The 131425-nt window shown below is 40.9% G+C and overlaps 2 protein-coding genes and 1 pseudogene across 2 annotated transcripts; all 3 read left to right on the forward strand.

Annotated features, from left to right (window-relative positions):
* Window positions 1–95: 95 nt before the first annotated feature.
* LOC108801015 (alpha-2-macroglobulin-like) lies at window positions 96–47602 on the forward strand. The gene is given in 30 exon segments (XM_018572985.1): window positions 96–158; window positions 310–424; window positions 4309–4418; window positions 8677–8835; window positions 10795–11025; window positions 12917–12983; window positions 13790–13935; window positions 16298–16447; window positions 16545–16694; window positions 19722–19857; window positions 21758–21887; window positions 23784–24009; window positions 24865–24991; window positions 25311–25432; window positions 27226–27286; window positions 27832–27915; window positions 28055–28138; window positions 28141–28230; window positions 30018–30099; window positions 32518–32674; window positions 33564–33638; window positions 35737–35899; window positions 36783–36988; window positions 38372–38587; window positions 38667–38794; window positions 39484–39574; window positions 41168–41236; window positions 42713–42815; window positions 43187–43228; window positions 47528–47602. Coding segments are annotated over 30 exon segments (3606 nt in total). The 3' UTR covers window positions 47551–47602.
* A 9500-nt stretch (window positions 47603–57102) lies between these two features.
* LOC108801016 (alpha-2-macroglobulin-like) lies at window positions 57103–115586 on the forward strand. Its single transcript, XM_018572986.1, has 37 exons — window positions 57103–57176; window positions 61622–61799; window positions 62849–63008; window positions 63607–63659; window positions 65337–65357; window positions 66919–67072; window positions 67151–67235; window positions 69747–69867; window positions 70638–70752; window positions 72329–72438; window positions 75506–75664; window positions 78780–79010; window positions 79464–79530; window positions 80296–80441; window positions 81559–81708; window positions 83307–83465; window positions 89625–89714; window positions 90452–90536; window positions 90940–91096; window positions 92797–93022; window positions 95784–95910; window positions 97492–97613; window positions 97914–97974; window positions 98444–98527; window positions 99000–99176; window positions 99948–100029; window positions 102121–102277; window positions 105474–105548; window positions 106701–106863; window positions 108178–108383; window positions 108917–109132; window positions 109213–109340; window positions 110957–111047; window positions 111263–111331; window positions 112633–112735; window positions 114561–114606; window positions 115565–115586. The coding sequence occupies exons 1-37, from the start codon at window positions 57109–57111 to the stop codon at window positions 115584–115586; spliced, it is 4464 nt and encodes a 1487-aa protein (XP_018428488.1). The 5' UTR covers window positions 57103–57108.
* A 10977-nt stretch (window positions 115587–126563) lies between these two features.
* The window catches only part of LOC108801017, a 66152-nt pseudogene continuing 61290 nt past the window's right edge, over window positions 126564–131425 (forward strand).

The following is a 131425-nucleotide window of genomic DNA, read 5'->3' on the forward strand; positions in this document are numbered from 1 at the left end:
CCTTTGAAATTGATTCCTTTCTGCCCAATAGTTCTGACAAAATGAAGCACTGCAGCTGGCGGGGGGGGGGTTAGAGGAGGAGGCTGTCATCCAGGATGGCCGGGCAGTGTGCACGGAGGAGCAGCAAGCGAAGAGGAAGTCGGAGATGCTGTCATCCTGTGAGTTTCAGAGGATGACAGCAGCTCTCTGTGTAGCCAAGCGGAGGATCGGTAAATATCTGAAAAGAATGTGGTAAGAGGAAAGACTTGAGCTAAAGAAATGTCACCTCTAAGGTCACTAACTAATTCACTTTGTGTGTCTCTCTCTCAGTTGGACAGATCAGGATGTCATATCATAGAAGTTAATTCTACAGTCTTTAAGCTGAAAAGCATCAGCATGGAGCAGGTTCTGAAAGGAGAAGCCACCATCACTGATAGTGGAACGGGTAACTTCTGCTTTTAACTTTCTTCTGTCACACTTAGAAAGGGGACATGTAATGGATACAGACTGTTAAAATAGAATTAGCATTGTGTTTTCAACTTCAGAGTAACAAAGTACCTTTCTTTTCAGTAATAATCGTAATAAATTAATAATGTGACTTCAAGAACCTAAGAAAAAGCATGCGTGGTATCTAGACACTGGGAGCAAAGTGTGTGTTTTGTATCATTAGGGACTGCAGCAAATCTGTCACCTAGCTTGGTGTGAGCCTGAAGTGACGAGGAAGGCCTTCCCTTGCTGCTCTCGTCTGAGCCCCACTGGAGATGGGAACAGTAGTTGTGCAGACAGAGAGGGGCACGAGCATAGGCGTCTCTACAGGGGGGCAAGGGGGTTATTCCTTGCCCCCCCCGCTGATTCCCCTTTAAAATGGCAGCTGCCGCACAGCTTCACAGTACGGCAGCGGTCTCTCTCCAGCTGACGGTCGGAGACAAGTCGGACACACTGTCACGGACCGCATGCCCGACTTGCGGGAGCAGCTACACGGTCTGCATCTCTGACAGATGCAGACTGCAGAGCTGCACCTGTCAGCTTCAGCCGGAGCTCTGTCAGTTCTGAGCTCCGGCCGAATGATGGATCACTCGTAAGGTCTAGTGCAGAAAAATGTGTGTGGGGGGAAGTGTATTATTTTATTTGTGCATGGGGGGTGTATTAGCAGTATTTTAGCAGAGTAGGGACAGAGAAGACGCATCAAGGGTGCTTGGGGCTTCACATGGGAGAAACATCACTGCCCCCACCCCACCACCACCCACCACCCGGAGAGGAAGAAGAGGGCATGACAGAGCACATGATCTAGTACATCAAAACTGTAAGTCCCTTTCTATCTTACACTGTCATCCGCACTTTGCGTTACATTGCTGTCATCCACACTTTGCATTACATTGCTGTCATCCACACTTTGCGTTACATTGCTGTCATCCGCACTCTGCGTTACAGTGCTGTCCTCCATACTCTGCTTTACATTGCTGTCATACGCACTCTGCGTTACATTGCTGTCATCCGACCCCTGCGTTACATTGCTGTCATCCGCACTCTGCGTTACAGTGCTGTCCTCCGCACTCTGTGTTACAGTGCTGTCCTCCGCACTCTGCGTTACATTGCTGTCCTCCGTACTCTGCGTTACATTGCTGTCCTCCGTACTCTGCGTTACATTGCTGTCATCCGCACTCTGCGTTACATTGCTGTCATTCGCACTCTGCGTTACAGTGCTGTCATCTGCACTCTGCGTTACAGTGCTGTCCTCCGTACTCTGCGTTACATTGCTGTCATCCGCACTTTGCGTTACATTACTGACCACCCGGAGAGGAAGAAGAGGGCATGAGAGAGCACATGATCTATACATCAAAACTGTAAGTCCCTTTCTATCTTACACTGTTGTCATCCGCACTTTGCGTTACATTGCTGTCATCCGCACTTTGCGTTACATTGCTGTCATCCGCACTTTGCGTTACATTGCTGTCATCCGCACTCTGCGTTACATTGCTGTCATCCGCACTCTGCGTTACATTGCTGTCATCCGCACTCTGCGTTACATTGCTGTCATCCGCACTCTGCGTTACATTGCTGTCATCCGCACTCTGCGTTACATTGCTGTCATTCGCACTCTGCGTTACAGTGCTGTCATCTGCACTCTGCGTTACAGTGCTGTCCTCCGTACTCTGCGTTACATTGCTGTCATCCGCACTTTGCGTTACATTACTGACCACCCGGAGAGGAAGAAGAGGGCATGAGAGAGCACATGATCTATACATCAAAACTGTAAGTCCCTTTCTATCTTACACTGTTGTCATCCGCACTTTGCGTTACATTACTGACCTCCGCCCTCTGCGTTACATTACTGCCCTCCGCCCTCTGCGTTACATTACTGCCCTCCGCCCTCTGCGTTACATTACTGCCCTCCGCCCTCTGCGTTACATTACTGCCCTCCGCCCTCTGCGTTACATTACTGCCCTCCGCCCTCTGCGTTACATTACTGCCCTCCGCCCTCTGCGTTACATTACTGCCCTCCGCCCTCTGCGTTACATTACTGCCCTCCGCCCTCTGCGTTACATTGCTGTTATCCGCACTCTGCGTTGCATTGCTGTCCTCCGCACTCTGCGTTACACTGCTGTCTTTCACACTCTGCGTTGCATTACTGACCTCCGCACTCTGCGTTACATTACTGACCTCCGCACTCTGCGTTACATTACTGACCTCCGCACTCTGCGTTACATTACTGACCTCCGCACTCTGCATTAAATTACTGACCTCCGCACTTTGCGTTACATTGCTGACCTCCGCACTCTGCGTTACATTGCTGTCATCCGCACTCTGCGTTACATTGCTGTCATCTGCACTCTGCGTTACATTGCTGTCATCCGCACTCTGCATTACATTACTGACCTCAGCACTTTGCGTTACATTACTGATCTCCGCACTTTGCGTTACATTGCTGTCCTACGAACTCTTCGTTGCATTGCTGTCCTCCGCACTCTGCGATACATTATCGACCAATGCACTCTGCGCTTTAACTGACCTCTGTCCCAATACTAAAAACCGATACCAGCCCTTACATTTTTCAAATTGACTTGGGTGTCTTCGGTCCGGCAGCGGGCCTTGCGGCAGCCTTCTGGGGGGCCACGCAATGCCTGCTTACAGCGCTTCCGCCACCCGCACATCTTCCCTTCCCTTACTAAGACCCTCCCCACCCCTCCTGACAAGCTCTGCCCAATACATTAGGCCAGAACCCCAGAGTAGAGCAGCAGCACAGGGTATGTGGCAAATGTATATACTATTATTCTGCATTGCTCTATGTTTTGCTGGGATTTGTATTCCTCTATAGCTAATGGTATTATTCCGCAAGGCTGTATAATGTATTGATGGGATTTGTAGTGCTCTATAGATGATGGTATTCTGCATTACTGTATAATGTATTGCTGGGATTTGTAGTCCCTTTACAGCTGGTGGTATTTTGCATTACTGTGTAATGTATTGAGGCGGTTTGTAGTCCTCTATCGCTATAGGTTATTATTTACACAGCCCTGGTGTTTGCTGAAATTGAAAAGCTTTTGAGAGTTTTCCTCTTTCTCAAGTCTGAAGCAATACCTGAGGAAGAAACTCTTGAAAGCTTGTCTTCTAAGTATTAGGTTAGTACAATAAAAAGGTATCATTGCATACCGCATTACTCTCGTATTTTGTAATTTTATTTATATATACTTCTTTCGGTTTTTTTAGTGGTTAAAATTATTAGTGCCCCCCCATTTTAACTGTGGTATTTTATTTGCCCCCCCTATATATTGCTCTTAGAGTCACCACTGGGCACGAGTGCCTGTGCCTGGTATGACTGCTTGACACACTGGATAGGCTTATGCTGATAGCAGGATGCCAGAGGCAGCTGGTGGTTGCTGATGGTCATCTTCGATGTCGCGTGTACGCGCAATTTTAAAGCTTGACATGTTGCGTGTCTATTTACCCGACGTGACTCCGACTTTTATATTTTACCAAAAAACTGGGTAATAATAAATGTTTCCTAACATAATGTAAAAGAATAATAGTAAAAAATAAAACCCGTAGTAGTGATTAAATACCACCAAAAGAAAGCTCTATGTGTCACCAAAAAATGGTATAAAATTCATTTCAGTACAGCGTTGCATGACGGAATAAACGTCAAAGTACCGCAGCGCTGATTACCAAAAAATGGCCTGCCCAGGAAGGGGGTCTAAACGCCTGGTCTTCAAGTGGGTAAAACACACACACACAACCATTACAGAGTCTCTTTAAGATTACATTTCTAATCCCCTGATTGGCTGAAGGTGTATGTTATCTCTTTTTTATTTTCAATGTTTCCTTTGGCAGGAATTGAGTTATCTACAACTAGCCAAACTAGTGTATCCAACATAATCAATAAGGTGTCGTTTGTTAATGCTGACAATAACTACAAAGTTGGGATCCCCTACACTGGAGTGGTGAGTCTCTGCACTAACACAAACAAGCTGAATTTACTAAACTATAAAGATCATTATTTTCAGCATTAACAGTCACACGGCTGAAAATAGTGATAATGATAAAACCTACCACATGAGTTCTACGAGCTTTATGAACTAAGCCTAATATTGTCAAAAGTTTGAGGTAAGTTCTTCTTAAAGTGACACTAAACTCAGTAGTTAAATCTTAAAAATGCATTCAAGTACCCTATTAACAGAAATGTATCTTATTTGTGTATCACTCGGCTGTAGCCCCTCAGATAATCTCTAAATTGGAGCTGACACTGTCCTTCCTTCTGGATGGTGGATACTTTTGTTCTCCAAGGCCCCTGTGCATGTTGTAAAGTAGTCACCGCTCCAAGCTCGCTCCTGTGATAGACTACAATCTCATGTTTTGCTTACTAATTTGTATTGAGATTGTAGTCCATCATGGTAGTGAGCTTGGAGCAGTGGATACTTTACAACACACACAGAGACCACCCTCCTGAAAGAAGGTCAGTGTCGACACATTTCCAGAGATGATTTGAGGGTCTATAGCTGAATGATACACAAATAACATACATTTCTGTTAATAGTTTTGGTACTTGAATGCATTTTAAGATTAAACTCCTGATTTTAGTGTCCCCTTAAGGCTAGTATGCATGGGTTTTTGAGATGCCTTTACAATGTGTTTGCCATGCATTTGCCACACACTTTACATTTGGAATACATTGACATTTATTTGTATAAAGAAATAAAGATGAAAGCTCAAACTGATCTCAGACTGATTTTATAGTGACTCTGTCATGAGAAAAGTACAATTGGGAGATCATCCCATTGCAAGAAGTGCTTAAAAGAAGAACTATGAGGTGTTTTTCACTCATCCTCATAGTTCTAGCCGACCTGTGACAATGAGACTGTCACAGGTCGGCTCAGTAGATCAGGAGGTGAGCGAACACATACCGGCGTTCGCCCACCTCTCGATCCTGTCACGGCTCTCTGCCCTGACAGGGGAGGGGCTGGATTCCCCCTGCCCCGCTCCGATCCGTCAGTGCCGACTGGCGGAACGGACGGGGGAGGGGGCGGGTACAGCTGGCTCGGCCTCTAGATAGGAACTGGCTCGGCCTCTAGATAGGCAGAGCCAGCTGTCGGGATCCGCTTCAGCTACGGCGTCTTAGTAGCTCGCGGTATACTGAGCCTAGGGTGACGGGAGGATGCTAGTTTGTGTCCTCCCATTACCCTAAGGAGAACTATGGGGAAAAGCCTTAACCCCATAGTTTTCCTTTAAGGACCTTCATAGAAGATCACTGGGAATTATTTTAATGAAAGCTTCAAATTAAAAAAGACCTAGAACAACTTTTGAAGTTATAATAACATTTTAACACTGAGATTTTAGTGGCTGGCTTTAGAACTTATTTATCTGATCTCAAATAGGGATGAGCCAAACACCTCCGTGTTCGGTTCGTACTCGAACATTCCAACCGCCGAAATGTTCGAGTACGAACTCAAACTCAATGTAAGTGTACGGGGGTCGAATGTTCGACCCCAGATACAGCTGCCGGTACATGTGGCTGCAGCGGCCTGTGTCCCTTCAAATCCCCGCTTTTTTCCCCACCTGTGTTGGCGGAGGCAGCGGGGACACAGACCTCTGCATTGCTCCGCTGCCCCCGTACCTCTGCTGCTGTCTTCCCTTGGTCTGTCGGCTTCTCCGTTCCCCCGTCTGGCCAATAGCAAGCTGGCTATTGCACCCGCCCACTGCCTGCTGTCAATTAGCATGGGGGGACCTGATAGAGAACTTTCTCCTTCAGGCCCCTCCTCCACTGAGCCGTGAGCCCTCTGAGTCAAAGACTTTAGCAAATCAGAGCTTCAGTGGGCATTTTGTATTATGGAATGTCCGTAGTCGAACAAACCGCGAACATCCCGATGTTCGATTCGAACAAGCGCTCGAACTGCCGATGTTCGATTCAAACTCATGTTCAAATCGAACACTGGGCCCATCCCTAATCTCAAAAACCTAAACCCTAGAGAAAGTTTTTCCTCAATAAAGAAAGTTTGGACATGCACAATAAAGTAACAAGCTTCTGTCGAGTTGGTGTCTGAGTTAATGTTAAAATATAATACTAAAGTAAGTGTGGGTCTGGCCATTTTGAACAATTTCCTGCAGTGCTTAGGCCTCCTAACTCAATCTGCCTGTCCATCAAGACTCCATCTAGTGGCCCCAACTAGATGCCCACATTTCAGTTCAGATACCAGTGCCGATACTTGGCACTTTCACGAGAACTATGAGGGTTGCATTGGTTGCAGCTGCGACTGTGCCCTGGTGCTTTGCCACTGCCCTGAAATCATTAGTCTGTATTGTTTTAGAAAAACTGTTACATGACAATAAATAAATTTTAAAAAATGTAAAAAAATCAGTAATTGGTATTTGTGATGACAAGTACTTGGTCTGGAAAAAATGGTATCGGTGCATCCCTAGATACACTATATTACCAAAAGTATTGGGACACCTGCCTTTACACGCACATGAACTTTAATGGCATCCCAGTCTTAGTCCGTAGGTATCAGTATTGAGTTGGCCCACCCTTTGCCGCCATAACAGCTTCAACTCTTCTAGGGAGGCGCCCACAACGTTTAGGAGTGTGTCTATGGGAATGTTTGACCATTCTTCCAGAAGCGCATTTGTGACGTCAGGGACTGATGTTGGACGAGAAGGCCTGGCTCGCAGTCTCTGCTCTAATTCATCCCAAAGGTGTTCTATCGGGTTGAGGTCAGGACTCTGTACAGGCCAGTCAAGTTCCGCCACCCCAAACTTGCTCATCCATGTCTTTATGGACCTTGCTTTGTGCACTGGTGCGCAATCATGTTGGAACAGGAAGGGGCCATCCCCAAACTGTTCCTGAAAAGTTGGGGGCATGAGATTGTCCAAAATGTCTTGGTATGCAGATGCCTTAAGAGTTCCCTTCACTGGAACTAAGGGGGCAAGCCCAACCCCTGAAAATCAACCCCACACCATAATCCCCCCTCCACCAAACTTCACACTTGGCACAATGCAGTCAGGCAAATACTGTTTTCCTGGCTACCGCCAAACCCAGACACGTCCATCGGATTGCCAGAATGAGAAGCGTTATACCTCACTCCAGAGAACACGTCTCCACTTCTCTAGAGTCCAGTGGCGGCGTGCTTTACAGCACTGCATCCGACGCTTTGCATTGCACTTGGTGTTGTAAGGCTTGGATGCAGCTGCTCAGCCATGGAACCCCATTCCTTGAAGCTCTCTACGAACTGTTGTTGTGCCAATCTGAAGGCCAGACGAAGTTTAGAGGTCTGTAGCTATTAACTTTGCAGACAGTTGGCGACTTCTGTGCACTATGCGCTTCAGCACGTGCTGACCCCGCTCTGTCATTTTACGTGGCCTACTACTTCGTGGCTGAGTTGTTGTTGTTCCCAGTTGCTTCCACGTTGTTATAATACCACTAACAGGTGACCGAGAAATATTTAATAGCAAGGAAATTTCACGGAACCCCTGAATCCAGTGTTTTGAAGGGGTGTCCCAATACTTTTGATAATATAGTGTATGCATGTACAGTATGTATATATGTGTGTGTGTATGTGTATATATATATATATACACATATATATATATATATATCATACATTAAAACAGGCAAACAGGGATGCACAAATCCTAGGATCCCTGTAGCCAATGCTCCTTAAAAATGACAGCTGCCTCCTAAGTTTTGAGTTTTTCTCTAATCAAGTAGCTGAAAAAGTATCTGTACTTGTACATGTACCATGTACAGTACTTGGTATCTGTTCATCCCTAGCCCCAAGTGGAGATTTACAATTCATAACATACAAATATTTTTGTATATTTATGTTGTGTTTCAAAAAGCTGTGTAAGGCACATCTATCACTATGTCCATTTCTCACTGCAGCACCATAGCATACTTTGTGTTTCCATGGAATAAGTTCCCAGTCCCCTCGAAGGTGTAGAGAATTAAAAGGGCAGCCCACCAGGTCTATTTCAATTTTTGGCAGATGCTGGATAATGGCTCTGCGAGTTGGTTATAAATTTACCAAATAGTAATGAGTAAATAGTAGAAAAGCCACTAAAATAATGTTCTGTGACTGTGAGGACTCATGTACAGGTCTCCTGTTTATTTCTGGCATTGTACTAATTCTCTATAAAATAAAATCACGACCAATAGTAAGTATTAAGCCTGTAACCCAACTGATTGTATCTTCTTGTGTCTTCTTTTAGATTAAAGTGGTGGATGTTGGTGATAACCCTATACCAGGCATTAATGTTTACCTAACAAGTTATGAAGACCCGATCAACGACACCTTAGTGACAGACGACAATGGGCAAGCTTCTTTCACTCTCGATACTAATGGTTGGAAGGGAAGTAAAATCTTAACGGTACTAAAATTTGTTTGTATATTGGTGCATCTATTAGTCTATATGTAAGGGGTTAGTTATAAAATGTCTCTTATTTCTCTACACAATTTCCCTGGCGCTGAACAGTTTTAAAGGTCCGTTCACACTAGAGCCCTATGGTAATGTACGTTTGAATTGCGCATTGCCACAATGTTAAATGCTAGGTGTATTGCAGTGCCCCAGCACACCTGGGCAGTCCATTGCAACACTTTTGTTTTGGGGCACACCACAAGGCACAGATGTGAACCACTTGTATGTTGCATGTCTAGTTTTGAAGTCCTGATGAACTATCACTTTATATCAGCTAAATACATTCCATTATGTGAAGATGTGCATTGCAGTTTGTTTCCTTTAGAATGTGAAGGACCCTTGTTCTCTGCGTAGAAGCAGAGGTCTCTGTGCAAAGGTTCCACATGTCCTGTGGTTAGTCAGAGTTCTCCTATCAGCAGGTTGTGTGAGCTTTGATAGGTCTTCATTAAAAAAAATATAAGACGTTCTGTGAATGGCAGAGGTGCAGAGCAAGCTATTCCCTGTGTTCAGTATACAGACTGCAAGTTGTTCTGAAAAGACCAACTCTGACCACATGAAGCACAGATCACTACAGTGAGTTTCTGAATCCCCAGCACCCTCCAGATGTGAAATTTGAAGAATTAGGTGTAACCCAGCTGAACCAATGTAAGTTTTAAGAACAGATCATTTCTGGAGTTCAGCTTTAAAGAAGATCTCCATGATTTTTAAAAGTTAACCCTTGCCGTGGAGCAACCCCCACAATGCAAGGGCTTACTGCTTGTTTTTCTTTAGGGGATGGAATGAGGAAGACATACTCACTTGATCCTCTGTCCTGCTCAGTGCTCCCCTCTTCCAATGTGGCTGTGGTATGTCGTTTGGCATCCTCACGTCTAATAGACCTGCTGTATTAGATGTGATGACATCACAGGTCCTTAGACTGCTGGAGCCCGGGGTAGAAGAGGTTGCAGGGATTGATCTAGCAGCCAGATAGGACAAGGATCAGGTTTTTCTTCTTTTTTTTTTGCCCCCCAGACGAAAGCAGTTACATCCTGCAGTGTGGGGGTAACCCCACTGCAAGAGTTATTTTTTAATAATCCAGGAGGTCCTCTTTAATCATATAAAGGGTGCAAAGTAGATAGACAAAAAAGCAACAAACTGGTTAAAATACATCAAAAACTGCACTGAATGAGTCGATTTTAGGGGCCATAAATCCTCCTTGTAGTTTTAAAGCGGAACTACATCCTCTTATCCTTTACAGTCAAAGAAGGTGCCATCTTAGCCTCTATCTGGATTGTAGTTGCCATGGTGCTCTACATGTGATCAGCTATGACACCAACCATTTCAGGGCTTGAAAGTTTGACTGAGAGCTGAAATAGGCACTCTGGCAACCCTGACAGTTGGCATGCCTTGAAAGTAACAGTTTCGGGATACCATTAACCACTTCCCCTTTGACAGGAGGGGAGCATTTTAAAACCACATCTTCCACGTGCATAAGCGGGAAACTCTCAAAATTTTAAGGTGTTTGCAGGCAACAGTGAAGCATGCTGGAGGTTGCCTGCATGTCTGGGGCTGCATTTCTTCCAAGGAGTTGGATATTTGGTCAGGATCAATGGTGTCCTCAGAGCTAAGAAATACAAGCAGATACTTTTCCACATCAGGGAGGCATGAGATTGGCCCCAAATGTATTCAACCCCAAACATGCAGCCAATGTCATTAAGAACTATCTTCAGCATGAAGAAGAAGGAGTCCTGGAAGTGATGGTTTGGCCCCCACAGATATATTTGTCCATATTATTTATATTTTAATGTTTATTATTCATTTATATTTAAATATCATAATTTTATAATCTAATGTATTTTTTATCTGAAATGTAAGTATTTGTTTTGAACACGTACATTTTTGTAAGTTTCCTTATTTGTCTTCATATCAAAGGCAAGAACAAATTTCGAGTATATGTGGCAATTGTCCGACAACATATTCCCTGAGTATGGTATGGCAAGTCTGGATCTTAAACACTTCTACTCCCGCAATAAGAGCTTCCTGAAGCTTCACTCCTTAGACACAGTCCTGCCATGTGAGGGGCAACACGAGGTGCAGGTGGAATATATACTTAAACACACAGAGCTGACGAATGACGCTGGCCACCTTGACCTACATTATCTGGTGAGAATCTTTTTGCATTATGTCGAGTTTTGGTTAAACAGCTAAATACATACTTGTGATTTGTGCTTTTAGGATGTTGTTTTACATGTTAAAAAGTGTGAAGCTGTTCTTTTGATTTGAGCACCCTTCTTCTCTCTATGGCTGTACACAGATCTTGCAGCTCTTTAGACTCTGGGCCACTGTCACACATGAAGTGAACATCATGACACCCACCCTGAAATTTTTCCTTCTTGCAATTTACACAAAATTACCCTGCCCTTCTTTAAAAAAAAAAAAAAAATCATACCGCAGCTTGCTGCAAGCAAGAGGAAGCAGTTCCCTAAATCTGGCTATGAACACAGGAACTGCACAGGTACCATGATTTTCATTATTATCAGGGCCATCCCTTTAATGAGGCAGCCTGAGGCTGTTTTCTCTTTGGATCACATGAGAGGGTAGGCATGGGCTCGATGTTCGAGTGGAACGTGAGTTCGACTCAAACATCGGCAGTCGTGTGTCCGGCGAACACACAAATTGTCAGGGCACAACTGTCACAAGGCACTGCTCCCTGTGAAGCCCTGATTGCCTAAAGTCTTGCACCTGACCACAGGTCAGGTGCAAGACTTTGCACAATCAGGGCCTAATACTCTGTAAGAGCCATGATTGACTTTGCCCAATCATGGCTCACCTGTCAGATGCCGTACAACTGTAAAGAGTTGGGCGGAACTAGCTGTTTATATGTTGCTGGCATCTGTCAAAATAACATTCTGCAGGGGGAGTTAGACGCGAGCAGACGGGACAGCGGTCGTCGTTTAAAAAAAATGATTTCTATTTATTTTTTGTTTTATTTTTTATTTCATCGAGGAGTCGTCATCATGGACATCACTGGTGATTGACCCTGGATTATGTCAGTGGATTCATATTTTTTTCAAATAAAGGATTTTTTTCAAAAGTCTGATCTTTTCATTTACATTTTTATTTAATCCTTTAGTGAATGGGTAGGGGTTTTCCCAGCAATGCTCTGCTGATGTAAACTTTCCAGGATGCAATGCTTGGGTACATACATAATTTGTGCCAGAAGTAGACCAGGAAGAGGATGAATTCTATTTGTTAGTAAATAAGAAATATATTTGTTTAACTTATGAATGTAATACATTTTTAAATCGGCATGCAGTGCTGCATGCTGCTGTGATTTTATGTGAAAGGGGGTAAAGGTACACTTTAAGGGGTTAATTACTACCAAAGGGATGCCAACACTTCAACTTTCCACACTAGAGCACTGCAAGGAATCAGGAATCAGGAATCAGTCTGGAAAGGACATTGTAAAATATTCTTCAGAACAGAAAAAGGTAGAACTCTGTAATAAGGATTCGTTAAAATCCTTGCTATGCACATTAATTACCCTGAGGGGATTTGTTTCTCAACATAAAAAATGTAAATGCTACTGTGATTGACATAACTAATTCCATGTCCAACTAGTCCACAGTTTCACAGGTTTAACAGTAAAGAGCTCTTGATGGAACTGGAGATTAAATCTATCTTCTTCTAGTTGCAAGGTGTGGTCTCATGTCTTTTGCTGTTACTTCAAATCAAAGAGTGTTCTTCTGAATTTGATAGGCCATTTATATTTTTTTAAATAGTGATCACATCTCATCTTTTTTCTCCTTTTCAAAGGTTAATAGATTTAGTTCTATTGACTTTTTCTCCTAACTGATATTTGCTATGCCATTTTTTAACTTAAATCGAGTAGCTGTAGACAGTTGACAATATTACCGGCTATCTTTGCAATATAATAGCAACCACTGTGCAAACCCTCCACTATAGCACATACAGCACCAGCATGTGTTACACAACTTATTTCTGTATTAATTCATTTTTTAATATGTAGTCATTTTCTTTTATATTTTAAAAGGTGACTTCTAAAGGCTCCATACAACATTATGGATCTTTTAAAATCAGCACAGAAAATAAAAATGAAGGTAAGATAAATAATTGCTTATATATTTCAAGCATAATAAAAGGTGGCCCACCTCTCATGTAAAATCAGATTTTTAGAGAAAAAACCCATAGAGAAAAGTTAACAAATATGCTTAGCTTTCAACTAGCTTCTGCCCGCTGTGCCAGCATATGAGTGATGTTATGATCTATCCAGCGAGATCCTGGGAACCATGAGACCAACCATGAGATGCTCCTGCTTTCCTAAAATGTTGCCGGTGACATCACTCACTCCTGTGCAGAAGTCAGGTGTAAGGCATATTTATATTTTTAAACGTTTCTCCACAGGTTTTTTTTTTACCCCTAAAAGCGTGAGCCACTACTTAATAAGCCGACCTTGCATTCTGGTTCATGGACCTTTGGTGCAGTTGCCCTTATTTTGTAGTCCCTTTCCAAATTTTAGCTCCCCCACCACCTAGCCTTGTACTCATTTGTCCAAATACTACAAGATATCGCCTTTATAGGTGATGCATGATCTTTTGTTAAAATCTTCCCAGCCAAGCCTGTGCATGGGCCCTGCACTCCTATTCAGTCCTATGGAGAGTTAGTCCAAGGTATGTGCTCATACTCCAGAGCTCTCCATATGACTGAAATAAGAGTGGAGAGCATGGGCCTGGCTGGGAAGATTTTACGAGAGAATCTGTGGCACCACAAAGACCATACAGTAAATCTAATTTCTTGCTGTGTCTGCATCTGATTTTAAACATCATGTGGATATTAAATATATCTGTGCAACTAATACACATAGAATGATCAGTCTGCCTCTTTGTGTGCCCTTCATCTGCTGCAGATCATCATGGCAAGGCCACACTGAAGCTCTCCTTAAGTGCAGGGACATCTTCAACGTTTCGGGCACTTGTGTATACCATATTACCAGATGGAGATATTTTGGCCGACTCGGCAAACTATAAAGTACAGCAATGCTTGCAGAATAAAGTGAGTGGTCTGAGCCTAATGCTTGCTCTGTGTTCTGTGGTGTATGAAAACCTAAAGTCCAATTTATGCTAAAATATTTGATTATTTTTTGGATAGAGTGGAGAAGGGTTGAATTCCTGTCAGGTTTTAAATGTCTATCACCCACACAATGAATTTATCTTCTGTTCCTGACTTGTCTGACTCTTGTTATATGGCAAGGGAGTATGGAGAATTTTCCCTCTTAAAGGGTTATTAGACCCTCTGTTTTTTTGCATATATCTACTGCTAGCAAGCAGTAGATATATGCAACAACTTTTTTTTTTTTAAACAAACCCCGCTTTAAAAGAGGTTAATACTTACCTGTGTCTTCGCTGCGCGCTCCCGTCCGAAAATCTGAAAAAGCATCTCGGGGCAGTCGCATGCGCAGTTCAGATTTTCGACCGGGAGACGAGGAGAGACACAAGGTGAGTCTATGGGCAGCGTGCACCCGCATGCAGACACCGTGGGACAGGAAGTGCCAGCAAGCACAGAGGAAACATCGCTGGATCGGAGACCCGAAGCAACGCTGGAGGGACAGCTGAAAACGACAGGAAAGAAGAAGAAGATCGGATTAAGAGACATAATTTAAGGTAAGTGCTGACATTAACATTGGGGGAGGGGAAAAAATAATTACTTTAATGTCACTTTAAGGGCACAAACAGGTATAGAATGGTAATAGAGGTAATAACTAGGGATGCACAGATATATCGTCTGCTGAAGCATATCGCCCAAAAATGACACTTTTGGCAAAATGCCAAAAGTTAATTTTTTGGCCGAAATAGTGGTGCATCCGTGAATTCTCTCCTCCCCGCTGGGCGCTGCTCTGTGTCCCAGCGAGTAAGAGAGAAACTGTCACAGGAGGCCCCAGCCTCCTGTCACAGATCAGGAGAGTGGCGGTGTGGGCGGAGACAGCCATTGATGTCACAGGAGGCTGAGCTCTCCTCCCGCAACGTCCTGCCCAGTCTTCTGACAGTGTCAATGGAGAGCGGGTGCAAACACTCAGTGATCAGTGATTGCTGAGTGTTTGTAAATAATTGAGGACAGAGTATATTCACTGTGTCCCCAATTATAAATGAATGGGAAGTGATCTAGAGCACTTCCTGTTCATTCATGATTGTGGATATAGTAAACATACTATGTCCTCAAGTTATGAAAGAAAAGGAAAACTCAGTATAGTGGACTCTGTGTCCTCAATTTCTTTTTCTTTTTTAAAAGGGAAATATCAGGGGTCTGTTTAGACCCCTCTTATTTCTCTGAAGCCCTAAAAGTAAAGTAAAAAATAAAAACACTTAATAAAAATGAATAAATAAAATATAAACAAATTTGAAAAAGTTATAATAAAAAACATTTTCGGTTTCAGCCTGACATTGTTTTTCATTTCGGTTTTGAAATTTTCATTTCGGTACACCTCTAGTAGTAACCCATCATCTCTTTACTGGAACATTTGTTTTTATTGCAAATATACTAATCAGATGCATATTTTACACAGTGGGGTTGATTTACTAACCTTTTAAACACACCACGAATGTGTATACACCTCTGTAGTGTGTTCCCTCCCAGCATGATCTATGGGAGGAATCGAAACACCTTTGTAGTGTGTACACACCCAGCAGGTGTGTTGTGCAAAGCCCTGCAATGAATTGCAAGGTAATGTGGTGTAAATTAGCTCTATGTTATGTTGCTTGCGTTGATGAATGCAGGAATGTAAATGCATGAGCTAACCATTTTTGTCTAAACTGTGAAGCAGCATTATATATGCGTCATGTGCATGATTTTTCCATATATGGCATTAGTGGAAATATGCTTTTAGAGGCTTTTTGGTTGATAAATACGTTTTGCTGTGTGAAAATCACACACACCTGGTGTGTGTGTGTGTGTTTAGGTTAGTAAATCACCCCCAGTGTCTCTAAGACCTCCTCCTATTGCCATATGTCCTTTGCGAGCTCTCACATGATGACGCGCCAGAGTAAAAAATACATGCCACACCGCACACAAAGGTCCGCACACCACTGCTCTATGCTGCTTTGCGTGCAGTGTGGCACAGGCTTTACTCATTAGCATGATTCAAGGAGGGTTTGCAGAGTGCAGTTACAATTAGGTAGGCAGCATAATTTACTGCAGTCAGATCTTTGAAATTTCCAGGATGTTTTTGGTCACTACACTTTGCACCTCACCATTGCTTTTTGTGCTCCTTTATCGAAAAGGTTGGAGTATAAACCATACAGACCACATACCACAGAGGATGAACACGTAGAAGCTGTTTTTTTCTTGCAGACATAATCAGAAGAATAAACATATTACTTTTATTTTAATACTCTGTGCTATTGTTCTTTCCCCTTGCCAGGTATCAATCGGCTTCTCTCCAAAAGAGGTGGTTCCGGGCCTGGATGTGTCTCTTCAGGTTCAGGCTGCTCCTGGTTCTCTCTGTGGTCTCAGGGTAGTGGATCAGAGTGTGGTCTTGATGAAACCAGAAAAGGAGCTGACTGCCGACAAAGTGAGTGGTGGATCTACAAAATAGAAATGAGTAATTGGCCTTCTTCTTAGCGTGCCTTTTTATATTTTTCCATCATTTTGTTTGTTTTGTTTTTAAGGTTTATAATCTGTTTCCATTCCGGGATGATGGCAAATATGATTATCGCATCGAAGAACACGAAGACCATTGTCCATTTCATCCCTTGCATCATCCTTCTCTTCGTCCATCAAGAGATGACCAGTATGTGGATGTGTACAGCTTCTTTAAGGTATACATAGAAACAGATTCAAAGATATGACTATAAATTGTTAAAGAAAAATCACATGTTATACAATGTTATACATTTTACAAAATTGAAGAAGCAGAGCAACAGTTTTCATACTGTATATTTTTGGAAAATAAAGCTATACGATAAATATCATAAATAAGGCACATTTCCTGTTGCTGTTAGCAGCTAAAGGTATATCCATCTCCACATATGACTGTAAAAGTGACTTAGAGACCAGTGATACTAATTTACTAACACCAGTGAGGTTATACCACATCAGTCTTTTGGAATGAGGTTTGTGAAAGCCATGAAAGTATTAATAAAAGCCACTCAACCAAGTTTTAACTGAACAGCGTCACCAGGATGTTGCCTGCAGGATAGGTTAAGTACCAAGCTTTTTGAGACATGAGCCCAGAACAGGGATATCACTGTTTATCATGATCTGATGACTATATTTATTGAGCCAATGGATCTCAAAGAGAACCTATAAGCCATTTCAAAAGTTTCTCAGTTTGATACACAAGTGCTCTATGAAACTATTATCCTGACACCTTTCTGACAAGGTATATAAGGAATTTGTGGTCATGCATTGTCACCAAAAAGTGCTCCAAACTATCACCTACAAGAGTTGAGGTTCAACAAACAATGGTCAAAATGTGCAGGGCTATATTGATAACATCCCCCCATATATATAAAGATCAATTAAACATATCAACAAAGTTTTGTTTTAACAGTATTAGATATTTTGTAAAAAGGATAAAATATACTAGCTTTATTAATAACAACAAGCTGCGATGCTTGAAGCTGACATGTGTTAAACGTGATACAGTCACGCCATATTTACACATTTATAGAGAATTCCTCTCAGCCAGCTTCTGCTGTGGTGGTATTGGTTTTTTTTTTAAGCACTATAGTTGACCTTCATCCCCCCAGCTATGTAAGCAGACAAGAGCATCTCCCTTCTGAGCAACCCCCATATGGGTGCGAAATGAGTAGAGAATGAGACCTCAAGAGACTATTGGTCATTGAACTTACCATGGCTTCATACTTGGATCACGGTTGTGACTTCACAAAGTATAGTTTATACCTTGTACGGTTATTCTTGCTGAGGATCTCGTTGGAGTTTGCTCGGCCATGGTTGGAGGGATGATTTTATCTGATTTTGTATATGTGTAATATAATATAATCTTATTAATATCTTTTTTACAAAATGTCTTGTAGTGTATGATACCTTTGAAGCCCCAATTTTGTTGATATGTTTAATTGATTTACAAGAGTTGAGAGGTTGACATTCATGCAAAGGAAAAAGCCTAAATAATCTGTAGCTCTCTGCAACCCATCCGTGACACCACAGTACAAACACAGACTCCACCTCTATCATTGTCATCACTAACCCACACCGCCGCCTGAAAATGCTGTCATAGTTGGTCAAAGCACCATCCAGTCCTATGAGGTAGCAAACTGACACTTGCTTGTGTTGCTATTAAAAAAGAAAATAACATATACAGTATATAATTTTAAGAGGGTGGTTAGCAGCAGCTATAGAGAAGGAAGAAAGCCTTGTTAAGTTAGTGGTCACGTTACAGCAGAGTGGGATTCTTTTTCCTAGATGCCTCTCACTAGCATCTCTCATTTGCTTTTGAACAGACATGTCAAATTCCACGGCCAAATGCCTCATGGTGTAATTGATTTAACATGCCTCCTCTGTCTTTGGATAGAATGTCACTAGGCTGGGTGTTCTTCACCTTCCACTAGTGGTTCTCCGGTGCAGATAGCAATCACCTATCTTTCCCTTTATGCCTCCTGCAGCAGAACTAATGATTCCCAGTGCAAAGGCTGCCAGATCAACATTCTCTTCTTCTCATTTAGTCCTAGCCAACTCTTCAATCTAGACCTCTCTACTGAGGTTTATACCCTCTATCTATTGAAGCACTCACATTACATTCAGACAGGTTCTCTTGCATGGTGTGTAAGGAGAGACTGGAGTATATAACTTCAGTTGTGTATGCAAAGGCACATTTTTTTGGTTTCTTTTGATTATAGTAGGGCAGGGTCAGATGCTCTGTTAAGTTTCTATTCCTGTTTGTGTCCCTCTGGAAAGATTCATCCCTCTATTTGTACTGGTGATCATTGTCTTAGACAGAAGAGATGGGGGTAAACCTTCCAATTGAGTCACCTGTTCTGGTGACAGCTATCTAAGAGAGGCATTCTCTTCTTTGGGAGATTTACTTTAACTTCCGGTTGCATCTCTGGAACAGGAATTGAAGACTCCCCAACAGTATACAGACATGGCAAAAATAACATGACAGTAATTTTATTCCTTCCCTACTTTATATCAAACTAAAAATAAAACATGTTGGCTATTTATACACTTTTTGATTTACTGAAATGAAAGTTCCTTCACAATTAACAGTTACTTAAATCCTCATGATTTGGGAGGAAGTCTTTCATTATTAGCAAGGGGTGCCAACACTTTTTCTTATTACCTTCTTCCTACTCTGCATGGAGAACCAAATTCTCTTGCTTTTCATGTTTGTTGACTCCACGATGGTGGAACACTTGCATACCCCCCGGGGTTTATATATCAATACCCACAGGATTAAGTGCTCAGGAAAGCTCAGAAATGCAGATATTATGAAAGGATCCTGAAGAATAAGATAGTTAATCAGTGATGTAAGGTAATATGAAAGCTATAGAAAAGTTTGTGAAGGAATAAGACCACTAAAAGACTTAGGGTGTGGATGAAATGGAGAAGAAGGTTGAACTATATGAAGTAGCTGAGATAATGGATTGCTATGTATTGCAGAAGGGGTTCCTGAAATGGTGTGGAACCACTGGACACACACATTCAGATTTACTGCAAAGTTTGATAAAGAAAGGAAGAGCATTGTACAATAAAATGTAATTGATTACAAGGTGCTATTGATATTGTCATTGCTTTAATGCATGTCTCAGAATACTGAACCCAAAGCCTATGTCATTTATATTGAAATTCCATTGTTGGATTTGTTTTCTTACACACCACAGACAATCAAATGTAAAATACTAACAAGTGCAGACATTAAGAAACCCATGGAATGTCACAATATTATATATGCAGATTATGCAATTATGCCAGGGCTTCCAGGGCTTCCAAGACCTGCAGGACCCCAAAAACCAATTGGTAAGATTGTAGAATAAGACAATATAGCTGAGCCTGCATATACTGTATATAGCTGCTGTCATAAAAGTGGATGCATGCACGAAAAGGAGAGGTGTAGGGCCCCCAACATCTCTCATGTAACGCTCATTCATACCTTATTCTGTTTGGTGTAGACATGTAAATTTTGTTTCGTGCTGAATGCAAATTTGAAGGAATTGTCATGGATTCGGACATTTGGATGCATCCGAATTTCCAAATGAGACAAATGCTGTCTCTTAGGTCTGCCCCTCTTCTGATTTGGGTGCCCAAAGTGGGCACCCAAATTCCCATGAGCCCATATGCCCACAGACCCCACAACCACTAGTGTTGTGGGGAAGAAGCCAATGTCCTCATCAACATGTTCTAATGGAACATGACCATACTGCATGTTGAGGGCAAGTGGCCTGGTATGGTGCAGGCAGGTGGGTGCACGCTTGTTCCCCCCCCCCCTCCCCCCCTTCTTGCTCTGCCAGGCCAATGTTTAGATCAAGGGTGTAGAATGGGATTTTAGGGGGACACGCTTTTTTGGTTTGGTTTTTTGGTGTGGAGTCCTCCCTTAAAATTACTACCAGATCTAAATGGCCTGGTATGATTTTTTTTTGGGGGGGGGGTCGGGGAGGGGGACCCAATGTTGTTTTGTTTTTTAAATTGATTCAATTAAAGTAGTATTAAGGTCTGGGAATTTTTTTAACTTAATGCATTCTTTGCATTAGGGTAAATATGGCCCATAGTATCCAGCACACTTACCTGTCAGCTAAGCTCATCCCCGCCGTCGGTTCCAAAGCGATCCTCCGTTCCTCGAACTTTCTGTTTGCGGGGGGAGGATACTGATGGCAGAGGAGCCATAGGCTTCTTCTGCCATAAATCAAAGAGAGAAGGGACGTGGGCTGCCACAGGGCTGTGTGTGTCTATAGACGCACACAGCCACTGCGGGCACGAGCGTGCACGGGTGCCTCCATTAGAACAATGGTGTCACCTGTACAGGGGGCAGGGGGAAGATTGCTGCGGGCACCCACTAGAAAACGAGGAATTAAAAACTTTTAAGGAAAAACGCCAACAGCCTCAAGCAAAGCTGGGTCTCCTTGTAGGAAATATTTTTTTTTAAAAAAGGAGGCTTTAATATCACTTTAAATTAGTTGTTTTTTTAATTAAAAAATGCATCTGAATTTCCAAAATGAAAAAAATAAAATTCATATTAGTGATGAATATCACTAATATGAAACAACACAAAATCTGAATGTACCTGAAACAAAGCAAAACACATTTTTTGACGGCTTACATGTCTAGTTTGGTGTGTTGTAATAACACTTGTGCTTTAACATGCATTGCATTAAGGCAACCCATTCGTTTGAATAGGCTGGCAACGTACCAGACGGCACTTGTACATCTTCCTTTATTTGCAATGCTTGCACCACAATGCATGATGTGCATCACCGTGCATTACACTGTGCAGCAACACTATTGCAGGGATCATTGGGGTGCCATTAAGCATGAATAGAACTACATTGTATAAACATGTGTAATGTGACTTATTGTGTGTTTGCAACAGTGTGTATGGGCTCTTAAATTGAAATAGTAATGTCGGGAGGAAATCTGAGGAAATCTGAGACCAGGAGACACTGTTACATTGGGAATACTTGCTTTCAAGTGTCCCAGTTGACCACACTAGCCAGGATAAAGAAATCCCTGAGATAAAGAAATCCCTGATAAAAAAAAAATCCCTGAGAGATAAAGAAAAAAAACAAAAAATGGTTGCTACGGCAACAAAATCAGTTAGATGATTGCATAGTCACATTCAATACACAGCCCACCCCCTTCTTCCCCAATAGTACACATATACCTGCATACAATATACTTAGAAACCTGTTCTTAATTTTTTCAGTTGCTCTTGCTGATCCTGGAAACATAATGCCAGAAAGCATACCCAGGTTGGCGACAGTAGAGGAGAAAGAAAAGGAGAAAGTTCGAATATATTTTCCTGAAACCTGGCTATGGGAACTTATATCAGTAGGGTGAGTCTCCGCTTGTACATTCAACCCAAAAAGCAGAGTTCATGTAAAGTGGAAATACAAAACCTGTTTTAGCTAGAGGAAAAGCAGATGAAAACCTCTATTGAGTTTTGTGTCCATGTTTGGAGGATTTGCTTTACTCTGTACTGGCGGCCATTGTTACTGGGACAGAAAGTAGGTCTAAAATATGTAAGGGTTGTAACCAGATTGTGGCCCATCTCAGACAAATCCAGGCACTGTTGGCTGGTTGCAGAACGGAAAATCATAGAAGATAGATTAACCATTCTCACAAGCCGTGCAATTCACAGTGGATGGTGTACTGAGAAGATGGATGGCACCCTCAAACTTGCATGAGATAATATTCACACATCCTGTGTGTGTATAAGGAAGTTAGTCTATTCGAAATGCATAAGAAAAAAGAAAAAGAAAAAAACATTTTGGGACTGGGCAGTGTCTCTTAAAGAATATTGCAACTTATCGGTCCTTAGATGGGGACTGCATTACTGTTTTTTTTCAGGCTAAGAATTTTTTTTTTTGACCTTGACAGATAGAAGTGTCCTTGTGACTTCCTGTGCAGTAAACTGATGTCTCAAACCATAGTTATATTCTGTAAACTACAAAACACCCCCCCTCTTTGTAAGAGAAATGAGGAGAGGCGCAGCATAGGGTGACAACACAGCTCCTCCAACGATAGAGTAGATTGTTTAACTGGGTGAAAATAAAGGAAAAATCTTGGAGAAAAAAAAAACACTGCAGCCACCACATTTACAGACTTATCAGGAGAAGGTGCAATATATTACACCTTTTTTTTATTGGGTTTACCTCAGTATTGTTGCTCATAACACCTATTAAAACCAAGGATTGGTGATTAATGTTTTCTTTTACTATGGTACTATTGGTACCATTTTATACTTGCTTATTATAACGTGTACTATGTTGTCTATTTGTAAACCATTGGCAGGGTCCTTCACCCTCGGAATATCTGTGAATCTTTGTTGTGGGCAAATAATGGCAAAAACGAATGTGCTTAATATATTTTTCCCTGTTAGAATGTAGTATGTTGTAATAATATATTATGGCCACTAGATGGAGCCAAAGAGCATAAGAGCATATGACATAGGTTTTCACTAGTGATGAGCCGAACACCCCTGTGTTCGGTTCTAACTCGAACTTTCGAACATGGAAAAAGTTCTAACTCGAACTTAGAACTCAATGCAAGTCTATGGGGGTAGAACTCGGAAATTTAAATGTCCCCATTTTGAAGCCTTATATGCAATTTATTGGCCATAAAAAGTGTATGGGGATCCGGGTACTGCCCTGGGGGACATGTATCAATGAAAAAAACACTTTTAGCGAACGCTCAAACATGCTATGTTCGAGTCGAACATAGGTTCGACTCGAACGCGAAGCTCATCCCTAGTTTTCACTTCCTATGCACCTTCAAGTGGCCATAATATAATATTACAACACACTACATCCTAACTGGGGAAAATATATCAAGAATAATTTTGGGCATTATTCGCCCAAAACAAACATTCATAGATATTCTATGCCCAGTGAATTGTTTATAAATAAACCCCAGTATGTAAAAAATGGAGGAAGGGGAATATAGGGGAACATTTGGGGAGATATTTGTTGCTGTTAGTAGCAGCTCCACATTTCTACAGTTCTTATGCATAACTTTTATTGGGGATGCTTTGTCCAAAATGCAGCTAAGAAAACTGGATTAAAATCTGTCCCTTTCAACCACTTACCTTCTTTTCTTCATTCTCCTTGTTAATGAAATATAGAAACTAATAGGCCAGTATTAAAAACTGCCCCTTGCTTTCCCCAACTTTCTCTAACTGTTTGCTTTGTTGGTATGACTGTGTGTTATTTTTCATTCTTTGTCTTCTCCAGAGACTCTGGCAATGCTGACCTCCATCACAAGGCACCAGACACCATCACAGACTGGAATGCCGGGGCCGTATGTTTGGGTCAGAGTGGATTTGGCCTGTCTCCTCCTGCCTCTCTTCGAGTCTTCCAGCCGTTCTTTGTGGATCTCGCCCTCCCGTATTCTGTAGTGAGAGGAGAAACTTTCATCCTTAAAGCCTCAGTATTTAACTACCTCAAACAGTGTATCAAGGTTAGTAGTGTTAATCATATTAACCAAATCATTGGAACTTTCTTTATCTATTCAAGGAAAAATAATATTTCATAAAGATGGTTTTAGATGTTTCTTCATTACAACAATATAATGTTTATGGCTGCCTAAATAGGCTGGTGTCTAAGGTGTCTGAATGCTCCTCCCACCTCAACTCCATTGAGTAAACATGAATGCTTGATCACCCTAAGCTTGCATTTGCCTAGACCATCACACATCCTCCTGTGTCTATGGCTAGCTTTAGTCTCACCACATATTACCATCTGACCATACAATTTCCATACCATCAGTTTTAGATCAACCTCGACTATGTAATTGAGGACTTACCTAAACTATCCAATCAATCAATCTGTATACCATCGGGCAGGCCCAGATTTCAGACTCAACAGTATGTCAGATGCAGTGTGTGTTCAGGGGCTACTAAGATGCTTCTGAGATGCTTTGATTTGCCTTTTAGTTGCTCAAGGAAGTGCTTATTTTTTTTCTAAATTGCATTGTGATACTCTAAATTGCATTTTCATTCACATTGACTTGTATGGAGTAGAAAAGCAGCTTAGTTACATGACTACTTAAAGTGAAAAAAAACTCCTCAAAGTGAAAACAAAAAGCACAACATTACCCTGAAGGTCAACTACATACACTTCACTTTAAAATGATTTGCAGATCCTTACTTATGTTCTATAGATATTGATACAGACCATGTCTGTGACCTTCATGCAGCCTGCAGCTAAATGAAAATGCCTCCCCTTACTCTAATCACAGTCCAGTCTTGTGAATGCAGCATAATGTGACATTTAGGCTTGAGACCTTCCAGTTCAACATACAATGTGTTGACAGATTGAAGTCAATCTCGGGCCCACTGAGGAGTTAGAGCGGACCCCTTGTACAGACTGTACCTACAGCAGCTGCCTGTGTGCCGATGAGAGCAAAAACTTCTACTGGAACCTGAAAGCCACCAAACTGGGTGAGAAGGGATTTACAAACCCAACATTAGACATTTATTGGTTTGCTGGTATTGTTGATAACTGGTCATTATATTTCTTAGTGACCCATGAGTATAAATTGTACACTTTTATATTCTAATTATACAAAGTTACTATTTTTCTTTTCTTTATCTACCTACACATTCTACCTGTGAACAGGAAACACATTTTAATGGATCTTTTCTTTCTGAAGTGCAAACTTTTTGGATGCCCACATGATCCAACCAGTTTTCATTTTAAAGTGAACCTTTTCTGGCTATCGTTATACAGTGTGCAATGGTGACCTCATTTTTTTTCCAGGAGAAGTAAATATCACAGTACGGACTGAGGCTGTTAAGACTACAGATTTATGCCAAAATGAGATACCGATTGTTCCCAAACAAGGAGCTACTGATACCATTGTAAAACCGTTACTTGTACAGGTCAGTGTGGAAAAACAGATCTAGATCACAGGAACATACATAGGAACATGACCTAATTTGGATTAATTTAAAATGTACATTTGGAACCAAACTTGACAGGAAAAAGATAATAGGTAGCTGTCTGAAAGTCAAACGGTAAAGTAGGGTATACACGGTTAGATTTTTGAACAAACGGTTGTAGGAAATATTAAGTGGGAACATTCGATACTGGCATCAGAAACTTACAAGACACTTTCAGTGAGTTTTTTTATGTTTCACTATATTGACCTTAGTTCATCTCACAGTGAGGGCAAAGTGTTTGTTCATCTTTGGAAGCTATATCCTGGTATGTACACTGAAAGATTGACACTGGACTATCTGGAGGTGTACAGGTACTTGTCTGTCACCTTTGTCAAGTGCCAAATGTCTCAGTTCACATTTTGTGGATGAGAGGCTCAGCGGTTTACTGGTTTAAACGTTGTTCACAATATTAAACTGACTATACACCAGTAAACTTTCATTTGAAAATTCATTTTCAGAACATTTGTTCAAATTTCTAATAGGGTTGTATTTGACTAAAGTGACAAAATAAATCAAAGCAGCAGGCGCAGGATAGAAATTGTATACATAAATGCAAGCAGTGAATGTGTTTTTTTGCTTGAGTAACTCCATTTATTCCAAAATTAAATGTTAAACTCACACAATATTTTGAACAACATGTTACAAGTCTTTGATGGCATTATTGAATGTTTTAATTAGATATTTCATACAACAGATTGTTTGAAAATCTAGCAGCATGTGCCCGGCTGTAAGGTAGCTCTTTTCTTTTGTTTTCAATGGCTTCTCTTACAGCAGTACCGCATTGGGTAGTAGGCTGCCTTTTCTAAATCCACATAAATACTTGTTTTCGTATGCCCCTCAGGTCCATTTAGGGGCCAAACTGTAGACAATACTTTGCAGCTGGAAAACATATTTTACAGAAGAACTCCAGGATTTAACAAATGTTACCCTTGCAGTTAGGCTACCTCCGTACTGCAAGAGTAAACTGCTTGTTTTGTTCTAGGGGACAAAATAAAGAAGATATACTCGGGGGGCGTGGCTTGGCAATGGCCGTGTGAGCAGTGTAAAGATATACTCATCTGATCCTTGGTCCTGCAGTGGACAGTGCTCACCTCTGTTCCCTTCCGCTCTGGCTGTATTATGTCCTTCGGCGTCCTCGCATCTAATGCGAGTCAATAGACCTGCAATAGAGGTGATGAGATCAGAAATCCTTAGACCCCGAGAGCCCGGGTGAGAAGAGACTGCGGGGAACACTGCACTGTTGCTCTTCTGTTGTCTTGTACCAGTCTTGCCACTCTCCGTTCTGCCCTAACATTGACTAGTCGCTGACGGCCACAATTCGCACGTTCAGACCCAGATTTTCGGCTGACAGTCCAGCCAACACTTTAACAACAGCTGCTCTTGAACATTTAATGAATTCTGCTGTTTTGCTGATACTCGCTCATTGGCTCCGCGCCAACAATTACCCCACGTTCAAAGGCTGTTAAATCGCGTTGTTTACCCATATCTTCAGGAAAAAAATAACTTCTACTGTCGTGGTAAACAACCTGCTTCCCTATTTATAATGGTCTGGCCCTCTAGCAACTTCAGCGCGAAATTACAGCTAATTATGGCTAATTTGCCTACAAACGTCAGGTGCTCATAATAATCTGGCCACTCAGTGTATAATCACAGGGCAAAGGGCACTGCAAATTGTTTAAAAATAGACCCTGTGTTCTTACATTGTTATTTTTCTGTCTTATTTCATCTGACAGCCCGGAGGAGTCCTGGTGGAGAAAGCACACAACTCTATGCTCTGCATCAAGGAGGGAGAAGGTGAGGAGACAATTATGGAGAACAGAGCCCAATTGTATACTGAACTTACTGGGGGGAATGTATCAAAGCAATTGCGACAGTTTTAGCCTCTTAAATAATTTTTGTTTATGTGCAAATCTGTCTTGCAACATGTGCCCCTGTTTTGACCTGAGCTTGCACTACTTTTTCAGTCGCATGTTTTTTGCACCTGTTTTCATCTGCACTTGTTCTGGGCTGATTGCATTGCTCCTGACTTTTCAGCTGTCATTCACCGGCTAGAGCAGCTTAGAAGAAGTTATTCAAGCAAGAGCTGTGCTTGAATAGCTTCTTTGAAGTGCAAATGTGACAGTAAGGGTCTAATAGACCCTTAATGTCACCTTAAAGAGACCTGTCATTACTAATATGCTATCACATAGGGGGCTTGTGAATACAGATTGTTTTGAAAAGTTTATATTAAAAATGTTTTAATAAAAATGTATTTTGCATGTTAATGCGGGGGAAAAGGAGAAACCAGGGAAGGCAGAATATAAACAGACTACATTTCAGCATTAAATGTTGTGTTCCAGGTAATACTAATACAGAAGAGGTCTCCCTACAGTTACCTAAGAACATCCTGGAAGATTCTGAAAGAGCTTACGTGACTGTATTGGGTAAGATACTTTTATATAGCCTAAGTATTCTATGCTTCCTATTAAATTAAAATTGAAAATTAAAAACAAACTTGATATTCATATTTATATTGTTTTGCTGTCTTTCATTTTACTGGTTCCCTTTATTTCAACCTTACAGGAGATATAATGGGCACAGCATTGCAGAACCTGGACCGTCTCCTTGCCATGCCATATGGGTGTGGAGAGCAGAACATGATCCTCTTTGCCCCAATATCTTTATTCTACAGTATCTAGAGAAGACTCATCAGCTGACCGATGAAATCAAGAGCAAAGCCACAAAGTTCCTGGAGAGTGGTAAGAAGCTGTAAAATTACTACTTTGTTCTTGTGCAGAGAATGGGTACAGAACATACAAGCTGTCATGCAGGACAATGTTAAATGTTTGGTATCCAAAGACTGTAAATTTAAACAATCTAATACATTTTATGGAATCTACAAATATGTAATATTTGGAGACTCTTGGCACTTATTGCTTTGCTTATTGTTGGTTATAAAGATTATATGTACAGTTGTGTGAAAAAGTGTTGGCCCCCTTCCTGATTTTTCCTTGTTTTGCACGTTTGTCAAACTTTAATGTTTCAGATGATCAAACAAATTTAAATATTAGTCAAAGATAACACAACATGCAGTTTTTAAAGGAAGGTTTTTATTATTAAGGGAAAACAAAATCCAAACCCACATGGCCCTGTGGGAAAAAGTGTTTGCCCCCTAAACCTAATAACTGGTTGGGCCACCCTTAGCAGCAAGAACTGCAATCAAGCGTTTGCGATAACTTGCAATGAGTTGTAATTCAGCCACATTGGAAGGTTTTCGAGCATGAACCGCCTTTTTAAGCTCATGCCACAGCATCTCAATAGGATTTAGGTCAGGACTTTGACTAGGCCACTCCAAAGTCTTCATTTTGTTTTTCTTCAGCCATTCAGAGGTGGACTTGCTTGTGTGTTTTGGATCATTGTCCTGCCTCAGATCCCAAGTTCGCTTCAGCTTGAGGCCACAAACAGATAGCAGCACATTATCCTTCAGGATTTTTTGGTAGACAGCAGAATTCATGGTTCCATTTATCACAGCAAGCCTTCCAGGTCCTGAAGCAGCAAAACAGCCCCATACCATCACACTACCACCACCATATTTTACTGTTGGTATGATGTTCTTTTTCTGAAATGCGGTGTTACTCTTACGCCAGATGTAATGGGACACACACCTTCCAAAAAGTTCAACTTTTGTCTCGTCAGTCCACAGAGTATTTTCCCAAAAGTCTTGGGGATCATCAAGATGTTTTCTGGCATAACGGAGACAAGCTTTTATGTTCTTTTTGCTCAGCAGCAGTTTTCGTCTTGGAACTCTGCCATGCAGGCCATTTTTGCCCAGTCTCTTTCTTATGGTGGAGTCATGAACACTGACCTGAACTGAGGCAAGTGAGGCCTGCAGTTCTTTGGATGTTGTTGTGGGGTCTTTTGTGACCTCTTGGATGAGTCGTCGCAGCACTCTTGGGGTAATTTTGGTTGGCCGCCCACTCCTGGGAAGGTTCACCACTGTTCCATGTTTTCGCCATTTGTGGATAATGGCTCTCACTGTGGTTCGCTGGAATCCCAAAGCTTTAGAAATGGCTTTATAACCTTTTCCAGACTGATAGATCTCAATTACTTTCTTTCTCATTTGTTCCGTGATTTCTTTGGATCTCGGCATGATGTGTAGCTTTTGAGGATCTTTTGGTCTACTTCACTTTGTCAGTGAAGTCTTATTTAAGTGATTTCTTGATTGTGAACCGGTGTGGCAGTAATCAGGCCGCGGTGTGGCTAGAGAAATTGAACTCAGGTGTGATAAACCAGAGTTAAGTTATATTTTTAACAGGGTTGGCAAACACTTTTTCACACATGGACATGTGGGTTTGGATTTTGTTTTCCCTTAATAATAAAAACCTTCCTTTAAAAACTGCATGTTGTGTTTACTTGTGTTATCTTTGACTAATATTTAAATTTGTTTGATGATCTGAAACATTAAAGTGTGACAAACGTGCAAAACAATGAAAAATCATTCTCAATATATTTCTCAAAGTATACATTTTGCATGTGTTTTGTTTAGGATATCAGCGGCAGTTGACATATAAGCATGATGATGGCTCATACAGTGCCTTTGGAAAGAATGACCCAGAGGGTAACACATGGTGAGTGCCATGACTTATATAATTGTTTTGGCAGATAATAAAACTCCTAAAGTTGTTCCACACCCTAACCAGATGGCATTTTGTTTTCTAAATCATTATATATCATAAACAATTGCCATGTTTTTGTTAAACTGATTTTGAGCATTTGGGGCTCTTTAAGAAATCTCATGTTTCTTAAAGTGTCCAAACAGTCTGCTTAATCTTCTCCCATCATTCTGTTCACTGGGTGCATATCTGTCTTCTTTTGTTTAAATCTATGTCCCCTCTTCACCAGAGATAGTGGCCTAAGGATCCACCAGGGCTGATGTTTCAAGATCTGGGGTAGGCATCATAGATGCTGTAAATCTGCAATTTTTCTTTAACATAAATGAATTGTACACATTCTGAGAATGTATGATGCAATGATGGTGTGATGAATGATGGTATGATGTTTCAAAGCATTGTTTGCATTACTAGTTGGTAAAATGATAAAAGGGGTTCTTTGAAAGTGCAATTCATTTACCAACTAATATTGCAAACAATGCTTTGAAACCTCATACCATCACTCATCATTCATCATACCATCATACGTTCTCAGAATGTACAATTTATTTATCTTAAAGCAAAATGGCATATTTACTGCAACTAGAATTGCAGCCAGAATACAATTGCTAATCTAGAAAATTACTCAAAGCAGATCCCCCTAAGGCCCCACTGCCATTAAAAAATATGTTTAGAGGACATTCCAAAACGCTTATCAATCCGCATAAGACTTTTTAATGCTTTCATTTTACCCTATCCCCGCAAGAGTGTTTTTTTTGCACACATGTTATAATGCCTAAAAATTACTTATAACCCCACACAATTATATATGTCCTTGGCAGTTGCAAATTCATATGTTGCATGATATTAGCACAAGTCGTTATCAAATGCAATTTTTTTTTAAATATACATTTAATTTTAGTTTACAAAAACCATAACATAATACCCAAGTTTTTTAAATAAAAGATACCCACATAAATAGTATAGTAATATAAATAGATACCCAACATGCCACCTGTGAAACGGCAAAAAAATATGGTACTCCAAATTGTCCATAAGCGATGCTTTAAAAGCCTATACAGGTCACCAGTTTAGAGGTAACAATTATTAGTGACATATGTGTCGATACCTAACATGTAAAGTGCAATCGTAATTTTCATGCCTAGGAACACCCGATATTTGTTTGCATTAGTATACACCCGTTAAAGGGGCTTTAAAAATTTAGACCCCTAATGTTACCTTTGCACTACAAAGAAGCTGATCAAGCACAGATCTACGTGATCAGCTTCTTCCCCCCCCTTCTCGGAATGACAGCTCAGAAGCTGGAAATGATGCAATCAGCATCGCTTGCAGCTTCATTCAGCGGGGAGGATATCAGTGAATGCATGTTCGCTGGTCTCTCTCCCCGATACTCACCAACATCTATGATGCCGGTCCCTGGCCGGTAGGAGGGGCAGCAGAGTCTGGGAAGCAAGGCAAGGGGTGTCTAGTGGGAGTAAGGCTCTTTTTACCAGCTCCTGGAAGCTATCTGGTGGCTTTTCAGCTGCCACAACCACTTCCAATGTAAAGCTGACTGTTGGCTTCACACAGGTAAACAGACTCCCGGTGGCTATAGGCACCGGAGTCTGTTTACACGGGCCTGCTGCCAGTGCCGTATGCCTTACAGTGCCAGCAGCGAAAGGGTTAAACTGTTTGGTATGTTCAGTTTAGCTTTGTTTTGAGAAAATAGAATTCTGTGTGTCTAGAGCCTGATAAGAGCTTTAAATGTGGCTAAACACACATACGCACGTAAAGGCAGCTAAATGCTAAAAGGCAGATACATCTAAACGCAGGAAAAAGTGATCCGAGAAGCATAAAGCTTGTTTATACTTGCCGGGGCATTTCTCCAGTGTTTAAATAACCTAAGGGCTTGTTCACATCATGTGCATTGACCTGCTTTCAACTGCACAGTGCAGACTCAACACCAGGACACATAGAAAAGAATTGTTTTTTTCTGCCCTGTTCGCATCTATAATGCTGCAGTGTGGTAAGGTGCATTTCTCCACAGCCCATCGCACAGTACCGCATCCCTCTGGTGATATATTTGACCCTATATGCCCACATGCTCATATTAGGTTAATGTAATTGACCAAATATAGTATGTGGCCACATAAGGTCAATGAGGTCACCAGTACCGCACCCCTTTGCAGTATTTGCAGTTGAGGCACAGGGATGTCCTGGCTGCAACTGATTGGCTGTGCACTGATACCTAACTTTTGAGTTTGGATAAGCTTCGGTGGGAGCACGCGCTCAGTTTTACCTAAGTGTCTATTTAGGAAATATAAAGTGGTCATTGGTTTAGGTTAATGATAAAGTAGTATTAGGGTTACTAAATACATGTATTGCTCTATCCTACAGGCTGACTGCATTTGTAGTGAAATCCTTTAGCAAAGGTCGGCCTTACATATTTATAGATGAAAGTCACTTGAAGCAAACTTTCGCCTGGCTGAGGGAGATACGTAAAGAGAATGGCTGCTTCCGTAATGTTGGAAGACTAATCCATACTGATATGAAGGTGATTTAATATTTGATATAAACAATGTGATATAATGTTTTTCATAAACAGGATTATATAATGGAGACACAGTGGCCTCTACATGACTGTCCATATTTTGGTGTTTCGTTTGTTAGGCAAAGGTAACTTGAAAGGTAACTATCTTCTTGGTGGGAGAGACAAAAAACACTTGTTCATATTCAAGTCTTACAAACATGATTGTCCACTAGATGGCCTCAAACACAGTTGACCCCATAAACTAATCAGATTGCTTTAAAAGAATAAAAAAATGTGAAAGAAAAAAAGACTGTGATTGTTCTTAAATCAAATAAAAGTAAATTGTCATAATTTTTTCTTTTAATTATGCCTGTGATATTAAAGTCAAAAGATTTGTAAGCAATTTGAAATGCTGATTAAATCTCTTGCAAAACATTCTGCTCCTTGATGTTTACACGTCTTAAATTCCTGCAAAATCAGCTCATCCCCTGAATACTGGCCCTGAAATCCTGTTTTAGGGTGGCTCCTTTCCCTTGCAGGGTCCAATGGAGCCTGGAGCCACCCTTGTGTGTGCTAGTAAGCTGTGTGTGTCTCCACAAGCACAAAGGCACAGCAAGGCAAGACACTCCCCTCCCCCACTCCACCTCCTACTCCTTTCCTCAAGCTAGTAGATGGACAGCTGCAATCCTGTGTGTCCTGTCCCCTTGATTTTGTACTCATCAGGAATTTCAGGGAAGTGGAGCTGAGAGAGTTGGAGCAAACTGTTCAGAAACGCAATGATGGCAAATTATTGGGCATAAAAATAAAGGAATATTTTACTGGGTAATATATATTTGTTTGATCTGAATTCATTATGAAAAAAATTTGAGAGTCTAAAACTACTTTAAGACATAACCACTGTTCTATTTTACAGGGAGGGGTGGAAGATGAAGTCTCCCTTACTGCTTATGTGACAATGGCCCTGATAGAGGCCGGTGTATCTCCGGAGGTAAGAGATCATCAACATTTAAAGAGATTATTTCCTTTTAACATAGGTTGTACTTTAACCCCTTAATGACTGAGGCATTTTTTTTTTCATTTTTTGTTTACATGTTATAATCCACATTTTAGGCCTGAAAATTACTTAAAACCCCCAAACATTGTATATTTTCTGAAATACAATAAAATGGTGGCAGTTGCAAAAAGACCCCTAGTATCGCCTTAACACTTGAGATAAATTATTGAAGTGCAGATCGAACTTCAATAGCTTATTGCTGGGCTTCAGGAGCCGAGCACTGACATCTATGGGACTGGAAGTGATGTAATTGGCATCTCTCCGGTCCCATAGTACGGGGAGGAGATCAGTGACCGGAGTTTTGATAATCTCCACCCTAGCCTCCCCCCGACACCAGAGATGCCGGTCCCAGGCCCGTAGGGGGAGCAATGGAAACATGGCGGTGGGGCGGGCCCCTTTTACCAGCCTGGCAGCAGGTGAGCCGCAAGAATCACTTCTACTGTAAAGCTGACAAGTCGGCTTTACAGGTGTAAACAGAGTCCCGGCGGCAAAAGCCCCCGGGAGTCTGTTTAAACAGGCCTGATGCCAGTGACGTACACTGTACATCACTGGTCATGAAGGGGTTAAAAAAAAATCCATTGGTATTATTATTATAACTTTGCCACTACACACCCCATTGTCAATGAAGTAAACATTGTTACATTTTTCCCAGTTTGAAATATAATGGTCAACTTTCCCAAAGCTTCCTACCTACAAAAAAAAGTGATCTTTGAATGTTGCTTCTGAATGTAACTTTGTTCCTAACTGGTTAATAGTAGATAATGTTAGTATGCTTGTACAGATGGCCACTGGTGTTTTATTCCCCCCTGAGCAAGTATAGATATCTGGGCTTGTAACAGCTCCCTTACATGTTGTTCTGTGCAATTAATTTTTCCCAAATAGGAAATAATATATGACCTCTGGTGAACTAGGGATAGACGGGACTATATACGCCTGAATTTGACAAGTATAAACCACACTAGAACTACATAGAAACATATTATGACAGACATCCCAACTCTCCCGGACGCTCCGGGAGTCTCCCGCTATTGGATAGCGGCTCCCAGCCGCCCGGGAGAGAAACACTTCCTCCCGAAAGGTGTATCTGCTCAATCGAGCAGATAAACCTTTCCCTGCGATCGTTTTTTTTTTCTTTTCTGACATCGGGAGCCGCGGCCCGACCGTCAGTCAGAAAAGAAACAAAAAGGCATACGAATCCATAGCTAGATTCCTATTGGCTATTGCACTTTGCAATAGCAAACTAGGTAATGTACCCACCCACTGCTGCTGTCAATCAGCAGAGGGGGACCTGAATTTTTCTATCAGGTCCTCTTCTGGTAATTGAAAGCAGCAGGGGGCAAGTGCAATAGCTAGTTTGCTATTGCAAAGTGCAATAGCCAATAGGAATCTAGCTATGCATTCTTATGCCTTTTTTTAATATTCTGATGACTGCAACTGTCAGAATACTAAAAACAAAATCAGAAAAAAAACCTGCAGATAGCAAAGAAGCTATTGCTTCCTGTGCTATCTGCCATCATTTCAGGGGGGTGCTCTCTCCCAGCCCCCCTAACCCCCCTCCGCGGATGGGGGGGGCCTAGAGGGCACCTCCCTGAAATGAGAAGGACACCTCCCTGGAATGGCTTCTTTCAGGTTGGGATCCCTGTTATGACCACCAGGGTTTGTGAGATAAACTATCCATTGCACCTATCTGAAGTACCTCCTTCACACATTTCAATAGGGAAACTAATAGGGAACAAATGACACATTACAGACTCAGAAAATGCATCCCAGGAAGAGAAAACAGGAAGTTCAATTAACAGCAATGCCCTGGGTGTCACAGACAAGAAATAATAGAAAGTGTTCCCAACAAGAAACACAGATTACATAATTTCAAACATTTTGGCTGCAGTTCTACTTAAACAAATTGTATTTACCAATTCTAGTTGTATTCATAGATCAGATTCATCATGTATCTTTGTTCTCCTTTTGATCACTCTTCCCAATTTTAGATTAGAAAATGCTGATATTTCATGTTAGCCCATTCATTTTTTAGGATCCTCTGGTCAGGAATGCAGTGTCCTGTCTGCAGAAGGCCGCTGTGAATGTGACCAATGTGTACACCCTGGCTCTGCTGGCCTACACCTTTACATTGTGCAGAGAGACAGAGCTCAGGAAGGCTGTATTGGACAAACTAGAGGAAAACGCTATACGAGAAGGTGATTTTTTTTAAAATTGTTAAATGGAATTTTTTTCTTTGTTCCATAATGATTTTGGGTCTGTTACATATTGTTTTGTTTATAAGTTTCAGAATATTGATATGATATTTTATCCTATATTTTTTTACACTATGGGTATTCCAACTTTGTTTTATAAACAGAATTTTAATTCACACTATATGGCCAAAAGTATGTGGACAGCGCTCCATATTATTGAGTTCAGGTTTTCTAGTGAAGGAAACTGTTAATGCTACAACATACAGTACAAAGATATTTGAGACAATTGTGTGATTCCAACCCCGTGGCAACAGTTTGGAGAAGGCTCTTTTACATTCTAGCACAACTGTACCCCTTTTTATAAATCCAGGGTCAAAAAACATGCTTGATGAGTTTATTATCAAACCATATCAGGAACCTGAGTGGCCTGCACAGATCACTGACTTAAAACCTACTGAACTGGATGGACTACAACACTTATTTAGTCTACACTTCAAACTATCATAGGAGGCCTTCTGAGTGAGGTATGGTATAGCCACAAAGAAACTCCCAACTCCATGTTTGTTCCCATGTTTTTGTAAATTACTCTCTAAAACCTTAGATAAAGCCATATGGAGGGATGGGGAAAGGGAATGAGCTCCTGCTCTGGCTCATTATTAAGATGCAGACTTCAAGGCCACAAACTGGTTTTGCTGAAAAAGAGTTCTAAACCATGTTTTACCAACCACGATAAACCCAAGAGTTTAAACCACTGTTCCAGTGTCTCATGTTGTCCTAGCTGAAGCAAATTCAAATGCTACAGAGATCCTGCAAAGTCTATAGTAAGGTTCAAAGAAAGAGAAAGACAAGATCATAGTGTAATGATATGGTGTCTTTGTATCTACAGATGGACAGCTCCACTGGAAACGGGATTCTGCTCCTCCTATTCAAGATTCATACTGGCACAGAGCTCCATCTGCTGAGGTGGAGATGGCTGCCTATGTCCTCCTGGCTCTACTCTCTGGAAGTAAGCCAGACCTGGGCAAAGCTGCAGAGATTGTGAACTGGCTAAGCAAACAGCAGAACCCCTATGGAGGCTTCTCATCTACACAGGTGACTGATAACATGCCAATGCATAACATATCCCATTGCCTTTTTGCAGATCAAGTCCATGAAACCATGATTACACAGTTATGGCTAAACTCTGGTGGGTAAAATCACTGACATACATGTTAAATGCATCAATGTTCAAGAAACAAATCTCAGCACCCCAGTGCTCATGACTGTACAACCCCAGCAAAGCCATGATTGGTGGCAGGTTTTAAATATACACCCCCTTGGCTGATGCAGATCTTTTCAGACTTATATACTTACCTTCCTTTTGCCACTTCTTGTGATAGGAACAAAAGTAATCTCCTGAGTGAGTTACAAGTCATGGAGTTGGAGCTCTCACAGGGCTATCTATGTACTCCCTTTTGACAACACTGATAGGCTTTACGATGTCACACGGGTCAATCACATGCTCTTTCATACCCTGAGGTACAGGATATATCCCTCTGCTCCTAGCACTGAACAGAACAGTAAGAGAACAAAGGAAAGATAAGTGTATGCTGATTTGGGTTGGGAGTGTTAAATCAAACCTGTCCTTTTGTTGTTATTGGACAATTAATTGCTTTTTAGGACACTTGTACTGAGAGCAGTATACAAGCCCACTGCTTAACTTTTTATTAAAATGCTACTTAGCTGGCTATCTCTAGCTTCAATATTTTTACCACTGACCCAAGACAAGCATGCAGCAAGTGAAGTCAAAGCAAACAGGACTCCTGGACTGCAAACCTTCAGGTCAGTGAAGTATTGTAGTGACTTGATCAGCATAGAAGTGGGGCAACCAGCATCATAAAAAGGAAAGGTTATCAATGGCAATTACAGCTACTATTGACAGGTTTCTCTCACCCTGTCAATAGTCCCCCCCCCCCTTCACTTCCCAACTTCCATTGCTACTCTTTTTGCCTGTGCTCTCCCACTGCTCTGTTCATCTGTTGGATCTTTTTGTCTAATCTCCATATAAGATCTATGTAGTTCATTTTCATAGCCTACATATGATTAATGACCTGATCCGCATCCCATGTCACAGCTTTTAGGTCTAACAATGGGCCTCAGTGTGCTGAACAATGCATCCTGTCAATAAGGGATGAATACTCCCTCATAATTAAATGTTAACCTGGTAGTTCTGAGGTTTTAGACGGATGAATAAGTAGTGGGGAACGTCTGTGAGTAGCAGTGGGTCAGTAGTCCTTCAACGGAATCTATCACATTGCTTTAATGGGCAAAGTGATTGATTGATTTTATTTAAACACCCCTTATTTAAAAGGGTTGGCCTTTATTTACAAACAATATGTTAGGTGCTGTAACCTAACACAATCTGAAATCTACTTTTGATAAATGTATTTAACATTAGATGAAGACCTTCACTAGCATTCCTTTTATTCTATGTAGGACACAGTTGTGGCTCTTCAAGCTCTGGCCAAGTATTCGGAGCTCACATTCGGTGAAAAGGGTGATGTGACTGTGACCGTTACATCCACAACAGGATTTCTGGAGAAGTTTCATGTAGACAAAACTAACCGTCTCCTTCTCCAGAGGGCAACGCTAGAGGCTGTTACTGGAGAATACACGGTGACAGCCACAGGGAACGGCTGTGTTTTTGTACAGGTGAGAGGATACAAACTATCTGACTTCTCTTCTCTTACTTAATCTTCCTCTAACTCACTTTTCTGCCTTCATTTCACAGACCGTCCTGAGATACAATGTCCCTCCACCGAAAAGAGACATCAGCTTTTCATTAAAGGTGACACCACATTTAACCAGAGAGTGTCTGGGGGATCCAGTGACAAATTTTGAGATTCTTATCAGTGCTACGTGAGTTTTTTTTTTACAGTTTTCTCTTATTTATCTGGAGACACAGTGAAAAGTTGGGGGTATAGCATGGCCATAAAAGATACTCAAACATCTTAATGACATGCAGCAAATCAGTTTTGCATTAGTATCATTAAGGTGAAATTTACATTCTTTACAATTTTTATTTTACAGTAAAGGATGCATAAAACTCTCACTGCTGCTGTAGAAAGATGGAGACTCCAAAGCAGGATAGGGGGTTTTATGAAATTGCAATAGAGGGTTCTTGGTAGATGTCACATGCAAGTGCATTGTCCACTCACATCTAATCTTAACACCTATACTCTAGCTATTTTGATGTTAATCGATACACCCAACTACCAATATTCCATACAACCAACCACCATCATAGTACCTGCAGTACTATCATGATTGTGCTGCAGCTGGCCAGCATGCAAGTTACTGGGTTACTAAGCTATCCTAGTAGAGACCAATGTACTACTCTATCCTAACCCTGGGCTGGCTATAAAATTAAAGCCAATGCATACAGATTATCCTGATACCTTTCAGTTAACATTTCCTCTCCAGATCATCGGATCGGAGCAAACCCATTATGTGTCAGACAAACTGTTCATGCTTCCTGAAAATTAGCCATATGTATTACGGGGGATGACATATTCTTTCACTCTAGCCCTGTGTTTTTTCTCCTACAGCTATACTGGAACCCGGGAAAGAACTAATATGGCTGTTATAGAGGTGAAGATGCTCTCTGGATACATTCCAATCAAGAGTACAGTGAGAAAGGTATGGATGTCTGCCAGGAAAAAAACAGTTAGCATGCAGCATTAAAGTTTAGTGCTTGAGGTCACTCGGCAATAGCAGATTATATTAATGTGGGGCAGGGTGGTGGCTCACTAGTTAGCATCACAGCATTACTACACCTGTTCTTAAGGTCAGTTCTTACCTTAGAATCTGTCAACAGGGAGATTGTATGGTCTGTCCATGCAGTTGTGCATTTTCCCCTATATTGTACAATTACCGGTATTTTACACTCCATTTATGTTCAATTACAAAAATGTACAAAAGAGTGAAATATTAATGACCTGGTTCAGAACATCTCTTATTATTGGAAGTGTGCCTGTACAAGAAGATTCTTTGTGCTACAATTTAATCAGTAGCCTTAAGAATTAAGGGGAATTTGCAGTAACCCATAGTAAATGGATACCATCAGGAGAAATCTTTTTGCTGCTCTGCCTGCAAGAAAGTTAATCTGGATTAGCTGCTATGACTTACTGTACTTTGCACATTGACAATGCACTAAGTTCTGATTTTTTTAGAACTTTGGACGTATGAGGTACTCCTAAACAACTTAATCTAAGCGCCTAAGGAGATGCACTCTGGTGCTTCATGCTCTGGAGGCCCCACTGCAGTTGTTCTGCCACCATAACCAGCAAGACCTGGTTGTCATTTTGAAAGCCAGGTCCTGCACTGTGCTGTGCTCCAGGAGCTCAGACAATGGCTTCTGTTTAAATGAATGATTGATAAATCCAGTGGTTTATCTATTGATAATTTAATTGATACATTTTAACTATATTATTGTTACTAATTCTATGCTGAGAAGATCAAACGATTGTCTTATGCTGAAGTACTGCATGACATAAATCAAGAAAAACTGAGATGGGCAAGGGTGGACTGACCTGTAAAATGTAACAGTAATTGTTTTGTGGATTTGGAACCTCTGAAACAACACTTCTCTCAACAATGGGTAAGGATTGTGGCAGGCCTTGATACAGGCAGACATATTCCAATCCTTGCCCGTAGGAGATATCCTTTTGACTACAATCAAATACAGTATACCTTTGGTCTTAAATGCGGACTGTTGTGGTTTAAATGACTGACTTACTTTCTACAATAAGTCTGGTCATGGTGACTAGAGTAAGTAGGCATAATACAGTATATAGGAAAAGATTTTCCATCAGGCATATGGGCAAGACACAAAGTTACAAAGTACTGTTTCAAAAATAATCTTCCAGCTATAGAAGAGCCCAACGTATTATATATCAAAGGAACTATAAAGATGAGATCTCTAAGCCAGCAGTTGAGTTTCAAGATAACATCTGCCCAAAATGGAGAAAAGAGAACAACAAAAAAAGAAAATCTACCCAACAAAAGTTTTATATAACTTGACTATTCAACCACCGCATCAGCTAAACTGTGACTTCCCATTTGTGGTGTTACTCCATGTGCAAGACAGAGGTTAACTTCATAAAGCCAAGACATGTACTAATCCAACATCATCACCATCATCAAATGGTGACAGGAGACTTTAACCATCTTATAACATGATATGAACATTAGGATATGTTATTGTTAATGCATGATTTTTTTTTCTTACAGCTGGAGAAGGACAGACTGGTACAGAGAACTGAAATACAAGTGGATGTGGTCACGTTATATCTGAATGAGGTTTGAATACCTTTTTATCCTGTGAAGTGGAATTATCACTTTCCTTCTAGTTGACTCACCTTATTGCTGTGTTTGGCTACCCATTGACTTGAGATTGCAGCTGTAGAATCTAAGCATTCTGCAGAATAATTGTGACATACAACTGCAGCTTTTTTTTCTCAATCATCTCCTATTGTGCAGTTAGCAGATACTCACAGTGGTGGCTTTATCTGAAATATAAAATAATTGAAGGATGGCACTGTATATAAACACAGTTCATTTGAGAAAATCTGTCACTGCTTGATAAGCAAAGATACTCTAAACTTAATGCCAAAGTTGGTGCTGCAAATACTTGAGAAAAAACCCCTCTCTATACTACTCTTATAACTCCAAAGGGCTATAGGGCTGCCCAGTGACACATCCATTTCTCTATTAATTATACACTTTATCAAACACATCACATAAGGTGTCTTTTGACCAAGCTAAGGTGCTCTGAGGTGAGACTGTATCGCCTTTACTGTTTGGATTAGACCGCTGTTTAGATTTTATGATACTGTATATCCTTATAAAACAAGAAAATATTCTGATGCTCCTTATAGATTGTATAAATTGTATTCACTAATAGCTCCAGGTCAAACCCATCATGTGTACCATATATGGATAATAGTCCCCATGATCAATATATTACATCATTTACATCTTAATACATAGCATTTACCCAAAGATGAATGATAAAAGATGATCAAAAGATCACCCGGACCAAAGTTCCACTTCATCAGGAGAGCAAGGAGATAATTATCTACAAAAGTACAAATATGTTGTTATGACACATGGATAAGATCAGTTTCTATTAAACATTCTCTTTATCAAGCATATGAGATAATATCAGATAACTTAATGCCAAAGATGGAGCTGCAAATAGTTGAATGAACAAATTCTCTATACCACTCTTGTATCTCCACAGGCCTATCGATCTGCCCAATGGCACATCCGTTTCTATTAATTATACACTTTATTAAGGTGTCCTTTGACCAAGCTAAGGTGGTGCTTGACCAGGACTTATTACTTCTACTATTTAGATTAGACTATTACTAGAGCAAAATGACAACAATGTTGACATGTAAGACACTTCTTATTTGCATATTACAACTCTGACAGGGCGTTTGAACAAATGTTACATACAAGTAACGATTGATCTTATCAAAGTGTTTGTTATATGCAATCCATGTTGACTTCAAGGCCCCTCTTTCTAACGTAATAACAAGTTCAACTTGAGCAGTTAACTAGCTCCCTCCTTCTACCTTGAACTCTGAAAGGATAAGAACTATTGTTCCATTTTTCTTGATGTATGCAGTGTTTATTATTAAGCTTTCATCTTCCAGTACATATGTTCACATTGGTGAATGTTTTACCTGGTGTCATTCTACTGCTATATACTATCTCTCTTTGGCTTGTTCTTCGCTGTTATCAAGCACTTTAATATTATTTTGCTTGTAGGTGGGACATGATCCTGTGAATCTTTCCTTTATGGTGGAACGGAATGTTGAAGTCAAGGACCTTAAACCAGCCACAGTAACAGCCTATGATTATTATGATACAGGTAATAGCATTCTCTGGTTAGGTTAACAATGGCACTTGCGGGGGTACAAACAGGACCTGACCGTGTAGATATATTCCATGTCTCTCTTTTAGTGCCATTCCAAAGGGTAAGACCTCAGTCAAGGATGCTTGTCTCAATTTGTGACTGCTTTCCTTTAAATAAGGATCTGAGCCTTTAAGTGATGCTGGAAATACTTTCACTTACACCTCTTGGAGTTTGTTTTGGGTGATAGAATAATCTCAGGTTTAAAATCACATATACAGTATATACACTATCTTCATCACTGACTGGATTGTCTCATATATCAAGTGTATGTCTTTGATGGTATATGGCATTTATGGCATTTTAAATATTCTTATTTTACCTTCCAGAGGAACGAGCAGTGGCAGAATACAACCATCCCTGCAATAAGGGTACGGATGTCAGATTTGTGTGTTATAAACTAGATGAAGGAAACTTAGAGGCCCAAATAACTTTTTTAAAAGATGATTAACCGAGATGACATGACCCCTTATTTTGTCTGCTAAAGTCTATGTAGGAGTTATACTGACACATGCCCATCCTGCAGCTCCTCAGTGTTAGAGTCCAGCTGTTACTTATTAGCAATTAGTATTTGTTAGAAGACTATGCATTGGAAACTTATGAAACAATATCTGGTTCTGCAGCAGGGTTGTGGCAATCCCGAAATCCAATGTAGACAAGCCGAGGTCACACCGAGCAGGCAAAGCAGGTACAAAAGGAGCAGGCTAAGGCAGTCCAGTAAAGCAATCCGAAGTCAAGGGCACAGGCAATCAAGAATGGTCAAACAATCCGTGGTCAAAGGCAGGCTGCAGGCAAACAAGGTCAAAGTCAATCTGGGTCAATAATCACAGGAACAGAGAACAAGGAACAGGAGATGTCAGGGCGGTTGAAGAGACAATCCAGCAATGACTTGGTGTGGAGTCTGAGTTTAAATAGGGGAGGTAATAGCTGGAGAGCGTCACTTCCTGTGCGCCATTTGGCACGTTTCTCCGTGCCACATCCGTGGCGCGCACAAGCGTAGTACGGGACTTGGCGCATGCGCGGAAGCAGCAGGTCTCTAACAGTGCCCCCCCGAACAGGCAGCCTCCGGATGCCCAGCCGGACAGGACGACCAGGAGGTCTCTGAAAAAATTGACGTATTAAGTCGGGAGCATGGACATGGGACTCGGGCTCCCATGAATTCTCCTCAGGACCATATCCCTTCCATTTAATTAGGAAACGTCGGTTCCGACCCCTTCCACGACAGTCCAGAAAAGCCTCGACCTCCTACTCCTCTGCACCATCAATTACCAAAGGAGGTGGCGGCTCATCACCCCTGTCCCCAAAGGCATCTGTGGCCACCACTTTGAGAAGAGAGGCGTGAAAGACAGGGTGGATCCGATAGGAAGTGGGCAACTGGAGCTCATAAGCGACAGGATTGATCTTCCTCAAGACAGTGAATGGGCCAACAAACCGGGGAGCCAACTTTTTGGAGGGACAAGCAAGCCGTAAATGAAGTGTGGACAACCAGGCCTTGTCCCCAGGCCGTAGGTCGAGATTACCCCTCCTCTTCTGGTCAAAATAGGTCTTGTTATCTCGTTGAGCCTTCGCCATTGCGGCCTGCAATACTCCAAGGTTATCATGGCATAATTTGAAGTCCTGCAGCTGCACTTGCGGGGGTACAAACAGGGCCTGACCGTGTAGATATATTCTATGTCTCTCTTTTAGTGCCATTCCAGAGGGTAAGACCTAAGTCGAGGATGCTTGTCTCAATTTGGAAAGCAAGTCACCTCCTATCAGGAGGAAGCTGTGGGAAGCAAGCACTGTGTCAGTGGCACTCGGATTTTCAGATACGTGGTACATCCTGGAAAGAGAATCAGGTGTGCCATTTTTAGATCTGGGCCGGTAGGTGATGTGTAGGTTGAATCGGGTGAAGAAGAGGGCCCATCTGGCTTGTCTAGGCCTTAGTCGTTTTGCCGAGCATAGGTACTCTAGGTTCTTGTGGTCGGTATAGACCAGGATTGGGTGGGCCGCCCCTTCAAGGAGGTACCTCCATTTCTCCAGGGCTGACTTAATTGCAAGGAGCTCCTGATCCCCCACATCATAGTTGCCCTCAGCTGGGGACAGCTTCCTGGAGAAATATGCCACGGGGTGCAACTGAGTGGTACCCGAGGGGCGCTGAGAGAGGACGGCCCCCACCGCAGCTTAGGAGGCATCCACCTCTAACACAAAAGGCAAGGCCGGTTCAGGGTGTTGCAACACAGTAGCAGAGGTAAAGAAACGCTTCAATTCATCAAATGCAGCCTGAGCTTCAGGGGTCCATTCAAAACGGGAACCAACCCTGTGAGCCGTGTGATGAAGGGAGAAAACACCAGAATGTCATCCAGGTAAACTATCATGAACAAGTCCATGTAATCTCTGAAGATATCGTTCACAAAATGCTGGAAGGTGGCAGGGGCGTTACTTCCGCACTAGATTCGGACCGAAGTGTCCGAATCTAGTGCGGAAGGCGGTCTTCCACTCATCCCCCTCTCTGATCCGCACCAGATTGTAGGCCCCTCTGAGATCAAGCTTGGAAAAGACTTTAGAGGTGAAATGGTGGTCGATGAAACAGCTACAAGCCCCAGAGTCAATGATAGCTGAGACGTGGATGGCCGTTCCCGGAACTGTAGGGAAAGACGTAGAGTCAGATCAGACAAGTTGCTTTTATAGGTAGATGCAAACACAGGGGTGGTTAACTTCCAGGGTCTGATGGGACATCCGTTTAGGAAGTGCCCAGACTCTCCACAATATAAGCATAAGTTGTAGTGCCTACGGCGTTGCTGTTCTTCCGAGGAGAGTGGGGTTCTGACGAGACCAAGCTGCATAGGAGGCGTGGACCAGCAGGAGCATCATCAGATCGACCGTAGGGGGCCTTGGGAACCCTGGGTAGCATCCAGGTTGGATGGGTGATACCGGCCCGTTCTCGACGTTGTTCCCGGACCCTTCGGTCCAATTGAATAGATAGTTGGATCAGTTCTTCCAAGGAGTCAGACGGGGCTAGTCGGGCCAATTCATCCTTCAAGGTTTCGGACAAGCCTAGGCGAAACTGAGACTGATTATCGGCAGATAATCAATAGGTGTATAGCCAGCTTAACAGTCTTATACATTATCTGTGGGGATGAAGCTTGGCTGAAAGATGTGAGACGGTCAGATCCAATCTGTATAACCAGCAATCAGCATTACTGTTACCATACTCCGCTCCTGTACCAGGAATGTTAAAATGTAGGCAATACCCTTTGTGGGCTATTAATATTTTTTAAAGTGACACTTAACTCAGGAGTTAAATCTTAAAAATGCATTCAAGTACTACAATATCAATACAAATTAGTAAACTAAATTAGATTGTAGTTCATCACGGGAGTGAGCTTGGAGTGGTGACTACTTTACAACACACACAGGAACCATGGGGAACAAAAGTAGCCCCCTCCAGAAGGAAGGACAGTGTCAGCACCAATTCAGAGATGATTTGAGGATCTACAGCCGAGTGAATTCACAAATAAGATATAGTTACATAGTATTTGAGGTTGAATAAAGACATTAGTCGATCAAGTCCAACCTATTAGGATCTCATTCTAGGAGTACCTGTACCCCTGTATATTACGATCCCTTAAGAAATCGTCCAAAAGTTTCTTGAACAATTCCACATTATTTGCTGAAATCACCACCTGTGGCAGTGAGTTCCAGATCCTAACTGATCTTACAGAACCCCCTGCGCCCCTTGTGCTGGAAATTTTTCCACCAATTTTAGGTGGTGGCCTCTAGTTTTTGTAATGGAGTTAATTTTAAACAGTTTATCGCTAATGTTGCTACCACCATTGAACATTTTGTACATGGAGATCATATCCCCCCTTAATCTCCTCACCTCCAATGTGAACATGTTTAAATTTAGTAGCCTTGTCTCGTAGCTCTGGTCCTCCATACCCCTAATTAGTTTGGTTGCCCTCCGCTGGACTTTTTAAAGAGTTTTTTAAATATTAAAAAAGGGTCTAAAAAGGAAGGAAGGAAGCAGAGACAACAAGTATTCCAAAAATCAAGCACTCAATATATCCCAAACAGTTCAAATCCATTTTTTTAACACCACTTAGCTTCCAGTCACTTTGTTCCCAAGCCCTGTGTGAGCCAAAAATATATTTTTGTTAATAGTTAAAAGAGAACTATAGGGTAACCTTTTTATCCCATAGTCTTCTTAAGAATCACTGGAGGACATATACTAACCTCCTCCCGTGACCCAAAGCTCAGTATATAGTAGGCTATTGGCCACTATATACTGAGAGCGCCAGAGCGGGGATGGATCCCGACAATACTGTCGAGATCCACTTAGCTGCGTGAGTGACAGCTGGCTCTGCCCACCCCGTTCCGCATCCATTTCTCCAGTCAGCGCTGGAGGATCAGAGAGGGGAGGGGGGAATCCATGTGGGGAGCGGTGACTGCAGTCACTGCTCACTGCAGGGAGATGATTGGGAAGTGACAGTGTCAGCATCAATTCAGAGATGATTTGAAGACCTACAGTCGAGTGATAAACAAATATGTTTAGTTAACTGCTCAAATGGTTTTACCAACATTTAACTTTTATAATACTATCTATAACATTGTATTGCTATCTCCTGTAATGTAATATTCTGACACACTTCTAAAAAAAACTGTACTTTTTCTGTCATTTTGTTTTGTAGATGACTCTGGAAATTCAAGATGAAGACAAAGTTACCTTAAGATCACATAATTAATTAAAAGTCACTAAATACATATAAATTTACCAAATATTTCAGTTTCCATAAATGACAAAGAGCCTTGTGGAATCCATAAACCATGTAACCAAAAACAGCCATTCAGTGGCAATAACTGCAGTTGGCACTTGGAACTACGACTTTTTCCATTCACTGTGATTCTGCTAGAAAACTGAAATAATATTGTATTGTCGACCAATAAAATATTGAGAAATTAAAATAAGGTTTACCTGTCATTCATTTTTTTATGTGACTGAAGATGGCTACATGTTACAATGGGATTGAGCAATCTCTGTAAAATCTCCAATAAATATAACATCCATGTCATACAAAGACCTACCTAAACAGTCCTCTATCTAATCAAGTTGTCCCTTACGCACAAAAATGGGGCAGAAACCTTTTTTCAGTGCAGTGCCCTGCAAGACACAGATGACTCTTATTTGTCTTTTTTGCTGCACTGAAAAGCATGTTTGTTAAGGTACATTTTCAAGGTACATTGAGGTGCCATTCAAAATAAAGGGAACCCCAACACTTTGCAATGCTTGTCTTGCATTACTGTGTACTTTACCTCATATTACCCCAATGGGTGCACTCCATCCCGGGTGTTGATAAAAATGGGGTGCTTTATGTGCAGGATATTCAGGCAGATTGATCTGCTGCCCAACACTGCCTGCATAATTCAGGTGTAAATATCATTCAACAGAGCCTTTGGTGTAGGAAATGGAGTGTTTTCTTTTTAAGGAAAGTACTGTCACCAAGGGTGGCCCTTCTCCAATAGTAAAAAATGTAAAGCAGGCCTTTCTCCACTGACCTTTAATGAAAGGAGGGCCTCTCTTCACTGATCAACAATGTAAGGAGGGCCTTCTCCACTGACCACCAGTGTAAGGGGCACTATAACCACTGTGTTATATTCTGGGAATTGAGCACATATGGTGAGTGCTTAAGGACCAGTCTTGAAGCCATTTCAAACAGAAAAAGGACAGTCTTTTATTTCTTTTGTAACAGAAAAGAGCTTTTTGTCAGCAACACAACATGCAGTCTGCTTACATTTCAGCAAGTAGACAATATAATAATGTCTCACCAACTCAAGATTGTCACATATAATCCATGTGACTCTCCACACATCCCATGTGTGTCACAGGCTCAAGCCTCCTTGACTGATTCGCAGGTGCCTCCAGCGCACACACAGCCACCTGGCTCCACTCTGGCTTCTGGGTGAAGTCCTCCTGACTCCTGGACACAGCCTGTCCCTCTTTCCAGCAGCCCTCATGTGCCTGCAGCCCACACCACACCAACTCCTCCCCTTGAGCTCTGGTCTGGGATCCTAATGAGGTTGCTCTCAGCCACCTGATCACCTCCAACACCTGACCTCGGGACTGGAGATTTCATCCCACCCAGAACTCTAAAGGTGCCCATACACTGTACGATTCTCGTACGAGAATAGCGGGAAATCCCGCGATCGTACAAGAATCGTACAGTGTATGGAAGGCGTGCGACCGTTTCTACTGTACGGTCGCACGTCTTCCATCGAACAAGCAGGCTGGAAAACCCGCCGGGAATCGTACGATTCTTGGCGAGTGAGTGGCCTGCTTGTTCGACAACTGACGAACGGGCCGGTGTGCGCACACGCACACTGCCCATTTGCCGTGCATTCAAGCCCGCCCCTCATTGCAGTCATCGCAAGTACGATCTGCCTGTCCAAGATGGGCAGATCGTACGTTTTTTTAAGTACTTTACAACCATCGCAAGACTAAGGTCTTGCGATGGTTGTAAAGTGTATGGCCACCTTAATAAATCTCCAGAGATCCAGATCCCAGCTACAATTCAGAAAAACCAGAAGAAACTGAAAGGCCAGCTTCTTCCCTGCAAAACAAATTATCTTCTGGAACCTCTCAGCCCCTCTGGGTCAGAGTCCTGGCTGTCTGCGTCACCAGCATACTCCGTGGTATTGCCATCAATAAGCTCCAATCAATGCTTTAAAAAAATGAGTTGTCTTTTTAGTAAATGTTATCGTGTCCCTTTTATCTGAATATGCATTTCATGTTGGGTCACTGACACTCTACTGGCAGTACATCCTTGGGAGTAGTAAAATATTGTGGATATTCAGTAGAAATTTAGCAGGTAATTTTATAGTTTGTGTTTTTAAAGCAGATCAGTAAATATGCAAGCTTCATAAAATTCAAAGGTGTTGAAGTCAGTGGGGTCTACCTTGTCATGATACTTGACTTTATAAAATTAGGAACATCATAGTAAAAAGTTTTGAATCACTACATGAACAAGGACACCGCACCCCTAATATAGGTAAACCGCAAAACAGCAACAGCAAAAAGGAGATAGATGGGGCCTTTAAGGTGTCAAAAAATGCAATTAGGGATAATACAACATAGTAATGACAAAATTACATAGTAAAATAACATTTATTTATTAAAAGATTACATGATCCACATGATAAAAATATACCCGCTAGTATCCATGATCAAACAGCATAAAACCTCCCTGAATTACATTATAATAAATTATTTTATAAATAGTCATAATCAAAGTAAGATATACTGCAAGTCTGTACTGCGTCCAGCCTTCTATGCATTTCGCCGAAGCTTCATCTGGAAGTCGGAGGTAACCTTTAAGATTCACATGAATATGCCAATCAGTATATTAATATGTCAAAAAAAACAGTAAAACCAGTAAAAACCGGGAATCTATACAGAGAGAGGGGAGCTATGGCTGGGATCGATTGAGGAAGCTGGCGTTTTGATGTGTAAGTAAGACTTTAGTTTAGCAGATATTTAATGGGATATATGGCATATAGGTGCAGTATAAGTTCATTTCTATGAGGAGTGGAGTACATGTTAGTTTATACAGTAATAGGATTACATTACAATCCATGGATCACTAGTACTATTGGATACTTTGTCATAGTACTCTGACTGGATACTTTAGATGATACAGAGTTCAATTTATTTCTTCTTTTAAGATGCATTGAGATTGATCATGCCCTGGTTTGGGAGATGAATATTGTTTGAGTCTGAGCTTTTGGAACTGAACATGATGTTCCAGAAAATGATTGCCCTTGTTGCCCATTGGCAGTATATCTATGGGGGATATGATATCTATAGACTTGGGTTTACATAGTTTTCTCTTATTGACTACCCTAGAGTTTGCTGGAATAATTTGGGTTGGCTCCTAGCATCTATATTATGCACTCACACCTGGCTGCATCCCAATGTTATACTATACGATTGATATTTGTTTATAGATATCCTGAGGCAGAGATTGCGCTTCTCATATTTGATCGCCGTCGGTTCTCTCTATCCTCTATGTTGTCCTTGACTGTTTCTGGGGATGACTCCCCGACTGTGCGGATCCACTCACCACTAATGTCCCACTTATGGTATTTATGTATGTATTTAATTGGTTACATTTTGTTACTGGTTTTTTTGACATATTAATATACTGATTGGCATATTCATGTGAATCTTAAAGGTTACCTCCGACTTCCTGATGAAGCTTCGGCGAAATGCATAGAAGGCTGGACGCAGTACAGACTTGCAGTATATCTTACTTTGATTATGACTATTTATAAAAGGATTTATTATAATGTAATTGATAAAATAAGTTAATTGTATCTATTATGTATGTATCATGCACATATACAGAGTCCAGGGAGGTTTTATGCTGTTTGATCATGGATACTAGTCGGTATATTTTTATCATGTGGATCATGTAATCTTTTAATAAATAAATGTTATTTTACTATGTAATTTTGTCATTACTATGTTGTATTATCCCTAATTGCATTATTTGACATCTTAAATGCCCCATCTATCTCCTTTTTTTGCTTTATAAAATTAGGATACCTGCACTGAAAGAAATATTGAAACTGTCATTGCTAACCTGTCTGCGCCTGGCTTCAAAGATTTCTGAATTAGTGATCTGGAAGCATGCAGCTACTAAAGTTGGAGACGACAAGGCAGAACTAACAATTAGATGCCACCCATTTCTGGGAAAGTCTGGGTCTAAAGGTTTTAGAACACAGATTACATTTTAAAACAAACATATTTTATGCCCATGCAGGAAAAAACATCAAATATGCTTTAAAGAAGAAGTCCAGGAAAATAAAAAACTTACCATTACAGTCGGGCTACCCCCGCGCTGCAAGACTTAAAGGAAAACTATGATGTGAGTGATTTCCACTCATCCTCATAGTTAGAGCCAAACTGTGACAAGGAAGCGGTCACAGGTCAGCTGTATTGATCGGGAAGTGAGCAGAAACATGGCGCCGATCCGCTCACTTCCCGATCATCTCCCTGCAGTGAGTGGTGACTGGCAGTCACCATCACCGCAGACATCCACCCCCCCTCTCTGATCCTCCAGCGCTGAGTGGAGGAATGAACAGGGGAGGGGGCGGGCAAAGCTGGCTCTGCCTTAAGATAGCAGCTGGGTGGATCTTGACAATATTATCGGGACCTGTCCCGGCTGCGGCGCTCTCAGTATATAGTGTCAACAGGTCACACACAGATGAATTCATAGTATTTGAGGTTGAATAAAGACATATGTCCATCAAGTCCAACCTATTTTGTTTGTGTGTATGGTTGATGTGTAGTATGTACAGTATAGGTCCCTTGTGTGGCTCTATTTCCAGACCTTGACTGATCTAACCGAGAAGTAACCCCTTCGCCTTGTGCTGAAATTTTTTCTCCATCAATTTTAACCAGTTGACATCTGCGGTGTTAAACCCCCTTCCCATCCAGGCCATTTTTCAGTATTCAGCGCTGCGGTACTTAGGCCTCTTGTACTTGTCATGGAGTTAATTGTAAATAGTTTGCCGCTGATGTCGCTATCCCCGGTGAACATTTTATACATGAAAATCATGTCCCCCCTTAATATCCTTACCTCCAATGAGAACATGTTTAAATTTAGTAGCCTGTTCTCATAGCTCAGGTCATCCATCCCCTTTATGAGTTTGGTTGCCCTCCTCTGGGCTCTTTCCAGTTCAGTGACATGCTTTCTGTTCACTGGTGCCGCATACTCCATCTGAGGCTGAACCAGTGATCTATAAAGTGTCATCATTACAGACTTGTCCCTGCAAAACATTTCCCTCTTAATACTGGAAAGGACTCTACTTGCTTTGTTTACCGCAGCCAGACTCTGCGTGCTATTATTCAGTGTGTGGTCTACAATGACCCTCAAATCTGTTTCCCTTTCAGACTTCTCCAGAGGAACTTCCATTAATGTGTAATCCGCTTTCTTATTTTTAACCCCAAAGTGCACAACTTTACATTTATCTACATTAAACCTCATCTGCCATGTAGTTGCCCACTCCCCTATTTTGTCCAGATCTGCCTGCAGTCTTATAGTGTCTGATTCAGTGTCCATTACCCTCCCGATTTTGGTATCATCAGCAAACACTGAAACATGGCTGTTTAACCCCTCCCCAATATCGTTAATAAATAGGTTAAACAGCATGGGGCCCAGCACAGAACCCTGCGGCACGCCGCTCATGACCCTAGCCCAATCTGAGAAGGTGCCATTTATCGATACTCTTTGTACCCATTCCTGTAGCCAGTTCTCTATCCATGTAAACACTAATTTGTCTATGCCCATAGACCTCAGCTTGTGTAGTAAATGTTTATGTGGTACCGTGTCAAATGCTTTAGCAAAGTCTAGGTATACCACATCCACCGGCCTCCCTCCATCCAGATCTCTACTTACCCCATTCGTAAAAAATTAGCAGGTTAGTCTGACAGGAACGGTCTTTCCTAAATCCATGTTGGTTGTCATTTACTATGCCGTTATCCCGAACAAATTCTACTAAGTGGTCCTTAATCATGCCTTCTAACACTTTACAAACTACCGATGTAAGACTAACCGGTCTGTAGGTCCCCGGATGGCATCTGGGCCTTTTTCGGAATATTGGAACTACCGTAGCCCTCTGCCAGTCGATTGGCACTCTGCCTGTCATTAAGGAATCTTTAAAAATTATGAATAATGATGCCGCTATACCCTGGCTTAGTTCTTTAAGTACCTTGGGGTGCCTTATTTGCATTAAGTAGTTTCAGTCTTTGTTGTATCTCAGTTTCCGTCAACCACTGCGGAATACCCTGAGATGAACTATGTGCGTTCTTATGTATATTAAACCCGTCTTTTTCCTCGGTGAATACCGAGGAGAAAAAGGTATTCAATGCCTCGGCCTTCTCCGTGTCGTTTGTGACTACACCTCCGTTAGCATCCATTATTGGGCCTATCTGCTCCTTTCTTACTATTTTACTGTTAATGTACTGGTAAAAAATGTGGGGATTATTTTTACTAACTGTGGCTGTATGTTTTTCACACTCTATTTTAGCTGCCCGAATTATTTTCTTGCATCTTTAGTTACATTCTTTGTAATTATCGAACGCCAATGCCGTCCCCTACATCTTATATTTTCTAAATGCCACTCTCTAGTCCTTTTATGTGTTGCTTTACCTATCTATTTATCCATGCAGGCTTAGTTTTTTGATCTTTTAATTTTATTCCCCAATGGTATACACTTGGTGATAGCCTTTTGTAGTGTGTTCTTAAAACATTCCCATTTCTGTTCAGTGCCCAGTTTCTGAAATAAATGTTCCCATTTGATTTCACCCATGAGCTGGCGCAGCTTATCAAAGTTAGTCTTCCTGAAGTTTAGGGTTTTTGTCCGACCAGCGGACTTCACTTTATTATACCCAATATTGAAAGTAATCACATTGTGATCACTGTTACCCAGTGTCTCCCCAATTGCAATATGCTCAATTAACTCCGCATTATTAGAAATGATTACATCTAGGATTGCATTTTTCCTAGTTGGGACCTCCACCATCTTATCCATGAAGTTGTCTCGCAACCTGTTCAGAAAACGGGCCTCCTTTGTCGAATGTGATGTTCCATTACCCCAATTTATGTCTGGATAATTGAAGTCACCCATAACGATGACATTACCCTGCTTCCCAGCTGTTTATACTTGGGAGTGTAGCTGAGCCTCCTCCTCCCCCCCCCCCATATCTGGAGGTTTATAACAGACACCCACAATAAGTTTACGGCTAGCCTCGGACCTATCAAGTTCCAGCCACAGTGATTCCACGTCTGCCACGCCAAATAACGCGATGTCATCCCGTATGTGCACCCTTAGATTATTTTTAACATAAATGCAAACTCCTCTCCCCCTTTTCCCACACCTGTCCCTCCTCGTTGTACCCTTCTATGTTAGTGGCCCAGTCTTGTGCGTTATCTAGCCAGGTTTCCGTTATTCCCACTACATCGAAGTTTTCTTCGAGTAAAATAATTTCTAGCTCCTCTACTTTATTTGCTAGACTTCTAGCATTGGTGTAAATGCATAAATTCAATATCTCTTAGATATGTTTATTGAAAAATGGCACGGCATGTATTTAGAAGCTAAAGCTAGCGTTTCGGGACTGGACCCTTCATCAGAGCAACATAGTGACAGAGTGTGGGTAGTTCTTGAAAACACTCAGTATATATGGGGCAATAGCCCGCTATATACTAAGCTTTGGGTCAGGGGAGGAGGTTAGTATATGTCACAAGCACATTTTAAGTGCTTGTTTTGCCTGGGGACACAAATTTACTTATATTTGGTCCCATCAGCTCCCTCACAGCTGCTAGAGCGGTCCCCGCAGCCTCTTCTCCCCTGGATTCTGGCATTCCTTCCTACCTAGTAGTTTTGAGTGCTCCCCTCACCTTTGTGTGTTTCGGCACTCCATAATATAACCAATAAATATGAGCCCCTTCATAATGGCCAAAGCAGGTGTGCAGGCTCAGGAAAAAGTGCACAGAGATCTTACCAATAGATTTGCTCAGAGATGCAAAAAAAGGTCCTGTGTTAACAATGTTTGTTGGAAAAGTTTAGGGGATTTTCAGTCTTGCTTCTGGTTTTCCAGTATCCAGTATTTCCTGGACCATTTATTTTTTGTTTCTCTCTGATTACTGATCTTTACAATTGGTAGGTAGAATACAGTATACTGATACTTCATGCAAGCCCATTTGCTCATGGACGCAGTGTCCTGTCTGCAGAAAGCCACTGTGGATGTGACCAATGTATACACCCTGGCTCTGCTGGTCTACAACATCGCACTGAGCCGAGAGACAGAACTGAGGAAGACTGTTTTGGACAAACTGGAGGAAAAAGCTATACAAGGAGGTGAGCAATGATTTTTTGTTACTGAATCCCTGGCAAATGTGCATTATTCAATATGTGATAGCAATTAAGTTAAAATGAAAAAAGGTTAAATTAAAAAAAGTTTTTTTTTTAAATGGAATAAAATACATTTAACCCCTTCATGACTGAGGCCCTTTTTTCATTTTTTGCACCCATGTTATATTCCACATTTTAGGCCTGAAAATGACTTAAAACCCCCCAACATTATATACGTTTAAATCTTCCAATAGGGACACCAGTTCTGACCACCAGGGATTTCCCTCTCTTTGGAGGGATTTCCTCTTACTTCCTATTGTGGCCATCAGACAGGAAGTGAAGTAAAACCTAATGGAATACGATAAAAAAAAGCTTGTTGCACTCCTTACCGAAAAGCCCCGTATTCGGGGAAAGGTGCTTGGAATGACTGTGGATGGCGCCGCAAGTTGCACATGGTATAAGAGAAATGTCACCAGCACACCAAATTTCTTCAAGGATAATCAATCGTGGATTTTATTGAAAACTCATGTCAAAAACACAAGGAAAACCTAATGGGACACAGATTAAAAAAAAATACTCTATCCAAAATGAAAAAAAGTTCTGCTTTAAGGTTCGATGGCTGATGTTGGTTCTGGTGCTGTGTATATGATGAAGCTGAATAAAATAACAAGAATTATGTAACCTCATGAATACTTTTGAGTTTTCTACACTCAGCATTATGTTGTAAAATAGTATAAAAAACAGAGGCGTCACAAGTCAACAACAGATGAAAGTCACTCGCACTCCATGATATTAAAGATATCTGAACAGAGAGTCTCTGTTTGCCGGAAGACGGGACCGCATGGTCTCGAAACGTCGCTAAGGAGATGTGTGTTATCTCAGTCAATAAACAGCATTTACTTTAATATCATGGAGTGCGAGTGACTACTTTCATCTATCTACATTTCACGGAGGCATCCGTTATCACTACCGCACCCACCCAGTTGGATTTGGGTTTGTGTCCGGTCAGGAGTGCGATGGGACAGGAGGATTAAGTTACAAGTCAACAACAGTCTGACTCATATGTTACTTGTAGTGTTGTAATTGACTCTTCCAACAAAGTCACAGTGGGGGGCGATTTTATCAACTTTTTAAAATAATTCTGAAAAACAAACATCAAAAGAAATGATTTGCATAATCCCCTGCAAGGCCTGCAATTACAGGTTATTGGTTATCAAGTATTTGCTGTTCTGTGGTCAATGTCCTCGCACCGAATCCTGCTTCCAACAGTGTAGGAGGGGGGAGTGTAGGGGGAAGCAAAACATACAAAGTCCATGCCAAGCTTTCTACACCGTCATTCTAAGTCCTGCAACCCTGCACAATGGTGTCATGGGTGCTGTGTGCTGGTCTAGTCCTTCTTCACATCTCCTGCTCTGTGGAAGCCAAACTGTGAGTAATTTAATTTAATGCTAGTGTATATGCGATACCCTTGGTGATGTTAGATGGGTTCCTAGTGGTGTAACCCATTTAACAGCTGAGTAATAAATGTAAAGAATTTAAAGGTTTGTGATACCTTGTATAAGAGTTTCAGTTTGTGTTGTTTGTATTTGGAACAATGGATGTTAATTAAAACACAGCTGTGTTGATTTTTCTTCCCATTGGCTGGATAGAAGCTTTTACCCTGACCCATGGTGTGTCAGAACACTGGGATTACAAACCACATCAATGTTTCTATATACAGTAGATCTTGTTAATCCGTTTGTTTTATATATCTGGATTAACAATAAACGATTGAATGGAAATTGTTGTTTGCTATAATGATCAAAGTATTTACCAATAATGATAAAAAAAGAATCAAATGATTGCAATGGCATGTTACTGTAGTTTAGGAAATCTTAAATGTTCAGTAGCTGATCATTACTGATACTTTGATAACCACATAATCTTTAATGTATGCACACCAGTCTGAAAAGGCAGCTGCAGTTAAGCAATATGTTTATTCAATTGTGTAGTTAAAAGGACAGTTATTGAACTAAGGTATCAATATCATTACAATAATTTCCAACGGCTTGTTACAATTTACTCATTTTTTGTTGCACTGGTGCACTGCTTAGCTATCTAAACTTGAGGGCACATTAATATTTATGCATTGCAGGAACATGTAGCAAGGGGCACACTTTACTGTGCGCTTTACTGTGTACCCCAACACACATACTTTGGTGAGGTGCATTGTTGTACCATTAATTATGTACCAATGCACCCACACGCGCCGTACATAGCAATGCATAGTTAAAAGTGTTCCTGCCCAAGTTTGAGACAATGGGGTTGATTTACTAAAGTCATATTGGCTGTTCATTTTGAAAGGGAATTTGCACATTGTAGGGGAAGTTTTCATTAGCTTGGTGAATGTCTGATGCTTGATGCTCTGATGCCAATCCTTTCTTACTTTTAGTAGGTAATCCCCCACCTGGCCACCCCATATGAAGGACTATGAGATCATGGATTTCCTTTACATATCTTATTTATCATGTTGAATGGCTTATTGCAATATATTTGGGGGATGTTTGAATTTCATTTTATTATGACATGTATATATTGACGCTTTATATGGTGATGAGGATCTCTCTGGCTTTGTCTCTTCATGTATTATTGTGATATATTTCTTTTGTAACGCTCACATTATTTGTATTGGAAAATCTCTGTGGCATGAGCATGTAGTTTATTTATAATGACCATCACATCACAGGAACTGGGAGTGTGACTTATACTATATTCAATGTGTTGGGTACTCTTCACTCTTCATCACCTAGTGTTGGGTGTTATGATATTTCTGTACAGTTACAGATCTTAAGGTATGTCCCCTTAAAATAAATATCTGCTTTTACTTGCTACTGTAATTATTTAAATTGCATTAGAGTTGCGTTCCATCTTATATCTTAACATGAAGTATGTATGAAGGACAGGCAGCAGGAGAGCTGTCATCATAGTCAGTAAATTAATAGGGAGCAGAGCTGGAGGTAAAAGTTATAGTAGCACTAATAATAATTATAACAACCATAATGATATTTTATATTATAATAAAATGAATAATTCTCTTGCACACACTGGCTCTTAGACACCAATGCAATCTTCTTTAGACGCTAGTGTCATTTAACTTTTTTTTTTTTTTTTGTAGAACTACAAACCTTAATCCTCTTGGCAGATCAATGGGTGTTTTTACTGCTCCTGCAATATTTTTAAAGGAATCAAAGATAGAAACATGTGCATCTATTTCAGAGATGTACTGAATGTTTTTTTCCTTTTATTTTGGAGAATCGAGGGCCAATGATGGAGTGACCATTGTAAAATAGGGGGCACATCATGCTCTAGCTGTGGGTTATCATGTTAATGATTATAATGGGTTGTTTATTTACCTGGCAGTGCCAATATTTGCTGCGTACTCAGTTCGTAGGAAGAGGGACTGTTTACTGAAAGGTTAGAGGTCTAATAAACACAGTAAAGCACACCCATAAGCAGCTACGTATATAATTGTTGTTTACACATTCACGCAATGAATTATAACTTCACTTTTCTCTGCTCAGCTGTACAACTTTAGAAGGGAGAAGTTCTAATGCCATCATATAACCCCACTTACCAAACCTCCTGCTGATTTTTTTTAAGTGCCAAGGACTCCCTGCCCACTTGGCTTCCATGACAAATTACTTAATTAATGGTGTGCATAACTTGCTCAAATGGCTGTCTCTAGTTCAACTCATGTTAGAAGTCAGTGCAAACCATAACACTGCCCCCACCAGCTTGAAGGGTTGTACTCATGCATGTGGGGTGCATGCTTCAATGCTGTTTCCGCCAAATTCTCACTCTGCCATCTGCATGATGCAACTGGAAACGTGATTCATCGGACCACATGACTTTTTTCCAATGCTCGACTTTCCAATCCTTGTGTTCCTGTGCGAATTGGAGACGTTTTATCTTGTTAACTGCAGACAGCAAAGGTGTTCGAACAGGCCTTCGGCTTCCATATCCCATACGATGCAGTGTATGGCGAACAGTGTGTTCAGAGATCATTTGAGAGGATCCCTGATTAAGATCTGCAGTAATTTGATGCACTGTTTCCCTTCAGTTGTCTTGTGCCAGTCTTGCCACTCTCCGTTCTGCCCTAACATTGACTATTCGCTGACGGCCACAATTCGCACGTTCAGACCCAGATTTTCGGCTAACAGTCCAGTATTTAAACACTTTACCAACAGCTACTCTTGAACATTTAACGAATTCTGCTGTTTTGCTGATACTCGCTCCATGGCTCCGAGCGCCAACAATCATCCCACGTTCAAAGGCTGTTAAATCGCTTTGTTTACTCATATCTCCAGAAAAAAATCACTTCTACTGTCATGGTAAACAACCTGCTTCCCTATTTATAATGGTCTTGCCCTCTAGCAACTTCAGCACGAAATTAAAGCTAATTTGCCTACAAACGTCAGGTGGTCATAATAATCTGGCCACTCAGTGTATACTGTATATATTATATGCATGCATTGTAAAAGTTTTGTTTTTAAACCTTTCAGAACACAGGCACTGCTTCTATTTATTACCTAAATGATTACGCTCGTTGTAGATTCCAGTGAGCTTAGATATCTGATGTTTGCCATTGTAAGATAAGTGGCTTTAGCAACTCCTTTTGCTCCTTTTGCTTTCAAGAAGACACCTGCATATATTTTGCAGCCCTTAGAGTGCCATTCAAATATTTATGTCAACTCATCTGCACACGCTATGGAAGTCATGGGGAGCTGTCGGTAGCGCATCAGTGAATGTCTGCAGATCTACAGACCAAGAAACCTTTTAGATTACTGATTCTTTGAGGATCCGGTGACCTCATTTGTCAAAGTGTGCACTATTAAATGAGCATGAAGGTCTTGGGTGTTCCCATCCATGTAATGTCATACTTTGATACATTGCTTTTATTTTCCTCACTTAAAGTGACACTAAACTCAGGAGGTAAAGATTAAAAATGCATTCCAGTACCTTAACTATTAGCTTATTTGTGTATTGCTTCGCTGTAGATCCTCAAATCATCTCTGAATTGGTGCTGACACTGTCCTTCCTTCTGGAGGGGTGCTACTTTTGTTCCACATGGTCCCTGTGTGTGTTGTAAAGTAACCACAGCACCAAGCTCACTTCCATGATGGACTACAATCTCATGTATAGTTTACTAATTTGAACAGAGAATTGCTGTTCTGTGAATAATTTCAGAAGCCAGGGAATGGTTTGAATAAGTTAAACATGTTTAGACTGTGCCCATTAAAGAGGAACCTTACCCATTTCTTCAAAATAACAACAAAGACACCTTTAGAAATGTCTAGTAATGACAATCTAAAAAAACACATACTTCTAGATAATTGCCGCTTTTTATTTTTTGCATACCGTATATCTCTTTTCTTCCCCAGTCTTCTGACAGTGGCCATTTTGACTAAGTGCAGATTACTAGATCTCCCTTTACTTCTGGGAACTCTGGCACATGTGACTAGGACATGTGACCATGCACATCCGAGGAAAATGTATTTACCTGAGATCTCATGGCATTAGAGATGAGATTTCCCAGGAATACACTGCTGTAACATCCTCAGGATGCAATATGCAAACTTGGGCACAGTTACATCATCTGTGCCAAAGGGGACCAGGGAATGGAAAAAATTAATTGTAACTTAAACAAAAATATGTTTGTTTAGCTAATACGATGATAAGTAAGATGATTTCATATCAGCATGCAGCATGCATGCTGTATGCTGATGTTATTTTTAATCAAAGGGGTAAAGGTCCACTTTAAGTATGGATAAATGTTTCACAATTCTTTTAAATCTCCCTTTGTGGTTTCTAATGCTGACTTTTAATCTTTGCAGGCACTATGCTGTCATCTTCCCCTCTGAAATTCACTCTCATGAAACTCTATGTATACACCTGGAGGGGGCTCAGGGGGAGAGCAGAGTACAGATCTCTTTACGGCTGGATGAAAAGAACACAACCCTTGTGGAGAAGATATTTGACCAGGAGTCCATATTCACCTGTTTTCCAATCCAGGTAATTAAATTCACATTTATGATATGCAGAAATAAACAGAGGTTCTACATGGCTAAGGAGATGATAGGACAGTGGAAGATTAAGATGTGAGTTATGTGGGAAGGGGTGAGGTCTAACCTGATTGGCATTTGAGAGCCAGATGAGTAAGAAGGAACCACAAGGTTAGGTCCTGTGAAGACTACTTTCCAAAAAGTTCAGGCGATGATGGATATTTTCCTGGCTCAATTAAGGTTTGAGGGAAGACTGGAAAGGGTTGTTGGTGTTTTTCCAATATGCTAAATCCCCTGTGGAAAATTAAAATGCCAGATTTCGTACTGTGCTTGAGCCAATGTTATGTGACTTGGCTGATCAATTCACCTCCTGAACAGTCTCAGCCAGAGAAAATTAGGGGCTCCCAGGCAGGCATGCTATCCCTCTTTGATCCAAACACATATGACCCAACGTTCTCCTATATTTGTAGACTTTGTAATAAGACTCTCTCCTTAATAGGATAGTGGACAGAACCATGATGATGAGCCTCAACCCATAGTCCTAGCATATAACCAAAGCTTATTCTTTTAATCCCTTGAACATTCAGAAGAATTCAACATGAGTGCTGGTTGGTTACTGTTGGCAAGTTTGAATAGCAAGTTGATTTCTTGATAAAGGGAAGCTATAATTGTTCTGGGTCTTTAATAAAAGTGTAAATTTAGCCATCTGAACGGAGCAAACCTAAAATTGAAGTGCCACAATGGGGCTTAATCTACCACACACACACCTTATTCATATGTGTGTGTAAATATCCAGAACACAAGGACAACATGCCATACATGTATAAAAAGAGCTGAGAGCTCATCCAGCTCGGTGCATATAAAATATAAAAATTATGTTTTTGAACCCGGCCCAAAATACATTAATAATGAAACCATAAACAAAAATTATATACACTATTATCAGTGAAAATAATTAGTTTGACTTGAATTTAACTTGTTTAACTCTCTCATTTACATACATGGACCTGGAGTTCTGCCTAGAGCTCAAATCCACTAATTCTTTTTTTTGTTGCTTAGGTTTTCACGCCTGTACAGTCGGATGTAGTGGGCACGTTGGATGTCTCCATAGAAAATGCAGGGGAAACAGTAATGAACAGCAGTAAAGTTCTGGTGATGAAGAAGAAATTCGGTCTTCTGGTTCAGACAGACAAAGCTGTTTACAAACCAGGACAAACTGGTAACTGTTTAATCAATACAGAACTCTACGGGAATGTATATTCCAGGAAACAAGTAAAGCAATGAGATACAAAAGCCATTCATTAAATACTGTAAGACTGCTATTCAGATCAAGGGCATTGCTAGACCCTGACACCCAAGATATATGCAATACAGGGAGTAAGGCCATTGCAATGACATCACAATAGTAATCCTTATAATTTTTCAAACTAAAAAGCTTTATAATCAAAACATCATTAAAAGTGACTCTTCTTTGACCCATAAGTTTTTGTATTTTGTAAAAACATGAGAGTTATTTTTAGCATCATACAAAGGTTGTTTAAATTCATAACTATAAGAAAGTCCAGCTATACTGCCAAAATCTTAAACATTTGCCAAACATCTGGTAGAAGAGAATTTCTGCCCCAGTAAGCTGAAGAAACCATTTGCATGAGTGGTAAAAGATTTTCAAGAATGATCAGCAAGTCCAGTTGTGTTTCAATGGATTTGAAATCTCATTATTTGGTTGCTTGAAACCCTGAACTAGCATTGTTGAAGCACTTTTAAATGATTAGGAGAGAGCTTATAGAATCATAACATTGTATATTTGTCTTTTACAGTAAAATTCAGAATCCTATCCATTAATGAAAATCTTCAACCCAGACATACTGTGGTAAGTGTTTATGTATGGAAATATAAGAGTTTAAAAGCTATAAGTAGTAGCTTTATGGATAAAAGACCCCACTATTAAATCTAAAATTACATCACATATTAATACAAGGGATAATCAATAATCATTAACCCATCAACACTTTTTATTGAAAACTCTTACCGCTAACAGTCATGAACATGTGAAGAGTTTCTATGTCTTATACAACTACTGTAAGGGGGCATTTTGATGGGAATAACCAATGTAGGGGGACACTCTGATGGGGACAACCAATGTAAGGGGGCACTCTGATGGGGACAATTAATGAGCATGCCTCCTGACATTTGTTGTTCCCATTGGAGTGTCCCTGTTCGTTTTCTTAGTCATCGTCCTCTTGTGATGCTCGGGATGGGACGTGCATGTGATCTCATTGGTTGTTAGGACACTGGCAGTTCTAGCAACCAAAGACCACAAAGAAGGGGAGAATTTGGACTGGCTTATGGCTTGCTGTCAGTGGATGCACCTGTGCAGCCTTTGTCATCCAACCAGACATAACCCAGTGCAATCGTGATCTGGACAGAACTGTCATTTGGTCCGCATCCGAGCTGTAGTCCACTCAGTAATCCCTGCTATGTAAGCATTTTAGCTGACACTACTACAGAAGAACTAGTAATAACAGTATAATATATGAGAATGGTTGCTGCACCTACATCTGTATAAACAGCATTCTAACAAGACTAAATAAAGGAATTGCTGCATTCTGAGCAAAAAAAACCCCACTGTTTTTGTGCACCTGGCAACCCACCTGGCATCACAAGTTGAATGCAGACACCTAGTTATTGGGTGTACTTAGTTATATAAACCATAGCTTCAACCAATTAGTCAGTGAAACTGTCCATCTCATCAAGTGACCAATCTAAAGCTGGGTGGAAAGTAGCACATGCACACTAGACCTCTACTCTCTCCAGTATTTGTATGTGAGGTTTTAGGGTACATGGGGTGCACTTGAGGGTATCTCAATGTACCTTCTTGTGTAAAAACTCAGTTTATTTTACTTCAACATACAGTAGATTTGCACTGACATTAGTGCTACTATGACTATCGGATTTCGCTACTGCTTAGTGAGATCTGCTAGCAGCAAAAGGCAGACAGGGCAGGACAATTCATTGTGCACCAGTGTGTCAGCACACTGTGGTGATAGTCTATTAAAAGTACTTTTAACACATTATTTAATATGTCTATACCTTTGTATTTTTGGGGGTTGGTTTTCTGATACAGTTCTGGGGAAACATTATGTGGCCAGTATAGAGGCTACGAGTACTTAACATAGTTCTCAGCTAACAGAAAATAATGGTGTATTTCAGTAAGCACACTATCTGAGCTATTATAATACCTATTATGTTGACGTGTTTAAACCTTCACACTTTGCATGCTTGTTGTACTATATTTATATTGCTACTTTACACATGGGCCATATTTATAAAGCAGTGATTGTGACATTGACCAAACAATGACTTCTGATGAATCATTCACTGCAATTTAAAATGCTTGCACCGGGAAGATACACCTGCAGTGAATATAATCTGAGTTTCACATTTACTGCTTCATAAATAGACCCAGATTTGTAAATAATTTTTCACCAAATAAGTATAAACCAAATATAGTCAAGGTGTGTTTCATTACCTGTTTTTTCTCTTTCAGTTTCCAGTCGTAGAACTACAGGTACAAATATTTAAGCCATATTTAAATAGACTTGATAGGTATGTTAAAATATAATTTTATATTTATATATATTTTTTTCTGTGGCATGGAGGCTGAGTAGTGTGCACTCTTGCCTCTTTAACCTGAAACCCTATCTACATGGAGTTTGTGTGGCCTCCCCATGTATGCACAGGTCTTCCCCAGAAATGTGAATACATATTGGTAGATGAACTGGTTTCTTGCCTAAATTGCCCCTACTATATTACAGTGTGCTCTTCATTGCTTGTCAACACACGTAAATGCGTTAACATAAGTTTGCTCATGTCGATGTTCATTTACAAGCATTGACATGTGGTACAATACACATTAACATGTGTTCCTATTCATTAGACATGTACGCTGCGGAAAAATTTGGTTCGGTTCGGATATTTTGTTATTTCGGGATTTGGATCCGAAATTCAATTTGGTTCATGTTTTGAATTCGGACGAAATCCGAATTTTTAGTTTCGGATGAGTTTACAAATTTTTGTTGTGACTACCACAGAAAACCATATACAGATATTAACCTCCTTGGCGGTATTCCCGAGTGTGACTCAGTGTTAATTTTCAGTACCATAAGCCACACTCGGGATTACAGCGTAGCATCTCTTTCCTTGTCCACGATCCCCGCTGTGTTCTCCGGCTGATGCCGGCATCCGTCTTCCGGGTTCCGTCCCTTGCAAGCAACTGCGTTACAGGGGGGCAGAACCGGCGGTAATTTTAAAAGTAAAAAAAAAGATAGAACTAAAAAGGCAAAAAAAATAAATAATGAGACCGCCAGGGAGGTTTATACTAACGCTGAAGCTCCTAGACCCAAATGGCATTTGGAAGTACGAACTTCTGAATACCATTCGGGAGCTCCAGAGACAATTCGGGTCTAGGAGCCACATTAAAGCGGAGGCTTCCAGACCCACCTGGCATTCGGGAGCTCTCGAATGCTATTCAGAAATTCGGACTCCATTCAGGTCTTGGAGCATCAGTTTTAGTATTATGTATATATAAGTAGTATTCTATCATACAAATGAATATTCGTAGAAGCAACATTGTGACTCATATATACATACAACTATACCTGAGGCTCCCAGACCCGAATTGCATTCTGGAGCTCCCAAATGCTATTCGAAAATTCGGATTCAGATCCATTCGGATGCATTAAACCGAAAAATACATCTGATTGGCCAGAAAAGTCACATGTCCAATTCAATTTAATTTTTAAACGAAATTTGGACAGGATCTGAAATTCTGAAACGGAAATTCGGATCAGATGCATTTGGATGCGTTGGGATTCTGAAATTCAGATGTGTCCGAATTTCTGAAAATTCATACGAATTTTGATTCGGAACGGAACGAATCGCACATGTCTACTATTCATTTTAATAGAAACGCATATGCGTTAAAAACACAGTTGTAAATCCATGTTTAACCTGTCTACACATTTCATGTAGTATTGTCGATGTTATATACCTATTCTGTAAATCATATTTAGTGGTTCTTTGTACACAGGTAAAAAGCCCTGTTAAACTAAACTATTTCCGCTTTTAAGGATCCAGGAAAGAACCGGATTGGTCAGTGGTTGAATGTGAGCGTCAGTCAGGGATTGGCTGAGCTTTCCCTTCCTCTTTCCTCTGAGCCTCCACTGGGAGAATACTCCATCCGGGTGAAAGACACAGTCCATGCATTCACTGTGGAGGAATATGGTGAGGAACTGTCCTAATAAAAACATTTATTATCGATAGTCTATACTATTTGTAATTCCTATAAATATATCTCTACAGTTCTTCCAAAGTTTGAAGTTTCCCTTCAGTTCCCTAAGGTTGTTATGTTTGACAGTGACCAGTTCCCACTTCGTGTGTGTGGAAGGTGAGTCTGAATATCACTGAATATGGATGAATGCATGGATTCCATCAAATTAAGGGTACTGCAAATCCTGTATGCTGACGTTTTGCACAAAATCCCCAAATTATCTTTAAAGTGACACAAATCTCAGGAGCTAATCTTAAAAATACTTTCAAGTACCTAAAATATTAACACAAATGTATCTTAACTGTTATTACTCAGCTGTAGATCCTCAAATCATCTCTGAATTGGTGCTGACACTGTTCTTCCTTCTGGAGGGTGACTTCTTTAGTTCTCCATTGTCCCTGTGTGTGTTTGTTGTGAAGTAGCCACCACTCCAATGATGGACTACAATCCCAATACACATTAGTAAACTAAACATGAAATTGTAGTCCATCACAGGAGCAAAACTGGAGTGGTGGCTTTTTTACAACACACACAGGGACCATGGGGAACAAAAGTAGCCCCCCTCCAGAAGGAAGAACAGTGTCAGTAATAAGAGACATACAGAGTGCAGAGGTCAGTAGTAAGAAACATACAGAGTGCAGAGGTCAGTAGTAAGAAACATACAGAGTGCAGAGGTCAGGAGGAGGTAACGCACATGGTGCAGGGTTCAGGAGGTAATGCACAGAGTGCAGTGGTCAGAAGAATCTGACGCACATAGCGCAGATGGAAGTTTTGCAAGGAGTGCATTGGCCAGAAGTACAGAGTGGATTGGTCAGAAGTAAGTAAAGTACAGAGTGCATCGGTTAGAAGAAGGTAACACACAGAGTGTATCAGTTAGAAGGAGGAAACGCACATAGTGCAGAGGTCAGATGGAAGTATTGCACAGAGTACATAGGTCAGAAGGAAGTAACGCACAGAGTGCATCGGTCAGAAGGAGGTAATGCACAGAGTGCAGAGATCAAGAGGAAGTAACGCACAGAGTACAGAGGTCAAAAGAAAGTAACGCACAGAGCGTAGAGGACAGGAGGAGGTAACGCACAGAATGCAGCGGTCAGAAGGAGATAACACATATAGTGCAGAGGTCAGAAGTAAGTAACCCACAGAGCAGTCAGGAGGTAACGCACAGAGTGTAGTGGTCAGAAAGCCGTAACGCACAGAGTGTAGTGGTCAGGAGGTAGGAGATAATGCACAGAGGTAATGCACAGAGTGTAGCGGTCAGGAGGTAATGCACATAGTGTAATGGTCAGGAGGTAACATACAGAGTGTAGGAGTCAGGAGGTTACACACAGAGTGTAGCGGTCAGGAGGTAATGCACAGAGTGTAGCGGTCAGGAGGTAACACACAGAGTACAGCGGTCAGGAGGTAACGCACAGAGTGTAGCGGTCAGAAGGTAACGCACAGAGTGTAGCGGTCAGAGGTAACGCACAGAGTGCAGTGGTCAGGAGGTAACGCACAGAGTGCAGCAGTCAGGAGGTAAAGCGCAGAGTGTAGTGGTCAGGAGGTAACGCACAGAGTGTAGTGGTCAGATAGAGGTAATGCATCAGAGTGCAGCGGTCAGAAGGTCAGTGGCCCCCAAAACCCCCATCACTCTTAAGATCCAGTAATTAAAAGTTATAAGAGTCTACCTCCTAGGCATACAGTACCTGCTTTTAGTATACAGTATACGGTACTGGATGCCTAGGAGGCACAAAACAGACGCATACTTTCTTCTCTGTCAGCTCCTCCTTGTCCCCTCTCAGTCTGTGCCACCGCTGGCTGCTGCAGGGGCGGTGGCATGTGTAGAAAAAAGGGTTGATGTACCCAGAGATCCTCACCCCAATTTAATTAGAGTTATTTAACTCTTCTTTTATAACTCTCACTTGCTGAGCAAAAGACAACCCCCTGCTGCTATTTTAGAACATGGTAAAAGTAGTTTGTTCAACCAAGAGAGGGTTTTGAACAGAGTGCAGCTCAAGAAGGGGGTCGGAGAGTTAAATAGTAATATAAAAATTTGATTTATTAGGTATACAAGGTAAAAACAATCTTCCACATAAACTGACTGCACAATTGAAACCCACTATCCCCACACCATTAACTCTCCGACCCCCTTCTTGAGCTGCACTCTGTTCAAAACCCTCTCTTGGTTGAACAAACTACTTTTACCGCGGTGGCATGTGTAAGTGTCACCCCGGGCAGGCTCTCTCCTCTCTCTCTCTTTCTCTACCGGAGCTGCGGCAGTGGAGGCAGGAAGCTCCAGAGTGCCAGGGCCTCTGGTAGGTACCGCAGAACTAGAGGGGGGCAACCTTGGGCAGGAAAAGGAAGCAATTATGTAGGGGGGAGATGGGGCGTCCCCAGTCCCCGGATCCGCCACTGCTTCACTTCACAAAATTAAGCTTTAGAGGTGAGAGTTAGGCAGCTGTGAGGCCCCCGTGAGGGTGAGGCCTTAGGCGACCGCCTAACTAGCCTAATCAGGGAGCCGCCTCTGCCCATAGTTCTCCTTTAAGGTACTTGAATGCATTTTTAAGATTTCACTTCTGAGTTTAGTGCCTCTTTAATGAATAACAACCTTGACTTATGTTACCTAAGTTAGGAACATGTTATCTCTTTTAGATACACTTATGGGAAGCCAGTTCAAGGAAGCTACATGGTCACTGTGTGTCAGAAACGATTTAGAACGTGGTGGGGACAAGATGATGTCAACAATATATTCTGTGCTAATTTCACTGGAAAGGTAAATTCAACAAAATGGCAAATCACGAGTGAATAATGAGTTCAGAAAAGAGACGCCAAACCGAGATAGGCTCATCAATGCAATTTTAACCGTTTTGCTGCCACCGACGTAAGGCTTACGGCGGAACACGAGTGTTTCCAGCTAGCCACCTCAGTAAGCCTTACGTCGGTGGCTTTTTCCCTTCTGCTTTATCGACCATGAGCTTATATCAGAAGGATCCACCCGACACTATAATGCAAAAAAATAGCTGTCATCAGTGGCTGACAAGTCGCTGATGACAGCTATTAACAAAAAATCTGGGCGGCCCCTCCCCGCCGGCATCTGCAGACTCTCCTGCCCTCTCCATGCTTCTCCTTGGATTCCCTCTGCTCTTCCTCAAATGTATGGGCTGAGGCAGCGGGCATCCGAGGAGAAATGTAGCGCTGCAGCTGGCGGGGTGGGGGGGGAGGAGGGAGCTGTCATCCAGGATGGCCAAGCAGTGTGCAGAGAGGAGCAGCGAGTGGGGAGGAGAGCGTAGACGCTGTCATCCTGTCAGTTTCAGAGGATGACAGCAGCTCTGTGTGTGAACGAGCGGAGGATCGGTAAATATCTCATAAAGAACATGATAAGAGGAAAGACTTGAACTAATGAAATTTCAACTCTAAGGTCTCCAAAAGATTTAAGAATTAGATAGTGAATTGTAAGATGGACTAAGCCTCAAATAGACGTGCTTTCTGCTGTAAAGTGCGCTGTTTGATCACTAACATTCACTTTGTGTGTCTCTCTCTCAGTTGGACAGATCAGGATGTCATATCATAGAAGTTAATTCTAAGGTCTTTAACCTGAAAAGCAGCGACATGGAGAAGGTTCTGAAAGGAGAAGCCACCATCACTGAGAGTGGAACGGGTAACTTCTGCTTTTAACTTTCTTCTGTCACACTTAGAAAGGGGACATGTAATGGATACAGAATGTTCAAATAGAATTAGCATTGTATTTTCAACTTCAGAGTAACAAAGTACCTTTCTTTTCATTAATAATCGTAATAAATTATGAATGTGACTTCAAGCCTAAGAAAAAGATTGTGTGCTCTCTGGACACTAGGAACAAAGAGAGTGTTTTGTATCATTAGGGACTGCAGAAAGTCTATTTTATTAAAACAGACATTGTCTGATATACTTTTACTGAGATGAAAGGATCAGCAAGACACGATCGCTGGATAAAACTACTCAGCATATATTAATACAGTGGGCTTTAGATAAATGTAAAAATGTTAATATAAAAGGAGATCATGGATATAATGAACTACCTGCATAACTCACCAAATTAACCCTATAATTCCAAAATATATTCTTTATTGAAAACCAAAACACTGTTTTTTAATTATTATTATGTTTATGTTTTACTTTTATGTAAAATCTTTGGTTTGCTAATAAACATTCAATGGGAGACTTGCCAGTGTTACAGTATTTCTAAAAGCACTGCGGGTGTTCTGAAGAGAGAGCATAGCTCAAGCTGTTTGCCTCCGTACTGTCTCCCTTTGGTTAAAATTTCATGAGGCCCATCTGGACAGACCAGCAGGGATGGGGAGGAGTCTGATTAATTCCGATTTTTATGGAAATGGGAGCTTAAGTTATTGAATAGATGGCTTAAAGATGTGAATAGAAGCCTGGAGCAACAATTGCTGGCTGAAAATGTAAAATGCAAAAAAGTTATATTTGATATTAGCAAAAAATAAATTTAATTTAATTAAAGTCTTTACTAAGATAAAGAAATGAAAATATGTACAAAATCACTACACATTTCCTTTAAAAAATATATATCAGGGCCCTGTAACACTTTGGGGCTGATTAATAATGTGGTTCACACAGCATTACTATCACTAGATGGGGATGAGAAGCATAGAAATGTTCTATGTTTCTCGACTTCAATTAGTGGCATTAATGTGCTGTGAAAGTCATTAAATACCCCAAAACAAAAGCATGAATGTAGTGACACATAAAAAAAAAACTATACATCTAAAATCATTGTTTTACAAACACACATTTAATACATGATGAAGGATTTCCAGATATCTATGGATTATTTAAAGAGAGCACATTAGTGATTGTCTCAAGGCAGACGTATGCTTTCTGACTGAAACCTCCAATAGATTTGTATAAAGGGAGGGGGAGGAGTCATTGACTTGTTTAGTTGTATGTACATTTCAGCTGGAGCTATTGATCTCTGTGAAAAGCAGGTTTTTTTTCACGAGGAGGTAAGGAAATACTTGAAATCGTGATAAGTAAACTCGACCCACAAGCATTAAATGTGGATATGTAATGAATACAATGAATATGCAATATTTTCTCCTTTATGTGACTTTAAAACACACACACATACACACACAACTATTACAGAGTCTCTTTAAGATTACATTTCTAATCCCCTGATTGGCTGAAGGTGTATGTTATCTCTTTTTTATTTTCATGTTTTCCTTTGGCAGGAATTGAGTTATCTACAACCAGCCAAGCTAGTGTATCCAACACAATCAATAAGGTGTCATTTGTTAATGCAGACAATAACTACAAAGTTGGGATCCCCTACACTGGAGTGGTGAGTCTCTGCACTAACACAAACTAGCTGAATTTACTAAACTATAAAGATAATTATTTTCAGCATTAACAGTCATATGGCTGAAAATAGTGATAATGATAAAACCTACCACATGAGTTCTACGAGCTTTATGAACTGAGCCTAATATTTCCATACGTTTGAGGTTATTTCTTCTTAAAGTGAAACTAAAGTCAGTAGTTAAATCTTAAAAATGGAAAATCCAACTTCATGTATGTGGAAGGTGAGTCTGAATATCACTGAATATGGATGAATGCATGGATTCCACAAAATTAAGGGTACTGCAAATCCTACATTGTGACTGGAGCAAAGAGAATGTGACATTTTGCACAAAATCCCCAAATTATCTTTAAAGTGACACTAAACACTAAAAGGAGTTACATCTTAAAAATACTTTCAAGTACCTTAACTATTACCAAAAATGTATATTATTTGTGTATCACTTAGCTGTAGAACCTCAAATCATCTCTGAATTGGTGCTGACGCTGTCCTTCCTTCTGGAGGGGACTACTTTTGTTCCCCATGGTTCCTGTGCATGTTGTAAAGTAGTCAACGCTCCAAGCTCACTCCCAAGATGCACTACAATCTCACGTTTCGTTTACTAATTTGTATTGAGATTTTAGTCCATCACAGGAGTAAGCTTGGAGCAATGGCTACTTTACAAAACGCACAGGGGCCACCCTCCAGAAGGAAGTGTCAGCACATTTTCAGAAATTTTTTGAGAGTCTACAGTTCAATGAAACACAAATGACATACATTTTTGATAGTAGTAAAGGTAGTTATATGCATTTTTAGATTAAACTCCTGATTTTAGTGTCACTTTAAGGCTAGAATGCATGAGTCTTTGAGATGCCTTTACTATGCGGTCTATTCACGAAGCTGCCGAAGGATCTAGCCGTAGCTTCGGCCGATCCTTCGGCTAGCTTCGGCCCCAGGACCCCTTCGGTTCAGTAGAACGAAAGGGGTGCTGTACGGGCTATTCACTATAGCCCGTAAATATATTCTGACACGGCTCTGTGTCAGAATAAAGGAATAAAAAGAAAAAGCAGTGTATCTCTCCTGGGCGGCCGGGAGCGGGAGGCTCCCAGAGCACCCGGGAGAGTTTTTTTTTTCTTGTTTTTTTGTCGGCAGCAGAACCGCCGGACCATAGAAAACTGTTGGGCTGAGCTAGCTGCCATTGCTAGCTCCGCACAATCGTTTTCTATTTCCTTTTTTTAAACATTTTAAACTATTTTTCTGTTCTGCTCGGTCCCTCTGAGGGACCGAGCAGAACAGCCGAGCCGAATGCCGCTCAGCGGCATTTCGGCTATTCACTCACTGCTGTTCGGCATATATAAGAATAGGCCGAACAGCAGTTACATAGTTACATAGTTACATAGTATTTGAGGTTGAATAAAGACATTAGTCAGTTAGTAGCCTGCCGGAGGTTCGGCTCAGCCGATTCACATGTTTGATCGGCTGAGTCGAACTCCTTCTGCACAGCTCCATGCGAAGCAAGCCGATGTACGGCTGATTTCAGCCGATATACCAGTGTTCGGCTCACTTCACTTCATGTCAGTCATTCACTCGGCTGCCTACGGCAGCTTAGTGAATAGACCCTATATTGTTTGCCATGCATTTACCACACACTTTACATTTGGAATACATCCACCTTTATTTGTATGCAGAAATAAAGATGAAAGCTCAAACTGATCTCAGACTGATCTTATTGTGACTCTATCATGAAAAAAGTACAACTGGCAGATCATCCCATTGCAAGAAGTGCTTAAGGACGTTCATGGAAGATCACCAGGAATTATTTTAATGAAAGCTTCAAATTAAAAAAGACCTAGAACAACTTTTGAAGTTATATTAACATTTTAGCATTGAGATGTTAGTGACTTCCTTTAGAATTTCTTTATCTGATCTCAAGAACCTATGTACACTAAAAAACAATTTCCTCAATAAAGAAAGTTTGGACATGCAGCAGTACACAAAATAAAGTAACAAGCTTCTGTTGAGTTGGTGTCTGAGTTAATGTTAAAATATAATACTAAAGTAAGTGTGGGTCTGGCCATTTTGAACAATTTCCTGAAGTGCTTAGGGCTCCTGACTCCATCTGCCTGTCCATCAAAACTCCATCTAGTGATCCCAACTAGGGATGCCCACATTTCAGTTCAGATACCAGTGCTTGGCATACTTGGCATTTTCACGAGAACTACGAGGGTTGCAGTGGTTGCAGCTGCGACTGTGCCCTGGCGCTTTGCCACTGTCCTGAAATCATTCGTCTGTATTGTTTTAGAAAAACTGTCACATGACACTAAATAAAAAGGTATCAGTAATTGGTATCTGTGATGACGAGTACTTGGTCTGGAAAAAATGGTATCGGTGAATCCCTAGATACTGTATGTATGTATGTATGTACTGTATGCATTTATGTGTATGTATATATATTTATTATACACAATATATATATGTATCAAATCATACATTAAAACAGGGATGCACAAATCCCAGGAGCCTCCTTAAAAATGACAGCTGCCTCCTAAGTTTTGAGTTTTTCTCTAGTCTAGTAGCTGAAAAAATATCTGTACTTGTACTTTTACCATGTACAGTACTTGGTATCTGTTCATCCCTAGCCCCAAGTGGAGATTTACAATTCATAACATACAAATATTTTTGTATATTTATGTTGTATTTCAAAAAGCTGTGTAAGACACACCTATCACCATGGCCATCTGTCACTGCAGCACCATAGTATACTTTGTGTTTCCATGGAATAAGTTCCCAGTCCCCTCGAAGGTGTAGAGAATTAAAAGGGCAGCCCACCAGGTCTATTTCAATTTTTGGCAGATGCTGGATAATGGCTCTGCGAGTTGGTTATAAATTTACCACAGTAATGACTTGTAGAAAAGCCACTAAAATAATGTTCTGTGACTGTGAGGACTCATGTACAGGTCTCCTGTTTATTTCTGGCATTGTACTAATTCTCTATAAAATAAAATCACGACCAATAGTAAGTATTAAGCCTGTAACCCAACTGATTGTATCTTCTTGTGTCTTCTTTTAGATTAAAGTGGTGGATGTTGGTGATAACCCTATACCAGGCATTAATGTTTACCTAACAAGTTATGATGACCCGATCAACGACACCTTAGTGACAGATGACAATGGACAAGTTTCTTTCACTCTCGATACTAATAGTTGGGAGGGAAGAAAAACACTAAGGGTACTAAATATTTTTTGTATATTGGTGTATCTATTAGCCTATATGTAAGGGGTTAGTTATAAAATGTCTCTTATTTCTCTACACAATTTCACTGGCGCTGAACAGTTTTAAAGGCTCGTTCACACTAGAGCCCTACGATAGAATTGTGCGTTAGAATTGCGCATTGCCACAATGTTAAATGCTAAGTGCATTGCAGTGCCCCAGCACACCCAGGCAGTCCATTGCAACACTTTTGTTTTGGGGCACACCACAAGCCACAGATGTGAACCACTTGTACACTGAGTGGCCAGATTATTAGGACCACCCCATCAGTACTTCATTGGGCCACGAGATGACTCCATGAGATGACTTCGTTGGGAAGCCTCGTGACTCCACGAGATGTTGAAAGGTATGCGAGGAATCTGACACTGCACTGTTGCCCTTCTGTTGTCTTGTACCAGTCTTGCCCCTCTCCGTTCTGCCCTAACATTGACTAGTCGCTGACGGCCACAATGCGCACGTCCAGACCCAGATTTTCAGCTGACAGTCCAGTCTTTAAACACTTTAGCAATGAGCCAATCTTGAACATTTAACGAATTCTGCTGTTTTGCTGATACTCGCTCCATGGCTCCGAGTGCCAACAATCATCCCACGTTCAAAGGCTGTTAAATCGCGTTGTTTACCCATATCTTCAGAAAAAAATCACTTCTACTGTCGTGGTAAACAACCTGCTTCCCTATTTATAATGGTCTGGCCCTCTAGCAACTTCAGCGCAAAATTATAGCTAATTATAGCTAATTTGCCTACAAACGTCAGGTGGTCATAATAATCTGGCCACTCAGTGTATGTTGGATGCCTAGTTTTGAAGTCCAGTTGAACTATCACTTTATGTTAGCTAAATACACTCCATTATGTGAAGATGTGCAAAGTTTGTTGAAGTTTTTTTCCTTTAGAATGTGAAGGACCCTTGTTCTCTGTGTAGCAGCAGAGGTATCTCTGCAAAGGTTCCACATGTCCTGTGGTGAGTCAGAGCTATCCTATCAGCAGGTTGTGTGAGCTTTGATAGGTCTTCATTAAAAAAAAATATAAGACGTTCTGTGAATGGCTGAGGTGCAGAGCAAGCTATTCACTGTGTTCAGTATACAGACCAACTCTGACCATATGGAGCACAGATGACTTCAGTACCATAAGTGGTAACCCCGAGCCACACTTGGGAATAAAGCGTAGCGTCTCTTACCTTGTCCGCGGTTCCCGCTGTGTCCTCCGGCCGATGCCGGCATCCGTCTCCGGGTTCCGTCCCTTGCGAGCGTCCATGTCGCAGGGGGGCGGAACCGGCGGGAAGTTTAAAAGTTAAAACAAAAAACAGATAGAGCAAAAAAGGAAAGAAAAAAATAATAATCATACCGCCAGTGAGGTTAAGGGATGGAATGAGGAAGAAATACTCACTTGATCCTCTCTCATGCTCAGTGCTCCCCTCTCCCCGCTGCCAATGTGGCTGTAGTATGTCCTTTGGCATCCTCACGTCTAATAGGCCTGTATTAGACGTGATTACATCACAGGTCCCTAGACTGCTGGAGCGGAGGGTAGAAGAGGCTGCGGGGATCGATCCAGCAGCCAGACAGGACGAGGATCAGGTTTTCTTCTTTATTTTGACCCCTTAGACAAAAGGAGCAGTTACATCTTGCAGTGTGGGGGAAGCCCCACTGCAAAATTATTTTTTAATAATCCTGGAGGTCCTCTATATTCATATAAAGGGTGAAAAGTAGGCAGACAAAAAAAAGCAACAAAATGGTTAAAAATACATCAGAAACTGCACTTATTGAGTCGGTTTTAGTGGCCATAAATCCTCCTTTAGTTTTAAAGCAGAACTACACCCTCCTATCCTTTACAGTCAAAGAAGGTGCCATCTTAGCCTCTACTTGGATTGCAGTTGCCATGGTGCTGTACATGTGATCAGCTATGACACCAACCATTTCAGGGCTTGAAAGTTTGACTGAGAGCTGAAATAAGCACACTGGCAACCCTGACAGTTTCGGGATACCATTAACTACTTCCCACCTGGTGGCAGTATATAAATGGCCGGAGAGGAGCTTCCTAGATGTGGAGGGCGTTTTAAAACGTCCTTGTGCTCGCACGTGCACGAGCGGGAAACTGTCAAAATTTCAAAGTGTAGAGCTGTAAAGCAGCTCGATCGCTTGTATGTTGTGAAGTTTCCCTAGGTGACATTAGGGGTCTTAAAGATCCCTGATGACTCCATAAAGAGGACCTGTCACTGTAATTTGATATCACATAGGGGGCTTCTTATACCCTTATGTGATAACAATAAAGTTAAGTGTAAAAAGGAAGGTCACAAAAAAATGAAAGTCACACATTAAAAAGAACACAACATTTTTTTAAAAGTCCCCCGCCCCCACATACACAAGCAAACATGAGTTGGGTGTGCCTACGTGCGAAAATGACGATTGCGCTCATTACGCTGCACATGTTAGATATTACCGCGAACATCAGAGTGCAAGCAAAAGTTTTAGGGTCATCAAGCACTGTTAACACTAAACTGATGAGAGGTAAAAGCTTTTAAAGCATCGACTATGGCCAATTTTGGGTGTGGTAGTTTTTTTGTGATTTTGTGGGTGCGTGCAATTTTAAGACTTGACGTGTTTGGCCTCTATTTATCCGCTGTGACTCCATCTTTTTACCGAAAAATTGGGGTAAATAACAAATGTTTCATAACATAATAGGAAAAAAATTTTTTTTTCAAAATTGCCTTTACTTTTTTCTTTATCTAGTAAAAAAATTTTTACAAACCCAGTGGTAAACAAAATACACCAAAATAAAACTCTGTGTCCGCCAAAAATAATATAAAATTAATTTCAGTACGGCTTTGCATAACTGAATAAATGTCACTCAAATATTGCAGCGCTGAATACTGAAAAATGGCCTGGACAAATTCAGTTACTTACACACATTTAAAAAAATTGTAATGTATTAGATGTTATGATTAATGAATGAATACAGAGCTGAATTACTTTGTGTCTTTTATATCTGCCTGGAGTTCAGCTTTAAATGAAGCGCCTTAGAAACTATTTTGAACAAAATTTCATTTCCATAAATTTCCATATTTGTCTTTTTTTCAAAGGCAAGAACAAATCTGACGAGTTCGCCATATATCTTTAGAGTCCGGTACCCAGAGTATGGTAGTGATCGTCTAATTCTTAAACCCTTCTACTCCCCTACTAAGAGCTTCCTGAAACTCCACTCCTTGAACAGAGTCCTTGCATGTGAGGGGCAGCAGGAGGTGCAAGTGGAATATATCATTAAACACACAGAGCTGGAGACTGAAACTGACCACGTAGACCTCCATTATCTGGTGAGCACCTTGTTATATTATTGTAAATGAAAGGATATGTCCAACCAAACATATAACTGCATAGTTGAAGGAAATGGGTCGGACCTGTTTTATGTGCAAAAAGATTTGTGAATATATTAGAACATAGTCTTGTGATCCGCCTTCTCCTCCAAGAGTGAACACATAGCATTTTATTATTTGTGTCTTTATGCCCCTAATTAGTGTATTATCTCTTGAATGAATCACTCTTCCTTGTTTACAAATAACTTATTAACATATTTGCCTGCTTCAGTTGCAGTGAAATAACTGAGTATTTACTTAGCCCTGCTGGCTTGTATTATCATGGCTTTGTGTGGTCCTTGTTTGTTCGCTCACGTATTATGTTCCTTGGCCCATGTCCTCCGTTACAGCTAATAGGGCATCATGATGTAAAACATCTTTAATTGCATTGTAACAGCTCATTTTGTTTCATAGGTGACTTCTAAAGGCTCAATACAAGATTCCGGGTCTTTAGAAATTATAATTAAAAGTAATAATGAAGGTAAGCATTTTTTTTTGGGTGGAAGAGAATGGACAGGTAGCAGGTAACATGTACACCAGCAACTATGATGGATGTAAGAATATTTCTGTAATAGAGAATCATGTTTATGTTTATATATGTGTGTGTATATAGTGTTTGAACGACTATTTTTGAGGTATAGATAATAGCAACAACTGGTGGTGTGGGTGGTCACTGTGACGTACACCCGGCCCAAACCCGCTGTATATACACAGTTCTGAACCAAGCGTGGCGTCACAAGGACGTGGCGATACCACTCTCAGCCTCACCCTGCACAGGGATTTCCCAGCTCGCGGGACACAATCTCAGGCCAGCAGACAGAGTGATCATCACCAGGGTTGGTTAACTCCACAGTTAACCCTTTACCCACAAACATTCGCTGCCACCATGTGTTTTTTAACGGAAACACAGACCGTGCCCAGCAGGTGCTGTGACAAATTAAAACACTTAAACAATGCCTCTGATACTGCTGTCCTCTCAAACAGGAACATGACAGTCAAGAATATTTTCTTCAAACCTTCCTATTTCCCTTCGTTTCTCTTTGTCACGCACACAAACAGAGGTTGCACTGAAATACTAGGAGATAAAAACACAAATTAAAATCAGTGTCTAGATACATTTTGGTTATGCCATGCCTAATGTTACTTACGAAAGGTTAAAACAAATGACAAAGCCCAAAATTTGCATTTGTTGACATTTTTTGTTCAGCTCAACTTGTTAACTTCAAGTTCTATTTATCTTTTTCAGATCTATATGGCAAGACTACATTAAAGCTTCCACTAAGTGCAAGAACATCCTCCAAACTACAAGCACTTGTGTACATGATACTACCAAATGGAAACATTTTAGCTGACTCTGCAAACTATATAGTTCAGAGATGCTTCAAAAATAAAGTGAGTGGCCTGAGCATGAGCTATACTTGTTATATTGAATGATAACAGACTTTAAAGTAAACCTGTGGTCTCACCTTACTTTCCAAAATGACCCAAGGTCCATGGAACAGGTGCTTGTACCTGCTCACATACTTGAATTACCTTTTGAATGCCCCAAGATCCTTAAAACCTGGGGTGCACTTTTATGCAACGATTGAGTGCAGCTTCTATGTTTTTTTTGCCATATCTAAGTGCTACTTTTAATCTTTATGTTCATTACTTGGAGCAGAATATTTGCAGGTTGCATGAACAGCTGTGCCTGCTTCTGCTTCTTGTAGTCTTTGAAGAGTCCCTTCTTTCCTGTGCACATGGAAATATCCTCACTTGTGGTAGGTACCGGGCGGTAGAGTTAGTAAAATATATTTACTATGTGATACAAAAATATCAGTTTCCTCAATCTCTGCACAGCCTTGTTTTTGAAGCTGCATCCTGCCATGTACCCTTCAAACAATGTTTCCCACAGTTGGCATGGGCCAACTGTGGGGAACATCAGACATTTGCAACTTTTGTTGGAATGTTGATACAATTGAACAGCAATGTTTTAAATAAATATTACTATATGCACTTTTTTTTACTGAATAAAATAGCTGGATTATAACCCAGACATTGAAGAGATATAAACTTGTATGAATATTCACTTCAATTATACCATCATGTGAATAGCAGACTTCTGTTTATTTATTTCATCTGCACATGATTGGATAATTAAAGTGATTTTTTTTTGTTAGAACATTCTCAACTCCTGCTGTAAATTAGTCCAAAGATCTCTTCAAATAGAGAGCATATCTCTTCTCAAACAGTTGTCACCAGAAGAGGTTTTCCCATTGGAAGATTCCCCCTCACCTCTTATTCCTATGACAAATAAAAGAAAATTGGATTTCCCATACCCTTCTATACTGGAGACAATGGTTCCCTGGGGCCAACAGTGTTAGTGAATTTCTCTAGCAGGGCCAAAAATAACAAGAAGTTCCAACCCACATTCTATTCAAAACAAAAAGAAAAGGTTGGCTTTACATAACTTTAAATCAATATCTTTTTTTGTTGTTCCATGTCATTGTTTTATTTTAACTCTTTGCAGGTTTCAGTGGGCTTTTTACCAAATGAGGTCCTTCCAGGATCGGAAGTGTCTCTCCAGGTTCAGGCTGCTTCTGGTTCCCTCTGTGGTCTCAGGGTGGTGGATCAGAGTGTGGTCTTGATGAAACCAGAGAAGGAGCTGACTGCCGCCAAAGTGAGTGCTGTTCTAATTCAGCAGACAGTTATTACTGTACTGTGAAAATCTCCACACATAAACTGCCTACTTCTTTGCCTTTCACCAGTTGAAGTCTTTGGGCCTATGGTACAAACCCTTAAAAAAGGTCAACACATTATCTTGGTCATCCTCCATACATCTTGTTTCTCTTCCCCCACTGCCACTCTCTGCTGCCAAATTCCAGGACTTGCACTGTATCTCAGCAGTGACTGCAGCCACTGCTGTGCATAATAAAGCTTCTGAACAGTGTCCAAACAATGTTCAGAGGCTTCAAAGAGAACTATGGAGTAAGTGTTTTTCCCCATAGTTCTCTTTAGGGTCATGGGAGGACATATACTAACCTCCTCACGTGACCCAAAGCTCAGATATACTAAGAGCACCGCAGCCAGGTAGGATCCCAACAATACTGTTGAGATCCACCCAGCTGCGTGAGTGACAGCTGGCTCTGCCTATCTAGAGGCAGAGCCAGCTGTGCCCGCCCCCTCCCCGTTCGTTCCTCCACTCAGTGCTGTGGGATCGGAGAGGAGAGGGGGGAATCCCTGCGGGATTGACTAACAGTCACCAGGGAGACTGACTGCAGAGAGACGATCGGAAAGTGAGCGGGTCGGCGGCATGTTTCTGCTCACTTCCCGATTGATAGAGCTTCTTTGTCACAGGTCGGCTCTAACTATTAGGATGAGTGGAAATCACTCACCTCATAGTTCTCCTTTAACTGAGAAATACAATGTAACAACATTATTATTACATTGTATTTACGATGTTTTGTGTTTAAATAAAAGTGGTAACCTGAATGTGACCTGAAAATGGTGACTGACCATGTTGTCATTTAAAGCAACCTTACAAGTAATAAAATGAAATGTAACCCTAATTAGCATTGCTCCATTTATTTTTCTTCAATTTTTTTTATTTCTATTTTGTAACCATTAATATTTAATATTTAAAGTTTCCTTTTTTTTGTGTTGTATTAAAAAAAGTAACATTTGTAAACAACTTTGTAATGTTTTGTACCAGAAATATAATTTTAGTGTCATTGTAAATGGGACAAATTCTAGAATAATATGTATACTTTTTTTTAGGGATGCACCGATACCAAGTACCGTACTCGGTACAAGTACAATGCAGCCATGATCTTGACATTTTTAGAGTGGGGGGGCTTCTGAATACAAGTGATCAGTGCCACTGTAAAGCTGCCAATCACTTGTACCAGTCAGCATGTGCCCTGGCTCCCCCCCAACAACTGCACACTCCCCACTGCAGTTTCCTGGCTCTCTTGCTCCTCTGGGGGCCCCAAGACCCCTCAAATGCTGTAAGGATGGGGAACAGTAGCAAACCAAGGAACATTCATTTCCTGATCAGCTCTGTGATCCCTGAACTTTTTTTGGGGGGTGCGGGGGCACGGAAAAAAATCTTGCACCAGGGTCCTTTGTTCCCTAGGTCCGCTACTGAGTGTGGGAGTAGCCCCACTTAAGGGTTACTTTTCTTTCTGCCCAGAGCTTCTGTAAATAGTAAGATACATTTAAAAAAAATAATTTTCTTTTCTGTTTCTAGATTTCTCATCAACTGCTTTTTCCTTTAAGGTTTTTGATCTATTTCCATCCGGGCAAAGTGGGGAATATGACTATCGTGTCCAGGACGATCATAATCAATGCACTATTCTTCGAGGTCACAGAAGGCTGAATTTTGGGTGGCATATACGTCGACATGACAAGGAAGTGGATGTGCACAGCTTATTTGAGGTATGTATAAACTTTAAATGAATAATTCACTGTAAAAGGTTAAAGAATCCATAAAGTTTAACTGTACACTTACCCTTGCGGCCCACCTTCTTCCACAACCTGAAGTATCCCCAGATGTACAATTACCTGCATCCCATGGCTGCCATCTGCCCCAGTTGTCACATCCGTTGGCTGATAACTACTTTCTACTTGCTGTGCCCATGAAGTCAGAAGATCCCTTTAAGTTGAGACTCACAAAATAAAATGAGCATCTATTGTGGATAAAGAGAGAGAATGATATAAAAAAAGAGGCCCGGTACTCTAGCCAATACAATAATGTGTGATACATTAATCCAGATGTGGTATCTTTGTTGCTTAAGGTGAGATTAACAACTGATGTTGTTTGTGTACTCCAAGTTGCCTTGTTTATATTCACTCCTTTGGCTCACGATTCTCCTTGAAAAAGCCGGGAATACCAGCAAAACGTCAGGGTTGAAGAGATAATTTGTATGCCACCATAACCTTATCACCTAACCACTTTATGCCTGGAGGCAGCAGTAGACATAAGGAAGCTTTTGCCAGCCTAGTTACCAGCCGTACATTTGTGTCCATTATACAGTCATCTCATATAAGGTTATTTATACATTGCCGTAATGTTCTTAATGAGCTTAGGACCAGTAACAGAGTTGATCATGTCAGATGGGTGTTACTTTGTATTCTGACTCCGATTGTTGTATTAGCGTTGTAACCCTTGCTGAGACCTCTATTCCTGGCCTGTATAAGCAGATACAATCACTGCGGACAATCCTTATCAGATAGCTGAACTCACCAAATAACTTTTTCATCCACGAAGGTATATTCTGTACATCAGGTTATAGCGGACAACAGGATACAGCAGATAAATGAATTGGCGTTATTTAACTACCTCCGGGCCGGCCGCAGTAAAAAAACGGCCGGCCAGGAGCTCTCTCGATCTGAGCGGGCGTCTCTAGACGTCCGCTCAGACACGCCCCCTTGCGGGAAATGGCCGGAATTAAAAAACGGGCAGCGATGCCCGTTAATATACATGCGATCCGCCGGCTGTAGAGCCGGCCGATCGCATGTATGGGGTGCCGATCGGGTGTGTCCCCCCCCTCCGCGGTCCCCCCCCGCTGTTGTCCCGCTGATCCCGGGCTCCGCTGTGCCCGGTGCGAGCCCGGGATCAGCAAATGGTATAAAATTCATCTCAGTACAGCATTGCATGACGGAATAAACGTCAGTCAAAATATCGCAGCGCTGAATACTGAAAAATGGCCTGGCCAGGAAGGGGGTCTAAACACCTGGTCTTGAAGTGGTTAAGGCGGTCAAAGATGATAATGTTTCCAAGCATGCAATGCAGATTAACATGTGGCCCCGTTACAAGCAGCCATGACACAGGAAATGACTATTGAAGGAGAAGTGTGGGGCATCACACACAATGGAAAATGCATCATAGATGTGAGGGAAGGGAACACAGAAAACATGTGCAATAACCAAAATGACCACTAGATGGCAGTATATGAGCTTAGCCATGCAATATCAATGAGAAAATGGCTTAAGGAAAATAAACTATATAAATTCTCTTTAAACATTAATGTGAATATTGACTGTGGCTGTGAATAAAACGTTTGTGGCTGCACACCTTGGGCACTAGAGTTTGTGTGCCTTGCAGTGATGAAAATCCAACCCTACTTAAACCCCTGACCTAACCCTGAAATAAAACTTAAAACTCACTATAAGGGTGATATTTATCTTTACAACCATTATTTGTACTTGTTGGTCCCAAAATGACAGAACCAACAAATTATCAGGGTTATTCACTAAAGGGTGGAGAAGGCAGGAGAAGTGAACAATCTAGGACAACAAAGCTGAACTGGAAAGTGAGCTGAATTGGAGAATGTTTTCAAATTAGCTATTTTGTCCTAGATTGTTCCCTTCTCCTGCCTTCTCCAAACTCTTCACCCTTTTGTGAATAATCCTGTACATGTTCTCTAAGACCCCTAAACAGCATCAAAAAATACCTAGACATTAGGCGATTACCTGATCCTACTGGTTACCTTAAGACTAGGATGCCTACAGGCACCTTTAGACTAACTCATACTATTGCTCCCTTGTGATAAGGGCAGCATTGGAGATGCCTACTCTGCAAATAGATATGTTCACTTGTGTGAGGGTCCTATACTGTGAGGGTCCTGTCACATACCTGGCTGGAGACTGAGTTGACAAGGGGGCTGCCCATGCACCTCTTGTCCCACACCTCTGGAGGTGGCGACAGGGGATGTAAGGACATGGAGTATCACAGATGCCGGTAATGATAACTGAATGAAGTCTGTGCCGGTGCTTGAGAGCATGGATCCGGTGATCAGGTTTGTAGGATCAGGATGACCATGGAAACCTCTGGGAGCTGGAGTCAAGGAATGATGAGTTGTAGATGAACATGAACCAGCTATAAAGATACCAGACTGCAGAGGGTACCAAGCACCATGAAGATAGCCACGAGCGAAGTCAGAACCAGCAGCTGAGGTCATACACAGGTAAGCAGAATCTTTAGCAGTACAGGAACGATGATCAGGAGCGGAGTCAAGGATCATAAGCCAGGGTCATACATTAAATAGGCAGAATATTGAGGTACCAGACCAGGAGGCAGAGGTGTAGTCAAATGGTCACAAGCCGGGATCGTATACAAGGAAGCAAATATAGAGGATCAGGCTCAAGAAACACAGGGACAAGCTGACAACCACTCAGCAAATGGCTCCATGCTTGTGACTTGTTTAAATAGAATGTTCCATGCGTTATTTGCATGATTATGCCCCAATGCACCATGCCCATTACTATTTGCATGGGAATGCATGCACATGTGTGTGTGCATCTTTGAGGCAAAACTGCTTTGTGGGTAAGTTTTTCACATCTATATGCTAATGCATGTTTGTCCGGAACTGCGTGGATGTGCGCATTCGTTTTTGAGCCAGGGCTGGTTTACGGGTAAGCCTCTTACCCTACCTCGTGGAGATTACAGAGGCATAGGTGATGGCTACAGATTAAAGCTAAAGTTAAATCTGATTATAATCTGCCTTCCCTGGGCCCCCCCTCCCCCTTACCCCCTAATTCCATAAACAATAAAATGTTTAAATAAAATATTTCAGTTTTCATTGCATACCCTACTTTAGACCTAGCGATGTCATTACTATCTTTGCACCTTTCTGCAGTACAGGCAGGGGTGGCAGGGACCAGAACCCTTTACATACTGTAGCTTCCTGAAAACATCACAGCACCCTGCCTCAGTACTTCTTTAGGAGCCCTCAGCCCTGATGCAAGCAGCGGGCTTGCTCTCTGGATGACTTATGCAAATATCTAAATGCTTTGATGGGTGTATGTCAGTCTGGAGAAGTGGGTGTTCCTTGGCAGGCTGCATTTACATGCAGACCACCCAAGGTAACACCTACATGCAGGGGCGTATCTGCCGCAAGGCAGCAGAGTTCAGGGGGGCAGCAAAAATGCGGTCCCCAAAACAATCCGGCAGCCGGGAGGAGGAGGCGGCCACGTCAAAGGACGGAGTCTGCAAGGAGGCAGAGGAAGCGACAAGGAGGCAGCGATGGAGGAGGTGGAAGAGGAGACGGGGCAGCAGGAAGGGGTGGGGGCCGGGGCAGGGCGCCGTCGCGCCGTAGGTAGCTGGTGCATGCTTGACAGTACACCGGGTCACCGAAGAGCCAGCGGGCTGCGGAGGAGGCCAGGTCCTGCAGCACCAGTCCAGCAGTGGAGGAGGCCGGGGACCTAGCAGCTGGTAGGATGGTCACACTGCTGCTAAAGGGACCCTGCAGAGCCCAGCATGATTCTGCACAGCCCACCTGAAAGTCTCAGGTGGGCTGTACAGGATCTTTGGTGGGGTCTATGTTGGGCAGAGCCCACCACACATCCTGCACCGGTCTGCAGGGTCTCAGGGGGGGGGGGGTGCATTATCTGTGGTGGGCTCTGCAGCGTCTCGGGGGGGCTTTGCAGGATCTGTGGTGGGCTCTATGGCAGATCCTGCACAGCACCCCTGAGATCCGGCAGATTTAGGGGTGGGTGCCCTAGTTTTGTCTTGCCTAGGGCGGCCCCAAACCAGAATACACCACTGCCTACATGTGATACTGAGCCTCCATGATTGAGAAAACTGAAATCCAGTAAATCAAAGTGGCATGCCAAGGACGGTAAGGCTGGGGAGGGAAAAGGCTAGATAATGCTGGATATCCTCCAGCCAGGAAATGCGGTAGGCTCTATCTGACTTGCAGCCGCTTGTAATGCACACTATGAGAATTTTACAGTGTGCAATGAAATTAGACTAAGCAATTTCAGTACAGGAGAGGAGCCGGTACAACTGTGCAAGACTGATGAGAAGGCTGGACTTCGACTTTAGGGAGGAAATGCCGGATATGAACACCTTTGAGGAGAAGTATTGGGAGAGTAACTATCATCAGTAATGGTGCAGACGAGTATAGGAAATTCTATACGAACTGAGATGATATGCGAACAGCATCTGCCTTCCTATACACTGGGCAGGGCCGAATTTCCCACAAGGCCACCGAGGCCTAGCCTCGGGGCGGCAGGAGTAAAGGCAAGACACAGCCGCAGGGTGAGTTGTTTTTTTTTTCTACATATAGCCCTGCTTTGGGCAGGGTCTGTTGTCGTCCACCTGCCTCCCCCTCCATGGTCCACCCCCATCGCCTGCTGTCTCCGTCTCCGTTGGCTGCCTCCCTGCCATGGTTTTTGAGGTCCCCTACTCTTCTGGGGGACCCAGGACAAAGGCAAAGTAGTTCAAGATGGAGAGCTCTGCACCGTGTGAACACTGAGACAGGAACCCTGTACTCGCAGCCTTCCCATGTCACTATAAATGTTCAATTAAAAGAACCCGTCACCTCCAAATGCTATCACACAGGGGATTGTTAGTTCCTGTGTGATAGCAATAAAGTTAAGTGAAAAAAATAAAATAAAAATGTAAAAAATTTAAATTGATAAAAAGTAAAACATAATAAAAAAATAAAAATTTCCAAAAATTATAAGAAATCATAATTAAAATAAAACAATAAAAAAAGTGTTAAAAAAGGAACAAAAAAATCAATAAAAAAATTATACAAAATGTAAAAAGGGGGGGGGGGGGGGGGGGGGGGGGGGGGCTGTGGCGGGGGTTGGTAGGGAGGGGGGCACTGACGCTGGATGGATCTTTTTTAAATTAACTCTTCTGTGTTTGAGGCAAAAGATTGTTTGGTAATATGATAGACTTCTCTAGGAGCACTTGATGCATTTGAAGTTGCTGAATAATCTGATAGAGCACAAAGTAGCATTCCAAGGTAAATATTAACACAGGAGATGCCTTTTATGCAAGATTGACCAATGGTAACATCCAAATATAATTTACAGGGTTATTCACTAAAGGGTGAAGAGTTTGGAGAAGGCAGGAGAAGTGAACAATCCAGGATAACATAGCTGAATTGGAAAGTGAGCTGAATTAGAGAATGTTTCCAAATCAGCTGTGTTAGATTGTCCTAGATTGTCCCTAATAATACAAAAATAATAAAAATAAAAAAGGTGTTAAAAAAGTTTTAAAAAATCAATTAAAAATTCTACAAAATAAAAAAAGTAAAATAAAACAAGATAAAAAAAAATGTAAAAGAGTTTAAAAAAAATAAAACAAATAAAAAAGTAAAAAAAAAAATGAAAACCAACCCAGGCACCGCCACCATCTGGTTGCCATTCTTCATTCTCCATGGGGCGGGCGGTGTAGGGAGGTGGGCATTGACGTTGGGTGGAACTTTTATAAATTAATTATTATGTGTTTGAGGCAAAAGGTTGTTTGGTAATATGGTAGACTTCTCTAGGAGCACTTGATGCATTTGAAGTTGCTGAATAGTCTAATAAATAGCATTCCAAAGTAAATATTAACACAGGAGATATCTTTTATGCAAGAGTGGCCATTGGTAACATCCAAATATCATTTCCAGGGTTATTCACAAAAGGAATTACCCTGTTAACAGCTTTAGGTGAGTTTTCTCAATACACATGTCATAGACCGTAAGATGCTATCCATAATTTCATAGCTTTCAGATATTGTCCATAATTCAGAATGATTGGCACAAATCTTGTTTTCCTAATGAAATCTCATTGCTTTTTTCTTTTTATAATCTACAGGGGATAAACCTAAAAATAGTAACAAGTGCAGATATCAAGAAAGCTGTGGACTGCCATATGAGCTTTCCAAGTTATCGTGCCCGCGGTCCAGTACGTGGATCCCCAATTTTAAAAACAATGGGTATGTGACATTAATGATTTCTGATTAATCACAATGTGGATCAGGAGAATGGAGTGTAGCCTTTATTTTTATTTTTTTTATTCATAAATCAGCAACCATGTCTTCCAATAGAATAGGCAGCTTCAGACATAAGCAGGCTGAAACAAATCTCAATAAACTTCCTTACCAAAAGGTCGTAAAAATCTCTAGCAGTATCATAAATTCTGTGAATGCATAGCCCATTGCTCCTAGTGTTCTCAAACTAAATTTCCAACTATGTGTAGAAAGTGTCTAAACCAGGAAACTCGGCACTCCAGCTGCGCTTTAACTACAAACCAAACATGCCTCTGCCTCTAGGAGTAATGCGTGTAACTGTCAATCTTGCAATGCCTCATGTGGCTTTTACTTCCACAACAGTTGGAGGGCCGGAGTTGCCCACCCCTGATCTAAACCATCAGAGAACAATGATCACAAATGATTGAAACTGTAACAATCATAATCTGCTGTAACCATATATACAAGTGCAAATCGAACTGTGCATGTCATAAAAGAAAGAGCCCTCTCTAAAAAAAAAAGGGTTAATTTGAAAAAAATTCCTCTTTAACCGCTTCAGGACCACCCTCTATATATAAAAAATCCTGCTCCTGAAGCAGTTATGCCAAGAACACAGCTGCTGCTGCATGGTATCACTGTACTCCTACTTCCCATCCCTCAGCTCTCCTGATAGGGGAGGATTGGTAGTTATGTACTCCAGAGGATCCACAAAAAGCTGCTGCAGTTGGCAGCGGACAGCTCTCCATTTTTCTTTGAAAGTATGTAAATAATAAGGTGTGTATTCATAAAAAAAATTGCGAAACTGCATGTACCTTTGTCTTGTGTGAATGGGGGCAAAAACAAACATTATTATATTTTCTTTCTGAATGTAACATCAGGCAAATACCTCATTATGGCCACAGTGTAGGTTGTAAAGCTAAGAAAAAGACCTCGGTACCATGGATACAACTAACACTTTGCTTTCACATACGTTATATAATGTCTGGTCAAGTGTGGCCCAAAACACAAATAATCACCTAGAATAATGGGCTGTAGGGAAGGAAAGTTTCCTGTGGGTTGCTTTGGGTATGTCTAGCCAAACATTTTATCCAGAACCCTCAAAATATTATGTGTATGCATGTGTACCTATGTACTTATTAACCTATTTGACTTGATCTGCAGCTATTCCAGTATTAACTAATGGGGGAAGAAAGCTATCCAGGCCTGTGGAGGAAGAGGAAGAACAAGAGCCAGAAAGAGAGATAAAAAAAGAGAAAGAAATAGAGCCCATTCGAACGTATTTCCCTGAGACCTGGATATGGGAACTTATAGCAGTAGGGTGAGTGTCAATTTTCTTCTATGGTGACCTGACTCTCTTTGTGCTGCTCGATCCCGCGGTGATGTTGCAAGACTAAAAGATTCAGATAACACCCGTGCATACGTTATCACCCAACCATTTAGAATAATGATTGGCTTCTCTACTTGCTTTGTGAAACTATACTAAAAGGAAAGTTCATTTTTACACAGGGTTTAAAATTGAAGCATTGTTTAATACAAAATCATATAACAACATATTTTATATTTTGAAGGTGTTAAAATCAACCATATGAGAACATTTGTCATTTTACATCTCTCTATGTGATATAGGAGTAGCAAATATGCAACTCAAATTGTCTGAGAGTCTTACAAACGCACTTGTAGAATTTTACATAATACTATAAAGCTCTGTGTTGTAATATTGAAAAAAAATGCAGAAATTTGATTACAAATATCTCCTAAATAGGATAAACAATGCAGTAAACAGCATACACTAATATACTTGCTACCCTATTTAATAAAATTGTATTATGCTTTATTCGGGAGTGTTTTTTTTAAATGAACATACTCAGGACCCATTGCAAATAAATGGGCCCTTGTAAGTCAATGCACATCCATGAGTCTTATGCACAATAAAGCGAACACAAGTGTGATTGGGCCCTAACTGCCTGAATTTCCATTGAGCGGATTTTCCTGTCAGATTTAAAGCCCAAGTCAACTTTTAGTTGAAATAATCTAAATAAACTCCAGGTGCAATTAAAACAAACATCTTGCAATTCTTAGTCAAGACCTTGAGTAGAAAAGCCTGTCCTCTGCTGGAGAGAACTCTCTACGTGAAAGTAGTGGTCCCTATGCAGAGGTCCAACATCCCCCCCTACTCCCCCCGGTGCAGTCAGACATGCAATATGCAAAGACTTTTCATAATTGCCTGTGAGCTCTGGCTGCTTTCAAAAGAAAATGAAGACTTTGTAAGACTTTGCACACCTTTTGTTAGAGGACTATTATCTTTATTGTAGGGCTGGTAATGATTAAAATTTTCGTGTTCGATTAATCAAATTTTTTTCATCGATTAATTTCAATTTATAATAACCCACATACAGATCCAACTACATTGGCCTATACAGCACAGCAATGAACTAATAAAATGAACTAGGATCACACTAATCAAGCAGGTTATTAATCTCACGCGCCCCACTCAATATGGTCGCCGCTTGAGTGGGGAAACCCAGAATAATAACGTGCTGGATTAGTGTGATCCTAGTTCATTTTATTACTTAATTGCTGTACTGTATGTGTATAGGCCAATGCCTTGGCTGGCACTCGTGCAGAAAGTTTCTTGGGCAAACTCACCGGCCCAAGTGGCTCCGTTGGCTAACGAAGGGGGGAGGAGTCCGGTGACGTCGATGTCAGTGACGTCACCGGATCGCCGACGGGACTCCCGGAAGCCGGCGGAGAGGTGAGTGTTTTCATTAGCAATCAAAATAATTTTAATCGATCAAAAAGTTTAATGATTAATCGAGAAATTAATCTTTAATTTCCACAGCCCTACTTTATTGGGGAGCTAAGGGGCCCCTTGCAGCCAATCTATTTTCTTGATTTTTTTCCCCCCAGTGATTGAAAGATGGAGTCAGGCTACTATAAGTAACTGTTTTACTTTTTCTCCAGCTTTCACTGCGTTGGAAGTATAGCGATCTGTTCCTTTCTATTCTTTGTCTTCTCCAGAGACTCTGGCAGTGCCAACCTCCATCACAAGGCTCCAGACACCATCACAGACTGGAATGCCGGGGCTGTATGTTTGGGTCAGAGTGGATTAGGCCTGTCTCCTCCTGCCTCTCTTCGGGTCTTCCAGCCGTTCTTTGTGGATCTCGCCCTCCCGTATTCTGTAGTGAGAGGAGAAACTTTTATCCTTAAAGCCTCTGTATTTAACTACCTCAAACAGTGTATCAAGGTTAGTCCAATTAAAATAATGTGAATGTTTTACATCTAATCAGTCACAGACTAGTTTCATTAATACCATGCTTACACAGATTTCCTATTGCAAATGCTAATCTAAAGAGCAATTTACAAAGCTTTCAGCAAGCTTCAAAAAGATTTCCTGAAGCCCTGAAATGGTTCTAAAGATTCCACAGATTTGTGGTCGGCTTTACACCTATATGCATTGCGGTAATGCATTGTGGTGTGTTGGCGGCCCATTAAAATAAATGGGCTTTCTTAACGCACAACATAACACACCAGACTTCACTGATGTGAATGGGGCTTTAAAACCCACACTGGTTGACAATGTTTAGGCTGGAATCACACCCTTGCTTTTTTTGTCTGATGTATTTTCTAATTAAATCAATAGAGTCACATCAGAAAGTGTGCCATTGTACCTTGTAACACACTCGAACGCATGTTGGCACTCATCAGTAGTGATGAGCCGAACACCCCCGTGTTCGGTTCTAACTCGAACTTTCGAACATGGAAAAAGTTCTAACTCGAACTTAGAACTCAATGCAAGTCTATGGGGGTAGAACTCAGAAATTTAAATTCCCCATTTTGAAGCCTTATATGCAATTTATTGGCCATAAAAAGTGTATAGGGATCCAGTGATTTAACATCACTTAAAATGAAACATTTAAAATTAAAAATGCCTTTAAATATGGTGCCTGGGGGGTCCCCATCCTTACTCATCAGCATGCATCATGATTCATGTCAATGCGCATTAAGGCACATTGAAGTATGTTATAATGTACATTTACATGGAATGCAATTGCAAAAACACATGATGACACACAACTTATTTGCCAAGTTAAATCATTTTAATATTGTTTTTTTTTTTATGTATTTGGTGTTAATAAATTCCCTGCATGTATTTTTATTATAAGCTGATGAATGGATTATAATGTTTGATAGGGAACTCCAGATAAAACAATTATATACACAGATGAAACACATATATGAAAGCTGTTTTACCTGTCAAAAGATTTGTATTTCTATGTAGTTCTGAGATTTAGAGAGATAAACCAAATTCCAGAACTTCCTGAAAACCCAAAAATGTAATTAAAGGAGAACTATGAGGTGAGTGATTTTCACTCAGCCTCATAGTTCGAGCCGACGTGTGACAATGAAACTGTCACACGTCGGCTCAATAGATCGGGAAGTGACCGAACACATACCGTTGCTCGCTCACTTCTTGATCAAGACTGCCTTTAGGCGATCCCTTAAGACTCATCTCTTCAGGGAAGCCTATCCCACCACAACCTAACCGCTCAATCATCACATTCTCAGACAATTCATCCCCACACAGCTACCTCCTCATGTATCACTTCCCCCTCCCTTTTAGATTGTAAGCCCTCAGGGGCAGGGCCCTCCTTACCATCTTGTCTTGAATTGTATTGTGATTGTAAAGTCTTCCTTATATTGTAAAGCGCTGCACTAACTGTTGGCGCTATATAAATCCTGTATAATAATAACATTCTCCCTGCAGAGAGCCGTGACTGTCACTCACGGCTCCCTGCAGGGATTCCCCCCCCTCACCGCTCCAATCCTCCAGCACTGACTGGCAGAACAGACAGGGGAGGGGGCGGGTACAGCTGGGTCTGCCTTTAGATAGGCAGAGCCAGCTGTCACTCACGCAGCTGGGTGGATCTCGACAGTAATGTCGGGATCTGTCCCGACTGCAGCGGTCTCAGTATACCGCGAGCTGTAGCTCGCAATATACTGAGCTTTGGGTCACGGGAGGACACTAGTTTATGTCCTCCCGTGACCCTTAGAAGAACTATGGGGAAAAACACTTACCCCCATAGTTCTCCTTTAAGTTGTAAGTGCCAACATCCAAGGAACAAATATCAATTCTGTAACATGAAATGGGACTTTAAATTCTGGTACAGCCAACCATACAAACACTCAAATATCAAAAAACAGACTTATATAAAATATAACGTTTATTTTATACAAAGAAAAAGTTGATAAAAGCATAGTATACAAAGATAATGGAGTGAATCAACTTCCTAATGTTAGAAATATGTGATCATGCATACATCATTATCATTACATAGACCACCCATACTTCCAACTAATGCATAGTAGCAGGCCAGTAACAACTTACTTTTATGCGGGTTTACATGTTTTTTGCAGTAAGTTTAACTTGTTCAGGTGAACTGTCACCAGATAAACTTTATTTTGTAGGTTTTATCAGATGGTGGCCTTGGATCTTAACATGTATATCATATATGACTTAAAACTGGGAAACCAAAACTCTTCCCCATCCAATTATGTAGCACTTCTACATGTAGGTGTTCCCCAAAACCACCACCACTACACACCATAGGGATTTTAGAATACAGCCAGGAATGTATGCAACAGGACTGAGCATGAAGCTATGTGGTCCATCCAGGTCCTCAGAGTCTCCCTCAGACAAGGCTGGACCGTGGAGTCTCCTTTTTGGCTACGTAGTTCAGTCATAAGACACGGTTCCGCAGGTCCCAGCTCATTTTTCTGCGGGTCTACATGTTTTGCGGAGCAGGTCTGCTTCTTCAGGAGACAACAATGAGCTAATTTGAAGATGGGCAAATGCTGCGTTACCAATGTAATTTCAAAAATGTCAATATAAAATCAAGTGTACACATTGGTGATTACACTAGTAAGTTAAACCTACCTACTGTAAAATCATCAATGTGTACACTTGATTTTACAGTAGTTTTTTAAAATATGTCTTGTGTTTACAGATTGAAGTCAATCTGGGGCCCACAAAGGAGTTAGAGCAGACACCTTGTACAGACTGTACATACAGCAGCTGCCTGTGCGCCGATGAGAGCAAAACGTTTTACTGGAACCTGAAAGCCACCAATCTGGGTGAGAAGGGACTTTCTGATTCAAAAATAAATATTTTTTGTTTTACCAGTATTTTTGATTAGTAAGCAAACTTAAGTAATTACATAAAGTTACTATTGACATTAATCTACCTACACATTCTACCAATGAGCAGGAAACGGTAGGGCAAATTTATCGAGAGGGAAATTCATTTTTTTTTTTATCTGATTTTGTCAAAATTTCAAAACGTATAAAAAATGTGTACAATAATAATTACCATATTAATAATGCTATTTTCAGGACCAGAATGATACTTTCTGCCTCGCCACTGGGCAAGACTTGTGCCACCACTTTACCACCCCAGTTGACTGGCTAGCCTTGGTATAACACTAGCACGGTTAGGTGTCATAGCCAGACAAAGTACATTGAAGCTGAGGACGAGACTGACAAAGACAGTTTGCCCATTCGGCATCAATACACCTAGAACAAACAGCTGGAAAATGAGGGGAAACTTTTTGTACTCTGCAAGGAGTTTCTGGGTGTAGGAACCCAAAATGCGTGAGCTAGAAGTACAATGTACAACATTCCATCAACACAAATAGCAGGAACAGCCACAGTGAGTTTCTAGCTCACTTCTACTGGCAGACAGCAGAAATCCAAAACACTTTTATTATTATTATTATTATTTTTTTTTGGGGGGGGGGGTGATTTTGTTCGCAAATGATGTGTGGGTGACTGTGTGCAATCCCTGTCAGCCTTTCCTCTCTAGAACTGAGCCTATATTGCTTATATGCAGAAATTCAGACTTGCCATTTTTGCTGACCTTTGAATATAGATAAATGTTACTTTGCTGTTCATTGTTCAATACATTCCAAGCTATTTATGAAGAAGATTTACAGTATACAATATATACCTTTGATGTACGATAATAAAAACATTTCCCTGACAAATGTCTCCTCTTTAGAAAGGTTAAAAGTCAAGAATCCTATAATGTTTATAAATAAAAAATAAATTATAACCGTTTTTTTCATGTTTTGAACTGGTAGAAATATCTTTAAGACCCCTTATCAGTCTAACATGAAATCCCTAAAACATTGTGAATTAAAAGACTACATCTTGTAAATCTGCAGCTTTGAACATGCTGGTTTTCATACTGGCTTATTCCCTGTTAATTATTTTTTTTACTCTGTTGAAAATTCACTTTGATAGGTTAAACTTATGCCTTTGAGAAATCACCCCCCCAAAAAACCAGGGCTTGACATACCATGATACTGCTATCGGGAAGCAGATGAGTAGGGGGTGAACATTGTCAGGCTACAAGAATGCAGGTAGCAATAGAATTTGGCCTAATATTCTTATAATAGAACACTGTTGTAATATATAGTTGGGAAGGTCTATACAATTGCTATAAATACATCATTATGAACCAATTTTATAATTTGTATCAATAATAATACTAAATACAGGAGAAAAAAAAATTATGATGAACCAGTTTTATCATTTTGTATCAAGAATAATACTACATACAGGAGAAAAATAAATTGTATTAAAATCCATGCTCATTAAAAGTGAACATTTACTAGCTATATTATTATATGTGATGAGAACTTCATCTCCTCTCAGGAGAAGTAAACATCACAGTGCGAACTGAGGCTGTGAAGACTGAAGAGTTGTGCCAGAATGATATACCGATTGTTCCCCTACAAGGAGCCACCGATACCATTGTGAAACCCTTACTTGTAAAGGTCAGTGACTGGAAATGGAGCAATGTTACAGATACATAATAGTATGTTCCAGTTGATCCAAAATAATCAACTATTCATAGGGTAGGAACTAGGCAGAGAAGAATCACTTTTGACACACCTTGATTCTGTCCTGCAATATATGAAAAACAAAATTCCCTATTTTTAAAGCAAATTTTCTAAAGGTGTGCTATGGTGTATAACATTCTAACACGTCAGAGAATATTAGTTTTATATATAAGGCCCCGTTCACTTTGTGTTCTTACATTCTGATCTCTATGTCTTATTTATTTCTCCAAACAGCCTGGAGGAGTCCTGGTGGAGAAATCACACAGTTCTCTTCTCTGCATCCAGGAGGGAGAAGGTGAGGAGACAATTATGTAAAATAGAGAGAGACTAACCTTACACTTTGTTGTGTTTTTACCTCCTAAATAAACTCTTACCAAAGAGTATCCTTGATAGTTCCTACAATGATGCATACTGTAGGTATGTGCTTGACACACTGAAGCCTCATATATGTCAGGGTGGATCAGACATTCCTAACTGCTGCAGCATGTCAGGAAAAAAAAGTTGGGGCTTTGTAGGAAGGGGCGGGGACTAAGGTTAACTCCAGACAGGTGAAGTACCACCTAGTCTTAATCTACTATTTCAACTCATAGTGGACATAGTCAGTGGTAAAACCTTACAGAGGTTCTAACCACTATAGGCCAAAAGTATAAACAATTGGCATCAATTTCATCTAAATTTGTATGATTCATTTTGTTGTAATACATGAAATGCTCTATGTATATGCACAGTGTGATTTTTTTTTTCTTTGATCCTTTAATTTTCAGATAACACTAAGACAGACGAGGTCTTCCTAAAGGTCCCTAAGAACATTCTGAATGACTCTGAGAGAGCTCATGTGACTGTGTTGGGTGAGATAAAGCACTTCACTTATCAGCAACAAACTGAGCATTTTAGAAGTGTTGTACCACAATCTGGAGACTTCTGGCATTGACTATCATGGTTATTCATAAAAGGGTGTAGAGTTTGGAGGACAAAATAGCTGATTTGGAAAAATTCTCAAAGCTGACTTTCCAGTTCAGCTATGTTGTCCAAGATTCTTCACTTCTCCATCCTTCTCCAAACTCTTCACCCTTTTGCCTGTAAATCTTTTGCCGTATTGTAAATTTTTCAGCTAATCTTAAAATATGTTAGTGATCCTGATAAAAGCTTAATGTGAAAAGTAACTGCAGAAAATCCATTGTCATGTCTAGGATTCTTAAATGGAAAAGTCACAATTACATTATGTACATCAAGTTTTTAGCCTAGACTTTAGGAATGTGCTCGACGGCTCGTGTAGATGTTTATTTACTATCTTCTGTTCTACTTTTTTTTACTCTACAGGAGATATAATGGGAACAGCATTGCAGAACCCGGACCGTCTCTTGGCCATGCCATATGGGTGTGGAGAGCAGAACATGGTCCTCTTTGCTCCCAACATATTTATTCTGCAGTATCTGGAGAAAACTCATCAGCTGACAGATGAGATCAAGAGCAAAGCCACCAAGTTCCTGGAGAGCGGTGAGACTTAGTAAACAAAGGTCCTCTTTTTTTTCTAATCTGAGTTCCTCAGTCTGAAATACCTAGTAGTGGAAACATTTGCAATACTTGGCATGTAATCATACCATAAAGCGGATGATAAGGTCAAATTGAATAAATCTGTGGTGACGTATATTTTCCAAAGGTAACGTATCTTAAAACCAGCATGCTCAACCACCATGCTGGCAACTATATTAATAAGAATACTTTAGCAACATATAAGTGCCTTGCCATGCAGAATGGTATACTTGAAAGTAGCATGTTTTTCTCTAGTAATTCTGTATGTGATAATAGATTTACTCTTGGATCAACCATTATTGGAAGGAATAATGTAATCTGAAACCATTTGGTAAGACACCATTGTGTTGAGAACCTCTTTGCTATGCGAGGCTTACTCATAAACCTTGGCATAGCAAAATGTGAAAACAATGCCCTCAGAAAACACCTGAGCTCAAGACATTTTCATAGTATACATTAGCAAAATAAAAGTTACCTTATGACTTTTTTCTGTTAGCAGCACAGACACTTCTACTTTCCAGCATTCTTAAAACTAGCTAAAGTGTGTTACTACCTGGCCCTTAGTGTGTTAAATTATTAGAAATCTACAAATATGGTAATATTTGTACTCTCTTGATGCTTGCATACTTAATGCTCTTTTTTAATATTGATGGCGGTGCAGATCTTATTATATACATATTTATAATAAAACTTTTTGCATGTAAAGTATACAATATGTTTGTGCTTTTTGTTTAGGATATCAGCGACAGTTGACATACAAACGGGATGATGGGTCATACAGTGCCTTTGGAAAGAGTGATCCCCAGGGTAACACATGGTAAATGAAATTATCTAAATAAATGTGTTTGAGTTGGGATGCACCGATACTGATACTAGTATCGGTGCCGATACCGAATATTTGGGCAAGTACTCGTACTCTCCCAAATGCTCCACTGCCTAGACCGATACTTCTGGTATCAGGAAGCTTGGCAGTATGTCATTACACCCCCCCCCCCCGGCTTTCTGATTGGCCAGAAAGCCAGCTTCATGCTCCCTCGTCACCTGATGACGAGGGAGCATGGAGCTAGCCCTCCCGCCATTCAGGAAGGCGGGCGCCGTGTAATGATGCATTGCCCGGCTTCCTGATTGGCCAGATTCTTGACCAATCAGGAAGCCGGGCAACACGTCATTACACGCCGCCCGGCTTCCTGATTAGCCAGAAAGCTGGCTGCACGCTCCTTCGTCACCAGGTGATGAAGGAGCATGGAGTCGGCATACCTGCTAATCAGGAAGCCGGTCTGCGAGTCTTTGTTTGCAGTGCCAGCAGAGTGTCGGTTTACGTTTATGCTAAAACACATTTCGTAAGACCATGCAGTAAACAACGCCCAACTCACTCAGGACAGCTCTATAGCATAATAGTTTATGGTTCCAGGTCAAAGAGAATACATTAAAAAAATTATCCAGAATACCACAAAAATATTGAACTTCAAGAGGTTGAGAAATAGGTACAGTATACGTTAAGTACACAGGCAAAACCTTTTACCTTTATGCAAACAATAAAGAAGTACAGTGCTAAAGCTAAGCTCCAGATGGATATAAAAGGCACAAAACAATGGAGCCCTGTATTCATTAGTCAATCATTAATTATTATTATTTTTTTTAAATGCAAGTAATGTAAATACCTGAATTAGTTATTGGCATCTTGTAGTCCCTGTACTGCAGAAGTCAGACTGGCAGAATGAGAAACAGAGCAAGGAGCCAGTCAGCTGTGCTGCAGCGCTCACTCCTCACCAATGAAACCGCAAAATTACTCATCCACTCACTTGTTATATCTCGTCTTGACTATTGCAACTCCCTCCTCATTGGCCTTCCACTACACAGGCTATCCCTCCTTTAGCCTATCATGAATGCAGCTGCTAGACTGATTCACCTAACCAACCGCTCAGTGACTGCAACCCCCCGCTGTCAATCCCTACACTGGCTTCCAATAGCCCAAAGGATAAAATTCAAAATATTAACAGCCACTTATAAAGCCATCCACAACTCTGCCCCTGGCTATATCTCAAAGTATCACCCTAACTGTCCCCTCCGCTCTTCAAAAGACCTCCTGCTTTCCAGCTCCCTCGTCAACTCCTCCAGGGCATCACCAGAGTCTCTCCCATCCTATGGAACTCTCTACCCCAAGCGGTTCGTCTATCTCCCACTCTGACTGCCTTAGGCGATCCCTTAAGACTCATCTCTTCAGGGAAGCTTGTCCAACCTCAACCTAACCACTGAACTATCACTTTCTAAAACAATTCATCCCCACACAGCTAACTCTTCATGTATCACTTGCCACTCCCTTTTAGATTGTAGGCCCTCCATTCCATCTTGTCTTGAATTGTGTTGTGATTGTAATGTTTTCCCTATATTGTAAAGCGCTGCACAAACTGTTAGCGCTATATAAATCCTGTATAATAATAATAATAAATGAGTATGCTACTTCTCCTTTTACTGTTCAGTCACAGGCTGGGAGTGGGACAAGACTTGCAAGTGTTATTTGACTGTGGTAGAGAAAAACCACGTCTCCTCCCATGCCAGACAAAATGATTCTTATATCAAAAATAAAAACAAAAAACATTAGGGAGAATTCATGCAGTGTCAGATTATTCACCAAAGCACACAGTGATATGTTCACATCTTTGCAAGTCAACATTTTAATTTTGGTTATTGTTCGTGAAGGGCCACAGATGATCCCTGTAGTAAAGGTTATGTCCACTGGAGGTTGAACAGTGAGAAGCTGTTCTTCCGCTATGGGCCATATCATTCTCCTAAATAGTAGTTGATCACATTTAGTTTAGTGTCTGTTTGAAAGCACAATTAATATTGTCATCTCAGTTTATTATTATAGACAATTCACCTAAATATACTTATTGTAATTATTTTACAGGTTGTCAGCATTTGTGGTGAAGTCCTTCAGCAAAGCTCGGCCTTATATATTTATAGATGAAAGTCACCTAAATCAATCCTTCACCTGGCTCAAGATGAATCGTAATGAGACTGGCTGCTTCCGTAGCGTGGGAAGACTCTTCAATAATGCTATGAAGGTGATCTGAATGCTTTTCTAGTAAATTCATATATGATCATAGTGATCCTATGTTATTAAAGCGGACCTTTACCCATATCTTTAGAAATGTTTAGTAATGACAATCTACACACACATACTTCTAGATAATTTCCGGATTTATATTCTTTGCATACATTATTTCTCTTTTCTTCCTCAGTCTTCTGACAGTGGCCATGTTTACTAAGCCCAGATTACTAGCTCTAATTTTACTTCCTCGATTTCTGGCACATGTGACTAGACATGTGACTAAGACATGTGACCATGCACATCATCACAAGGAAGGAAAATACCCTTCTCTGAGATCTTGTGAGATTACAGATGAGATTTCCCAGCAATGCTCTGCTGATGACAAGGCATTCCTAGTGTGCATTGCTTTGGCAAACTGAAGTAATTTTGCACTTTCAAAGCAGGAAGTGAATGTTCTGCAAGTGAAAGTATTTCAAAATCACAGCATTTTACACCTGACATGTCTATGTTATTATTTATCATCATCATACATAGAGGGATGCATTCGTAGAACTTGATTTTTGAGTGTAAAAGGTCTGCTTTAACACATATAATATCAACCCTCCTTGTCCATAATTTATGAATGTTGTTCAAGACATATTTTTAAAAGGCTACCTAGTACTGTGTTATAGTAATAACTCTATTTATGAAATTATAATTTTAGAATGGCGTCACTGCACCTTAAAGTTAATAACATAATTCTGCTGCACTCCTTACTGGATGTCCCAAATACCATGGGTGCTTGAAATGATTGCGGATGGCGCCGCTTGTAGGAAGAATTATTGAAGATGTCACCAGCACACCAATGTAGAATAAAGCAAACATCTGTTTATTGACGCATATTGTCATAACATAGATGCAACGTTTCGGGGCCACGCAGGGTCCCCTTCATCAGGCTTGAAATGAAGGGGACCCTAAATGACCCCGAAATGTTGCATCTATGTTATGACAATATGCGTCAATAAACAGGTGTTTGCTTTATTCTACTACGGAGTGCTGGTGACATCTCTAATATGTACTGCACCTTAAAGGTTAATTGAAGTTCTCAAATGCTACTATATCCCATAGATAGAACAACACCAATTATACAGAAAAGGGGCTTAAAGGGGTCTATTTATAAACAATTTGCAGATCCATTTGCCCTGTGAATTTCTGTGTATGTTCATTCTGGGGAAAAAGAGGCAAAAGTGAACATTCTTAGTATACATTTTTTATCACTACTTTCTTCATCTCTCTTAATCGACAGTGTCCCGAGACCATCGCTTTTGATGGATTCTTGAGACTATGTGGTTGATTTACTAAAGGGGTAAAGCATGTTCACTTTGCAAAGTAAGTATCACTTTAAAAAGAATAACTAATCATGTGCAAGCAAAAAAAGAAACAGGAATTTTGGTTGCACGTGACTGAAGTCAGCACAGTTTCCCCACATTCACCAGTCAACATTAGTGGGCATGTATTGCACCCGGGAGAAGGACAGCACAACATCATGCTTCATGAGCAGGGTATCATAACACTTCACCTGCTAGTGCTTGCTGTTGCTGTTCATCGCTTGGTTGCTGTGGTGTGCTCCTTTGACGCGACCCTCCTGCTTGGTAGTCTATGCCTGACAAAATCATCTCTTTTCCGAACTAGAATTGAATGAAACAGCTGTTTCCCTATCCACTTTTTATACCTCCTCTGCCTCAGATTGGCTGCTCGAGGATTTCCAACACGATATACATTTTTCTTGTTCCCCTGAAGAAGCCCGGGTGGGCGAAACATGTTGGGATATATAATATCATATATGTAGCTTTGGAAACCAATCGTGTGACTCGCAAATTGTGCGGCATCGCTACCATGTGGTGAATGTACCAATATATGTTTTATTTTATTTTTTAATCATGTTAATGATGATGTACTAACTAAATGTTTTTCTAAATTTTATATGGTGAGGTCTGGAATGTTTCTTTAAAGCCCCTTTTCCCTCTGGGCATTTGCACATCCCAGAGTGGAAATATTTTCTCCTTCTTCGCTCCCCACATACACTACGTTTAGGGAAAATTCCCCTGCAAAGTGACCAAACTTTTCTCCATTAGTAAATTATTCCCTATCTCTCTTTCTCACTTGTTTCGTAAGACCATCTCTCTTTACCACCGGTGGCCTGGGACCATTTCTATCACTAGTTAATTGGGACCATCTCTATCACCAGTTAATTGGGACCATCTCTATCACCAGTTTCTTGAGTCCATTTCCTTTTGTCATCAGTTTCTTGAGATCATCCCCATTTATTAGCACTTTCCACATATTCTTTCTCTGTATCAACGCTTTACAGCTAATCGCAATGAAAACATTTCAGGAGCTAATCTCTCTTAATCAGCAGTTTCCGAAGATTCTCTTTCTTTATCAACAGTCAAACATTTTTGCCTGAAAAATGTTCTTATTCTGACTCCGATTGTTTTATTAGCGATGTATCCCGTGTGGAGACCTCTATGTCTGGACTGTATAAGAAGATATAATCACTGCAGACACTCCTTATAGCTGAACTCACCAAATACCTTTTCCATCCACAAAGTACTTTATTCCGTGCAGCAGGTTAACAGGATACAGCAGATGAATGAATTGCCGGTATTTAAGGCGGTCAAAGATGATAATGTTTCCAAGCATGCAATGCAGATTAACATGTGGTCCTGTTAGAAACAGCCATGACACTCCACACTGAGCAAGAAGGGGAAATACATCATAGATGGGAGGGAACATGTACAATAACCAAGTGCAATAACTAGAATGACCAGTTGATGGCAATATATGAACTTAGCCATACAATATCAATGAGAAAATGGCTTAAGGAAAATAAACTATATAAATTCTCATCTCACATTAATGTGAATATTAACTTTTGGGACCTACACAATCGAGTAGATCTTGTCCACAGTGACCAATTAAATTTCATATATTTTTTCTCTGGTAAAATGAATCAAAGAATCTGATTGGTCACGACAATCAAGTTTATAACTTTTGTTTTAAGGAAACAAGAAAGGATTAAAATAAACTTTACAAATAGCCTTCCAGGGAGAATGGCCATTATAAAGTAAAATAAACTTAACTTTGCTACACTTTCCTTTTAAATAAACCTTATACCGTATAACTATCTTACAGTAGACATTAAATCGAAGCTATGATCTCCTTTACAGGGAGGAGTGCAAGATGATATCTCCCTTTCTGCTTATGTGACAATTGCTCTGATAGAGGGTGGTGTACCTCTGGAGGTAAGTAATCGTTACTATTGATGAGTTATTTCTGTAAATGTTGTACCTTATTACAAACCACTTCGAAAAGGAATTTATAGTACAATTGGCCCAAGAAAAAAAAATATGCTTCAAAATTCTGCTCCCTATTTGCAATCTTTTGGCGAATAGTAGGTGTTAAAGCTTGAACAGTAATCTTATTACATGTCTTGGATACTAAAACAGCAAGATCTCCTTGTCAAAATTGCCAACTCTGTTCCAGTCCAATTGGAAGTTTTGGGTGCTCCCCCACTTCCAGCTCTTCTTGTTAAATTCTCCAAATAAATACAAAACCCTGCAGGGATAGTCCCTGATATAGCAGTGAATATACAGTCCTTTATGAGAGTCCCTCATAATGGCCACAGCAGGTGTTCAGATGCAGAAACTTGATTACAGAGATCTTAGCAAACAGTAAACTTCGAAATATGCAAGAGAAAGATTTTTTTTAATAAAAGCATCTGTAGAACAGTTATACCACATAAATTGCAGAATCACAGCACAAAAAACAATAGAGTAATATCACCTTGGAATAATATGCGGTAAAATGCATCCAAGAAATAGGCAATTAAATATAGTACAAATTGCCAATAATTGTGCCTATATATATATATATATATATATATATCGGATAAGGCCTTATGGATTTTAGTAACCAAGTGGGGGATAAAATGTATTCAACCACATATTCAAGATGGAATCATACAATTTAAATTGAGCTCTGGATTTGTATACATACCATTCCATGGGAATAAAATAACTAACTACAATCATCAAGTATAATGGGCCAATGATCATCAGGCACCACTTCTTTGTCTATTGTTTATAGCTTTTTCTTGATTGACCATCATAAGGAAGATGTTCTCCCATTAAGTGTAGAAATACTTTATTTCCTTCACCACTTGGTTGAGTTGGTTGAGTTTTAAAGAAATGTTAACATCAGTTGGTAACAGTAAAAAGGGTTTAACAGTAGAATTCTCATAAAAGTGAGATTATTTATTTATTTCATGAGACTGTCAAATGGATCATCCCTTTAAAGAGGAAAGCTCAATAAGAAAAAAAAGTATTTGTTATATTACAGATAATATCATATTCATTAATTAGCTGTTTCTTGTATCCTTTATTTTCTCCCTCTAGGATCCTCTGGTTAGGGACGCAGTATCCTGTCTGCAAAAGGCAGCTAGTGATGTGACCAATGTATACACCCTGGCTCTGCTGGCCTACACCTTTACCCTGTGTGGAGAGACAGAGTTCAGAAAGACTATACTAGACAAACTGGACGAAAAAGCTGTACGAGGAGGTGAGAAATAGATAATTTAGAGAACAATACACAAAAGTAAACACATGCATTAGCCAAACTGATTTTTAAAAATGTAGACTTGTTTTGAATAATATGCCATCGGTTACAAGATGTCTAAATCGAATGTTCATTCTTCCTTATACACCAGCTGAAAAGTAAAGTAAAAATATATCTAAACTCAAACATTAAAGGGTATGTTTATATTGCCAAAAACGAATGTTATTAATAATATATTTCTTACTGCGAATGTAGTGTTACATTACATTATGGACACTATATGGAGTTTTCCAGTTTACATTGTGCTGAGGAGGATATTTATTTTCTATGCTCATCAGCTCCAACTAGTGATCATAATGTATTATTACAACACTACATTCGAACTGGAAAAATATATTAGCATTCTTTGTCTTTGGCAATTCATCACAGGGTTAAGTCCCCTGCAAATGTTTTCTTCATAAAATGTTTTTTAAATTAAAAAATCAAGGGACCAGGAATATTCGGAGTAAAAAGTAGTTTTGGTTACAATATATCAAGAGGCTAATCTGAAGCTATTCAATACAGGAATTCCTTTCCTCTGCTACATGCCATACATGTCATGGTCTTCCTGGTTAAACGTTGTCTGGCTTCCTTTAACCCACTTCCTTTTAGCCTAAAATGTTGTAGACCCCATTGAGGTATGTCATCAAACCGCCCTGAGCTCAAAATATGACTGCATTAAATGGTGCATTGCTCATACATCACTACATGTAGACTATTCAGTGCAGGAGGAAGGATCACCCTCACCATTGCTGGAGAGGGACCTATGTCATCATTGAACCAGTTAGAAGACCATCAGAAAAATCGTGTGTGTATCAGGTAGGGGAGGGAGGTGGTGAAGGGTCTTTTTCAGAGCAATCCATTAAGAAGGGACAATCCTTTAAAGGAGTCAGCCTAGGACACAAGCTGTTTTGATGTGCCATGAGCATTGAGCCACACTCATGCTGTTTTATCATCATTGGCTTTAACACTAACTGGTAAGTGATTTCATCAATTTGAAATGTGAGTTTATTTACCCTTTATTTATTAAATGGTAATACCTTCACTATGCCAATGCACCCTGGTGTTCTTAATTATTTCCTTTGCCCTGGTTGAACAGAATCCACATACTGACAAGCCTGTTCCATAGCGTTAAAAGCAAATTTCGTTGGAAGTTTTTAGGCAATGACAGTAAAGTCTTCTTATTAGTTCCAACAAACCTTTATTGAGATCATACAAACAATATTTAGAGAGAGACAAGACTATATAATAAGTAATGTTGTGTCTTTGCATCTACAGATGGACAGCTCCACTGGAAACGGGATTCTGCTCCTCCTAAGCAAGATTCATACTGGTACCGAGCTCCATCTGCTGAGGTGGAGATGACTGCCTATGCACTCCTGACTCTACTCCATGGGCCTGAACCTGACCTGAGCAAAGCTACGGAGATTGTAAACTGGTTGAGCAAACAGCAGAACCCCTATGGAGGCTTCTCATCTACACAGGTGAACCATTGACTAAATACAGTGATATCTTTTTGCAGCAAACTAGATTAATCAAGGGTCATCTATTATCTGATAATTGGCAGTCCCTGGTAAGTTATATCACCTGTCCATGTGCTGAATTTCTTCAAGACCCTGGCAGGGATAATATCCTCCTTCCCAAGATCCTATTTCCACGATGTTTAAAAGGCATGAAAAGAGATAACTGCTTACTTTGACACCCCACCCCCAATTTGTTTAGGATAATAGGGAATTTCTAGGCTGAAATCAGGATTGGGATAGGCAGAGGGCAGAATTTTCTATACAACATGTTCATGATATCTTATTTTTTTTACTTTGTACATTTGTACATCCTGTGTTTCGTAACCATCAACACCTAGAACCCAAATTTACTCCAATACTTTGATTTAGTCAGACCAGTATATTCGTTTGCACAGTACACATTGTGGATTGCATTTAGTCTCATTAGGTGAAAGTGTTTATCTTTTTCCCTGATGTACACATTTGTTCACTAACATTCCTCTTATTCTATGTAGGACACAGTTGTAGCTCTTCAAGCTCTAGCCAAGTACTCGGCACTCACATTCAGTGATAAGGGTGATATGACTGTGACCGTCACTTCCAGCACAGGATTTCTGGAGAAGTTCCATGTAGACAAAAACAACCGTCTCCTCCTCCAGAGAGCAACACTCCCGACTGTTACCGAAGAATATATGGTGACTGCCACAGGGAACGGCTGTGTTTTTGTCCAGGTGAGAAGACACCAACTCTCTGCCTTCTCTTCTATTATTTATTTCTTTCCTCTAACTAATTTCTTGTCTTCATTTCACAGACAGTCCTGAGATACAATGTCCCTCCACCCAGAAGTGACATCAGCTTTTCATTAAAGGTGACACCACAATCAACCAGAGAGTGCCTGGGGGATCCAGTGACGAATTTTGATATTCTAATCAGTGCTACGTGAGTTTTATTATCAATCTCTTTTCATTGGATGACACAGTAAGAATGTCAAGTTATAAGCTTGGCCTATACAAATTAGCACATTAGAAAGTTACTTTTTTTCTGCTGTGCTATATGATCCTCCTAATAGTGTCCGTTTATATCTGAAATTTTAATTTCGGACGAGCCAACCTTTTATGAACCTGTTTCTATGCTCAGTACACAATCAAAATTAAGCAAACCATAATTTTACTATAAATAAGAAGTATGTTCTTTTGAGAATGATTAAAATTCAAGTCAAAAACTCTATTCTTATGATATCAACTATGTACTCATATGTGTATATTACCTTATTCTTAAAGTGACACTAAACTCAGAAGTTAAATCTTACAAATACCCTATTAATAAAAGGCCACTGGACTTGCTGTATTTTTCTGAATTGAGAAAGCTGGTTGGATGACCAGTGAAATGTCTTCAAGAAAAAGACAGCAAGTCTAGTTGCCTTGACCTATTTTTTCCAGATAGGTGTTGAGTTAGTTCAAGTATCTTAACTATTAACAAATATGTAGCTTATCTGTGTATCACTCATTTGTAGATCATCATATCATCTCTAAATTGATGTTGTGTGTGTGTTGTAAAGTAGCCACCGCTCCAAGCTCTCTCCCGTGATGACCTACAATGTAACGTTTAGTTTACTAATTTGTACTGAGATTGTAGTACTTCACAGGAGCGAGCTTGGAGTGGTTACTTTACAACACACACAGGGACCATGGGGAACCAAAGTAACCACCCTCCAGAAGGAAGGACAGTGTCAGCACCAATTCAGAGATGATTTGTGGATCTACAGCCGAGTGAGACACAAATAAGATACATTTTTATTAATAGTTAAGGTACTTTAATGCATTTTTAAGATTTAACCTCTGAGTAAAGTATCACTTTTAAAGCTGCTGGCATCCTTGTGCACAGTTAAACACCTCCCCTTAATAGCAGTGGCGACTCTAGGAACAATATGTAGGGGGGGCACATAAGATACAACAGTCAAATCTGGGGGGGCACTAATAATTTTCATTGCATGTTGCAACCGCTGGGCACCGATGAGCTGATTTAATTGCGGATGGCATTGGCACCCCGCGGTTGTGACATGTAGTCCAACGCCACCCACAATCCTCCATACCGCAACGGCCGGGCGCCGATGCCATCCGCAATTTAATCAGCTCTCGGCGTCCGGCATTGCCCCCCTGTAGTGACGCCTATGCTTAATAGACTCATAATAATTGTACTCGTCCATCTGACCACAGGAGTAAATTGGCTGCTACAGTTCCGCTTCCTTAGTCCTCCAGCTTGTTATTGGACAATCTAATTACTGTCAGGGCACTTATGAGGTTATTTATCTGCTCTTTCCTCCCATAAGCATGTCCAGTGTTAAGCTGACAGTACTACAGCCCTGATTGCCTCCTAATGCTGAACACTTATTGTGGGTGCTGCTGTACTGGAGATGATCTCTTAAATTATAGATTATATATCTTAAATTAATACACAATTGGATTGAATGATGCTTTTTAAATATCCGTCTAAGTTTTTCTTAAGTTAGCAAGTCAAATAATTTTTAAGCAAGCCCTGTCGTTTTATTCCTATAGATACATTGGAACCCGGGAGAAATCCAACATGGCTGTTATAGAGGTGAAGATGCTTTCTGGATACATTCCAGTCAAGAGTACAGTGAAGAAGGTAAGGACCTACATCCTAACTAATCTGTGGACCAGTGAGCATCTAAAGATGTGTTAGAGTTTAGTGTATTATGTCAAATAGTCCTCATAGCTTTGGAAATTCCCAATACTTGTGCTACAGTGTATGCATTGGGTTCATTTCCCAGTTACTACTCATAACGCTAATATAAGTGAAGTCTTCAACCTTCTTGTAGTGACAACATTTTCTTTCCTCAGCTGCAGAAGGACCAACTGATACAGAGAAGTGAAATCCAAATGGACACAGTCACTTTATATCTGAATCAGGTTTGAATAACTTTCTTTGGGATATTGAAAAGGTTTCAAACTTGTGAAGTAGATTTGTTGTTCTTCTTCTTGCTGACTAACCTTTGGCTGCCTATAGCCATCATATTGCAGTTAGAAGATCCAGCTTTCACATGATCACTTTTTCAAACGATCACTATATAGAGAATGTATGATCAGTTTGGCTGAGAATATCTTATTTATGGAGTTAGCAGTCACTCTGTAGAGTACATGATGCCCCTAAACATAAAGTATGATTATTTACCAATCTGACCATGATTGGCAGAAGTGGGAGATGCTGGTCTACCACATGCTTCTTGACTGTAGAAAAGCATAATAAATACAACAAATCATAACTGAAATTAATGTACCCATCCTTTCTCCTCCTCCTCCTCAAATGAACACTATCATATAGCATAATGTAGCATAAAGGCCGACCCTTACTGTATATTCAGAACAGATGTCAAATAACCCACAGCCCACTAAGGTTAATCAGTAGTGATGAGCTGAACACCCCCCTGTTTGGTTTGAATTCGTACTTTCAAACATGGAAAAAGTTTGAACTCGAACTAAATGCAGGTCTATGGGGGTAGAACTTTGAAAACCAATTGACCCCATTTTGAAGGATTATTTGAAAGTTAATGGCCATAAAAAGGGTATGGAGATTCAGATACTGCCCAATGAAAAAACACTTTTACAAAATACCATTTTTAAAGGAGCAGTGATGTTAACATTACTTAAAGTGAAACATTAACAATGAAAAATTCCTTTAAATATCGTGCCTGGGGGTCCCCTTAAACTGCCTGTAAAGTGGTACACCTGTACAATGTATAGAACCTGCTGCAGTAAAAATTACATTTGTAAAGAAAAAAAATTACATTAAAAAAAAAAAGGGTTGCGGTTCCCCCTCCCAAATAATACCAGACCATTTAGGTCTGGTAGGAATGTTAGGAGGGACCCCATTTGAAACAAAAGCGTGGGGTTTCCCCCAAAAGTCATACCAGACCCTTAAGGTCTGGTAGGAATCTTAGGAGGGACCCCATGTAAAAAAAAACTGAAAAAAAAAAGCATGTGAGGTTCCCACTCAAAGTCATACCAGGCCCTTAAGGTCTGTTAGGAATTCTAAAGAGGAACCCTTAAAATCCCATAACAGACCCTTGATCCGAGCACAGGCCTGAAAGGAAAGACTTGTTGGCATCATTTACTTCATATTTCTTTGAACCTGTCATTTCAGCTGCTCTTTTTTGGTTATGAAGAACCTAGCTGCATTTCTTTCTTTCACTGTAATGTTATCTTTCTCATAGGTGGGGCATGATACTATAAATCTCTCTTTCATGGTGGAGCAGAATATTGAAGTCAAGAACCTGAAACCAGCCACAGCAAAAGTTTATGATTACTATGAAACAGGTAGCCTTCTCTTCTAATAGTTGGTGGAATGTTCATGCCTATAGATGGTCCAGACTTTGCCCAGTTGTTCATATATGAGGAACACAAAAAGTACTCAGAGATACTAAGTATCAAAGCCCCTGTAAATAAAAAAAATACCCCTTAGTGCTCCCTATTTAAAAACAAAAATTAAAAAATAAAAAGTTTTTTATAAAAAAAGGAAAAAAGCTTAAGAAAAGTCCCAAAAAATATGTTTAATAATTTAAAAAAAGAAAATATAGTGCTGAGGAGGCTTTTAACCAGTTGCCGTCCGCCCATTGCAAAAAAACGGACGGACGGCACAGTCGCATTGGCGGGTTGCCGTCACCAGACGGCATTTTTTTTCTGCTCGCGCGTGCAAGCAGAAAAAAACATTGGACGGGCAAAAAAACCCTTTCAATGTAAAGAGCCGTCACTGGCTGTTTCACATATACATGATCAGCGGCTCTATAGCCTGCCGATCATGTGTATGTGCTGGCTGTGTGACCCCCGATAGTCCTCTTTATGGAGACCCCTAATGTCTCCATAAAGAGGACCTGTCAGTGTGCCTTTGCTATTATATAGGGGGATTTGTATCCCCCTATGTAATAGCAATGACATTAAGTGGAAAAAAACATAAAAAGAGTTAAAAAAAAATAAGTCTCATGTAAAAAAGTTTTAAAAAACCGCCAAAAATTCTTAAGTTCCCCACTCCCACGTTTACGCACATATAAACGTAAATACGCGCCCGCTGCACCAGCGCGCAAAAACGACAATTGCACTACACGCGTTACATATCACCGTGAACATCGCAGTGAGAGCGATCCATTTAGGGCCATCAATCACTGATAACACTAAACTGATAAGTGGTAAAAGCTTTTAAAGAGTCGCCAATGGCCAATTTTGGGTATGATAGTTTTTTGAGGTTTTGCGCGCGCACGCAATTTTGAGGCTTGACATGTTTGGTGTCTTTTTACCCGACGTGTCCCCGTCTTTTATATTTTACCAAAAAATTGGGTAATAATAAATGTTTTATCATTTAATATAGGGAAAATGTTTTTTTTTGTTTTTTTTTTAATTTCGGTAATTTTTCCTTAATATAGTAAAAAATAAAAGGGAAGGGGGTTTAAACACCGCGGACTTCAAGTGGTTAAAGATAGGAGACAAACATACGGCATTCTAAAATTGTTCCAGACTAAAATTGTATTCCAATTGTATTAACCTAAAACTCCCAAAATATACTGAAATCCCAGACATATGATAAACCTTATGAATCAGGACAAATACAATTATTTATTATAAATTACTTTCTGTTAGCTGCACTAATTATGTACATATTATTATTACCAAAAGTGTGAAAAAAAATTTGTTTTGCTTTTTTTTTTAAATATAATCCGTATGTGACATCAAATAAAGCCCATTTTGTCCTTTAAAAAACAGTATATAATATGTGTAGGTGCAATGAATGAGGAAGATGGAAATTATTGTTCAACACATAGCAAAAATGGCAACATGTTCCTGTCCCCAGAAGTGAAAGAAAATTCTGAAGCTATGTCACTAAGGGGTTAAGATGGACAAAATTGTCAGTCTTCTGTAAAAATCAGGAGTTTTAAACAAAATTCCACAACTTTGGAGTCAGTAGGAAAAGGAGGAATTAGGTGGCTTTTGTGCTTTTAGTGGCCAACGCCCCCATTAGCCTCATTGTTTCATATTTTTACCAGAAAGAAAAAAATATAACAATATTAATGTAAGGTTACACAAATAATGATCAAATATACAAAAATACACTATATTATGGAATGCAAAGTGTTGTTCTTTTACCTTTCAGATGAGCAAGCAGTGGCAGAATACAATCATCCCTGTAACTCAGGTGAGGATATTGGACTCGTGTATCACAAATTCAATGAATATAATTTAGAAACATGTTTCACTTTTTTTTTTTCAAAATGCCATTTGTATGACTGTTCTGTGAACCTCTGGCATTTGTACTTTCTCGTCACTAACCTGAAACAAGTATGCAGGTCAGATGTCAGAGATAAACCAGAAGTCCTGATCTGCATATTTGTTGAGTATAGGGACGAGGACAGCATGATAGCCAGGTAGCTAACAATTTCGGAAGAAGTGGTCAGCCTCCCAAATTTCTCTCCTGTTGGGTCTTGTTCATAGTGAACCTGTACTTAATTTTAATGTTTTATAGTCCAGCTATTACCTTTATTGGTCAATAATGTCTGTCATATGATCTTCTATGATTGTTACTGAGACTTGATTTTCCCTGGCTTTATAGATAAGCTCCACCAACTGCTATACCTTTGTGTAATAAGACTACCTTTGCGGCCATTAAGGGCAGATGGATTACAGCTCTTAAAGCCCTAATGAACAGGCACTGCATTGGCTGTACCATCTTCTGCCATCAGGACTAATGGCTCCTTCACATGGGTGAAGTCTGTGCCACTCAGCATGGACTCCATGAACAGGTCACCTACTGAATTAGTGTGACATCTATGTCCATTCAGTGTTCACTCCATGGAGCTAAACAAACCCAAGCCTATGGACTGGTGGAAGTAACTAGACACATATCCGTTTATATGTACCTGCCCCTAGACTAAACTTCAGTTGAGATGCAATTAAAAAAAACCTAACAGATGGATCTGAATGGAATGCCGTGTGAAAGGGGCCTGAGGACTAATACATTCAAATTTCTGGAGTCTACAACTGCTGTTGTGTTCACTTTGTGTTTCTAAACATTATCATGTTTGATGTCCTTCAGTTCCTGCCCAAGAAAACGTTAAACATAACAGTCCCTTTTTTGTATTTGTTCTGCTTTCCAGATGACACATTCAGCAATTCAAGATGAGGACAACGTAATATATAACATCTATGCTGGAAAATCAGCAAGAAAACAGATTCAGTTAACGAATATGAATTCACCAAATGTCTCACGCTTTCCATAAAAAAATCAAGAATTATTTTTTTTCGTGAATGTATCAGATTCCACGTGAGCGTAAACCACTATTGAGATAACATGCTTTGCAATTTGGTAGTGGAATCTCCAACCTCATCTGTTAGCATAATGTTCTTATATAAAAAGGTATTAAAGTCTGTTTTCCATGAACATATAGTCTGAGTGTTTATTGCAGAGTGTATCTGAAAGTAATTATTGATGTGACATTTTACTTGCTTGTTGTGCCACTTTTTGCCATTTTTTTTTTTTAAATACAGATAAATAGCTATTTCTACTAACTATTGGTTTATCAGAACGTGGAAATAGGGATTGCTCATCAAGGATGCTAAGATAATCTCTTAGAAGACCATGTTTTGCACTCACTGAATTATATTACAGGTGTCAGCTGACCCATATGCTCACATAGAGTCAGGAGCAGAACTAAAGTGCAATAATCATGCAAAAAGAACGAATATGAACACAGCAGCAGATTCGCTACAAGGAACTTTAGTTTAAATACAAAGTCTTCTTTTTATTGCATTCTACCCATATCACAAAAGTGCAGTGCATAAGAGTCTCCCAGAAAACTCTGAGGCTGAGGGATTTCCCCAGGTGCACAGAGGAACACATCGGGACCCACTGCAGCCCCCTAAGGACCCTCCATAACCTAGCTTATCAAAGACGTCTCCAGAATCAGGACATGTTGGAGTATAGGCAGCATGAGAACTCAGTCTGGCAAGGGCAATTTTAGGGATTGCCAACAGAGAGCCAACATCTGGCCAAGTCTGGTCATAGAGAGTACTAGCAAAAGGAGCATCCGGGGCATGCTGGGATGGGACAGGACAGACACCAGTGTGGCACTCAGATTTCTCACCAACAGAAAGGATGCCCGAACAATTTCTTTCACAAAAGAAAGGAGACTCTGTTATGAGTAGCATAGGAGAAGAAAACTAAAAGGCTTCACACTCGGAAGGAAATGATTTACTAGCAGAGGACAGCACGATATCAGAAGGAAAAGACAGATCACAGAGATCTTAGAACTCAAGAAATCAGCTTGGGAAAGTTCCTGAACAGAGATCAGAGCTAGCAGGGTCTCGAAATAGTGTGGCACTGATGAAGTCTCATGAACGAATGGCACAGACACAGTCTCTGGAGCACATGGCACAGTCTCGGGGGGTACATGGCACAGACACAGCCTCATAAACAGGAGAGTCTGCTTCTATGACAAGAGAGGCCGTCTCGAATTCAGCAGAGGCAGATTCAGACACAGCAGAGGCTGGTTTTAACTTAAGATGCGCACCGAAGAGGGAGAAATAGTTTCAAAGGATATAGACACTGGCTCGGGGTGCAGAACCTCAAGAGGCAAATCTAGGGGGCTGGGTCTCAGAGGCAGACATAAAGCATAACTCAGAAGTCACTAGCTTAATAGAAGAGGCTTCATGCTTGCACTCCTATTTACATGGTTTTCCAGAGTTGTTTTTGCATGCTTGGGATAGAGCAGCTAGACATGCATATATGTTTTTTGGGCATCACAATATTCATAGGATCCCTGAATGGGTACATTCCTATAGGAAGACTGGGTCACTATACTGGAACAGGTGCAGGCCAGTCTGGAATAGGAGCTGTTGCTAGGGAAAACAGGCACAATGCACTCACATAGGAGTCTGGTTGGATGATGGATTTAACAGTCTGGGATGTGGTTTTACAGCAGGAAGCAATACGCTTCAGAGCTTGGAACGCAGCAGTAAGACCTGAAAAGAAGTGGGGAGGCATTCGCAAGCCACCCTTAACACAGATTAGGAATTCAATAAACTTGACAGGATCTTCAGACAAATAGCTGTTACAATCCAGAAAATCTTCAGCCCACTTCATCAATTCCCCTTCAAGTAGAAAATATGTAATCTGACCTGACCAGGCTGCCAAGGAGAACTGCAGGAAATGGTTTGGAAATCAGTTTAGTAACCGCTTACTACATCACCGAATAGATGGACGTTTTCCGGATTTAAATCTTCAAATCTGGGCGGGTGAACAAACATTTATTGCTTTGGGCTGGCTCCACAGGTAACAGAGTTTCCAGAAAAGGCAGGAGGACTTCTAGTCCCAGGATACAGGAATCCACTGGTGTGCACAGAAAATTTAGGCAAGATTGCAGCTGAATTGCAGGACCTGTGCAAATCTTTAGTCAGTATACTATTTGGTTGGCTTGTGATGTCAGGACCAGATGCAAACACCTTGGTCAGAGTATATAGTGGTGAGTTGCTTCATCTCTGGCAGTAGCCGCCTTTCCCATAAAGCAATATACACCTGCCGGTGCTCGGATGCCCCCAGGAACAAAGGACAAGTACTGACTGGTGACAAGATACAGATATAAACTGAAAAAGACCAAGATACAGGATAAAGATAGGACTATGATGCAAGACAGGAACAGATTCAAGAGAATGGACTATGATACAAGATCAAGGTAAGCACAAGACTAGGATTCAAAATATACAGAGCAGAATACACACTTCTGTGGACAGGACTAGAATGAACTATCACTAGCCCAGAGCCCTGGGCTTGTGATGCTTATATAAAGCACCACTAACCCACCCCCAGGCTGAGAGGGGTGTGTAGCCAGATTAGCCTAATCAACCCACAGCTGACGGTGGGTATGTGGCCACAAGCAACCACCAAAGGGAGCTGAACAGTTGCTACAGGCATAGAAGTATTTGACATGCTCCTAACAGGTCCCTGCTCTGAGGGATATATGAGGGTGAAAGCAAGTGTACAGTGACAGGTCCTCTTTATGGAGATATCAGGGGTCTATGTCACCTAGGGACCCCCAAAGAAGCTGATGAAGTAGAGATTTGCTTCAACAGCTTCTCTCCAGCTACAGAAGCCATCGAAATGACAGATTGAAGGCTTAGGGCGTGTGCTGATCTCCCTCTGATCTCTGTGCAGAGAGCCAGTGGCCGCTGTCAGGATGCAAAAGAAACAGCAGGTGATTCATCCATTAATGCTCGTAAGCAAGGAATTCTGTTCTGTTTTTTTTTGTTCGAGTTGAACTAAAAAAATAGAACAGTGTATGGCCAGCTTAAGAAGATTCATTTCAAAGAGATACACCAGGTCTCAAAACAAGTACTAACCTAACACCTTAACAAAGTGGTGACTTTAGCCTTCTTGTATTCACATAACATGCTTATTACAATATATTATTGTAATTTCTTACAGTTGGAGAAGGAGAAACTGGTGCAGAGAAGTGAAATACAGGTGGACGTGGTCACTTTATATCTGAATGAGGTTTCTTGCTAACTCACATTTCTACTGTTCTTGACTATCCATAGGCATGAGATGGCAACTTTATTGTCCAACCTCTCTGTGAAATGATTGAGCCATAAAAATGCAGATTATTTTCAATTGAGCATACAGGATGTAATTGCAGTCGGCGGGCACCAACAATCTGGACTTATCATACAATGAATCTGTGCATTGCCCATGCAGGACAAAGCAACAGCAGCAGATACATATACTCACATTCTTTTCACTCCCAAGCTGTTCTGTTCTGCTGTAGTGAAAGGAAAACCCCATTTAAAGTACATGTTCTTAGAGTTGTAGTTTACAAAAGGCTATGAACTCCCTGTGACAAGGTTGCATAGTTAAATAGTTAGCCAGGTCAAAAAAAAGATACACCTCCATTGAGTTCAACCAAAAGAAGAAGATTGAATAAATAAAATAAATACATTCATGCATACAGTACATTGAATACTTCCATATTCAGAACCCTATAGCCACAAAACTAAACAAAAATATTAACTCTACATACATTTTACGTTCAGTTTCTGGAAAAACACAGTCACCCCTACAGCACATGAAAAACTATTGTTTTCTATGTGCGCCATTCACACCACACCTCGTACTGCATATTTAAGTAGTAATTAAAGTAGCAACAAGAGAAACTTAGAATTCCTACAGCATAATGGTTACAAAGGGGCTTATTAAACTCAGGTTTGTGCAACCAAAGGGTCATACCTCCAAGTGGGGGTGCAGGAAAATTCAGCAGGGTCCTGCCAGTGGGGTAGTGCTCTGCCACTCGCCCTTCCCCTGCAACCTGCAATAAGAGTAGTAACCTCAGATGCCAATGCAATGTGGTGCCCTGGACCCTCCTAGTCATAGAATCTCTCCTGGCCAATTGGAATCTCACTGCCTGAATGCTAACGGTCAGGAAAATAAAGGAGGCCAGTTCATTAAGGTGCAGTTTAAAAACACATTTACAATGTGTGTTTTTTAGTTTGAATAGAGTAAGGAATGGTAAGAACCCCTTAATAGTTAATTTTTTTTCTGTTTGTGTGGACCAATGAGGACATTTCCCTTGACTTCCTGTCCCAGAGACACAACGGAAAGTTAGAAAAAATCTCCCAAAGTGAGGGCAATGTAACTCTTACACAGTTGTCCCGAGAACAGGTGTCTACAGTGGTAGATTTTCCTTACCTCTTGTTTTGGGGGCAAATCTAACTTGTTGTCTTTCCCCTCACTTTCTCTCTCGGTAACAGTGGTCACCAGTACAAATAAATCTTCCCAACAGGGACAGAGACTGAGCTAAAAACATAATGGAGGTTCAGTGACATTGAAAATTAAGCATCACTCGTGTAAGGCAAACCAACAGCAATGATCTACTTATTTTCCACTAACCATCAATATAAGAGAGCACCACTGACCACTGATGTAAAGGGCACTACTCCACTAACCATGAGTTGAAGGGAACACTGCAATGTGTTTCTTTTCTAACCATTATTATTGGTTTTATTTTATGATTATTACAAAAATAATTTATGTAAGGGGATATTTCTCCAACGATCATGATTATTGCTAAAAATTATTTATCCTGCCCTACCTGTCATATTCATTTCATAGGATATTGCCTTACGCTTCTTCACAAAAAAATATGACTCTACAATAAAAGTTATTGAATTTTCAGTCAAATTCATTTTTGCATTTGTGATATTTTGATTTGACATATTCAGTAGTGATGGATGAACACACCTGAGTTCGGTCCAAATCCGAACTTTAGAACATGGAAAAAGTTTGAACTCGAACTAAATGCTCTATGGGACCAGAACCTGAAATGCAAGTCTATGTCCCCATTTTGAAGGCTTATATGCAGGTTATTGGCCATAAAAAAGGGTATGGGTATCCAGGTACTGCCCTGGGGAACATGTATCAATTAAAAAAACACTTTTAAAAAAATACAGTTTTTAAAGGAGCAGTGATTTTAACATTGCTTAAAGTGACATTAAACCCTCAGATTTTTTAACATAAACCAATACTGTAATGTGTGCCTTACTGTAATCCATGGTTGTTTCCCTTCTCTTTGCTGCTCTTCCTTTTAAATCTGAATCTGTTCTCATGCTGTGCAGAACTTCTGTTTTGCAGCAGACTGCCTTGTCTCAGGAATGGATACATGGTGTCTGTGTATAGGTTTGCAACCTGAGCCAGCACTACAGGAAGAGGCAGTCAGCTGCAAAGGGAAGTTCTCCCCAGGCATGAGAAGACAGAAGGATTTAAAAGGAAGAGCATCAAAGAGAAGGCAAACAACCATGGATTACAGTAAGGCACACATTACAGTATTGTGTTATGTTAAAAAATCTGAGGGTTTAATGTCACTTTAAAGTGAAACAATAGAAATGAAATTAAATTCCTTTAAATATCGTGCCTGGGTCCCCTTAAACTGCCTGTAAAGTGGCGGATCTGTATTATGTATAGAAACTGCTGCAGCAAAAATAACATTTATCAAGAAAAAAAAAAAAGCATGGGTTTTCCCCAAAAGTCATACCAGACCCTTAAGGTCTGGCAGGAATTTTAGGAGGAACAGCATTTTAAAAAGAAAGAAAAAAAAGTGTGTGAGGTTCCCCCTTAAAGTCACACCAGACCCTTAAGGTCTGGTAAGAATTTTAAGGAGAAACCCCCACCCCCAAAAATGGGGGAGGGGGGCAAAACATGGGGTCCACCCTAAAATTCCATACCAAACCCTTGATCCGAGCACAGGCCTGGCAGGACAGGAAAGGGGGGGGAGAGCGAGCACCCCCCCTCCCTGCCATACCAGGCCACATGTCCCTCGGCACTGGGAGGGTGCTTTTCCAGGGTCTCCCCTGGAAAATCACCTTGTTCCCCTGCCAATGGGGACAAGGGCCTCTTTCCCACAAGCCCTGGGGCGTTGGTTGTGGGGCAGGGGTGCGTATTCACATCAATGACAAGTCTTTTATTTTTTTTTTTTATGAATCCACCAACGTAATCCTAGGGTCAATAAAATAATAAATAGAAATAGTTTCTGTACCATAGAGTGACACTGAATGCAGGAAGTGATGTTATACACATCACTGCCTGCATTCAGAAGAGGATGAGGAGATCAAACGGAGCTTGTGTACTGAGCTCCGTTTGATATCCGGCCGCAGAGCTGATGTGCTGGTCCCGGGCTCACACCGGGCACAGCGGAGCTCGGGATCGCCTGCAGCAGCTGCGCCGGGGGCCACAAACCTGCACGCTTATTACAAGCGATTGGGCGTCTCTACAGATGCCCGAACGCTTGTATGTAAACAGCCATCGCTGGCTGTTTACATTGCAGGCTGAATTCCCGCTCGTGCCTGCCGCCTAGTGGCGGGCATGAGCGGGACGGGATGGGACGCCCACCCGCATTCAAGAAGCCGCTGTCCGGCCGTTTAATTACAACGGCCGGACAGCAGGTGGTTAAAGGCTAAGTTCACCTTTTGCAAAAATTAAAGAAATGCATAATTAATAATATATAAAAAAATATGCATTTCTTTAATGCATTTTTGCAAAACGTGAATTCATCCTTTAAAAATGATGGTTTTATCATATCAGCAAGCACAGTTAAAAAATAAGTACAACTTGACTTTTTCATCATTTTAGAAATGACAAATGTTGCATCTTCAGTCAAACAGTACATACAGAAAAAGATGATGTAGTTTAATAAGTGTCACATAAAACTGACATGGTGAATTCATTCTCATAATCATAATTTAAAAAATGCAGATGTGTTACATAGAGAATGTAAGAATACTAATACATTTACATCAATTCGAAATCACTGAAATTAGAAACAGGTGTTCCAGAATAGGAAATCTGCAGGTAACTCTAAAGGTGCCCATACACTGCACGATTCTCGTACGAGAATCGCGGGAAAAAGTGTATGGAAGGCATGCGACCTTTTCTACTGTGCGGTCGCACGTCTTCCATCGAACAAGCAGGCTGGAAAACCCGCCGGGCCTGCTTGTTCGACAAGTGCCGAACGGGCCGGTGTGCGCATGCTCACACTGCCCGTTTGCAGTCATCGCAAGCCCGCCCCTCATTGCAGTCATCGCAAGCCCTAGTACCCAAGTACGATCTGCCTTTCCAAGATGGGCAGATCGTACGTTTTTTTAAGTACTTTACAACCCTCGCAAGAGAAAAGTCTTGCGAGGGTTGTAAAGTGTATGGGCACCTTTAAGGTCCATTCACACCACATCCAGATTACCTCCAGACCAGAATGTTTCCGGACCGAAAATGCATCCCAATGTATCCCTATGCTATTTCTGGCCTCTGCTCCCACCAGCGCAGTCCGTTACAGACCAGACCAGAAATAAAAAATGCATAAAAAACGCATAGAACGCACTGGAATGCACTTGTAAGACCATTTTTTGCTAAAAAAAAATGTAAAACTATTTCCAAACACAGCAAAATCATGGCAAAATCACGGTAAAAACATGGCAAAAATGCAATGTTCCAGATCTTGTCCGGAAAATGGTGTGAACCCAGCCTTACAACAGTTGATGTTAATGCTCATGCATCTTCAGTCAGAAAGACATTGCATCAATGTAACTTGCATGGGAAGCGTGCCAGGAAAAAGTAAAAAAAAAAAAACATTACAATTTGCCACTGAACGTAAAGGCAAAGACCTATGATTCAGAGATAGCGGTATTTGCTCATAAAATCTCAAAAAGCAAATACAGCATTTCAGGAGAAGCAATGTAGTAAAAATATGATGGTTTGGGGATGATTTACTGCAAGGAATGGGCAACTTGCAGTCATCAAGTAACTATGAATTCTGCATCATATCAAAGTGTACTCATTGCGATTGTGAGGACATGAGTCTGAAAGAGGAACAGGACATTTTCACAATCAGGATTTAAAACATACTAAAAAGTACACAAAGGAATGGCTAAAAACAAAAAAGGGTTATGGACTGGTCTAGTTAAAGTGCTGATCCTGAATCCCATTGTAATGTTGTGGGTGTATTTGAAAGGGTTATTTCATGTAACTAAAGACATTTTCACATAGTCACACAGACCTCCTCCTAGGGGGGAGAGTTTTCTGGAAAGGTGCTCCCGAATATTTATCATCTCCCCTAGTCATACCTCTGAGTCAGCCTACTTTTTGTAGGATTAGCGTCAGGTCAGGGGTGGCAAACTCCGGCCCTCCAGCTGTTGTGGAACTACAAGTCCCTTGAGGCTTTGCAAGATTCTCACAGCCACGACTCGCAGAGGCAGATGCATCATGGGATTTGTAGTTTCACCACAGCTGGAGGGCCTGAGTTTGCCACCTCTGCGTCAGGTGTATGATTTACCAATTATACAAAGAAGGTGCTAATGATCATCAATTCCATAGGTAGGTTGAAACAATCGTTAACTGAAACAGAAAAAGCTGTGTAGAAGGCTTAAAACTGGACGAGGAACAGCTAACCTCTGCTACTAAGGTGAGGTTGTGGAAGACAGTTTCATGTCACAGGTCATACACCATGGCAAGACTGAGCACAGCAACAAGACAAAAGGAAGTTATACTGCATCAGCAAGGTCTCTTCCAGGCAAAGATTTCGAAGCAGACTGTGGTTTCAAAATGTGCTGTACAAGCTTTTTTAAAGAAGCACAAGAAGAAATGGGAAATTTTGAGAACTGTAGATGCAGTGGTCGGCCAAGGAAACAATGCAAAAGATGAAAGACACATCTTGCTTACTTCCCTTTGACATCGGAAGATGTCCAACCGTGCTATCCACACCGAACTGGCGGAAACCACAGGGACCCAGGTACACCCATCTACTGTCTGGTGAAGTTTGGCTAGAAGTGGTCTTCATGGAAGAATTGCATCCAAAAAGCCAAATCTCTTATGTGGAAACAAGGCTAAGCGACTCAACTATGCACAAAAACATACAAGCTGGGGTGCAGAAAAATGGCAGCAGGTGCTCTGGACTGATGAGTCAAAATTTTAAATACTTGGCTGCAGCAAGAGGCAGTTTGTTTGCCGAAGGGCTGGATAGCGATACAATAATGAGTGTCTGCAGCAAAACTGAAGCATTGTGGAGGTTCCTTGCTAGTCTGGGGCTGCATTTCTGCGAAATGGAGTTAGAGATTTGGTCAGGATTAATGGAGGAATACAAACATATACTTCCCCATCATGCCATGCCATTAGGGAGGCATGTGATTGACCCCAAATTTATTCTGCAGCAGGACAACGACCCCAAACATACAGCCAATGTCATTAAGAACTATCTTCAGTTTACAGAGTAACAAGGAGTCCTGGAAGTGATAGTTTGTTCAACACAAAGCCCTGGTCTCAATATCATCAAGTCTGTCTGGGATTACATGAAGAGACAAAAGGATTTGAGGCAGCCAACATCCACAGAAAATCTGTGGTTAGTTCTCCAGCATGTTTGGAACAACCTACGTCGCCTCTGTAATAACGGATATAACGGGACATGTTCTACCCTTCACGCCATCGGTCTACCTACTCCACCTGTCACCGCTTTCCCGAAAAGCCTATAAACGCTCGCTGTTAATCCACCTGCTGAACGCAGCCAGAGCCTGCATACCAGTTCTGTGGCGACAAACCCGCCCTCCTTCTCTGGGCATGTGGGTGTGGCGGGAGGAGGAGATTAGACTGATGGAGGATTTAACTGCTAGTTTGCGGGAGTCGCAGTCCAGATATGTGGCCACCTGGGGGGCCTGGGTAATGTTCAGGGGCTCGGCAGCTTTTGCAGAGGTGTGTGGGGTGGATGCCGGAGACTGAGGCACTACCCGTCCATGCCACCCATTCTTGGGGCGGGTGGGGGCACTCTGGGGAGTTGGAGACGGCCTGGGACCGCCAGGGCGTGGGACTTCGTTCTACACTCTGCTTCCCCTTCTTTCTGAGTTTTGTTCTGCTTTCATTCTGAGTGTCAGTGTTTGTCTCTGTTAGTCTTTCATGTGCTTTGTGGGGGTGATCGTGGGGGGCTTAGCCGCCCATGTTGTGGGGCTGGGCCTGACCACTCACCTCAACTTCAGTGTTGGTTTCTACGTGGATTCACCTAAAAAAAAAAAATGCCTTAAGGGCGGGGATAAATGTGATTACCAGACCTAATATTGCAATAAGTTGCCATGTTGGCATTATAAGTTTCATTGTCTGTTATTTTTTACACTTTGCGAGACCATGTGGCCTTAGCGAGTGCTCCCTTGCAATGTACCCCACCCTTGTTGCCTACAAATAAAGAATTTGAAAAAAAAAAAAAAACATATTTTTTCACACCTGCCTAAAACTTTTGCACAGTACTGTATATGCATAAACTTGTAGTTGACACTCCCACACTGTATGCTGGAACCCCATCCCAGCAACAGTGGGAATTAATTAACCTATCAGACCTAGGAAAAACCTGCAGAACACAGAACAGTTGATACCCTGACTGACTACAGTCCAGCAATAAACACACAAAATGTAATATTGTCACAATTGCAGAAGGCAGGGTTGATAGACTGCTGTTCAGTGGTCAATGTCTGCACAGTGAACCCTGCTTCCAACAGTGTAGTAGGGAGGGGGGTTTAGGGGAAGCAAGATATATCAAGGCCAAGCCAAGCTTTCTACACAGTCAGTCTAGCCCTGCAACCCTGCACAATGGTGTCCTGGGTGCTGTGTGCTGGTCTAGTCCTTCTTCACATCTCCTGCTCCGTGGAAGCCAAACTGTGAGTAGTTTATTGTTAGTATATATGAGGCAACCTTGGTGATGCTCGATGTGTTCTTAGTGGTAAAACCTATTATACAGTTGATTAATAAATGTATACAATTTAAAATGTTTGTGATACATTATATATTCAATATAAGTTTGTATTGTTTATAATTGGAACAATGGGTGTTAATTAGAACACAGCTGTGTTGATTTTTCCCATTGTTTGGACAGAAACTTTAACCATTGTGTCAGAACACTTTAGGATTACAAACCACTTCAGTGTTTCTATATAGATCTTGTTAATCCCTTTGTTTTACATATCTGGATTTACAATTACGGATTAGGAGTGGAAATCGTTGTTTGCTATAATGATCAATATATTCAACAATAACGATAAATAAAACAAAACGATTGCAATGGCATGTTACCGTAGTTTAGGAAATCTATAGTCTGAAGGCATCTCAAAGCGGACCTTTACACGAATTTGTAAAAAAAAAAAAACAGTCCCATAATCATTAATAAACACATTAGACTCATTAAAAAAAAGCTGTTTCTTCATTTTTAAATATCTTGTTTTATCTTTAAAATTCGGCGACGCAATGCAGCAGCCATGTTTGCTGTGGGATAAACCGCTCCTTCCGTGCCCTCTTCTTTCGTCATCAAGGTAAATCCCGCACCTGTGCAGCTTCATTGTTTACCACGGCCACACCCCTCCTGACGATGCGTTGCTATTCTCGTGCATGTGCATATCTTAAAATGAAATTCCTACCTCACAGCTACAAATAATCAAGTGTCAAGGAAAAGGCAAAAAGGCCGCGCCCCTTACACAAACACCTGTGGCCCCCCGAATGCATCATTATGGGGTCGCCCCTGCGGCCTCTTCCTCTTGTGTTATGGAGTGGGGAATTTGTCAGCTGAAACCAGAAAAAGCAAACTGGATTTCTGGCAGACCAAAGGGCATTTTTACTGCTCCGGAAACATTTTTAAAGGGATCAAACATGCAAAAATGTGCACATATTATAGAGAAAAATGTAAAATGTTTTTTATTTTATTTTGGGGAATTTGGGGTCAGTGATGGAGTAACCATTGTAAACTAAGGGGTGCATTTATCTCTAGCTGTGGTTTATAATGTTAATGATTATAATCAGTAGCTTATTTACCCAGCGGTGCCAATATTTGCTGTGACTTCAGTTAGTAGGAAGAGGGATTGTTTACTGAAAGGTTAATGGTCTAACCAACACAGTACAGTCCAGTCAGAAGCAGCTACGTAAAAGTGTTCTGTACACATTTATGCAATTATGACTCCACTTTCCTCTGCTCATCTGTACAACTTTAGTAGGGAGACTTTCATGACTGATGAATATATTATTAGTGGACTTTTTCCTACCAATACCTCTCCCAACACTAGACTGCATACCATTGAACTTAATTGGCCATAGCACTAATTTCACTAAATCGTAACAAATACAGTATACATACAGTGAAAATACACATAACAAAAATTATGTTAAGTTATCTAGCTATAACATCATGTGTGCTGCTATTGGTTATTCTGTTTCTGTGATGTTCTCTTGCTGCTATGGGGAATCAGTAAAAAGGGTTATGCAAAATATTCGCCTCCTCTCTTTAATAAAAATCCAGCTAGAATAATCATCAATTTTATGGCAAGACAGGAGGCTTCATATTTTGCAGTTTTAACGCTGAAGAAGAAAAGTCGCAGGAAGTGCAACCAGTCTGAAGGGTACATTCCCTGGACGAATCTGCTGACCGTATGATCTTGGTGAGAAAACTACCAAAAACGTGAGCCTGAGAACTAGCTGCACCGCGGATGGAAGGAGTTTCGAAGGAGGAGTCCACACTGGCAAGAGAAAGCAGCCAAATGCACCCATCTAGCCAAAGTAAGCGCTGACACAGGAAGAAAGGAACGGACAAAAGAAAATGAGCAACTAGCACCTGTTGGGGCGGCGTGAAAAAAACGCCGTCTTTTGCACAGACTGAAGACCAAGGACAACATATAGGACGGTTCCGCAGGACAGCGGAAATAGGAAATAAAAGAAAAAATAGTCTTTGTCTGGTGAGAAGGGAAAAAGGAGACCCCATCCGGCGTAAAGGACAAAGCATTATGATCTAAAGCCCTGATGGCCAACTGTAGACGAAAAAAGACCAGGCAAGCAAGTTGTCAACTGTCGATATGAGTCTCAAGACAAAGGAAGCATGGTCCAGCCAGACACGCAGGAAGTCCAAGACCATCAAGACATCCTTAAGATGGGGGGAGCGAGGAGCTGGAGGCTGAAACAGGTAAATGCCTCAAAGGATTTCACAGAGTAGGGGATGGTTGCCTATCAGCAAGCCAGCCCCAAAGACGCGGCCCGTTTCGGACAGCGAAAGAGCCAGCCAAAATGTGTGAGAAAACACTCTCCGGGGTCCAGCAGCCCCATCGCCAAGTCTGCACAGGTCGGGACCTGAAACCACAGGCTGGCATCGGAGTGCAGAATGAAATCTGGCTGGGTATCGAAGATCGCCATCCCATTCCCAGCATACATGCGCTGAAGCCACCAAGTGTGTGCAACACGGACACCGCCTGCCAAAGGGACCAGATGATCGTAACACAGATAATCCGAACATATGTCATCTGCAAGCAGTGCACGGCACGGTAATAAGGAGGTCCTAGAAAGTGCCTGAATGGAGGAAGAAAGGATACCCAGAATCCTGGTCAAAGACCGCAGGGAGACACAAGACAGATGAAGGGCTTCCAGAGTTACCTCTTGAGGCTGGCAATTTGGCAGCAGGAAGCCAGAGCAAGGATTAACCACTGCAAACTGGGAAACAACAAGGAACTGCACTTGTTGTGGTGGTGTGAGGCAGGACTACTAGAAGTAGTTGAAGCCCAAATCCTGCAACCAACGAATCACCCAAAGGGTCCGTCAGGGTTGGTGTAGAAAAGAAGAATATCATCCCGGTAGATGATAGAGTGTACACCCTGGGAGCGGGAAAAATGCAACCACCGTCTTAAGCAGCTCTGTAAAGCACCGGAGGGGAAGCACAGCCCGAAAGGGAAGGCATGCGAGTTGCCAGAGATGGGACTGGCAAACAAAACTGGAATCTGGGTGTACAGGGACTGTAAGATAGTCCTCATTCAGAGCCAAGCGAGTGAACCAATCTTGATCCGGAAGTAGATCCCTGAGAAGATGGGTTCTTTCCATCTGGAAGTGACTATACCCACTTAGTTGTACAAGCCCCAGAGTTTGATAACTGGGGAAATCCCCCACATGACCTATGCACCAGGTAGATGTTGCTGATAAGAAACCGGGGAAGCCTGGGGCTGGCTGAATCGTCCCTATGGCCTCCTCCTAAGCTGCTTCTACCTGCGTCTATCTAGTTTTGCATTTCTATTGACTTGTATGTGGAGTTAAGCAGTCCTGAAGCAAATAGACATCAGTGTAAACAAGCCATTACACTACTCTAAGGGCAGTGTTTTCAAATCATTCTTCCATGGCAAGCCTCAATGATCCCCCTTCCTTGTGTCATGTGATTATTTTAGTAAAAACGAAAGCTACAGTGTTCTATTAGAGGAGGTATTCTGACTACTTTATAGTTCATTTCAGCTACGGGAGCCAGAAACAAGAGACATGGTTTACATTTCTTGAACTCTAATGGCTTGTTTACGCTAGGCCCATTGGGACTGCATTGCCCAATGCAGTCCCAATGGATAGACAAAGCAATTTTCCTTATGTAATATTGCTGTGCTGAAGGGATATTTGTGCAGTGCAATCCAACACTCTAACACTTTACAATGTGCTGCAGTGAAAAACAATTGAGAAAAAAACAGGTACTGTGATGTGTTTTAATAATGCACTGCAGCACGTGTGCACACCTTAGCACACGTGATAAAATGTCTTCTGACTCCTCTCAACATCCCCATGTACATAATGCTTTTATACTTCAGAAGAGTCTACAGGGGGTCCAATGAGGAAAACATATTAAGGGGGAAAATATGTTAATTTCAAGCCTTCATGCTGCCCCCTTTAACTCTAATGTCCATCTTAGGTATCGACCCATGAGCTCCATTATGGTAAGTACAGGGAAAAAATCGACTTGTCTGACATAACTTTCCAGTCATGAAAATACAGGCCTGAAAGCTCTCATAAGCTGTCATGTGACTGTTGCCTATTAGCATACTGTTTTAGTTGGTACAATGTGAGAGCTTTCTAGGTCTGTAACTTCATGATTGAGAAATTGTGTCATAAATTATTTTTCACGCGAACACTGTGTGGGCAGATCAGAGCACTGCTATAGACCTTCAAAGGTGAAGATCAGCACGTCTGTGTTAAATGTATCCAAGGTATTTCACAACAAATCCATTGCATATAAAGTGCTTATGTAACTCAAATAAAGTGCCAGCCAAGTTGATAGGGCAAGGCCATATAGGAGCTTTACCTCCCATTGACCACAGAACATTTCTTCATCAAGCTTATATTTGCTGCAAATAAAGTATTTGTTATTGAAGTTTTGGTTCTGGCTTCACTATCTAGTGAGGCAGCAACCTCCTGCCTCCCAGAACATGTATCTTCAGATTTCAGTTGCTGTTATTGATAATATAAAATTATATTTTGAGATACGTTTCCTGGGGAAAAGGCGCTCTCAGACTTCAGGAGGATGTACAGGATAGGCTTCAGTCAATGGATAAGGTTAAAATTGACAAGTGGCAAGCTTTTTTTTTATATGAATGGGTTTCATAGGCCAATAAAATAAATCATTAATCATTAATTGCCAGTCAGGCACTTATTAACACAGCAGTACCTCTCCAATG

This window comes from Nanorana parkeri, unplaced genomic scaffold (genome assembly GCF_000935625.1).
Source record: "Nanorana parkeri isolate BGI_ZX_2015 unplaced genomic scaffold, ASM93562v1 scaffold2195, whole genome shotgun sequence".
In the NCBI taxonomy this organism is placed as follows: domain Eukaryota; kingdom Metazoa; phylum Chordata; class Amphibia; order Anura; family Dicroglossidae; genus Nanorana; species Nanorana parkeri.

Coding starts and splice junctions, on each gene's coding strand:
- LOC108801016 (XM_018572986.1), top strand. CDS start 57,109: ATGGTGTCATGGGTGCTGTGTGCTGGTCTAGTCCTTCTTCACATCTCC. Junction 70,753..72,328: donor CATCACTGAGAGTGGAACGG/GTAACTTCTGCT, acceptor TTCCTTTGGCAG/GAATTGAGTTATCTACAACC. Junction 99,177..99,947: donor CACCAAGTTCCTGGAGAGCG/GTGAGACTTAGT, acceptor CTTTTTGTTTAG/GATATCAGCGACAGTTGACA.